Source organism: Bufo gargarizans, chromosome 2 (genome assembly GCF_014858855.1).
Source record: "Bufo gargarizans isolate SCDJY-AF-19 chromosome 2, ASM1485885v1, whole genome shotgun sequence".
Taxonomy (NCBI): Eukaryota; Metazoa; Chordata; class Amphibia; order Anura; family Bufonidae; genus Bufo; species Bufo gargarizans.
This window is the reverse complement of record NC_058081.1, coordinates 291,208,528-291,352,706: the sequence shown is the minus strand read 5'-3', so window position 1 is coordinate 291,352,706 and position 144,179 is coordinate 291,208,528.

Sequence of the window (144,179 nt, the reverse complement as noted above, 5' to 3'; positions counted from 1 at the left end):
AGAAGAACTTGTACCAGTTGGCTTTGATATTATCATTATTCTTAGACATCGCTTTGGAGAGCAGGGAAGAGAAAGAGGATGCGGGACCGGAGAACCGGATGGGGAGCAAAGGAGGATGGCAGAGGCAGTGTGGGCCTGGGTGATCCAGGATGACCGAGACAGGAACGAGCCTGGATGATCCAGGATGACAGAGACAGGAACGAGCCCGGGCGAACCAGGATGACAGGGGCGAAACGAGCCAGGGCGAACCAGGAAGACTACGGATGATGTGTGCGAGCGAGATAAGAAGCAAGGAAAACAGACCCAGGGATAGACAACAAGCAATAATCAGCACCTAGGTGTAACACGGCGGTGCCACACGCAAGCGCCCAGGAGGGCCGCACGGGACAGCCGTGCCAAACCTGAGCATGCAAGGACGGCACTACAATGGTGCCCGATGCATGCGCCCAGGAGGGCGGCAGACACGGCACTAGATACGCACAGGACTCGCACGCTGCCCTAGCTGTGATCACAGGAGAGGATACGTGGCATTGCAGGCTCCGCCAGCATTGTCTGTAAAGGACCGGCAATCGGCTGCTAGAAGTAACATCACATGTGATCGAACAGTGTTTCCAAATTACTATTTAAGTGAAAAATACTAAACACCCCTAAGAGTATGATCACACGCACGGTCACCCGGCGCCCGCGACTCCGCCACGCCGTGGCCGAGCAAACTGCCACACGGGCCGCAGCAGGCCCCAATAAAACCAATGAGACCACACTGTTCCGCACTATCAACAAGCCGCGCAGTATTGACGGTGCCACGCGGCCACTAACAATACAGGTCCGCTGGACAGTGAGGCCTCATTAGCCCGAGAACCCGCTATGTCCCGCACGACTGCATGATGCCCAAACACAGCGCAGCCGCATCGAAAGCACCACACGACCCCACCGTGCAGTCATACCCATGTGGCTATACAAGTAGAACAGCATAAAACACATGGGCTAAGTTGTCAAGGCAGAAAGATCCAAATCCACTATGAAGAGAATGCACACACCAAACAGAGGATATCCCCCAAAAAATAAGTCAATAGGAATATCTTGCATGTTTTTTTAAAAATGCATATCAGGCAAATCAAGCATTTTCTATTAATAAGGCAAATAATGTCTCCCTGTACCAGCAACAATATGTAAGAAAAGATGAAAACAGAGGACGGAGGTGAGGAAAGAGGGTAGGTTAGGCCCAGTTCACGCCGCGGGCCCGGGCCCGGCCGGATTCCGGCGTGCGCTCCAAGCTGGAACGCACGCTGATCACGTGACCGGAAGCCCAGGCCCGGCCGAGAAGCTCCGGCGCGCGCCCCCCGCCGGAGCGCACGCCGGCCTGGGACGGCGCCCAAGCCAGAGGATGGGAGAGACCCCGAGGAGGGGGTAGCCCGCAGGCCGGACCCTACCCATCCCGCCGACGCGTGGGGGAGACGAAGCGCTTGGGTCCAGAGCGCAAGGAGGACGTGACCGCCGCTCGGAGGAGCCCCGGAAGAGACGCGCTGCGACCGGAAGTGACGGGACGGATCGAGGAAGCTGCATGAAGCAGACGTCCTCCAGGTGAGGACGCGTGGGGAACATATAGTCAGCAGCCCCTCCCACAAATGCAGGCTGTAACCAGCCTTAATACTAGTGGAGCCGCATGTTAAAAATTATTTTATTTCATATACAAAAGAGTTTTGTGTAACTTTTTCTGTTTTTCTCTGGAATGTAGAACTTCTACAGTTGTTACATTTTTCACATCTATAGAAGCCATTTTAAGGGAACCTGTCACCTCCAAAAACCATCCCAAGCCGCCAGCAGCGCACTTCTCTAGTCATGCTTGAAGTCAAGGGGGCAGCGGCCTCCTTTCTTCAAGGTAAGATAACCTGACACCCTTCCCTGCCCCTTCGCTGTGAGAGTTTGGCAAAGCCAGCCAGTCAGTCACAGTGAAGGGGCAGGGAAGGGGGCGTGTCTATCTTGACTTGAAGCAAGGAGACTTTTTTGGGGTGTTTTAAATTCCTTTTTATTTATTTATCTGATCTAACAGTATGTCAGACAGAGAAGTGCCAGGCCGTGCACAGGGGACTGGCAGAGGCCTAAATGTTTCTGTCATGGCAGAGTAAGTGGGAGTGGCAGCAGGAGTCGCAGCGAGAGGCCTGAGCTCCTGGTGTCATCTAGTGGTCGTGTCTTGCCCAGCAACACAGCGGTTCTTGAACGGTTGACTCGGTTATCTCTGTTTTGGATCCACTCCTGTTTTTTTTTGGCATTAGCAATACTGATGAATTACTGACCAAATGCTGACCGAGTGATGGTGGATGCTCAACAGACAGGATGGGGGGGGGGGGGGGGGCTCTACTTGTATAAGCGTTTAATAGAACAGGTTCTGTAGACATCTATGTGGAATCAGCTGATGACAGTGTAAAAGGAGTGCGCTTCTACTTGACGCTAACATCAATCTGTAAGGCTGAGTTCATACTTGAGTTATTTGGTCAGTTTTGGCCCTGTGACTGCCCAGATAAGTGAAGTGTGCAGTGATTCTAGGAGCAACGCCTGTCATCTGCATGTCATACGGACTCAAAGTATTATTTCGCTACCAAATCAGACTCCCTATGCGTGTTACTGCAAGGCACAGTGTTCTACATCACTATAAAGGATCTCTGTAGCCAGGAAATAGATGTTTTTTTTTAACATAATTCGCCGTGAATATATTAGATCGAACTACATTTTTTCTGAAAAATTCGGCAAAGCAGTGAATCGAATTTTGGAAAAATTCAATCATCTCTAGTTGAGACCATCATAGTGCATACAAATTGGTACTGTAACAAAGTCATTTAGCTGCTTGCAGGGCACAAAGTCTATAATTTAGTCCACAGGTTTCACTCTTGATCTCTAACAATGAAAATAGCTATTTTTACATTTACCTACAGAGAAAATGTTATTAATGTACTAATCCTAACTGCAGAAACGGATTCCTTTGATATCTGAAGCACTTTAATGCACCCAGATTACACTAGACCAGTAGGCAGACAACGGGGAGCGAACTGCAGAGTGATCATGTAATTGGCAGAACAAACTGCACTGGGAAGAACTCTGAGCGTTAATATTATTGAAGCTTCTCTAACAAGTCATTTAGATTAAATGTGAAACCGGATATAGATGATTTTCCTTTTACAAGGCAACATCTTGCTGCCATATGAACACCTACAGGAGATGTTTATACATCTCTTTCATTAACCTGGATTTTATCAAAACCTTGTACAGTTAAATATGAAAAGGAAATGAAATGAGTGCTTCTCTGCAGTCGGGCAGATTAACCATACATCATTTACCATCTGTACTTAGATAATTATATATAAAAATATAGGCATGAGTGGGTAGATGGATGATGAATGGAGCTGGTTATGTGCACTTATGGACATGTTTGTTATTGTTTTCTTCATATTTTATTATTATTACTACTAGTTAAAATAATACCTATAAATTTGATTGATCCAGCATGAGCCACTTTGAAGGTTTAAGTATGAAAAACAATTACTACCAAATATTTAGATTATTCTGGATGTCTTGTCACAATAGTTTTTAGAGTAAATTGAAATAGAATTAGTGACTTTTAAAAATACCTTTAATACAGATAAAGCGGGTATAGGTATGTATATACCAACATTGTGTACTACAATTAAACAAAAATTTCTTTGGAAGGGGAGTAGCAACCCCCAAAAGAAAAAACATTCAGAGGTGACGGGATATACAAGCCTACAGGTTTGAGAAAAGGATCAGGGTCTAGTGGGGGGCAGAGCAGACGGAAGCTTACCCTAATTGCCCAATACCTGCTTAGCCCAGGGTGACCCCCTGATGGTGGAGGCTCCCTGTCCCCAAACCTATTGCTATCCAGTCCCTACACAAACCCTAATCAGGGAAAAGATATTAAAAAGATATTTACGGAAGATACATGGAGAGTGGATGATGGTCCAAATTAAATGGACACCACCAGCCCTCTCTAGACTAATACAAGAACCCTGACGTGTTTCACCTGAGACTCGTCAGGCTCATCAGGAGGTGGGTATATTATTAGGATGAATCCGAGCATATATAATCAAGAAACATGATACAAGAAAAAGGATACTTAGCTATAAAAGCCAGATGTAAGAAGACGCAGGTTTTTGGGTTACCAAAAAGAGGGGAGACAGAGCCCATCAATGATACAATTTTCGAGAATGGCGGATTTCCCACAAAGAACCTGGTGAGGTAAGTATGAAAAACAAATCAAAATAAGAACTATTATAATATCCCGGGATGGACATACCACATGTACAAGGACCCAACAACTATGGTGGACAATTGTAATCTTAAGAGCAGCTTTTGGACTTTCTATTAAGGTGTCATTACGTGGACCAACACAGCAAGTAATAACGAGGACAGAACCATTTGTTCTTGATAATTGTCTGCTCGTTACAGGAAGAAAAAGCTGCATTTACGTTCAACAATCACCTCCTCTGTATGGGGATGAGTGATTGCTATAGAGATTGCTTATCCCCATACACATTCATTGTTTCTGGCCAGCAGATCACTGTTTAGAAAGCACAATCTGCTGCCCAGAAACAATAGTTTAGGTGTCTACATGAGTGATGGCTTCATCTGAGTAATGAACGTTTGCTTGTTCATGGTGTAAGCAGCAGCAATTTTAAACAGGGCAAATATCGTGAAAATAAGTTCCTAGGAACTAGGAATGCTCCCTACTGATCATTGCCCTGATTGTTGGCCAGTGTAAAGGAGCCTTAAGATTACATGTACAGTAGAGATGGACTTGCGGTTCGCCCGGCATTCTTTTTGCTGCGAACTTTGCTAGTTCACGATTTGCTGAACAACTGAACATATGGCGAGTTCGCGTGCGCCATATTTTTTTGCATTACGTCAAACTTTGACCCAGGGCCGGCTCCAGGTTCATGTGGGCCCTTGGGCGATAAAGCCTCAGTGGGCCCCCCTGTGCTAAGGCCCCTTGCAGACAAGCGTTCCTCCCGCAGCGAGTCCGCATCGCAGCACCCGGCCTGACCTCCCAGCACTGATGGGATTCACATAGCATTATATTGATTTATGATGCTATGTAACCCTTATAGTCCTGGAATGTATTAGATGACACTAACAGCATTATGCCAGTTATCCAATACATTCCAGAACTTTAAGGGTTAGATCAATCAATATAATGCTATGTGACCTCCGGCAGCGCTGGGAGGTTGGGCCGGGTGCTGCGATGTGGACTTGCTGCGGGAGGAACGCTAGTCTGCAAGGGGCATAAGGGCTCTTTCATACGAGCGGATGCCGTGCGGGTAATCCGCTGCGTGAAAGAGTGCCAAGCCCCGTCCAGGACAGTAGAGACACGGAGCAGTAACATGATTGATAATGCTCTTTGCCTCTCTGTGATAATTTTACTACAAAATCACAGTGACAACTGTATCTCACTGTCATTTTGTAGTAAAAATGTCAGAGAGAGGCAAAGAGCATTATCAATCATGTTACTGCTCCGTGTCTCTGCTGTCCTGGACGAGGCTTGGCACTCTTTCACGCAGCGGATTACCCGCACGGCATCCGCTCGTATGAAAGAGCCCTTAGGCCTCATGCACACGGCCGTTGTGCATCCGTTGCGGTCCCCAATGCACGGGCAACGTCCATGCAGTGGCCGGGACGAATCCGGACCCATTCAACTTGAATGGGTCCGTTAACCGTCCGCCCCCCGCAAAAAAATTGAATAAGTTCTATTTTATTGGGGTGCGGAGGCACGGCCAGAAATACCACGGAAGCACTCCATAGTGCTTCCATGGGGTTCCAATCCATGCGTTCGTTCTGCATCTCTGTGATTGCGGACCCATTCAAGTGAATGGGTCCGCATCTGTGATGCGGAGTGCACATGGGCCGGTGCCCGTGTATTGCGTTGCGGACCTGCTGTATGCGGGCCGCAATACAGCCATGGGCACACAACGGCCGTGTGAATGAGGCTTAAAACAAACTCCTATAAGAAAATGATAATCAATAATACACTTTATTGTCAAAAATTCATAAGGGGAAAATTTCCTCTTATGAAGTTTTGCCAATAAACTGTATAATTGATTTCATGTGTTCTGGTATTTTCTTATAGGAGTTTATATTGTGTTTTAGGCCGAATGCACACGTCCGCGTTCCACGGCTGTGAGCGGTCCGTGGTATCCCGGCCTGGCATCCTGCTGAGAGCAGGAGCGCACGGCGTCATTGGTTTCTGCTATGACGCCGTGCGCTTCATGCCGCCGCTGCACTACAGTAATACACTCGTATGATCTATATGAGTGTATTACTGTAGTGCAGCGGCGGCATGAAGCGCACTGCGTCATAGCAGAAACCAATGACGCCGTGCGCTCCTGCTCTCAGCAGGATGCCAGACCGGGATACCACGGACCGCTCACAGCCGTGGAATGCGGACGTGTGCATTCGGCCTAAAACACAATATAAACTCCTATAAGAAAATACCAGAACACATGAAATCAATTATACAGTTTATTGGCAAAAATTCATGAACTGGTCTTGGTATGTGACTGTTACTAGTTCACCTTAATTCTAAATGTAAAACGAGTCCAGCAGCAGCATTCAGCTCCTCCAGGTTTCCTCTGGGCTGGGCGCCAGGTTTCCTCTGGGCTCGGCTATCAGGCCTGCTGGGGGCGGGCTTACAGTGAGTCAGACTCAAATGAGGATCATCGCTGGATTCGTTGATCTGTGCGGCGTGCGGTGCCTGGACTCGGAATCAGAAGAGAAGAGGATCACGTGAGAGAGGGGGCGGGCGCTGCGCTGCGCAACATGAATAATTATGGCTCGGACGGCGAGCAGGCGCTGCGCTGCGCTGCGCAAATATTTCTGACAAACATTTTAAAGGGGCCGCCGCGGAGACGAGTGGGCCCCCTAACTTACAGTGGGCCCCGGCACTTGCCCGGGTTTGCCGGGTTCTGACGCCGGCCCTGCTTTGACCCATGACACATCCATCAGGTGGCACAGGACAGTCAATTGAGATGTTTCAGCACATGGACACACCCCTACCCTATTACAGAACCCGATCTGGAAGCCATTTTACATTCTGTGTTTTGCCAGTGTAGGGAGAGGTTGCTTTGTGGAGCTGTAACAGACTGTTAGGGACATCAAACGCTAGCTAATAGGGCCACAAAAGTCCTTTTAAGGACTGGTATAGGTGTGCTATCGATAGGTGTGACATACTGAGGAGTGTGATATACTTATAATATACTTTCTAACGTAGAAAGTATATTATAGTGCATTTGTATTGTGCAGCAGTTGTGTGTTTTTCTGCTGCGATAGCACAGCTAGATAGAGGGACAAACGCTACTGGAATAACTAATTGCAACTGGTGTGATATACCTGTTGCCCCCCAAAAAACTGATTGAGGGGTGTGATATATCTATAATATACTTTCTAACATAGAAAGTATATTATAGTGCATTTATATTGTGCAGCAGTTGTGTGCGGTTCTGCTGCGATACCGCAGTTATATAGAGGGACAAGCATTATTGGAACAACTGTTTGCAACAGGTGTGATATACCTGTTTCCATTTTTTTTAAAAAGATTGAGGAGTGGGATATGCCTGCTTTTACAAAATACAGATTAAGGGGTTTGATATACCTGCTAAAATTAAATACTGATTGAGGGGTGCGATATACCTGCTTCCACAAATTACCGATTAAGGGGTTCTATATACCTGCTTGCACAAAATACTAATTGAGGGGTGCGATATACCTGCTTCCACCAAATATTGATTCAGGGATTCTATATACCTGCTTGCATAAAACATTGATTAAGGGATGCGATATACCTGCTTCCAACAAATATTGATTCAGGCGTTCTATATATTTGTCTCCACAAAATACTGATTGAGGGGTGCGATATACATGCTTCTACAAAATACTGATTATGGGGTTCTATATAACTTCTTCCACAATATATAGATTGAGGGGTGCAATATATCTGCTTCCACAAAATACTGATTGAGGGGTGTGATATACGTGCTTTCACCAAATATTGATTAAAGGGTTCTATATACCTGCTTTGACAAAATACTGATTGAGGGGTGTGATATATCTGCTTCCACAAAATACTGATTAAGATGATTGATACACCTGCTTCCACCAAAAATTGATTGAGGCCTGCGAAACACCTGCTTCCACAAATTGCTGATTAAAGGGTTTTATATAGCTACTTCTGCAAAATACAGATAGAGGGGAGCGATATACCTGCCTCCACTAAATATTGATTAAGGATTTCTATATACCTGCTTCCAAAAGATACTGATTAAGGGGATTTATATACCTGCTTCCACAAAATACTGATTAAGGGGTTTGATATGCCTGCTTCCACAAAATACGGATCAAGGGGTGCGATATACCTGCTTCCACAAAATACAGATTGAAGGGTGCAATATACCAGCTTCCACCAAATATTGATTAAAGGGTTCTATATACCTGCTTCCACAAAATACTGATTGAGGGGTGTGATATATCTGCTTCTACAAAATAATGCTTAAGGGGATTGATATGCCTGCTTCCACAAAATACTGATTAAGAGGATTGATACACATGCTTCCAGCAAAAATTGATTGAGGCCTGCGAAACAACTGCTTCCACAAATTACTGATTAAAGAGTTTTATATAGCTGCTTCAACAAAAAAAAAAAAGATTGAGGGGTGCGATATACCTGCTTCCATAAAATATTGATAAAGTGGTTCTATATACCTGTTTCCACAAAATATTGATTGAGGGTTGCAATATACCTGCTTCCAAAAATATTGATCAAGGGATTTGATATACCTGCTTCCACAAAATACAGATTGAGGGGTGTGATATATCTGCTTCCAACAAATAATGATTAAGGGGTTCTTTATGCCTGCTTCCATAAAAAAAACTGAATAAGGGGATTGATATACCTGCTTCCGCAAATTACTGATTATGGAGTTTGATATACCTGATTCCACAAAAAAATTATTGAGGGGTGTGATATACCTGCTTCCACCAAATATTGATTATGGGATTCTACAGGTGAAACTCAAAAAAATTGAATATCCTGCAAAAGTTCATTTATTTAAGTAATTCAAATTGAAAGTAATTGCATTAATGCATCTTAAAATTTGAATTTTGTCAAGAGTTCAATATTCTAGGCTAAAAGCGTCACATTCTAGTCAGCTAATTAGTCCATTCTCCCTGAGCAAAAGGTATCTCAAAATTGTGAGCTGTAAGCCATAATCATCCAAATTATAACAAATAAAGGCTTAAAATATCTTGCTTTGCATATAATCTCATATGTTAGTTTCACATTTTAAGTTGCATTATTGAAATAAATTAACTATGCACGATATTCTAATTTTTAACCTATACATATCTGCTTCCACAAAATACTGATTGAGGGGTGTGGTATACCTGCTTCCACTAAATATTTATTAAGGAGTTCTATATACCTGCTTCCACAAAATACTGATTGAGGGGTGTGATATACCTGCTTTCACCAAATATTGATAAAGGGGTTCTATATATTGGCTTCCACAAAATACTGACTGAGGGGTGTGACATACCTGCTTCCATAAAATATTGATTAAGTGGTTTTAAATACCTGTTTCCACAAAATACTGATTGAGGGTTGTGATATACCTGCTTCCATAAAATATTGATTGAGGGGTGTGATATATCTGCTTCCACCAAATATTGATTAAGGAGTTCTATATACCTGCTTCCACAAAATACTGATTGAGGGGTGCGATATACCTGCTTTCACCAAATATTGATAAAGGGGTTCTATATATTGGCTTCCACAAAATACTGACTGAGGGGTGTGACATACCTGCTTCCATAAAATATTGATTAAGTGGTTTTAAATACCTGTTTCCACAAAATACTGATTGAGGGTTGTGATATACCTGCTTTATAAAATATTGATTAAGTGGTTTTACATACCTGTTTCCACAAAATAATGATTGAGGCCTGCGATACAACTGCTTCCACAAAATATAAATTGAGGGGTGCGATATATCTGCTTCCACCAAATATTGATTAAGGGGTTCTATATACCTGTTTCCACAAAATACTGATTGAGGGTTGCAATATACCTGCTTCCACCAAATATTGATTAACGGTTTGATATACCTGCTACAACAAAATACTGATTGAGGTGTGTGATATACTTGCTTCCACAAAATATTGACTCAGGGGTTCTTTATGTCTGCTTCCATAAAATACTGATTAAGGGGTGCAATATACCTGCTTCCACAAAATACTGATTAAGGGGTGCAATATACCTGCTTCCACAAAAAAATGATTGAGGGGTGCGATATACCGGATTCTCCAAAATACTGAATAAGGGTTTCTATATACCTGCTTCCACAAAATACTGATTAAGGGGATTGATATACCTGCTTCCACCAAATATTGATTGAGGCCTGCGATACACCTGCTTCCACAAAATACTGATTAAGCAGATTTATATAACTGCTTCCACCAAATATTGATTGAGGCCTGCGATATACCTGCTTCCGCAAAATACTGAATAAGGGGTTTGATATACCTGCTTCCACAAAAAACTAATTGAGGAGTGTGATATACCTGCTTCCACCAAGTATTGATTAAGGGGTTCTATATACCTGCTTCCACAAAATACTGATTAAGGAGATTGATATACCTGCTTTGACAAAATATTGATTGAGGCCTATGATACACATGCTTCCACAAAATACTAATTGAGGGGTGCGATATACCTGCTTCCACAAAATACTGATTAAGGGATTTGATATACCTGCTTCCTCAAAATACAGATTGAGGGGTGCTATATACCTGCTTCCACTAAATATTGATTAAGGGGTTCTACAGGTGAAACTCAAAAAAAAAAAATATTATATCCTGCAAAAGTTCATTTATTTCAATAATGCAAATTATTAATGCAGCTTAAAATTAGAATTTTGTCAAGAGTTCAATATTCTAGGCTCAAAGTGTCACATTCTAGGCAGCTAATTAGTCCATTCCCCCTGAGCAAAGGGTATCTCAAAATTGTGACTTTGGGGTTTCATAAGCTGTAAGCCATAATCATCCAAATTATAACAAATAAAGGCTTAAAATATCTCATTTGCATGTAATGAGTCTATCTTATATGTTAGTTTTGCATTTTAAGTTGCATTACTGAAATACATTAACTTTGCGTGATATTCTTATTTTTAGAGTTTCAGCACAGTGACATTTAAGATTGGTTGGTTTGCCCATACATTATTCAATCAGAAAAATAAAATTATCAATTTCACGGTGGAAATCAAATTGTTTTGCTGCCACCAATCTTTGTATTGAATCAGGGCGAAGAGACCCCGGCTAGCTAATCCTGAAGGGAAGAAACGGTTATTTGCAACCTAGGTAACCAATTAACAATTTATAAAAAATAAGACAATGCGGTAGTATGTCTCTTCTGAGGACAGAGTTCTTAGCATAAACCAGATAAGTGCAAAACTGGAACGATGCAATCGCTAGTTTTATTCTAAAAACTATACACAAAAAATATATACATTAATATACCAGACAGTCGAGCAGATTGGTTGGATAGAAATAGGTAAGAGGTGGAAAGGAATAGAATGTCTGTAAGTTAAGAATTACCGTGGTATAGTCCAGTAAAAGATAAAGTCTTTGTGAGGAATAATCCAAGATGGCTGGGTGCCCGTGTCCAGCGGGCGGTCGTGATGTTAGTCGATGTCAGATGGTAGGTGTAGGACGCAGAACCTGAGTGTGTCACTGTTTTTACCCACTCTGAAGCGGGGAGTGGTTATGACACGTACAGGTCCAGCCTTGTGTAATTGGAACAGGGGCAGTCCTTTGCCCCATAGGGAGTAAATCTGGCAGAATCTTTGTTTTGCCCGTTTCTTCATACCCGTAAGTCCAATCAAGAAAGAGAGTTGATACTTATAATCAGTACAATTTTACACATCATCTGATACCAAATATGACTGGACGACAATACAGCGTGCCTGAGAACCTTTATATCTCAGAGCGGGAATCTCTGATTTGCCCGCGGGTTTCCTGGAAGGTGGGTTATAATAGTCTGAACAATTCCTGAAGAAATTATTCATTTAGTATTTTCCTATCCTATGAAATATGAGGGAAATATGTGTAGTGTACACAAGGTAAAGGTGGGCACTACACAAGGGTTAACAGGTCTATTGCATTAATGTGATGTTAAATGTTCATTTTCCTGTATTATCTGGGTGTCAGGCCTGTTAGGGTGTAGTTCAGCCTCCCAGACGTTAGAGGGAGCTAGAGAGCCCTAAGTATATATAGGTAGGCCCAGATAGGGAAGAGTTTGTTCAGTCCAGGTGGCTAGAAGTGTAACCTAGTAAGCCTGAAGCTCCTGAGTCTAAGTTTAGCTCAGTAGAGTCACCCCAGAAGAAGAATTTGCCTCCTGGGAGAAACCTGCAGCCACCTCCAAACCCAGCAGTGCCAGGACAGCAAGCTCAGATAAGTAAGCTGATGGGCAGAGGTACTATAAAATAAGAGCAAGGGTCAATACGGGAGGAAGATTAAGTACCAAGGATTAAAGCCAGCATTTAGGCATCCTTGGGATCCAGCCAGCCAGAATAGCATTAACTGTTTACCCTCCAAGTATCTTGCAAGATTATTACCTGCCAGTATTGAGATAAGCCTGCTTGTGGAGCATTGTTATAAAGGGACTGCATCATTATCAATTGTATTTACAAGGTTTGGATTGTTCCCAAGTAAAGCAACGTTTGGTTCACCATACCATCTGTGTCCCTCAATTACTACTGCTATAAATCGGTGTGCCACCGTTACAGGCACTGATCCTTAAAGGGACCTTGCCCCAGGCACTCAAAATACCTGCAACATCCAGGGTACCTCATACACTATCCAGCCTGGTCCCTACATCAAGAGTGTGCCCCAGAGGAACTTTGTGCCAGCCTCTCCTTCACTGCCGCATGCCTGCTCAGGGTTCTCCTTCAAACAGTGAGTAACCCTCGATTGCCCATAACCATGACCTCACTTCACAATACCCTGCAGGTCTGGTCCTTTTCTTTTGAAGCTCTCTGGTGAGGCTTAAGGTATGAGGATACCTGCTGGGGTTGGAGCCGCTCCGACTACAGAAAGGGAGTTTTTATGAGGTTCTGTCAGAAGAATATCAGATTCATGGGTACTTAACCTGGCATAGGGGCAGGAAGAGTCTTTGGCAAGGAGGTGCTCATTGTACCTCTGATCTGTAAGCTGTGCTAGCAAGGTGAATTACTTTGGGTTGAAAAAAGATTTTAACTCTTTGTGTGCAGGCGAAGGCTCTGGTGAATTTAAAACAGGACTCACTCGTGATTTCTTCGTGTTGCTGAGATCACGAATCATCACACACCTGCTTCCACAAAATACTGATTGAGGGGTGCGATATACCTGCTTCCACAAAATATTGATTAAGGGGTTCTATATACCTGTTTCCACAAAATACTGATTGAAGGGTGTGATATACCTGCTTCCACAAAATACTGATTAAGGGGATTGATATACCTGCTTCCTGCAAATATTGATTGAGGCCAGTGATACCCCTGCTTCCACAAAATACTGATTAGGGGTTTTATATACCTGCTTCCATCAAATGCGCATTAAGGGGTTCTATATACCTGCTTCCACAAATACTGCTCTTCTATAGGGACTTTGTCACAGGGTCATTTTGAAAATGACAGGCAGAGGAAAAGGCAGGACATTCCACAGGGGTGGTAGTGGTCGGGAAGCTGCACCAGGCCGGAGCCTAAGTGGGAAGTTGGAGAAGGTGCGCGCGATTACATCAAAGGACACACCAGAGTTGGTTGAGTGGCTCACTCAGTCTTCCACTTCTGCACCCTCCTTATCTTCTGTATCTGCAGCCTCCTCACTCAATGCGGTGTGCACCCCTAAAGACACCACCATCACCACCATAGCCCCTCCACTCGAGTCAGAGGAATTATTTTCCCATTTATTCCCAAACCTTACAGATGCGCAGCTATTCTTGGCATTGGGTGAGGAAGAGGAGGTAGCAACGGCCTCCACCCAGCGATCTGATGACAGTACCCAAATCAGCCCAAGGAGAGGTGAAGGTAACAATGATGACATGGTGATGGACATCACTTGGGTACCCACAAGAGAGGAAGTGGAGGGGAGTTCAGAGGGAGAGACTGAGTAGCAGATAGGGAGGAGAAGCAGGCAGAACTCGCAGTTCACAGGAGGAAAAAGCAGACTTCAAATGTATCTGGAGCGAGCCATCCACCATGCGTGGTCAGATCTTGCGTTCCCAGGACGCCGGAACATGGCTCCACAGTGTGGGCTTTTTTTAACGTGTCAGCTGCTGACAATAGTGTTTCCATCTGCAGCCTGTGCTGTCAACGCATAAGTCGCGGTAAGCCCAACACTCACCCAGGGACGACCGCCTTAAGAAGGCACCTGGCCTCCCATCACCGAGCCCAGTGAGAGCAACGCCGTCAGAACCCACAAAGCCACACTCCCGGCGCTCTACGTCCTGCCTATTTTCCTTCTCCTATCTCCTCCCTTTTGTCCTCCACTCCACCTTCCACCGTGCCGTTGTCACGTTCATATTGCAGAAGGCAGGCTTCCATGGCCAAAATGTTCGAGCATAAAAAAGGTGATGACGACGGTTAACCTTTTTGCCCAATGGCTGACCGCTGGCTTGTCGGAACTGCTAGCTCGCAAACTACTAGCACATAAACTGGTGGACTAGGAGGTCTTTAGAAAATTTGTGGCCATTGACACACTGCAGAGGTCTTTAGAAAATCTGTGGCCATTTCACACACTGCAATGGAAAGTCCCCGGAAGGAAATATTTCTCCCAGAAGGGCATCCCAGACCTATATGGCCATGTTCAGCAGCAAGTGAATATATCTCTGGCACACAGTGTTGGTGTCAAGATACATCCGAGCACAGACACATGGTCTAGCAAACACGGGCAGGGAAGGTACATAACTTTTACTGGCCACTGGGTGAACCTTCTGACGGCCGTCAAGCATGTAACTCATGGCACCCGTGTGGATTTGGGGTTACCGCCACGGATTGCATGCAGGCCTGCCTCTTCTTCTTCTCCTACTAAATCCTCCGTCTCCTCCTCGGCTGACTCCTGCTTTTCCATGGTTACCCCCAAGCTCCCCAGAACCTATGTAACGTGCCAGGTGAGACGTTGCCATGCTGTGCTGCGCCTGGAAGCCAAGAGCCACCCTGGTCCTGCACTGCTTTTAGCCCTGCGGTCACAGGCCCATCAGCGGCTAACCCCATTCCATTTGACAGTTGGTAAAGTGGTGTGCGACAACGGTGCCAATCTACTGAGCACACTGAAATAGGGCAAAATGACACACATGAAAAATTAGTAGTTCAGCGACTCATTGCCAAATACCCCGGGATCCAGGACCTCTTGCGGCAGGCCAGGAAAATATTTGGCTATTTTAGAAGATCTTACACAGCCATGGCACTCCTTGCTGATGTTCAGTGGCGACACCACCTGCCTGTCAGATGTCTGATTTTTGACAGCCAGACACGCTGGAACTCCACTTTGTATATGCTTGATAGGCTGCTCCAGCAGCAACGTGCCATTAACGACTACCTGTACAAACTCTACAGCAGGACAGGATCTGGGCAGTTTAGTTTCTTTTCACCATGACAGTGGCTGCTCATGCGCGACGCATGCAGACTTCTGCGGCCATTTGATGAGATCACCAATCTGGTCAGTTGCAGCCAGGACGCCATCGGTAACATCGTACCTTACTCCTTCTTTCTGGAGCGTGCATTGCATTGTGTCATTGATCAAGCCATCGAGGTGCAGGAAGATGCGTAAGTTGCAATGCTGAATGAATTCCCATGGGGGGCTACTCAGTCTGAAAAAAGTCAGCAGGAGTGTGAAGAGGAGTCAGAGGAGGAGGAGAAAAAAGAGCAGGCTTTGAGGGGGACTTTAAACTTTTCAGGGAGCCCTGGTGTTGTCCGTGTCTGGGGGGAGGAGACCGAGGACGACATTCTCCTGGGTGATGAGTAGGAGCCAGGGCAAATGGGGCCTTCATGCTTCATCCTTCAAAGCATAAAGGGCAAGGACCAGTACTGGGTGGCAATGTACTTAGACCCTTGGTACAAACACAAAATTGCAGACATGTTACCAGCATCACAGAAAGCTGGCAGAAATCAGTATTTCTAGGCCTTGCTGCGAGAGATGTGTATTCTGCTGTTGCGGGCACTAGCAGAGGAAATTCTAAAAATGAATGAGGCATAGATCTCGGAGGAATTCAACACCTGTGACGACCACGTGTAATTGAATTTCCTTATGCCAGCCCAGTCAGGTGAATGCATAATTTTTGGGGCCTGTACTGGCCTACAGTAAAAATTTTAGCCAGCGACCGCCTAATGTACCTCCAGCCACATAATCACTTGTTCTTTTCTGTCTGGTGAATGCCTAATATTTGGGGCATGTACTGGCCTACAGTAAAATTGTTATCCACTCACCGTCTAATATACCTCCAGCCACATAATCACTTGTTCTTTTTTGTCAGGTGAATGCCTAATTTTTGGGGCCTAAAATAGAATTTTCCTAAGCTCTAGAAGGGCACATTTTTGAGAATTTCCCTTTAAGACGCATAAAAATGGCCCCTGATTAAAATACATATTTTTTGTAGAATTTTTTTGCCATTTATTCCCCTCTGGTATGTCACTGTCCATGTAGTGGAACTATTTGTGCACTTCTAGTAAGAATTTATAAGATATAGTAAAGTAAGGGATCATAAGGGAAAAGGTGCACTGTGCAAATAGACACACCTAGTCTGAAAATTTTGGAATAAGATAAAATTTTGACAGGCACTCACTCACTTGGATTTATGTGGTACAAAAATGTATTCCTAAAATATAATGCAAACAGTAAAAGTAAAAACTAATAAAATACAGTGATATAAATTAATAAATTTAAGGGAGACTTCTTTATAAGTAAATCTATGAATTTAAACAAATGAGAGTCCACCTATAATCAAATCAGGATCAAACTTATCAGTATATAGGGAAATGTTCACATTAGATTCAGGAGAGTGTTCACATTGAAATTAAAAACACATAATTGTTCCTCTCAAAATCAATCAAGGTGTGCAACAAATACATTGGAATATACGGTAATGTTCACTTTGCCATATAATAGGCAATCCCGATAGTTGTACAGTCTCTCAAACGAGGTAATATATCTCAATTCAAGATTCCTCAGTAAATAGGTAAGTATTCACATTAGACTTGGAGTAATGTTTGCGTCAAGATTAAATATGGTTATAAAGTAAAGCATGCATGCATGATCCACTTAGGTGTATAGCTGGATATTCACATCACCTAGAGTACAGCTTGATCAGCCCTCTTTTCTTATAGCAATATCATCATTTCATTATCGATGGATAATTACAGAATGTTACTTACAATTCTGAAGTTTCAATGTGAGGAGCGGAGTATTGTGCCTCGGTGTGGCGTCCCACATGGTCTCCGGCACTGATGTAACTTACCTCCACTACTAGGCAGCATCCATAGAGTGATCAGCTATCTTACAGGAAGAAATATATAAGTCCTTAACCCTTTCATGACCAAAGGTCATTGATGCCCCAGTGTCCAGGTCAAAATTTACAAATCTGACATGTGTCACTTTATGTGGTAATAGCTTTGGAACACTTTTACTTATCCAAGCCATTCTGAGATTGTTTTCTCGTGACACATTGTACTTCATGACAGTCATAAATTTGAGTCAATATACAGTACAGACCAAAAGTTTGGACACACCTTCTCATTCAAAGAGTTTTCTTTATTTTCATGACTATGAAAATTGTAGATTCACACTGAAGGCATCAAAACTATGAATTAACACATGTGGAATTATATACATAACAAAAAAGTGTGAAACAACTGAAAATATGTCATATTCTAGGTTCTTCAAAGTAGCCACCTTGTGCTTTGATTACTGCTTTGCACACTCTTGGCATTCTCTTGATGAGCTTCAAGAGGTAGTCACCTGAAATGGTCTTCCAACAGTCTTGAAGGAATTCCCAGAGATGCTTAGCACTTGTTGGCCCTTTTGCCTTCACTCTGCGGTCTAGCTCACCCCAAACCATCTTGATTGGGTTCAGGTCCAATGACTGTGGAGTCCAGGTCATCTGGCGCAGCACCCCATCACTCTCCTTCATGGTCAAATAGCCCTTACACAGCCTGGAGGTGTGTTTGGGGTCATTGTCCTGTTGAAAAATAAATGATGGTTCAACTAAACGCAAACCGGATGGAATAGCATGCCGCTGCAAGATGCTGTGGTAGCCATGCTGGTTCAGTATGCCTTTAATTTTGAATAAATCCCCAACAGTGTCACCAGCAAAGCACCCCCACACAATCTCCTCCATGCTTCACGTGGGAACCAGGCATGTAGAGTCCATCCATTCACCTTTTCTGCGTCACACAAAGACAGGGTGGTTGGAAGCAAAGATCTCAAATTTGGACTCATCAGACCAAAGCACAGATTTCCACTGGTCTAATGTCCATTCCTTGCAATCTTTACCCCAAACAAGTCTCTTCTGCTTGTGGCCTGTCCTTAGCAGTGGTTTCCTAGTAGATATTCTACCATGAAGGCTTGATTCACACAGTCTCCTCTTAACAGTTGTTCTAGAGAGGTGTCTGCTGCTAGAACTCTGTGTGGCATTGACCTGGTCTCTAATCTGAGCTGCTGTTAACCTGCGATTTCTGAGGCTAATGACTCAGATGAACTTATCCTCCGCAGCAGAGGTGACTCTTGGTCTTCCTTTCCTGGGGCGGTCCGCATGTGAGCCAGTTTCTTTGTAGCGCTTGATGGTTTTTGTGACTGCACTTGGGGACACTTTCAAAGTTTTCCCTATTTTTCGGACTGACTGACCTTCATTTCTTAAAGTAATGATGGCCACTCGTTTTCTTTACTTAGCTGCTTTTTTCTTGCCATAATACAAATTCTGACAGTCTATTCAGTAGGACTATCAGCTGTGTATCCACCTGACTTCTCCACAACGCAACTGATGGTCCCAACCCCTTTTATAAGGCAAGAAATCCCACTTATTAAACCTGACAGGGCACACCTGTGAAGTGAAAACCATTTCAGGTGACTACCTCTTGAAGCTCATCAAGAGAATGCCAAGAGTGTGCAAAGCAGTAATCAAAGCAAATGGTGGCTACTTTGAAGAACCTAGAATATGACATATTTTCAGTTGTTTCACACTTTTTTGTTATGTATATAATTCCACATGTGTTAATTCATAGTATTGATGCCTTCAGTGTGAATCTACAATTTTCATAGTCATGAAAATAAAGAAAACTCTTTGAATGAGAAGGTGTGTCCAAACTTTTGGTCTGTACTGTATATCACCTTTATTTATGAAAAAATCCCAAATTTACCCCAAAATTTAAAAAAATTGCAAATTTGCAAAAAAAATTCTAAAACAGAAAGTGATACCTCTGAAAATATTTATTACTTAACATTTCCCATATGTACACTTTATGTTGGCATCATTTTGGAAATGTTATTTTATTTTTATAGGACATTACAAGGCTTAGAAGTTTAGAAGCAATTCTTAAAATTTTTAAGAAAATTTCCAAAACCCACTTTTTAAGGACCAGTTCAGGTCGGAAGTCACTTTGTGGGGCTTACATAGTAGATATCCCCATAAATGACCCCATTGTAGAAACTACACCCCTCAAGTTACTCAAAATTGATTTTACAAACTTTGTTAACCCTTTAGGTGTTTCACAAGAATTAACCACTTCAACCCCGCTAGCTAAAACCCCCTTCATGACCAGGCCACTTTTTACACTTCTGCACTACACTACTTTCACCGTTTATCGCTCGGTCATGCAACTTACCACCCAAATGAATTTTACCTCCTTTTCTTCTCACTAATAGAGCTTTCATTTGGTGGTATTTTATTGCTGCTGACATTTTTACTTTTTTTGTTATTAATCGAAATTTAACGATTTTTTTGCCAAAAAATGACATTTTTCACTTTCAGCTGTAAAATTTTGCAAAAAAAACGACATCCATATATACATTTTAAGCAACATTTATTGTTCTACATGTCTTTGATAAAAAAAAATGTTTGGGCAAAAAAAAAAAAAATGGTTTGGGTAAAAGTTATAGCGTTTACAAACTATGGTACAAAAATGTGAATTTCCGCTTTTTGAAGCAGCTCTGACTTTCTGAGCACCTGTCATGTTTCCTGAGGTTCTACAATGCCCAGACAGTAGAAAAACCCCACAAATGACCCAATTTCGGAAAGTAGACACCCTAAGGTATTCGCTGATGGGCATAGTGAGTTCATAGAACTTTTTATTTTTTGTCACAAGTTAGCGGAAAATGATGAATTTTATTTTAATATTTTTTTTCCTTACAAAGTCTCATATTCCACTAACTTGCGACAAAAAATAAAAGATTCTAGGAACTCGCCGTGCCCCTCACGGAATACCTTGGGGTTTCTTCTTTCCAAAATGGGGTCACTTGTGGGGTAGTTATACTGCCCTGGCAATTTAGGGGCCCAAATGTGTGAGAAGAACTTTGCAATCAAAATGTGTAAAAAATGGCCTGCGAAATCCGAAAGGTGCACTTTGGAATATGTGCCCCTTTGCCCACCTTGGCTGCAAAAAAGTGTCACATCTGGTATCGCTGTACTCAGGAGAAGTTGGGGAATGTGTTTTGGGGTGTCATTATACATATACCCATGCTGGGTGAGAGAAATTCTTGGCAAAAGACAACTTTTCCAATTTTTTTATACAAAGTTGGCATTTGACTAAGATATTTTTCTCACCCAGCATGGGTATATGTAAAATGACACCCCAAAACACATTCCCCAACTTCTCCTGAGTACAGCGATACCAGATGTGTGACAATTTTTTGCAGCCAAGGTGGGCAAAGGGGCACATATTCCAAAGTGCACCTTTCGGATTTCGCAGGCCATTTTTTACACATTTTGATTGCAAAGTTCTTCTCACACATTTGGGCCCCTAAATTGCCAGGGCAGTATAACTACCCCATGGGGTCACTTGTGGCGTAGTTATACTGCCCTGGCAATTTAGGGGCCCAAATGTGTGAGAAGTACCTTGCAATCAAAATGTGTAAAAAATGGCCTGCGAAATCCGAAAGGTGCACTTTGGAATGTGTGCCCCTTTGCCCACCTTGGCTGCAAAAAAGTGTCACACATCTGGTATCGCTGTATTCAGGAGAAGTTGGGGAATGTGTTTTGGGGTGTCATTTTACATATACCCATGCTGGGTGAGAGAAATATCTTGGCAAAAGACAACTTTTCCCATTTATTTATACAAAGTTGGCATTTGACCAAGATATTTTTCTCACCCAGCATGGGTATATGTAAAATGACACCCCAAAACACATTCCCCAACTTCTCCTGAGTACGGCGATACCAGATGTGTGATACTTTTTTGCAGCCTAGATGCGCAAAGGTGCCCAAATTCCTTTTAGAAGGGCATTTTTAGACATTTGGATCCCAGACTTCTTCTCACACTTTCGGGCCCCTAAAAAGCCAGGGCAGTAGAAATACCCCACATGTGACCCCACTTTGGAAAGAAGACACCCCAAGGTATTCAATGAGGGGCCTGGCGAGTTCATAGAATTTTTTTTTTTTGCATAAGTTAGCGGAAATTGATTTTTTTTTTGTTTTTTTCTCACAAAGTCTCACTTTCCGCTAACTTGGGACAAAAATTTCAATCTTTCATGGACTCAATATGCCCCTCACGGAATACCTTGGGGTGTCTTCTTTCCGAAATGGGGTCACATGTGGGGTATTTATACTGCCCTGGCTTTTTAGGGGCCCTAAAGTGTGAGAAGAAGTCTGGAATATAAATGTCTAAAAATGCATTTGGATTCCGTGAGGGGTATGGTGAGTTCATGTGAGATTTTATTTTTTGACACAAGTTAGTGGAATATGAGACTTTGTAAGAAAAAACGAACAAAAAAATATATATATTTCCGCTAACTTGGGCCAAAAAAATGTCTGAATGGAGACTTACAGGGGGGGTGATCAATGACAGGGGGGTGATCAATGACAGGGGGTGATCAGGGAGTGTATATGGGTGATCACCCCCCTGTCATTGATCACCCCCCTGGTATGATTTTTACGGATCCATGGATACATGGATCGGATCCGCAAAACACATGCGGACGTCTGAATGGAGCCTTACAGGGGGGTGATCAATGACAGGGGGTGATCAGGGGGTGTATATGGGTGATCACCCCCCTGTAAGGCTCCATTCAGACGTCCGTATGATTTTTACGGATCCATGGATACATGGATCCGATACACAAAACACATGCGGCTGTCTGAATGGAGCCTTACAGGGGGGTGATCAATGACAGGGGGTGATCAGGGAGTGTATATGTGTGATCACCCCCCTGTCATTGATCACCCCCCTGTAAGGCTCCATTCAGACGTCCGTATGATTTTTACGGATCCATGGATACATGGATCGGATCCGCAAAACACATGCGGACGTCTGAATGGAGCCTTACAGGGGGGTGATCAATGACAGGGGGGTGATCAATGACAGGGGGTGATCAGGGAGTGTATATGGGTGATCACCCCTCTGTCATTGATCACCCCCCTGTAAGGCTCCATTCAGACGTCCGCATGTGTTTTGCGGATCCGATCCATGTATCCGTGGATCCGTAAAAATCATACGGACGTCTGAACGGAGCCTGACAGGGGGGTGATCAATGACAGGGGGTGATCAATGACAGGAGGGTGATCAGGGAGTTTATATGGGGTGATCATGGGTGATCAGGGGTTCATAAGGGGTTAATAAGTGACGGGGGGGTGTAGTGTAGTGTGGTGTTTGGTGCGACTTTACTGAGCTGCCTGTGTCCTCTGGTGGTCAATCCTAACAAAAGGGACCACCAGAGGACCAGGTAGCAGGTATATTAGACGCTGTTATCAAAACAGCGTCTAATATACCTGTTAGGGGTTAAAAAAAATCACATCTCCAGCCTGCCAGCGAGTGATCGCCGCTGGCAGGCTGGAGATCCACTCGCTTACCTTCTTTTCCTGTGAGCGCGCGCGCCTGTGTGCGCGCGTTCACAGGAAATCTCGGCCCTCGCGAGATGAGGTGTATATGCGTCACTCTGCGCAGGGCTGCCGCCTCCGGACCGTACATCTGCGTTAGGCGGTCCGGAGGCGGTTAAAGGAAAATGGAGATGAAATTTCTAAATTTCACTTTTTTGGTAGATTTTCCATTTTATTAAATTTTTTTCTTTAACACATTGAGGGTTAACAGCCAAACAAAACTCAATATTTATTACCCTGATTCTGCGGTTTACAGAAACACCCCACATGTGGTCGTAAACTGATGTAAGGGCCCACAGCAGGACACAGAAGGAAAATAACTCCACATGGTTTTTGGAAGGCAGATTTTGCTGGACTGGTTTTTAGACACCATGTCTCATTTAAAGCCCCCTGATGCACCCCTACAGTAGAAACTCCCAAAAAGTGACCCTATTTTGGGGTACATATGATTTTTAATTGCTCTATATTAAGTTTTTTTGTGAGGCAAGGTAACAAAAAAACTGCTGTTTTGGCACTGTTTTGTCATCTTAAATTTTTTACAAGACAAATCCAACATGGTGAATCACGTATTATTTTAATAGAGCAGGTTGTTACGGACGCAGTGATATCAAATATGTCAACTTTTTTTGTTTGTTTGTTTCAGTTTTACATAATAAGGCATCTTTGAAAGAGAAATTATGTTTTTGTGTGTCTATTTTCTGAACGCCATATGTTTTTTTATTTTTCTACCGATCGTCTTGTGCAGGGGCTCGATTTTTTGAAGAAATAGTTGAGGTTTTTATTGCTACCATTTTTGGGTACATATGATTTTTTGATCATTCATTATTACACTTTATGGGGCAAGGCGACCAAAAAATTGGCTGTTTTGGAACAGTTTTTTTTTTTTTTTTACAGCGTTCATCTGAGGGGTTAGGTCATGTGACAGTTTTATTTGTTACAGAAGTGGAAATACCCAATATGTATATTTTTTCTTATTTATTTAAGTTTTACAAAATAATAGCATTTCTGAAACCAAAAAAATTATGTTTTAGGGTCTCCATAGTCTGAGAGCCATAGCTTTTTTATTTTTTGGGTGATTGTCTTAAATATGGGCTCATTTTTTGCGGGATGAGGTAACAGTTTGATTGGTACTATTTTGGGGTGTATATGCCTTTTTGATCGCTTGGTGTTGCACTTTTTGTGATGTAAGGTGACAAAAAACTGTTTTTATGTTTTATTTTTTATGGTGTTTATTGGACGGGGTTGATCATGTGATATATTTATAGAGATGGTCGTTACGGACGTGGTGATACCTAATATGTGTGGTTTTTGCTTTGTTTTTTAATTTTTTTCATAGGAAAAGGCAATTTATTTTTTGAATTTACATTTTTATTTATTTATTTATTTATTTATTGTTACTTTTATTTTGTTCACATTTTTTTTTATCAGTTCCCTCTTGGATCTTGAAGATCCAGTGGGGCTGATGGTTGTACTATACTTTGCAATGCTCTTGCATTCCAAAGTAAAATACTACCAGATGTCCTGTAGGTGGTAGCACCAGACGCCTTTGCAAAGCGTCCGGTTGCCATGGCAAACATTGGGCGCTGCAATCGCAGCGCAGCAGGCTCTGTGGTTGAGAGAGGGAGCCCCCTCCCTCTATTAACCCCATGGATGCCGCTGCCACGGCATCTATGGGGTTACAGCAGAGTGTCAGCATAGAGCTGACACTCGCTGCTAATGGTGGCAGCTCAGGAATGGAGCCGGCGCCAACACACACAGGAGGGGGACCCCATCGGGGGCAGGGGACATAGCTGGAAAGGGGGGGGGGGGATACGGCCAGCATTCAGCATTCAGAAATTAGTGATCAGGGCAGGATGAATGTATTGGGCGGGGAGGGGGCAGACCGCATCAGGGGCAGGATACATGGATGGGGGGGCGGGGACCGATGGCAGAGGCAGGGCTCACGGTGGTGGTGGGGGGTTGGAGGCACACAGGAAGGGGGCACAGATCGGGGGCTTCAGGACACTACCTGATTTCAAGCTCTGATCTGCAGAGCGCAGATCAGAGCCTGAAACTGGCATTTTAACACTGCCACGATCCGATTGGTTAGTCTGCACAGACTAACCAATCGGATCGATTGCCGGCAAGGGACCACTCTGATTGGTCACTTGCCGGCATTACTAGACTGTATGCTGTCCGTGACAGCAGCAGAACAGGGGCAGAAGGTTTAATCCAAGCACTTTGCAGCGCTTGGATTAAAGAACTGCAATGATGTCTATACACGTGGTAGCTGCACGGGGTATGTGCAGCTATCACGTATATAGACGGATTGCAGTCGTGATGGGGTTAAATAGCGCTCCAATATATTGGTTACTTCAATCCAATCAATGCATATATCATGATCTGGAGGTCCCCAGCTCTACCAAATGTGTTTCGGAACCTTGATTTGTTCCTTCTTCAGTGGTAAGGGCCTCTATTTAGTTTGTTCTCTTAAATAGTATACTTGGGATTTACCCAAAATCCAAACTGGATCTGAGATTGGAATTGGGATTGTATGGTTCTCATATACATGGTGTTTAATGGGTGTTTCGCATGCAGTTTTCTATTAGTTTAAATAAGATACTTATACCTGTTACATATTTAATATTGATTAAAAAATATCCCACATACAAAGTTAACAAAAAAAAATAAAAAATAAAAAAATTTAATAAACCTAAAAAATAACAATTATATAAAAAATATAAAATATGTGCACATGCGGTTTTAGTGCGTCTTTTATGCGTTTTTATTGAGCTATTAAATTCAGAATGTGTATTCTATACACAAACATATTACATCTTTGTGTATATAGAGTTTCTGTTATTTTATCTATCTATTCCGTTCTTTCACTTTTTTATTTTTATTTTCATTCCTATTTTTCATTCAGGTGATATGTTGGAGATCCGTGTATATGGGTAGAGGCCTTCCACCAAGGGGGGACCAGAGTGTCTACTTATATAAATCTCTCGGTCTCCCTTTGGTAAAAGGAGCCCACCCATTGTTTACAGGAAGCCAAAGATTTTGAATTCTGCGTTCAAGCCACCAGATAAAAGCGTATTAAATTTGAATATTCTTCTAGATTCCAATCTTGACATCCTACTGATATGATCACCTCCCCTCCATTGTCTCTCTACCTTCTCTAGTGCTGCATAACATCTTTAGAGATTTAGAAACCCTCCTTATTAGACAGTTAAAGCAATGGTGGGAAATTAGATCAATGAAACAACACATTGATTGTGGAAGGATACCAAATGGGCTTCTTTTAACTAAAACTCCAGCACAGGATTTATGGGACCCAGCTTTTAATAAAGAGTGGGATAATACATTATTTGAACAGCCTGTAGCGCTGATACATCTAGTCATAAAGAGAAGATCACAAATATTAGAACAAACAATAAAAATTAAGGAAATGAAAGAAACCATTGTTAAACTCCCAAAAAATGAAGAATATGATATGTGACAGCAGAGAGTATGCGAAAGTCTGGTGTCACAGTAAGTGGGGAAAGGAAGCACACAAAATAAACAAACTACGACAGTAACACAGACTAGGCCCCAAAGCTGAGGAGGAGGAAGGTAAGCTCCTTGTAATCCCTGAGCCTCTCCCTGACTGCTAACAGTATAAGCAAATCCTAATGGTGGATGAACTTATACACCGGAACCTAAGTCCTATTGAAACTGTCACAAACCCTAAATTAGGGATCAGGGATGACACTGCCGGGACCTTCCACCGTAAAGGGACCAGCGTCTCCCTGAGACCTAGACACAATATACAGACAAAGTAGAAACAGGAGGACTTAGCTTGAGATGAGTAAGAAGCAGGAGAACCTCTAACAACCAGCTTAGAATTCCAGAATGAATGTTATAAGACATGTTCAATGTTTATTTTAGGTGTGCATTCCTTTAGCTACCTTAGTGATAGCTTTATTCATTCAGGTTTGAATTTGCCTTAGCAAGGTGTTTTTCCAGTAATTGGTAATGTGGGTTATGATGACCCGGGTTAGGATACATCTCGGTCCCCACATGGTGTGCCATGGCTCGCAACGATGGCACCTTTTCGTTGGTGATTACCCACTACGCCTATCTTTTCATATACCCAGTTCATTTACCATTTTTGTTATCGGTTTCTTAAACCCCCTTTTAGTTGTACTCAGCTTAATGTCAGGTTACGTGCTCACTCCATACAATAGCTATACTCACAACTCCTCTAACCAGCATAGAACCAGTTTGCTGGCTTCACCGTGGGTTACACCCCTCTACATGTCTACTCAGACTTCTATACAGCAATCCTCACCTTACTTCCCATGACAGATCTACACATAACTACATTTAATGTCAGAGGCTGTAATACTCCTCAGAAAAGATCACAAGTTCTTACTCTCCTGAAGAAAAATGGGAGTGAGATTTGCTTTCTCCAGGAGACTCATTTCAAATCGAATAAAATCCCACAATTGCCTAAGATGAGATATTCGCAATGGTTTCACAGCACACATGGATCGGCTTCTAGGGGCGTTACTATAGCAATTAGAAAAATGTACCGTTTGCATTGACAATCGTTCAGCAGGACCCTGAAGGTAGATTCCTTTTCGTGAAAGGAAAAATTGGTCACTTGGTAATATCTCTTGCGTGTTTATATGCTCCTAACACCAGACATCACAGCTGGCTCAAGAAAACCCTTTCCAAATTTAGTGATTTTGCGGAAGGGATTAAAATAATTGGAGGCGATTTGAACATTTCTCTAAATCCCCAACTAGATTCATCACTAGGTAGCTCCACTAAATCCCAGAAAACACTGGGTGGAATACATAAGCTGTTAAAGGATATGCATCTAACAGACACTTGGAGGACGCTTAATGCCACAACAAAAGATTATTCCTATTATTCAGCTGTCCACCAGTCTTATCAAAGGCTGGACTACATTTTTCTCTCTAACCCCCACTTAGCTATGTTGAAAAAGTCATCCATAGGTCCTATCACAATCTCCGATCATGCCCCAGTCACATCCTCAATAAATTTCTCCAATCTCCCAGCAAGGGAATGGGTATGGAGACTAAACGAAACGCTACTAGATTCTGATGAACATATTGGAGATATTGCCCTTAAACTATCATACTACTTCCAAGAAAATAATCCACAAGACACGCCCCTACCCATTATTTGGGAAGCCCACAAAGCTTTCATCCGCGGAGAGTTCATTGCACTAGGTTCCAAAGTTAAAAAGGAGAGGCAGAAAAAGCTTGATTCTCTTATCCACCAAATCTCTGCGATTGAATCTATTCAGAAACAATCCAGGAGATCTGCTGCATCTGAGGAACTTGCCTCATTGAGGAGACAACTGAAAGAACTACTCAATATCAAGTGTGCAAAGGCCTATCAATATACAAAGTTTAAACAGTACATTCATGGTGACAAAGGGAATAAATATATGACACATCTGATTAAACAGAGAAAAGATGCCCAATTTGTCACCTCAATCAAAACCAAGGAGGGAAAGACAGTCTCGTCCACTGAAGCTATAGCAAAAGAATTTTGCTCCTTTTATGGTGCCTTATATAATCTAGATAATGGGAATGATAAATCCCCAAATACGTCATCTGATTCGGTGAGAGAGAATCAGATAGATAAATTTCTAGAGACTAAGCTACCTAAAATTAGCCAAGAAGATTGCTCCTTATTGTTACACCCGATAACAGAGATAGAAGTACAAAAAATTATAAAAAGCATGCCCCTAGGTAAAGCCCCAGGTCCAGATGGACTACCAATAGGTTATTATAAAAAGCTTTTACACATTTTATCCCCGCAAATAGTCAAATGGTGCCATGCCTTATCTACAGGCGAACCCCTCCAGAAACAATCGCTAGAAGCCATAATTACCATAATCCCGAAGGAAGGCAAGGACAATCGCGATTGCGGTAATTATAGACCCATATCCTTGCTCAACATAGATGTAAAAATCTGGGCAAAAATTCTAGCTTCTAGGCTTAGTTCCATAATTCCTTGAATTATTAATAAAGAGCAAGCAGGATTTGTGAAAGGGAGAGAAGGAAATTCTCAGTCCTGTCGACTTATCAATGCCATATATTGGGCCAAGAAAAACGCTAAACCCATGGTATTACTATGCACAGACGCAGAAAAAGCGTTCGACCGAGTAAGTTGGCTATATACTCAGCGAACTTTAAACAGATTTGGGATCCCCGAACTGTTCATAAAAGCTATAATGTCACTTTATCATAACCCTAGTGCCAAAGTTAGGGTTAATGGTACCCTATCCAAGCCTTTTCCCATTACCAACGGCACAAGACAGGGCTGCCCCTTGTCACCTTCCCTGTTTATAATGGTGATGGAAACAGTTCTTCAGGCATTTAGGGACAACCCAAACATACGTGGCCTAATGCTGAATAAAACTGAACATAAATGTGCAGCCTTCGCGGACGATATAATGCTGCTAATATCGAATCCTAAACAAGCACTCCCCCATATATTAGACCTCTTCTCCACTTTTGGCACCGTCTCTAATTTCAGAATAAATTACTCGAAATCGGTAGCAATGGGTGTAGCTGTGCCTTCCCAGACGGTCCATTATCGCAAAACTTCTTCTCCCTTTAATTGGAACGAAAACTCCCTCACTTACTTAGGAATTGAACTCACAAAAGACCCCTTGAACCTATTCAGACTAAACTATCTGCCCCTACTGAAAAAGATACAAACCCAACTCCAAACATTAACATTGCCTTGGGTTTCTTGGATCGGACGAAAGAATCTACTGCAGACGTATATTGTTCCAAAACTAACTTACCTCCTACAAATGGTTCCCATACATGTCCCTAACTCGTACTTTAAGAAAGTCAGACAAATATTTGCCTAATTTCTTTGGAAGGACAAAAAATCCAGGGTAGCACATGATAAACTAATCAGAACTCGTTTAAATGGAGGAATGGGATTGCCAGATATACATTACTATTATAAAGCGATCCAGTTGAAACGCTGGTTACAAGTTTGTATACCCAAATACCAAACAATTGGAGCAGATATAGAACTAGACCTTATGTCCAGTAAACAACAGGCAGGGCTTTGGGGAATTACTACCCCAATCAATACTCCCATGGGTTTGTCTAAGGGCATATACCTAACTATGCGTAATCTTCAGCCTGAAGCTCATCTACTTTCAGACCCCCCCTGTTAGCTTGCCAGTAAATCTTGTACCTTATCTCATCAAGCCAGAATTACCAGACATTCCACAATTCTGGGATACTCTAGAGGAGGTGGTTTTATTAGATTTGCTATCAGATTTGAAACAGAAAGAGAAAATCTCTATTCTTGATTACAATTATACTAAAGAAGGAGATTTCTTGGCAAAATTTGAATTTAATAATATATGTCAGGCTCTTCGTACCAAATTTACTACCACACCCACCCCATCTTGGTTTGAGCAGTTGTCCTCCCACAACTCCCTTCCAAGGCATAGTATGTCGCTCTTGTACAACTGGTTGATCCCCAAAAAAGGAAAAAGCACTCCAGCCTTTATAAGAGCTTGGGAAAGTGACTTAAATTGTTCGTTTTCTCCTCAGGAGATCGACCTTGCGTTCTTGAGATCTCATGGATTTTCCAGATGTATAAAAGTGCAGGAACACTCTTTTAAAACCCTAACTAGGTGGTACAATGATCCCCACAAGCTATTTAGAATGGGCTGTGCAGAAAACAACACATGTTGGAGATGTGGGTCCCAAACAGGTACACTAGGACATATCATGTGGAAATGTCCCCTGATTCGCACATTCTGGGAACAGGTTGAACAAAAAATTAATGAAATCTGTGGCACTACAATAGAACTGACACCTCCTTCAGTCCTTCTTTGGCTCCCTTCCAAGGGATGGAAGCCCTCGAAGTTTGACTTGCCCACCCTACTTGTTCAATCAGCAAGGTTATTAATACCAGTTAATTGGTGTCATGGAACCATGAACCAGACGTACAACAAGAGATAAGTGGAAATAAGAAGGCTTTATTGAAAATAAAGCTGTAAGGAAAAAGTCCAAACGGATGGCTAAACCGAAGCAGGGTCTTGCGAAGCCAGAGGTCAGGAACCAGAAGGGTAGTCAGACGAAGCCTGGATCAGGAACCAGCAGGGTAGTCAGACGAAGCCTGGATCAGGAACCAGCAGGGTAGTCAGACGAAGCCAGGATCAGGAACCAGCAGGGTAGTCAGACGAAGCCAGGATCAGGAACCAGAAGCAGCAGCAGTCTTAGAAGCATGTGAACACAGGAGGACCAAGCAAGGAACTGAAGCCACAGACCTCCTATATATATGAGCTAGGCATCCAGCTCCTCCCAGTGGGAAGGAGAAGCCGCAGGGTGGGAGGCTACAAGAAACCCAGAAACCAAGATGGCCGCCAGCACATGTCAAACGAAGGAGAACAGCAAGAAGGTAAGACCATGACAATTGGCTTAGTACCTCCCCTCCTTCACTAAAAAATTGACCAAGTTTTTCTGATGGAGGAACTTGCTAGCTGGGCAACCAGAACACACTCGAAGTTCCAAAGCCTGTGGAGTCCTTGGAAAGTGTTCCGCGACTCAATGACCTTGTAGGAGATTTCTACATTAGACTCATTATTTATTCCACTTCAGGTGGAGATATGATATTGAATTCATGCCCATCAAGTTTGATAGATTATGATGTCTAATATTTATTGCATGCTGAGGGTATACCTTGTAGCTCGTCATCTAGTTTGTAGCTGGTCATTTGTCACTGATAGATTGTACCCATGAGTGAGTGAGTAACATTCCTAGGACATTAAACACCCACCTACTTGGAGTGCACCAAAAGTTTTCCATAACCTTACTACATTATTATGTAATAATAATAAATATAAGCTGAGTTGTTTATCTTTGTACGTAAACTTTAATAACATATGTTATTGAAATTATATGTAATCTGTACATTGTTCCCCCTCCCCTATTTCTTATCCTTCCCTTCCTCTACCTTCCCACCCCTCCCCCTTGCATCTCCTCCTTCCATCACCCCTCCTTATCTGATCTCGTTAATGCATCTTGATATTTGCCTGATGTTAATGTGATGCCATGAGATTGTCACTCGCATCTTGAAAAAAAAAAAAAAAAAAAAAAGAATTCCAGAATGAAATAACAACTGCAAGGTCTACAGTGAGAGGCAGGCTAAAATATAGCCACTAAACAGCAAATGAGCAGAACCTGTGGAGAGGTAAGATCCTGCCCACAACAACCGGCAGCAAGGAAAAACAGAAAGACCTGTCAGATAGACTCACGTGCTGCAAGTCTATCTGATCTTCTCAGACCTCTCACAAGGCAGGCAGTGACAGTACCCCCCTTCTACAGGTGACCTCCGGGCACCCAGGACCGACCTTATCTGGGTGTGCTCTGTTAAAGATGTTCAGAAGGTGACTAGCACTGACATCAGTCACCGGAACCCACATTCTTTCTTCTGGACCATAACCCTTCCAATGTACAAGGTACTGGGTACTGAAGGGAACCACGAAGAATACGTGAGTCAATTATTCTGGAGATATGAAACTCCAGATTATCATCTATCATGACAAGAGGAGGTGGCAAGGGAGATGGTTCAGCAGGTTCCACATAGTTTTTCAGCAACGATTTGTGAAACACATTATGGATCTTCCAAGCCTGGAAGCTCAAAGCGAAACGCAACTGGATTAATAATGGCAGAGATCTTGTAAGGACCAATAAATCTTGGGCCCAACTTCCAAGTGGGTACCTTCAACTTAATGTTCTTAGTGGACAACCACACCAAGTCACCCGCACACAGGTCTGGACCAGTCATACGTCTCTTGTCAGCCATACGTTTATATCTTTCGCCGATTTATTTATTTTTATTGATTTGAATCTTTCGCCAGATAACATGACAACGAGGTGCCCTGTGAAAAAGCCAGAGAGCGATACGGTCGTCGGGTTTTCCCCCCCTATCCAGGTTGGTTATTTCATTGCCATGTATTTTTTTATGCCTTAGCTGTTTATGTGATCACCGGTGCCCCTGCTGTGCTGCATATCCTCTATGCTCCAGTGTCTCCTCAGCCTTCCAGTGTGGTATTCCATCTGGGATGTGACTATATTGTCACTGTGGTGACTCCTCTTTTGGAGTAGGTTTACATAATTATTTATGCTGACTGATAGAATTTCTGACACATCCAGCATGATTTTCTGATGTGATTTTTCATCATTTTCTGCAGCAGCTTTGCGGGGGTCCTTGTTGAGCAGAACCTGTGGAGAGGTAAGATCCTGCCTTAACAACAGGCAGAAAATTGCCCCTGTCAATGTGATAACATTGACAGGGGCAATTTGTTACAAGCATGTATGGATATACATACTGGTCATAGGGGGTATTGTTCATCCACACTTGTCTGCATTCCCTTCTGAGTTTTATTATGTACTGTACTTTTTGCATATATGTTTAATAAAATATTTTGTATAAACATCACAGCTGGCGTGTTGTGCATTTATAGGAGTTTGTAAATTTGAGGCCGTGCGGTGCACACCTTGGCTGGCAGCAGCCTTTTTTGTTTGGAATGACAACGAGGAAGCAAATCTCTCCTCTTCAGGTATACCAGAGGACTCAGTCCCAGAAAAAGCGACAGTTTTGCCATTTGGCAAACCTGTTAATGGTATAAAGTGCGTCATCTTACTGAAGCGGTCTACTACCCAAAATCACAGTCTTCCGAAAAGAGCTAAGTAAATCAGAGATGAAGTCCATGGACAAATGCGTCCAAGGACGGGATGGGATGAACAAAGTAAGAAGAGATCCTAAAGGCCGAGTTCGAGTCACCTTGGCATGTGCACAGGTCTCACAAGCTGCCGCATTGCCCTCCATACTTTTACGTAAACCTGGCCACCAGAATCTCTGAGAAATAATATCAACTGTGGATCTACTCCCAGGGTGTCCCGCAAGGACAGTATTATGATGCTTCTTGAACACCTTATATCGAAGCCCAGTAGGAACTAACAACCTCCCTAGAGGACAGGAATCAGGGGCCTCACCTTGAGCTCCCAACACCTCCGCCTCAAGTTCAGGATAAAGGGCAGATACCACCACCCCATCAGCCAGAATAGGAGCAGGATCCTCTGAATCCTACCCCCTCAGGAAAGCTACGCTAACAGTATGAGCAAATCCTAATGGTGGAAGAACTCATACACTGGAACCTAAGACCTGTTGAAACTGTCACAAACCCTAAATTAGGGAGCGGGGATGAGACTGCCAGGACCTTCCACCATGAAGGGACCAGCGTCTCCCTGAGACCTAGACACAACACACACAAAAAGTATAAACAGGCCTTGTTAAATAGATAAACATTTATGTTACGCCTTGGTTCCCAAATTGGGGTGAATAACCTGTCTAATTTTACGGTTCTTGGGGTGTCCACCTAGTTTATTCGAAATCCAGATCTATTGGGCCTTGATTCCCAAATTGGGGAGAATAAGCTCTCTAATACTATTATTATTGGGATGTCCACCATGTTTAAGACAAACAATTCTATTAGGCCTTGATTCTCAAATTGGGGTGAATAATCTGTCTAATGTAACTGTTATTGAAGTGTCCACCTTGTTTAATAGCTAAACAATTCTATTAGACCCAGATTCACAATTTCAGATGATACACCTCTCTCATTCTCTTGTTTGTGGTGTCTCCAGTCCATATTGATATTTAACCACTTCTGTTAGCTAAACATTTACTTTAATTTAGTGTTACAGAGCAGTCTTATTTAACACCCTGTGGGCAGTGCAAATAAATTGATTCTTCGCACAGCAGAATTGCCCACAAGTTTATTGTTTTTTGTCTGAAAAATTACCTTTTTTCTAAAAAGTTATTCTTTCAGTTAAAAAAATTAGCCTTTTAGTGAAAAAAATCCTTTCAACAAATAAATTTGTCTGCTCTAGTATTACAATATCCGATCCCTATGACGAACTACATTGAGCGGTTCCCCAGCAACTGTATGCAAAGGGTAGACACATGGCGATTCATTCAGTGCAGCATGTGTGCAGCTCCAGACATGTAAGGGCAGATCAGAACAGTTAGTGCTGAGCCCCACTTGGCACTCAAGGAAGTTGGACGTGGAATTCCTGGGGTCAAATAACTCCTTGTATTAGGGTTTAAACCACTTGGGCCGAACTTGCTGGATGTTTTAGACATGGCAGCTGGATTATTGCCATATGGGAGGCATGTTGTTTGTTATCAGAATGAACTGCACAAATCACTCCATCCACTGGACCCAAATTCATTGTAACTAATACGTTATTTTAGCAAAAAAAATTGTCTGCGTAGTTATTGCAATAATTTATAGTCTGAACTACGATGGTATTACCAGACAAATCGTTCCACCTTGAAAATTTTTAAGGAGATTTCCAAAGCCCACTTTTTAAGAACCAGTTCAGGTCTAAAGTCACTTTGTAGTGCTTACATAATAGAAACCAATGGCCCCATTTTAGAAACTACTGATTTTACAAACTTGGTTTACCCTTTAGGTGTTCCACAAGAATTTCAGAATTTCATTTTTTTGGGCAGATTTTTCATTTTAATCCATTTTATTCCACTAACAAAGCAAGGGTTAACAGTCAATATTTAAAGTAGCAAAAAGTGATGAGGGGCACTCCAAATTCAGGAAATGACAAACAGCACTGTATATAAATATATATATATCAAATATTTACTAAGGTGAGCAAGTTAATACACTGATAACAATAAAATCATACATGCAATAAAACAATGTCTCCTGTTTTCATTGTATGGATGTCGAGTCTACAGGGAGTGCAGAATTATTAGGCAAATGAGTATTTTGACCACATCATCCTCTTTATGCATGTTGTCTTACTCCAAGCTGTATAGGCTCGAAAGCCTACTACCAATTAAGCATATTAGGTGATGTGCATCTCTGTAATGAGAAGGGGTGTGGTCTAATGGCATCAACACCCTATATCAGGTGTGCATAATTATTTGGCAACTTCCTTTCCTTTGGCAAAATGGGTCAAAAGAAGGACTTGACAGGCTCAGAAAAGTCAAAAATAGTGAGATATCTTGCAGAGGGATGCAGCACTCTTAAAATTGCAAAGCTTCTGAAGCGTGATCATCGAACAATCAAGCGTTTCATTCAAAATAGTCAACAGGGTCGCAAGAAGCGTGTGGAAAAACCAAGGCGCAAAATAACTGCCCATGAACTGAGAAAAGTCAAGCGTGCAGCTGCCAAGATGCCACTTGCCACCAGTTTGGCCATATTTCAGAGCTGCAACATCACTGAAGTGCCCAAAAGCACAAGGTGTGCAATACTCAGAGACATGGCCAAGGTAAGAAAGGCTGAAAGACGACCACCACTGAACAAGACACACAAGCTGAAACGTCAAGACTGGGCCAAGAAATATCTCAAGACTGATTTTTCTAAGGTTTTATGGACTGATGAAATGAGAGTGAGTCTTGATGGGCCAGATGGATGGGCCCATGGCTGGATTGGTAAAGGGAAGAGAGCTCCAGTCCGACTCAGACACCAGCAAGGTGGAGGTGGAGTACTGGTTTGGGCTGGTATCATCAAAGATGAGCTTGTGGGGCCTTTTCGGGTTGAGGATGGAGTCAAGCTCACCTCCCAGTCCTACTGCCAGTTTCTGGAAGACACCTTCTTCAAGCAGTGGTACAGGAAGAAGTCTGCATCCTTCAAGAAAAACATGATTTTCATGCAGGACAATGCTCCATCACACGTGTCCAAGTACTCCACAGCGTGGCTGGCAAGAAAGGGTTTAAAAGAAGAAAATCTAATGACATGGCCTCCTTGTTCACCTGATCTGAACCCCATTGAGAACCTGTGGTCCATCATCAAATGTGAGATTTACAAAGAGGGAAAACAGTACACCTCTCTGAACAGTGTCTGGGAGGCTGTGGTTGCTGCTGCACGCAATGTTGATGGTGAACAGATCAAAACACTGACAGAATCCATGGATGGCAGGCTTTTGAGTGTCCTTGCAAAGAAAGGTGGCTATATTGGTCACTGATTTGTTTTTGCTTTGTTTTTGAATGTCAGAAATGTATATTTGTGAATGTTGAGATGTTATATTGGTTTCACTGGTAAAAATAAATAATTGAAATGGGTATATATTTGTTTTTTGTTAAGTTGCCTAATAATTATGCACAGTAATAGTCACCTGCACACACAGATATCCCCCTAAAATAGCTAAAACTAAAAACAAACTAAAAACTACTTCCAAAAATATTCAGCTTTGATATTAATGAGTTTTTTGGGTTCATTGAGAACATGGTTGTTGTTCAATAATAAAATTAATCCTCAAAAATACAACTTGCCTAATAATTCTGCACTCTCTGTAGAGTTGGCAAAAGTGATCCGCCATACCAGAACTAGACATACCAGAACTAGACACAGAATTCGACTCTGAATGTTAGGGGAGGAGAGCCGGGCAGGGAGGAAGGAACAGAGTGCTGATAAACAGCCAGACTCTGATCCTGCATCACCACCCGGCTCACCCCCCACACCTCAGAGGAATCCAAATAACTCTAGTTCGGCATTAAGGCCTTGGAATGAGGGACTAAAACTCAAAAATGCGACAAGACTCCTGTCTAGACATAGAGGCTATATGATTACCAACTCTCCAAGGTCTCTTGACCCTTTCCAATGCAATAAATATAAGGGAGGAAGGATCACAGTTGTGCACCTCTTTAAAATGTTTACAGAGAGAGTGTAGCATATAGCCCTTCCTTATATTTGCCATATGCTCCGCCACCCTCTTCTCCTTCCACCTGGCTCTATTGAAGTCCACCGCTGGGTTATAAATAAGGACTGACATCCATATGTTGCCATCATCCCTTGCAATTGTTTTGGATTATAGTTTTTATTGGGACTACATTTCATCAATGTCCAGATTTATAGGAGACATTGTTTTATTGCATGTATGATTTTATTGTTATCAGTGTATTAACTTGCTCACCTTAGTAAATATTTGATATATATATATATATATATATATATATATATATATACAGCGCTGCTTGTCATTTCCCAAATTTGGAGTGCCCCTCATCACTTTTTGCTACTTCAAATTTTTTCCCAGACGGTTTGGGTGGACCGGGAGGTGAGCACCCTGATTCATTTAGTCTGTAGGTGGAGTCGCTGTTGTCTATCTTCTGCTATTGTTGTCTAAAACTCAATATTTATTACCCTGATTCTGTAGTTTACAGAAACACCCCAAATGTGGTCGTAAAATGCTTTACGGGCACATGGCGGGGAACAGAAGGAAAGGAAAGCCATATGTTTTTTTAAGGGTAGATTTCACTGGGATAATTTTAAGTTGCCATGTCACATTTGAAGACCCCTAGAGTAGAAAATGCCCAAAAATGACCCTATTTTGGAAACTATGGGATAAGGTGGCAGTTTTGTTGGTACTATTTTAGCTTACATATGATTTTTGGTTGCTGTATATTACATTTTTTGTGAAGCAAGGTAACAAAAAATAGCTGTTTTGGCACCGTTTTTTATTTTTTGTTATTTACAATGTTCATCTGAAAGGTTATATCATGTGGTATTTTTATAGATCAGGTTGTTACAGATGCGGCAATACCAAATATGACTGCTTTTCTGGTAGAGATAAAGCATTTTTGAAAAAGAAAATATTTTTTTGTGTCTCCATATTCTGAGAGCCATAGTTTTATGATTTTTGGGGAGATTTTATCAGGTAGGGTCTCATTTTTTGCGGGATGAAATGATGGTGTGATTGGTATGATTTTGTGGTGCGTATGACTGTTTGATCACTTGGTATTTAACTTTTTGTAATGTAATGCTTTTAGTTTTTGTTTTAAGGTGTTGACCTGAGGGGTTAGTTAATGTGATATTTTTATACAGCAGGTTCTTCCAGACATGGCAATACCTAATATGTATACTTTTTTATTTATTTAAGTTTTACACAATAACAACATTTATGAAACAAAAAAAATAATGTTTTACTGTCTCCATATTCTGAGAGCAATAGTTTATTTTTATTTTTGCCCAATTGTTTTATGTAGGGGCTCATTTTTTGCAAGAAGAGGTGACACTTTGATTGGTACTATTTTGGGGGCATAGGCCTTTTTGATCGCTTGGTGTTGCAGTTTTTGTGATGTAAGGTGACATAAAATAATTGTTTTAGCACAGTTTTTATTTTATTTTCTCTATGGCGTTCAGGTGAAGGGTGGATCATGTGATATTTTTGTAAAGCCAGTCGTTACGGATGCGGCAATACCCAATAATTCTGGTTTTCTTATTTTTTTCATTTTATGTGTTTTATTTTGGGAATTTTTTTACTCAAAACTTTGTTAGTTTTTATTATGAAAACACTTTTTTTAAACATTTTATTTTGGTCCCTCTCTGGGACTTTAACTTCTGGGGTCTAATCCCCTCTGCAATGCATTACAATACAACCTGTATTGCAATACATTGGCTGTCAGCTTTTATGCTGACAGCCTGCCTGTGAGACCCAGCCTAAGGGCTGGATCTCACAGGCTTCCGTAGAAGGCAAGCTCCGATGCCTATTGGCGGCATCGGGCTTGTCTTCTCTGCTATCAGGTCCCTGCCACTGCAGCGCGGGGACGTGATGGGGAAGCGGAGGGCACCCGTACTCTCTGCTAACCCTCTGCATGCCGCAGTCAGATTTGACTGTGGCATACAAGGGGTTAACACGCCGGCATCTGTGTTTTTATCAGTGGCGTACCGCCCATAGAGGCAGACCACGCCACTGCTATGGGGCCCGCGGCACTGGGGGGCCCGTAGCGCAGATAAGGCCCCGTCCACTGATGACCTGCAGCCGGCTATGCGGCTGCTTTTCTCCCCAGGGCCCCCCCCCCCATGTTTAGCTGAATCGCCTCCCAGAGGCGCGGATAAGTCCTCAACACCCGCCCCCTCCTCAGCGCCGCGCTCTGCAAACACCCGATCCTCCTCTCGTCGGCATCCCAAATCCCGCGCAGGCGCAGTGCCGGCGATTGCCTGCGCCTGCGCTCTGATAATACGGCGGAGGGCAACAGCTTCAACATCGTCACTGGGCATGCGCCGAGCCCAGTGACGATGTTGAAGCTGTTGCCCTCAGCCGTATTATCAGAGCGCAGGCGCAGGCAATCGCCGGCACTGCGCCTGCGCGGGATTTGGGACGCCGACGAGAGGAGGATCGGGTGTTTGCAGAGCGCGGCGCTGAGGAGGGGGGCGGGTGTTGAGGACTTAGCCGCGCCTCTGGGAGGCGATTCAGCTAAACATGGAGGCGTTAGTAGTTTTCATATTTAGGCGGGCACGGCACTTCAGAGGGGCACCGTTCCTGGGCACCGTGGAGAAAGAAAAACGCCCCTCTGGGCTCCAGTCCTTACAGCGTCATTTGCATATCCTAAGAATCGATTTTTAGAAGAAAGGACAAGACTGACATGGAAAAGAAGAACACAGATGGAAAAAAGGTACTTTATTAAACATGGATCCATGAGTACCTTTTTTCCACCTGTCTTGTTCTTTGGATTGTGAGTCTTGTCATTTCTTCAAAAAATCGATTCTTATGATCTGTAAATGACGCTGTAAGGAGCCCAGAGGGGCGTTATTCTTTCTCCACGGTGCCCAGGAACGCCCCTCTGAAGTGCCTTGCCCGGCTAAATTTGAAAACTAATAACGCCTCCAAGTTCATCTAAATCGCCTCCCAAATCCGATCCTCCTCTCGCTGGCATCCCAAATCCCGCGCAGGCGCAGTGCCGGCGATTGCCTGCGCTATGATAAGATGACTGACGGCACTGCGCCTGCGCGGGATTTGGGATGCCGGCGAGAGGAGGATCGGGGTGTTTGCCGCAGAGCGCGGCACTGAGGAGGGGGGGTGTTGAGCACTTAGCCGTGCCTCTGGGAGGCGATTTAGATGAACTTGGAGGCGTTATTAGTTTTCAAACTTAGCCGGGCACGGCACTTCAGAGGGGCGTTCCTGGGCACCGTGGAGAAAGAATAACGCCCCTCTGGGCTCCTTACAGCTTCATTTACATATCATAAGAATCGATTTTTTGAAGAAATGACAAGACTCACAATCAAAAGAACAAGACAGATGGTACTCTGTGAAACATGGATTCATGAAAAAAAAATTGGGGGTAAATTGCTAGTGACAGATTCCCTTTAAGGCTACTTTCACACTTGCGTTCAGAGCGGATCCGTCTGGTGTCTGCACAGACGGATCCGCACCTATAATGCAAACGCTTAGATCCGTTCAGAACGGATCCGTTTGCATTAACATAAACAAAAAAAAAAAGAATTTTTTTTTTTTGTTCATGATAGTGCAAACGGATCCGTTTTGACTTTACATTGAAAGTCAATGGGGGACGGATGCGTTTGAAAATTGAGCCATACTGTGTCAACTTCAAACGGATCCGTCCCCATTGACTTACATTGTAAGTCTGGACGGATCCGTTTGCCTCCGCACGGCCAGGCGGACACCCGAACGCTGCAAGCAGCGTTCAAGTGTCCGCCTGCTGAGCGGAGGACAGACGGAGCCATACTGATGCATTCTGAGCGGATCCGCATCCACTCAGAATGCATTAGGGCTGGACGGATCCGTTCGGTGCCGCTTGTGAGAGCCTTCAAACGGAACTCACAAGCGGAGACCCGAACGCAAGTGTGAAAGTAGCCTAACATGGCACCCCAAATAAGGAGACCTGCAGGCTGCAGCAGATATCCCATGTGACAGGTCACCCCCAGGAAACCCCTAACAGTTTCTGTAGGTCATGTATAAATTTATTTAATGGGGGTGTGGCATGGGAGGAGCAAAGTCAGGAAGTGGGAGGGGCCATGGTGGGTAGTGGGCGGGGTTAAGGGGCCCAATTCAGATTTTTGCTATGGGGCCCAGTGATTCCTATGTACGCCTCTGGTTTTTATCTATGCCAACGTGTGCAGCAGGGGCCCAGCTGTCAGCTCCTGCACCTGCCCGATCAGCCCGCTGTACATGTACGCCGCTGGTCCTTAAGTCATGTCCACCAGTGCCGTACATGTATGGTGCGGTCCCTCTAAGGGGTTAATAATCAAATGCTGATGCAAAATACTGACAAAATGCTGACCATCTGACATCTGACGGATCAAAAGAATGGAAACAGAAACAATGATGTTAACACAGCTTTATTGCCACCCTCCCCACTCTATCCTGGGGCCACTACTGCTGCTGCTGCCACCGTTCCCACTCTGTCACATGGCCATTACTTGAATCTTGGGGCACTGCACAGTTAAGATCATGGCGATAAATTAGACCTGATGCTTTTATTGACCATATATGAGCAAATGTTCATTTATTGGGTGACTGAATCTTTCATTATCGTTTGTCAGCAGTACATTACTCCGTGGAAATAGACACGTGGTGCTGACAAACAATGAAACTGCATGGGTAAGAACGATCTCTACTGCCATACAGAGGGGATGATAGCTGAATGTAAATGCAGCTGGAAGAGCAGGCAATGATCATGGTCTCTTCCCAATCATTGCCCTGTCTACGTTTTCACAATCTACAGGCTTAGTAAATCTGCCCCAGTGTATATTATTTTTGGATTTTCCGTAACTAATATTCACATATATCAGCAGAAAAAAAATCTACAATGCATACAGATGCTATGAGTTTGATGACTGGACACATACACTGTGTTTCATTTATATTCAATATGTTATACTCATAGGTGACCTACTTTGCATGTTCAGTTTGTGGTTTAAAAAATAAAAAAAAATATGTTATACACTGTGCTGAAACGATTTTTCATATAGAGATACCAGTAATTGAAAACCACAAGCAAGTGAAAAGCCATTCATTTGCCTCGTATTATAACCTTTACAAAAACTTGTACTGGATTTTTACAGGTTTTATCAGTATTTGCCAAATAAAAAAAACAGAAAATATACAAAACTGGGTTATAATTCCTACTCCTGTCAATTTGGGAGTTGCTGGTACATTATTCATGTTTAGATTCCCATCACAACAAAACAACTAGGGCATATGTAATGCATCTAATATTATCCAAGAGAAGCAGAAGCCAGCAGATCATCTGGAAGATCTTAGCAGCTAATAAAATGAACAGTTTGTAATGTGGTTTCTATAGTCATCTAGAGTAAAGGTGAATGGTTATCAGATATTTACAATCCTGTAAAGATATTAATTTGGAATATAGTATTATTCAAATTATCTTACAAAATATAGTAAACAATAGCAATATATATATATACAGAGTCTTCATATCCTTTTTTCATTCTGGTAGATTACAATTTCGAATGTAATCTAAAAAATGTAATTTAACAATCTGTCTGCAATGTGACAAGATCAAATGTAGTCCATGGTAAATATAAAGTAATTCATAACATTCATATCTTCTTATGGTCAAAACTCTAGTTTCCTTGACAACAAGGTTTCCAAGTAACCAGAGTACTTTAGCTGCCCAATGGCAGACCATTGTCTGAAAGTTGACATCCATGTTTAAAATTTTTATTTGATAGTTGGACAAAGGATCTTTCTATGAAAAAATATTCCCAGAAAGTTTGTTCCTCCTTTCCCTGGTGTAATTGAACAATTGAACAACTGTGAGGACACTATGGAATAAATGTGCATCTGTGTATGTGAAACAACCATTCACCAGTTGATCATCTGTTCTACTGCTGTTCAACCCTCAACATAACTATACTTTTTATTATACTGATTTAATCAAAATAAGATTTTAATTCACATCCATTGACACACTGTGAAAGATCCTATCCGTGATCTAGCTGATCTTTACAAATAACATTAATAAGTGGAATACAATGAGATGTTATATGTACCACATACAATTGAAAATTGCGATATAGCAGGCTTAATTAAAACTGTAAAAAAAACAGATGTGCGCACCATAGGGTAATTCTGTGAGTACAGGAAGGTAAACGGTGATAAATTCCATGGCTCACCTTGCGTGGTTGTGCAGATGTAGGCACAACACTAATAAAAGCTTATCAGGAGGACCTGGACGTCTAGAGATGGCGGTCTGCAGCCACGGGATCACAAAGGATCTTCTTGCTGGGGATGCCTGGAGTCCCCAAGAAGATAATTGGCATAAAGAAAGCGGATACGTCCCACGGCGCAAAAAAAATGTCAGCCAGTCACCAGGATCAAGAATAGGATCTTTTATTGCAGCGATACAACGCGTTTCGGGGAATCACTCCCCTTCATCAGGTACAAAAAAGCTGCACAAGTTAAACAGCACAAGGCTTCACATATTTATACATACAAGCACCACCTATATGGGGGTCACAGGGTCAAAGGAGGTGTTCCCTGCAAAGGTTTATGACAATTAAAGTAAGTATACCCGCACGTTCCTCATGAAGAACTGATGATGTCCACACACTTATTTTACTTTCACATTAAGAAACCGAAAATAACAATGCTCTCTATTTGTTTAATGAAAACCTCATGGTCACATGACAGAATGATGCCCATAAGGGGGCCGGCACTTAGATGAAAAACAATTAGAAGCGCATCAAAAAAGCGCATCTGAAGCGTCCGACATGGCGCATGCTAATGATGTAATCCTACCACGTGTTCCAGACCCGCATCACATGAGCGGGGCCGGGTCACGTGGGAGCCGTTGCAAAGTAAGAGATGCTCCAATGATGCAGGGGCAGTCTGCCGTTAGAATCATATCACGTGTTCCTGACCAGCATCAGGTGATAGGGGTCGGGTCACATGGGAGCCGCTGCCAGGTAACAGGGACGCTCCAATGGTATAGGAGCAGTCCACTGTTTCGGAGACAAAGACAAGATGCACGATCATAGATGTGATTGGGCATCGGGGTGATCCCACTGATGTTCAAAAAGATGAGACTCCTGAATATGAAAACAGGCGGCAACTTTGAGTAGTTTAACTCTAAAATGATAAAAAATAATAATAAAAAATATATAAAAAAATAATATTAATATAATAATAAAAAATAAACAAAAATAATAACAAATGGTTATAAATAAAAGAATAAATAAATAGATGAACATATAAAATACATATATATCCCTCTAGGGTAATACATGAATGCAAAAATACCACATAAAAGTTTTTTTCTGGTGATATGATCGTATCCAGAAAAAATATATTGCTATATTAAATGATCAATATACATGATTAATAACAATCATCACTGCAACATCTGTATAATGAAGATGGGCTCATGGACATGGACATATATGTATATAAACGCACAGATGCACACATACATAGGCACACCCTCCCAGATGCTGATCAGTGTGACTGCTGCTAAAAACAATGGTAAAACCTGATAATGCAACCATTAATTCGTATGGGAAGGGGATTGGAAACCCAAAGATCTCTGGTATACAAATTATACATATCTGGACCTGGTGCTATTGCGAAACTCCTTTTTCCCCTTGCTTTTATAAATTGTATATGTTTCTTATTATAATTATTGATTGAAATGAATCTGTAGGTTATAAATTATCCAGAACATTTCACGTCTTTTGATTGTTTTCATAATGTTCCGGCTATCTGTATAGATCTGTTCTATGGGCAAAACAGAAATACTTGAAAAAAGACCCTGATCTTTGTCAATAATGTGTCTTGACACACTATGCTGCATAAATTTATTTTTGATATTTGAACGGTGCTTGTTCAACCTATTGCACAATGTTTTTGTGTGGTGCGTACCACATACTATAATCCACACTGACATTCAAGTATGTAGATCACATTTTTTGACCCGCAATCCAATTGTTGTTTGATATAAAAAATGTCTCCAGTGTTGTTATTTCGAAAAAGAGGTGGAATTGCATATGGAGAGGCAACACAAACATTTGGGTTGTCTGCATTTTCAACTACCCACTGATCTGGATGGCAGAAAAGAGTTGGTACTGCTGTTTTATTATGTTGTTCATGCAATTTGCTGGGTGGCAACAAATTTTTTGGCGTTTTTGCTCTTCTAGAGGTCAGGGGCGGGCGATCGGGTAAAGATTTGCCTATGAAAGGGTCTTTTTTGAGAATGTGCCAATGTTTGGAGAGGATGTTTCTCACATCTTTATGGTTGCTACTATAGGTGGTGATGAAATTGGCACTCCATTTGTTATTTTGCTGCCGTTCCTCGTCTGTCTGATGTTTTTTGCTGACTGATAAACAATTTTCCAGTGAAAGGGCCTTGGCTCTATTGTAGGCCGCCTGTCACAACCAGACATCTGAGAAGCTCTGACAGATGCCTTTCAGAACCTCCTCCTTGAGCTTTCTTTGTTTTGGTTTTCAGTTCCTCATCTCGTTAACCTCTCTCAGCTGTCTTGTAGAGAGTTAGCCTCTCTCAGCTGTTTTTTCATCCTCTGGGGAAGAGATCAGTAAAAAGAAAAAACTTAGAAGAGGATGTAGGGGAGGTAAAAGTAAAAAGAATTGCATCCCTTTAAATTCCTCCCCATAATGCATTAGTGTGCGGTTTATACAACTTCCTGGAGTGAGTGTGCATGCTGATCCTATTTCCCAGTCTTCTACAAGATAAGTGTTGTACATTCATTTGTGATTTTATGTTTGCTGGATCCCAGGTGACCCTGACTCCCTCCGTGTTTAGTGTAGGGAGCCAGTGGTTGTGTCCCCTCACTATAGTAGGGTGTTCAGGTGTTATATAGTCGAGGTACGAGGATATGCAGAGTCAGAGAGAGTGCCAGGTCTTATGCAGGGGTCTCCTTTTTGTTCCTTAGTTTTGGATCCAGTGAGTCATATATTCATTTTGCATTGTCTTGTTTCCTGTACACTTTCCGTGACACTGCCTCAATGATTCCATGAGGATAGCCTTTCTTCCGGAATCTCCTACGTATTATCTCACTTTGTAGGATAAAGTCCCTGGTCAGGGAACAATTACTTCTTAATCTTTTAAATTTTCCAAAAGGGATATTTGTCTTCCACTTTTTAAAATTTCATTTCCAGGTCCAAAAATTCAATTCTTGAACGATCATGTGTCCCAGACAGAGTTATACTCCACAATTAGAAGAATTGAGATATTTGATGAAATTCTCAATAGAATCAGAATTCCCATCCCATATGAAAAATAGGTCATCTATATAACGTCGATATAAGAAAATGTTATCTGACCACTGGGTGGACCTATGAATGTATCTATCTTCAAATGCTCCCATGAAAAGGTTCGCGATATTGGGCGCGAAATGCGTACCCATCGCGGTACCTTTGCATTGAAGATATAGTTGTTCACCAAAAGAAAATGTATTGTGTGTCAGGATAAATTTGATGGCTTCTAATATAAATTACTTCTGTTCACCTGGTACTGATGGATCTTTATCTAGAAAAAAATCAACACACTTGATACCCAATTTGTGATTGATGTTTGAATATGGGGCCGCAACATCAAAGGCTATCCACAAATATGTATCCCTCCATGTGATTCCCTTTAGTGAATTGATTAGGGAAGTGGAGTCTTTGAGATAAGAAGTAATTGGATAACATATTTCTGTAACAGAATGTCCACATAGTGAGACAAATTACAAGTCAGCGAGGATATCCCAGATATGATGGGGCGGCCAGGGGGATTTTGAATATCCTTATGGATTTTGGGTAGATGGTAAAAGAGTGCCATGACTGAATCTGATTTGAGAATGTATTCTTGTTCTTTTTTGCTAAGTATATGTTTAGCTGAAGTCCAGCTAGGCAATAACCCTTTGTAGAAAGTTTACACTTTTAATAATAAATGCCACAACAAAAGATCCACTGATGTCCCGAGGTGCAAGGATCCACCAGAGAAGGACATACTAATTACCTTGATAGGGGAACTATCCCTAATTGCATGCCCTGAGGCTAGACCCTCTGCCCAGGGGCGACCCCTAATGGTGGGGACCCCCTGCCCTCGATCCTAGTCTAGCGACTCCTGTAATGCCCTATAAAAGATAGGCTAATAATTATCAGACTGTCGGTGGACCAATGTACATCCAGACAAAATGGACCAAACACACAACAAAATATGCACACTGTATACAACCCTAATGGTGATCTCACCAAGAGGTACAGGGTACATAAGACTAACTTGCTAAAACGACACCCTATTCTAATATCACAAACAAAATAGATTGGCACAACCCCAACGCGTTTCCTTCACGGTGTGGGATCATCAGGGGGTAAATAATTTTATATGTATCACATCGTTAGATGAAAAATAGTAAAGACTGAGAGAAGTGGAACGGATGGAGGCCCCAGAAATTACTAGGGTATCCATATATTAGAGACCGTTCAACTATCAGTGGTGTCAATTCACAAACAAAAATAAATATAAAAATTGGATCAGTTGGTGCTCATAGGAGGAGAGAGAGGACGAATTAATATCGTATTCACTGGCACGTGGATCCAAGTCTCGCATAGGATGATTTAGAGGTAAGTATTGTGTTCAAGGATCGTGCAGTATATAGGATAGACACAGTTTGTCCTACAAGTCAGGACTTCCCGACTAAATGTCGCCATGCAGATAATGGTGTCCACCGCATCCATATATGATTAATGATGGGATAGACTTAGATGCACTATTGATAGAATAAACATCAGCCCCAGGTGGGTGGCCTGTCCATTGTAGGTCTCAATGAAAGCCAGTCCTGGTGTTCCCCTCAAAACTGCTCCTCCTAGGGTCCAATGTCCCTAGGGCTTCTCTAAAATGTGAAGGGCTTCTCTAACATAATCATCTCTGTTTTGGATGACTACACCTCCACCTTTATAAGCATTACGGATGACAATTGAGGTATGCTCATGTAGGCTTTTAACGGCCTGAAATTCTTTGGGGTTAAGATTGCGGTTTAAAATTGGTTTCTGATGGCTAGATCTAAAGTCATCCATCACTAAACTATAAAAAGTGTCTATAAAATTCCCCTTGTGATGGGTCGGGTAAAAGGTTGAAGGGGGTTTTAGGCTGGTAGAGACATAATGTGTTGTTGCCGAGGTAGAGGGAGCCTCAATGGTGTGTTCAGTATTTAATTTACTTGAATTGTCTAATAGACTAAAATGTCTTTTTAATGTCAATTTCCTGACAAAATTGTGCAGATATAAAAATAAATCAAAATACTTGGTGCTAGATGTTGGGCAAAAAGGAAGGCCCCTTGATAGGAGCAATGTTTCCTCCACATTTAATAATTAGGAGGATAAGTTGAAGATTTTGATTTCATAATCTTGCAATCTCCCTTCTGTTAAATTCTTCTTTTTACTTTTACCTCCCCTACATCCTCTTCTAAGTTTTTTCTTTTTACTGATCTCTTCCCCAGAGGATGAAAAAAATTGGTGATTGTTACCGTGTTGGGACTTTTCATTACTGGGTATATCGTGGTGGGTGTGAGAACCGCTGGAAGGGATAAAAAAGAACTCTGACCTACCAGAGACATGATATTGAGCGTCTCTGTATATCTCGGGCTGGCATTTGGATTTTGGTGATTAGGTGACATGTGAATAGAAGCCTGAGAAGGAGAAAAATCATGGAGCGTGATTATTGAATCCAACTCCAATTCAATGGGGATGGAAGGTGAGGATGGTGACTTGTGAACCGTGGGTTGGCTCCTTGTGTTAATAGGGGAAAAGGACGTGGGAGGAAGATTAAGAGGGGCACAGCTGGAGAGAGTTTCCAAATCAAACCCCTGGGTAGCGATTAAGCCGGGAGATCCCAAGCGGGTAGTCTTGGGTACGGACTCCAAGTTGGGATTCTTCCTGTCGCTAATCACTAGAAATGACCTGGTGTCATTGATTGTGATGTTTTACTCATATGTGCGGAGGTGTTAATCTCCACTAAAGGTGATGGCATGGGATGTGCATTAGTAGGACAACCTTTGATAGTGGTATCAAATTTGCGTGATTTGACTGGTACGGGTGCCCTCATGTGTTTATTGTTGGGTGATGACGCCGGACATCTATTTTTACTATTAATAAAAGTCACCGCCCTATGGGTTTTGGGCAGTGTAGAACGTGAATTGGGGTGAGGAGGACCACGGTTGGGTGGTACAGTGTTGATTGGCATGTTAACTACTTGCTCCAAAGATGACTCTGAAGTGGTAGGTGCAATTGGCATGTGTTTCTCTTTGAGCCAAATCTTGATATTATTTGTTGCAAAATCGATTCCATCTCTATTTAATTTGCCTACTTTCTTGTGTAGAGTTTCTTTTTCAGACAGCATGATCTGTGTGGTGACTATTCTGTCGAACTTACAGTAAGATAAGTGTTCTTTGTGATTCAAAAGGTTGGTTATACAGTTGGAAATTTTAACACCAAGGTCCAAAGCTAGATTCCGCCGTTTGGTCAGTAATCTAGACACGAGACCTCTAGCACAATCTAATAAATAACCATCCCATTCAGTGGAAAAGTCCAGATCATCTTCAAATGAGTGTCTGAATCTTAGACGCAAGCCTCTGGGGACAAGGCTTTCTGCTAAATACATTTCTAGCAACTTAGCATCTACACTCACCTAAAGAATTATTAGGAACACCATACTAATACGTGTTGGACCCCCTTTTGCCTTCAGAACTGCCTTACTTCTACATGGCATTGATTCAACAAGCTGCTGATAGCATTCTTTAGAAATGTTGGCCCATATTGATAGGATCGCATCTTGCAGTTGATGGAGATTTGAGGGATGCACATCCAGGGCACAAAGCTCCCGTTCCACCACATCCCAAAGATGCTCTATTGGGTTGAGATCTGGTGACTGTGAGGGCCATTTTAGTACAGTGAACACATTGTCATGTTCATTATTCAAGCTTTGTGACATGGTGCATTATCCTGCTCGAAGTAGCCATCAGAGGATGGGTACATGGTGGTCATGAAGGGATGGACATGGTCAGAAACAATGCTCAGGTAGCCCGTGGCATTTAAACGATAGCCAATTGGCACTAAGGGGCCTAAAGTGTGCCCAGAAAACATCCCCCACACCATTGCACCACCACCACCAGCCTGCACAGTGGTAACAAGGCATGATGGATACATGTTCTCATTCATGTTTACGCCAAATTCGGACTCTACCATTTGAATGTCTCAACAGAAATCGAGACTCATCAGACCAGGCAACATTTTTCCAGTCATCAACAGTCCAATTTTGGTGAACTCGTGCAAATTGTAGCCTCTTTTTCCTATTTGTAGTGGAGATGAGTGGTACCTGGTGGGATCTTCTGCTGTTGTAGCCCACCTTTCTTTCCCATTCTGACATTCAGTTTGGAGTTCAGGAGATTGTCTTGACCAGGACCGCAACCCTACATGCATTGAAGCAACTGCCGTGTGATTGGTTGACTAGATAATCGCATTAATGAGAAATAGAACAGGTGTTCCTAATAATTCTTTAGGTGAGTGTAGTTGGTATTGAACCATACTTTTCTCAAGATCATGAAAAAGTGAAAATAGGATCTTCTCATCAATATCTTCATATTGTTTGTCAGGTTCAGGTGTATCCATAATCTCAGGTGCATGTTGGATCTGAACACACTGCGCAATGAGGCGTTCACGTTGTTCCAATCGATTAATGGTGTATTCCATGGTGATTGCTAACATAGAAGAGGCCCCCTATTTGCAGCCACAATTTCCAGAAGACTGGATACTGAATGCGATATAGCAGGCTTGATTAAAATTGTAAAAAATCAAATGTGCGCACCATAGGGTAATTCTGTGAGTATAGGAAGGAAAACTGTGATAAATTCCAAGGCTCACCTTGCGTGGTTGTGCAGATGTAGGCCCAACACTAATAAAAGCTTATCAGGAGGACCTGGACGTCTGGAGATGGTGGTCTGCAGCCACGGGATCACAAAGGATCTTCTTGTTGGAGATGCCTGGAGTCCCCAAGAAAATAATTGGCACAAAGAAAGCGGATACGTCCCACGGCGCAAAAAAAACATCAGCCAGTCACCAGGATCAAGAATAAGATCTTTTATTGCAGCGATACAACGCGTTTCGGGGAATCACTCCCCTTCATCAGGTACAAAAAAGCTGCACAAGTTAAACAGCACAAGGCTTTACATATTTATACATACAAGCACCACCTATATGGGGGTCACAGGGTCAAAGGAGGTGTTCCCTGCACAGGTTTATGACAATTAAAGTAAGCATATCAGCACGGTCCTCATGAAGAACTGATGATGTCCACACACTAATTTTACTTTCACATTAAGAAACCTACAAAGTGAGATAACACGTAGGAGATTCCGGAAGAAAGGCTATCCTCATGGAATTATTGAGGCAGCCTACAATAGAGCCAAGGCCCTTTCACAGGAAAATTGTTTATCAGTCAGCTAAAAACATCAGACAGACGAGGAACGGCAGCAAAATAACAAATGGAGTGCCAATTTCATCACCACCTATAGTAGCAACCATAAAGATGTGAGAAACATCCTCTCCAAACATTGGCACATTCTCAAAAAAGACCCTTTCATAGGCAAATCTTTACCCGATCGCCCGCCCCTGACCTTTAGAAGAGCAAAAACGCAAAAAAATTTGTTGCCACCCAGCAAATTGCGTGAACAACATAATAAAACAGCAGTACCAACTGTTAGCTCTTTTCTGCCATCCAGATCAGTGGGTAGTTCAAAATGCAGACAACCCAAATGTTTGTGTTGCCTCTCCATACGTAATACAACCTCTTTTCGAAATAACAACACTGGAGAAATTTTTAATATCAAACAACAATTGGATTGCGGGTCCAAAAATTTGATCTACATACTTGAATGTCAGTGTGGATTATAGTATGTGGGACGCACCACACAAACATTGCGCAATAGGTTGAACAAGCACTCTTCAAATATCAAAAAGGAATTTTTGCAGCATAGTGTGTAAAGACACATTACTGACAAAGATCAGGGTCTTTTTTCAAGTATTTCTGTTTTGCCCATAGAACAGATCTATACAGATAGCTGGAACATTATGAAAACAATCAAAAGACGTGCAATCTTCTGTATCTATAAATTGAACAGCTTGAATCCCCAGGGTTTAAACGAGGCATTTGAAATTAATTTATAACCTACAGATTCATTTCAATCAATAATTAGAATAAGAAACATATACAATTTATAAAAGCAAGGGGAAAAAGGAGTTTCGCTATTACACCAGGTCCAGATATGTATCATTTGTATACCAGAGATCTTTGGGTTTCCAATCCCCTTACCTTATTGATTGGACCTGGGCAACCTGCAGGAGGTCACAGGTCTCGCGGGATCACATGCTGCAGGACGGGATTGCGCACCAAAGTGACCGAACTCATGCCCGCGCTGTGCGCAAGTAGCGGATCCGCAGAACAAGTGGAAGGGGGTGGGGGGATGATCTGTGGGGTTGCCCAGGATCAACTCCCATCAATATTAAAGGGCCCAAGCAAAAAAGTCTGCAGTGGTGAGGAAATGAAACATAACGGATATTGGAAAGTTACCGAATGTTCCATTATATAATGACTGCAGTCTGCAGTACTGCACTTAATTTGCGTAAACCAGAACAACCCCTTAAGAATGCCTTTAATGTGCAATTTCAACACAGTGGGCATGTGTCCGGGATGTTTTCAGACCCTAGCAATCTCCCTGGTGGGGACACCAGGATGGGGAGGTTGATGGAATAATTGACAAATCTAACGTGTCTGTGTTACAAACTCTGTAGAGACGAGATGCGGCTGAAAGAATTTGTCATGGCGGTCTGGGACAAATGGAGGAGAAGAGGAAAGATAAGGTCTCCATGACAGGATATGTCCCTGGATGTTAGAGGTATGTGGTCACTATGACATGTAGAAAGTGTTTTTAAAGGAGAGTTACACTTTAAAGGCTATATTTGTTTGTCTTCCCAACCTGCTTCTTGTTATTTTCAGTTAAAATGTTTACTGGGAATTTGATATAGATGGTGTATCCTCAGGATAAGTCATCAGTATCAGATTCCTGACACCTCTGCTGATCAGCTGTTTGAAGAGGCCACAAGAGCTCTGGTGAGCACTGCAGACTCTTTATAGTTTACCAAGCACAGCGCCGTACATTAGACATCAGCGATGCTTGGTATTGCAGCTCATCTCCTTATACTTGAATGGGACTGAACTGCAACTAGGCCATGTGACTGATATACAGTGACATCACTGGCCTCGCAACTGTTGATAAGCAGGTGTCCCGGGAGAAGGACCCCAGCCGATCTGATATTGATGACCTATCCTGAAGATAATATTATACACCTTGCTAGCACTGTATTACACTGTACTCCACAGTTTAGACAAAGCTAGCAATATATATATTGGGAAACATTAAGTCTCTTCTACACAAATATCTTTCCACTATTAAAATTTAACTTTTAATCAATCTTATTAAAACATATCGAAAAATCAGCCCCTCATATAGGTACTTATGATAATAAATGTCATAACCAGCTGCATCCAATGATATGCAATATACAGCAACGGCGGGGTGATAATGTTTCCTTTCTACTTACGGTTTGTAGAATTTCTTATATGGGAAACATTTGCTCACGCTCTGGCAGCTGGTTTTTGGTAACAAATACAAGCACTATTAAATGTCCACTGACTGTGAAAAGATATAAAACATCCTGCACGATATTATAATGAATGTTACCGATGTACATGGCTACATCTAAACAGTCACAGAAAATAATGCACTATAATAATAGATGCAAGCATAACATATGGACTAAGCCCTCGTTCTAATCATAGAATCTGAGACTCTTAGCCAATACATTTTGATCAAAATACATCTGTGCCCACCTACCCAGCACCAAGGTGGTCTCAGTTCAGGCAGGTCCTACGCTAAACCTACCTATGCCGTTATGCGTTTATTTTCAAGAGTGCATAGCCTGCACATATAGGGCCAGATTTATCATTACTCAGCTCACTCCACTTTCACATATAGCTAAAGTCAGTTTTAGCTAAGTAAGATTTATGGTCGGCCCTTTAAGACTGTAATAGAAACATAGAAAGAGAGAATCCAGCTTCTTGTGGAGTAAAAAATAGTTCCTTATTGGCTCATCGCATAAAATCTACCCAAATCGTAGGAAAAAGGTGTAGTAACATGTTTCGGGATACACAATCCAGCCCTTCATCAAGACGTAACATACATATTAAAACCAGTCCTTTTTATGTAGCACAAGGTCCATCCCCCTCTGATCAGCAAAGTGTCCGCACCTGGAGCCTGGAATGGGAACCATTCAGCGGTCCAGGGAAGGAGATCCAGCATCACAGGTGATGCATACATACACATAATGAACATATCCTAGTTGTATTGCAGAGTGAGGTCATGTTTTCTATTTAACCCCTTTGGCGTATAGGTATCAAGTGAAAAAATCCAAAAGGTTTCCCTGCTAAGGAGTTTTTGCAGCATACGGGTAGGCTACCCGACACTGCTAGATTTGAGTGTTTAGTTCCCTTTAAGCCAGTCAGGCCGGTTACCGGCAATCCTTATAACAGCCAGCAGAGGGAGCCCCCAGTTCAGTATAAATAGGCTAGGGCCTAGCTCAGAAGGTTAGAAGTTTCCAGACTCAGTACAGAGAGGGTTCCCCTCCTGAGTCCTTATGCATAGAAGTCAGAAGGGCATAGCTAAACAGCCTGAAGACAAAGAATACCACAGAGGCCGATCAGATAAAGCAAGAGGTACTCAAGACAACAGAGGAGGTACTATATAAAGACAGCTTCAAGGGTACGCCAGCTATAGGGCATTAGACCTTGGAGAGAAAGTCACATGTAGCAGGACCAGTCAGGAATATTGTGCAAACCGCCTGTACTGCATCTCCTGTAATCAACACTCTGTATAATGCCTTGCTAAGACCGGCCATTCTGTACTCCCAAGAACCAGCTGTATCCACTGATATTCAGTAAAAGTTCCAGTTTTTGTTGGCTATCCTATGCTTGCTTCATTCTTCTACGATACCATACACGGCGTGTCACCGTTTAATTGACACTGGCGTCACGAACTGTTAAATACCTGCCTGTTCCAGTATTTGCCCCAATTGAAGACGACAGTGGATCCCAGGTTAGTGGTCAATCTGCACTACAAAGCCCAGCATACACTACTGACCCCCTGGGACACTGCATTGCTCTTTTTGGCGTCACGAACAGGATCCGCATACTTCTACAGTGCAGAGAAGTGTGAACTGTGTGCTTTAACTATTCCACCACCGTATTACAAAGACTGTACCCTTTATTTCCAAGCCGGTGGATTGAAATTGTGTCTGGGAGGAATCAGAGACGCTGCACTGTGTTGCGCTACCCCCAGAGAGAAAATCGTACTTGTGGACTGTGATTTATTGGACTTTGCAACACCCTGCTTGCTGTCAGGGAATCGTGATCAAGATGGCCACCGGCCGCCTGGAGTAAAGTTTCCCGCGCTGCTGAGGACCTCCGTGGGCGGATCCCTTCAAAGACACAGAGAATCCCGCCCTCTTCATCATCGCACCGCCGCGGCCCTGCTTTTCCTGCGTCAGCAACGTCACCGCGTACACAGGACGTCCGGAGTCTCACGAGATTTGGCCTGCGCGAACCCGGCGATACCGGTAAGAACTTGTATCCGGAGGGAAGGGGATTGTTCCGGCCCCTTTAGTCACCAGCGGCCACCTCGTAATAAGTTAACATGTCAGATCCGGGAGTTGCCGAGCGGCCGGACCCGGGAGAGCTCGCGGCTCCTAATCATCCTGTAGCCCCCAGCATGATGCCCTTTACCATGCCTTACTATTTTGGGGCTCCATGGTTTCCCCGCTACAACGGAGAGGCCCATACCCTAAGAGACTTTAAAGAAAAGTTGCTGGCCTTATTCAAACTATACCCCATAAATGCCGATCAGCAAATGGAAATCTTGCTAGCGCAACTGGAGGGGGCTGCCCGCAGAGAGGTGTTATCCTGGCCTGCTGCGGAACGGAGTACTCTAGAGCAGATATTCACCCGCCTCAGGGCCACTTTTGAAACGAGGACTGCCTCAGAGATAAAGATGCACTTCTTTGGCAAGAAACAGAGGCCCGGTGAGTCCCTCCGTGACTATGCCCTATCACTTCAGGAGGCTTTGGGGGCTGTAATTCAGATAGATCCCAAGGAAGCTGATAACCAGGATCAGACCCTGAGGGAACAATTTATTACCGGAGTGGCTAGTGAGCAAATAAGGACCCAATTAAAGATGCTGTCCGCCCAACACCCTAACAGTACCTTTCTGGACTTTAAAGAACTGGCTATAAAAATTCTGGGGTCAGCGGTATCTACAGAGTTGAACACCCCACCTGAGTTATCAGCCTGCAGGTCAAAACCGTTTATCATTAACCGAGCTGAGGCCGGTCAAGCTGTTCAGGCTACAGCTACCGATACTATCGCCATGCTGACAGAGCAAGTAAATCACCTCACTAAAAGCCTAGAGAGAGTGTGCAGAAAAATGGAGGAATGGGAAAAACCTATGATGTCAGAAGAGGAGTTCCTGTCACCCTCTAAGCCGTTCCCACCTCCATACCAAGAGACTCACCCCAGGGATCCTGGGAGGCGCAATAGGGGTCGCAAGCGGCCCGTGTGTACATACTGCAAAAAGATGGGACACACAGAATCCACTTGCTGGCAGTTAAACGGGCAACCCCTGAGGCTGAGGACCACCCCTCGGGAGGTAGAACACTAGGTCCAAAAGATCCAAATTGGATGCCACGGTATGTAGGATCCCATCCTAAAATCAATGTGGAGATTAACGGGGTCCCCTTTGAAGCCCTATTAGATACTGGGTCTCAGGTCACTACTATTCAGCTGCCCGCCTTTGAAAGATTCTGGGACACCAACCAATTGACCCAGCCGCCTGAATCCTGGGTAGAGATTATCGCCAGCAATGGCAAACCGGTAAAGATCCATGGATACTGGGAACCCACCCTGCAGGTGGGAGAAGTAACCTTGCCTCAACAGGGGGTGATAGTAGTACAGGCTGGCGACAGAGGAGGACATCCTGTCATTCTAGGCACCAATGTCTTCAAAAACTGTTATGCAGAAATACTTGCCGTATTACACCAGACTCTGCCCACCGCTTCCTCTGCATCCAAGAGGGTGATTCAAAAGACTATCACGGTGTTAAGTGCCCAGCAGAGGTTTGCTAACAGGAAAGGAGAAATTTGTACTGCCAGGATTCGTGATAATAAGCCTGTGACTTTGCCTCCTAATTCCCAAACTCTCTTATGGTGTCGTGCTGTCCTGGGAGTCCAAGGCCAAGATTATCCAGCCCTGGTGGAACCAATCCAGATGGAGAACTACCCTTACGTGAGAGCTGCCAAGTGCCTGGTGAACGTCTCCCAAGGTAAAGTACCTGTCCGTCTGATTAACCTGAGTGATCATCCTGTTGCGCTTACTAAGCATGACCCTGTTGCCCAGCTTTCTCAGGTGTTCTTCCAAGACATCATCCGTCTTCCAGTGACAGAAAAGCCGCCAGCTGTAGTCAGCGGATGTTCGCCGGTGCCCCAGTCACAAGTGCCCTGGTGGGAAGAGCTCCATGTCGGGGACGAGGCTACCCCCCAACGTCAACAAGAGGGGATACTACAGCTTGTCAAAGAGCACCACCAAGCCTTCAGTAAACATGCTACTGATTATGGAGAGGTTAGTGCCATACAACACACCATACCTACTGGCTCTCATCCTCCTATCAAGGAGAGATACAGACCCTTACCGCCTACTTCCTATCAGACTGTAAAGGAAATGATCCAAGAGATGAAAGACTCTAATGTAATCCGGGACAGTCGTAGCCCGTGGGCGGCACCCCTGGTCCTTGTAAAGAAGAAGGATGGTGGTATCCGTTTCTGCGTGGACTATAGAAAAATTAATCAAATAACCCACAAAGACGCGTACCCACTGCCCCGCATTGAGGAGTCACTAACTGCTCTGGGCTCCGCTGCCTATTTCTCCACGTTGGACTTGACCAGTGGCTACTGGCAAGTACCCATGGCCCCGGCAGATAGGGAAAAGACGGCTTTCACCACTCCCATGGGCCTGTTCGAATTCAATTGTATGCCGTTCGGGTTATGTAATGCCCCAGGAACTTTCCAGAGACTAATGGAGCGGTGCTTGGGTCACAAAAACTTTGAAACAGTGCTGCTGTATCTAGATGACGTCATTGTGTACTCAAAAACATATGAAGACCATCTGAAACACTTAGCAGAGGTATTTGAAATCCTTATCAAATATGGCCTGAAGGTAAAGCCATCCAAGTGCCACTTGCTCAAACCTGCGGTAAAATACCTGGGGCATGTGGTAAGCGGAGAGGGCATACAACCTGACCCTGATAAGTTAGCGGCTGTCCGTAACTGGCCGGTCCCCACTACCGTCAAAGAGGTGAGGGGTTTCCTTGGTTTTGCCGGCTACTATAGACGTTTTATCCCCCATTTTGCTCAAATAGCCGATCCTATCCAGGAACTCTTGAGGGGGCAGCCCAAGAAAAGTCCTAGAACTCCAGTGCCCATTGAGTGGAATGAAGAAAGAGAGATAGCGTTCCAGTTGTTAAAAAAGAAACTGACTGAGCCTCCCGTGTTAGGTTATCCAGACTACAGCAAGCCCTTCCATCTGTATACTGATGCTAGCAAGCGAGGCCTGGGGGCTGTGTTAGCCCAGATCCAAGAGGGAAAAGAAAGAGTGATAGCTTATGCAAGCCGCTCCTTGAAAGGAGCTGAGAAAAATGACCAGAATTATAGTTCCTTCAAACTAGAGTTCCTGGCATTAGTGTGGGCAGTGACGGAGAAATTCAAAGATTATCTAGCCGCTACCCCCTTCATTGCATTCACTGATAATAACCCTCTGGCACATCTAAATACAGCTAAATTGGGGGCTTTGGAGCAAAGATGGGCCTCTCGCCTCGCCAACTATGATTTCTCTGTAAAATATCGTGCTGGACGTACTAATGACAATGCTGATGCTTTATCCAGGCTTCCCACAGAGACAGCTCCTGATGATGTGCGAGATGCTTGGGAAGAGGTAGAAATGCCGGCCTTCTACCATAAATTTGCTCAACAGGATCAGGCTCGGGCTACCAGTAACAGAGCTGCAGTTCCTTCACCCTCCAGTAGGCCTGAACTCAAAGAAGAAAGGTGGGTGAAACTACAGTCTGAAAGTAGAGTGCTGGGTGAATTGTTGGACTTCATCACCAGTGGCAGAACCCCTGAGAGGATTCGGCGTAAGAGTACAGATCCTGAGCTCATCAAACTGTGGAGACAGCGCCATCAGCTCTTCATACAAAAGGGCCTGTTGCTGCGGAGAAGCCTAGACCCAGTGTCCAACGAGAGGGTGCATCAGATTCTCATACCCCGACGAGATGCAGGTATGGTGTTGGAGATGTACCACAATCAATCCGGTCACTTTGGGGTCCAAAAGACTGAGGCAAATATCCGCCAGCGGTTTTACTGGGTGGGCATGCGAGAAGACATGGAGAAGTGGTGTCGAGAGTGTGTAGCCTGTACCTTGAAACGAGGTGAACACCATGATCAGAGGGCACCACTGAGACCCATTGTAAGTACTCGTCCTCTTGAACTTGTCGCCATCGACCATGTGAAGCTGGAACCTAGTCGCTCAGGGTATGTGTACGCTATGACTATTATTGACCATTTCACTAAGTTTGTTGTAGCGGTGCCTGTGAGAGACCAGACGGCCAAGACTACAGCCGAACTGTTCTGGAAACACTTCCTCCTGCCCTACGGTTGTCCAGAAAAGATCCTCACCGATCAAGGTCCTGCTTTTGAGTCCCATCTGTTCCATGAACTGTGCCGCCTGCACAACTGTAAGAAGATCCGGACGACGGCCTACCATCCACAAGGTAATGGATTGTGTGAAAAAATGAATCAGACCTTGATAGAGATGCTGAGGACCGTGCCTCCTGAAACCAGGGGAGATTGGCCTAATCTGTTGCCACAGCTCATGTTCACATACAATCATACCATACACTGTTCCACCGGGTATACCCCCTTCTATTTGATGTTTGGGCGCCAAGGGTTATTGCCTGCTGACCACTCCTTGGACGTACTCGTACCTGATTGCATCAACCCATTACCTAATACCGACTGGGTTGCTGAACACCAAAGGCGATTGAATACGGCCCAAGCTATTGTTCAGGAACGTATGGACTATGCTAGAGACCGGCAGCAGAGAGACTATGACCAAGCAGCCCATGCAGAACCCTTGACAATAGGGGCTGTGGTATGGTTAAAAAATAACCGCCGCACCAGTAAACTGGACAGTAAATGGGAACAAAGTCCCTATGTTGTCACTGCAATCCCAAATGTTGGAACTCACACTTATGAGATCACCCGGGAAGGCAGGGGATCCCAAATTGTACACCGAAACCGGTTAAAGCTCTGCCTGACACCAGAACCCAGTGCCGAGAGTTCTATCTCTGAACCCCCTGTGTCAGAGTCATCAATACGGCCCGAGGATCCTATGCAGGCTGTCCGTGATCTAAGGTATGACGCTGATCCCATGCATTGGCTTCTGACACCATGGTTGAACTTGTTGGTGCCCGCTCCGGCACCTGCTGTACCTTCACTTCCAGAAGAGCCGGTTCAAGATGCCCCGGGTCCAGCTCCCCCTCTAGTGGATCCTGTTGTTCCTGTTGTTCCAGTTGTTCCTGACCAAGGTCTCACGGATGGAGATCCTCCTGTTGCTCCTCTCTCTTCTACCTCGTTGCTAAGGGAAGAGGAGACCCCTGTGTTGAGAAGGTCCACCCGGATAACCAGGGGACGTCCGCCAGTCCATTTAGGAGACTTTGACTATGCTGGTGGTGTCTCCCCCCGAACAGTTGTTAATAGAAATAGCCTGCTTGACGTTTGTACGCAAGAATGGACTCCTCCACGTGAGCCCTTGCCTGTTCTATACCCACGGGGAAACCCTGTGTAGTTCCTTATTATACTTCAGTCAAGGAAAAAATAGACTCACCTGGTTCACCTTAAGTCCGCTGTGCCAGGTCAGCGGCCGTGTCTAAGAAGAAAGAAGACGCCCCTTTTTCTTGCGTCATTTATTGCAAATGTTATATTTTTGTGTGAAATAGTTGTTTATTATATTTATAATGCAATGTTTAAATTATGCAGCAGCTTATGTTGGTTCAGGCATGTGTGTGAGTACGAGGCCTTACTCACGTTAAAGTCTGGGGGTGTGCAGCATACGGGTAGGCTACCCGACACTGCTAGATTTGAGTGTGTAGTTCCCTTTAAGCCAGTCAGGCCGGTTACCGGCAATCCTTATAACAGCCAGCAGAGGGAGCCCCCAGTTCAGTATAAATAGGCTAGGGCCTAGCTCAGAAGGTTAGAAGTTTCCAGACTCAGTACAGAGAGGGTTCCCCTCCTGAGTCCTTATGCATAGAAGTCAGAAGGGCATAGCTAAACAGCCTGAAGACAAAGAATACCACAGAGGCCGATCAGAAAAAGCAAGAGGTACTCAAGACAACAGAGGAGGTACTATATAAAGACAGCTTCAAGGGTACGCCAGCTATAGGGCATTAGACCTTGGAGAGAAAGTCACATGTAGCAGGACCAGTCAGGAATATTGTGCAAACCGCCTGTACTGCATCTCCTGTAATCAACACTCTGTATAATGCCTTGCTAAGACCGGCCATTCTGTACTCCCAAGAACCAGCTGTATCCACTGATATTCAGTAAAAGTTCCAGTTTTTGTTGGCTATCCTATGCTTGCTTCATTCTTCTACGATACCATACACGGCGTGTCACCGTTTAATTGACACTGGCGTCACGAACTGTTAAATACCTGCCTGTTCCAGTATTTGCCCCAATTGAAGACGACAGTGGATCCCAGGTTAGTGGTCAATCTGCACTACAAAGCCCAGCATACACTACTGACCCCCTGGGACACTGCATTTTTGTCTGCGGTCCCCTCCTCTTATGGGCAATGAAACCACTTCAATCCCCTGTGCACAAAACGCAGATGCGTCACCTCTGTGAAAACAGTGGCGAAGTGGAAAGTCGCTGCCGATACATTCCGAGTCTGAAAATGAGGAATATCACTAAGATGTTTTCTGATACGTATTTTCAGCTCATTTACAGTGCATCCAACATATTGAACTTTACAAATTCTGCATGTAATAACATACACAACAAACTCCGTATTACAGGTGATATATTGTTTTAGAGTGTATCTGTTGTTATTCACTGTGGATGTAACCTCCTTAGTGACACACATGTATCGGCAGCATATGCATTTCTTATTTTTTTATTTTAACATATTTTATTTAATTATAATACAAAAATTCATATCCATGTTACATTTATAATATTATAAAATCCATGAGTCCGTCAATTCTGATTTGTAAACATGATTGACAAAAATTTCATACATGTATCTATAATTATGCGAATGTTAAAAATTAAGTGGAGATCTCACTTACTGGGGGAGGAGCAGGATACGCCCGGCATCCAAAACTTAATAAAGCGGATGTACAAAGCATCTCATTTAGCGTAATGTTATTTATAAAGGGCAGGGATCAGAGGCCCGCAGCCCAGACGGCCGCCAGGCAGCGAGCGCGCACCACGCGCGCTCTCCCCAAAACACGGGTGAGCACGATCGGCAGGATTAACACTCATGTGGCCAATCACCCAATGCTCACATAAACCGTGCAAAGCGGGCTTACAGCGATCTTTAATCGCAGACCTTTCATAGAACAAAAAACTAAGAGGGGGTCCAGCAGTCTTCTATCGCAGTGGTAGAAAACCCACTCGCATATTTTACCGCCTCATCCCCGTATGGTTAAGTTGAATTTTAATGCCCTGCTTATCCGTGCCTCACCTGTGCTCACATTGGGATCTCGTATGCCAAAGGACTCGAATCGGATATCGCTTGGCGATCACCGGCAATTGAAAAGGATGTGAACAATACACAACCCAGAACCGACTCTATCCCATTAAAAGAACCCATAGTAGCACCCCTGCCACACATGTGTCGTATCACTGCCCGCATTCAAACCTCGTGTCTAACAGGAGGAACCGTACCTCGGGTCACACCCAATGCCCGGACCCCCCGATATCCCAAGCCATTATTTAATGCCGGAAGGTACTGCCATCCTCCAGCCTTCATAGAGATACGCCAATGCTCCAGTATAACTTCACATTCTTCACAAATACAATACATATAGAAAAGACTGGACTAATAAGATCTTCCCCGGCCCTCCCCACCAACCCCCCCCCCCCTCCCCACCTTGCAGGAAAAAAATAAATAAAAAAATTAAAAAATATGCATTTCTTACTGCCACATTTATAATTGCTGGTAGTTTTTGGCCAGCAACATGCCCGAGGAATGGTATCAATAAACAGGCTGGGGATGTGTTTTTTCCCACCGTAGGTGCTTTTTTGGATATGCACTTGATACCCGCAGACACCACATCTCTCCACTCCTCAACGTAATTAAGGACAGGGAGATATTTATGGATAATTCTGCATATGTGTGGATATTCTCTACTGTAATTGGTAATAAAAATAGTAGGTTTATTTCTCTTTCTATTGGATATTCGATTAGGCCCAGTTCTGGCCTTTCTTCCGTGGATTAAAGTCAGAGGTGAGAGCTGCAGCCATTTCTATCATTGTTTTAGTAATAGAAACATAGAAACATAGAATGTGTCGGCATATAAGAACCATTTGGTCCATCTAGTCTTTCCAATATACTGAATACTATGAATAGCCCCTGGCCCTATCTTATATGAAGGATGGCCTTATGCCTATCCCATGCATGCTTAAACTCCTCCACTGTATTTGCAGCTACCACTTCTGCAGGAAGGCTATTCCATGCATCCACTACTCTCTCAGTAAAGTAATACTTCCTGATATTACTTTTAAACCTTTGCCCCTCTAATTTAAAACTATGTCCTCTTGTAGCAGTTTTTCTTCTTTTAAATATTCTCTCCTCTTTTACCTTGTTGATTCCCTTTATGTATTTAAAAGTTTCTATCATATCCCCTCTGTCTCGTCTTTCTTCCAAGCTATACATGTTAAGGTCCTTTAATCTTTCCTGGTAAGATTTATCCTGCAATCCATGTACTAGTTTAGTAGCTCTTCTCTGAACTCTCTCCAAAGTATCAATATCGTTCTGGAGATATGGTCTCCAGTACTGAGCACAATACTCCAAATGAGGTCTCACTGGTGCTCTGTAGAGCGGCATGAGCACCTCCCTCTTTCTACTGGTAATTCCTCTCCCTATACACCCAAGCATTCTTGGAAGGCTCCTGCATAGAGCCGAAACGTTGTATGACCTTTGTGGGTAAATAAAGTATTTTTTCTATTTTTATCTCTTGGAGTGCTGCCCATTTTTACATTTTTTTTTTTTTATCTGGATTGGCTTCTATCCATATTGGGCCAGTTGCACCCTTTTTCTTCTTACATCTGGGATGGTGCTGCCACTTTGTTTCTTATATATATATATATATATATATATATATATTTTTTTTTTTTATTATACACAATAAAAAAAATAGCAATAGCAAAATTACAATAGGTTTTTTGTGTAACAAACACAAGCTCAGTTAAACATCTCCTAGCTGCGAAAACAGTATACACTTGTATTCACACACTAAAATGCACTTAATTGAGCACCTATAAATGTTAGAAAAATTGCAACAGTTTTTGGTAAGAAATAGTGATGGATGAGCATCGGCCGGGACGGTTCGTGATCAAATGTTCGCAAACCGCAAGTTCGCGGAGGGCCCCATTCACTTTAATGGCAGACAAACCTGGAAAACCTTCAGGTCATATTTGCAGCAACCAAAAACTTATTAGAAGTGCACAAATAGTCCCACAACATGGACAGTGACATTCTAGAGGGAGCTCAATGACAAAAATTCCCACAAAATCAGGGGCCATTTTTATGCATCTTAAAGGGAAATGCTAAAAAAAATTGCCCTGCTGGAGCATAGAATTTTTATTTTAGGCCACAGGAGTATGGGCCCTAAAAATTAGGCATTCATCTGACATAAAAGAACAAGTGATTATGTGGTTTGAGGTACAAACCGGATTCCAAAAAAGTTGGGACACTAAACAAATTGTGAACAAAAACTGAATGCAATGATGTGGAGATGGCAAATGTCAATATTTTATTTGTAATAGAACGTAGATGACAGATCAAACGTTTAATCCGAGTAAATGTATCATTTTAAAGGAAAAATACGTTGATTCAAATTTTGACGGTGCAACAAAAAAAGTTGGGACAAGTAGCAATAAGAGGCTGGAAAAAGTAAATTTGAGCATAACGAAGAGCTGGAAGACCAATTAACACTAATTAGGTTAATTGGCAACATGATTAGGTATAAAAAGAGCTTCTCAGAGTGACAGTGTCTCTCAGAAGCCAAGATGGGTAGAGGATCATTAATTCTCACAATGTTGCGCAGAAAGATAGTGGAGCAATATCAGAAAGGTGTTACCCAGTGAAAAATTGCAAAGACTTTGCATCTATCATCATCAACTGTGCATAATATCATCCGAAGATTCAGAGAATCTGGAACAATCTCTGTGTGTAAGGGTCAAGGCCGTAAAACCATACTGGATGCCCGTGATCTCCGGGCCCTTAAACGACACTGCACCACAAACAGGAATGCTACTGTAAAGGAAATCACAGAATGGGCTCAGGAATACTTCCAGAAACCATTGTCAGTGAACACAATCCACCGTGCCACCCGCTGTTGCCAGCTGAAACTCTACAGTGCAAAGAAGAAGCCATTTCTAAGCAAGAGCCACAAGCTCAGGCGTTTTCACTGGGCCAGGGATCATTTAAAATGGAGTGTGGCAAAATGGAAGACTGTTCTGTGGTCAGACGAGTCACGATTCAAAGTTCTTTTTGGAAATCTGGGACGCCATGTCATCCGGACCAAAGAGGACAAGGACAACCCAAGTTGTTATCAACGCTCAGTTCAGAAGCCTGCATCTCTGATGGTATGGGGTTGCATGAGTGCGTGTGGCATGGGCAGCTTGCATGTCTGGAAAGGCACCATCAATACAGAAAAATATATTCAGGTTCTAGAACAACATATGCTCCCATCCAGATGTCATATCTTTCAGGGAAGACCCTGCATTTTTCAACAAGATAATGCCAGACCACATTCTGCATCAATCACAACATCATGGCTGCGTAGGAGAAGGATCCGGGTACTGAAATGGCCAGTCTGCAGTCCAGATCTTTCACCTATAGAGAACATTTGGTGCATCATAAAGAGGAAGGTGCAACAAAGAAGGCCCAAGACGATTGAACAGTTAGAGGCCTGTATTAGACAAGAATGGGAGAGCATTCCTATTTCTAAACTTGAGAAACTGGTCTCCTCGGTCCCCAGACGTCTGTTGAGTGTTGTAAGAAGAAGGGGAGATGCCACACAGTGGTGAAAATGGCCATGTCCCAACTTTTTTGGGATTTGTTGACACCATGAAATTATGATTCAACATATTTTTCCTTTAAAATGGTACATTTTCCCAGTTTAAACTTTTGTTCTGTGATTTATGTTCTATTCTGAATAAAATATTAGAAGTTGGCACCTCCACATCATTGCATTCAGTTTTTATTCACGATTTGTATAGTGTCCCAACTTTTTTGGAATCCGGTTTGTACATTATGCGGTCAATGGATAAAAATTTTACTGCAGGCCAGTGGAGTATAGGCCACAAACATTAGGCAGTCACTGGACAGAAAAGATCAAGTCATTATGTGGCTGGAGGTATATTAGACGGTCATTTGATATAAATTTTTCTGCAGGGCAGTGGAGTACAGGCCCCAAACATTAGGCATTCACTGGAAAAAGGCTCGTATTCGAGCTGAAACACGCATCGCTTTATGCGCTGTGTCTCCTCTATGCTTGAATAAAGCAACATTATTCTGAACAAGGAGTGAAGTGCCGGTCTTTTCTTTGGATATTGGAAGCGGGTTATTCTTACCCTAGAGGCGAGCACCACGATTCATGAGGAGGAGTGCCGACTGCTTGTATTTCCATTATATCACCGGATCAGTGATTGCAATTATCAATCATACAACCTCATTTAACCTATGCCGCATGATGTAGGAACTATCACCGGAGTTCATAAACCTCATGTGAATGGCGGAGGCATGTTACGTGCCTCTTCTTCAACTGTGCATGTGTTCCTACGTCACTTCTGCCTCATTGCGCGTGTTCGCCATGGAGCGAATACACCCACTCATCTCGCTCCTGGCGGTCATGCGAGACCTCCCATATTGCTTGAGAAGATTCACTGCCAATCACCTGATCTGTCACTTATTTCGGTCACATGATGCTGAACTTTACCAGATGTATTCATATCGCCAATACATTCAATAGATCACATGACTTTTCGTTGTCCGGATACATAATACATTTTGGCAGTACTCCTAACATAAAACCCAAGGCATACTCATTGGCAGCAACATTACCTATCGTATTCTACACTTCATTGCATTTTATTAAGCTGATTTTGTGTTGTTTTGTATTAGTACTTGCTACTTCTCATGGGGAGGGTAACAACTATTCCAGATGTCTCTTAGGGGTAGGGGCACGGACAAATCGCCAGTTAATCATCCGTTTTTTCACTATTCTTATTCTAACTTAAACTGTGTGTGGAGGGTCACCTCATTTAAAACTCCATTCCTTTAGGGCATAGTTATGATTAATTGCCAGGTGGTCCACACTCACAATTAACTGATTGGCTAAACAACATGCGTCGATAGTTTACACCTCGGCCCATGGTGTAATTAAGCCCTCATTCATTTCAGGAGGGTACATAGATGGAGGATAACCTCCAACCCCATTTATGGGGAAGAGGCATCCCCCCAGCCAACCCTCTTTAGGACCATAACCATTCTTGGGCTTACTCTCTCCATAGTCCCCATTTTTAAACAACTTTCACACATCATAACTCAATCTCCCCTCAGTGAAAAACCCAAAACACACCCTTACTTTAGACGACATCATAATAAACGATGTCCCTGTTCTCTTGTGCCTTCTTCTTAGACATCTGTTTGTGGATCGTATATCTGTGTTGTTTTATTCTATTCTTGCAGGGTTGTGTGGTCTCTCCCACATAGAGTAGACCACATGGGCACTGCAAGACATACAGACGTGGACAAAATTGTTGGTACCCTTTGGTCAATGAAAGAAAAAGTCACAATGGTCACAGAAATAACTTTAATCTGACAAAAGTAATAATAAATTAAAATTCTATAAATGTTAACCAATGAAAGTCAGACATTGTTTTTCAACCATGCTTCAACAGAATTATGTAAAAAAATAAACTCATGAAACAGGCATGGACAAAAATGATGGTACCCCTAACTTAATATTTTGTTGCGCAACCTTTTGAGGCAATCACTGCAATCAAACGCTTCCTGTAACTGTCAATGAGACATCTGCACCTCTCAGCAGGTATTTTGGCCCACTCCTCATGAGCAAACTGCTCCAGTTGTGTCCGGTTTGAAGGGTGCCTTTTCCAGACTGCATGTTTCAGCTCCTTCCAAAGATGCTCAATAGGATTGAGGTCAGGGCTCATAGAAGGCCACTTTAGAATAGTCCAATTTTTTCCTCTTAGCCATTCTTGGGTGTTTTTAGCGGTGTGTTTTGGGTCATTGTCCTGTTGCAAGACCCATGACCTGCGACTGAGACCAAGCTTTCTGACACTGGCTAGTACATTTCTCTCTAGAATTCCTTGATAGTCTTGAGATTTCATTGTACCCTGCACAGATTCAAGACACCCTGTGCCAGACGCAGCAAAGCAGCCCCAGAACATAACAGAGCCTCCTCCATGTTTCACAGTAGGGACAGTGTTCTTTTCTTGATATGCTTCATTTTTTCGTCTGTGAACATACAGCTGATGTGCCTTGGCAAAAACTTCGATTTTTGTCTCATCTGTCCACAGGACATTCTCCCAGAAGCTTTGTGGCTTGTCAACATGTAGTTTGGCATATTCCAGTCTTGCTTTTTTATGATTCGTTTTCAACAATGGTGTCCTCCTTGGTCGTCTCCCATGTAGTCCACTTTGGCTCAAACAACGACGGATGGTGCGATCTGACACTGATGTTCCTTGAGCATGAAGTTCACCTTGAATCTCTTTAGAAGTCTTTCTAGGCTCTTTTGTTACCATTCGGATTATCCGTCTCTTAGATTTGTCATCAATTTTCCTCCTGCGGCCACGTCCAGGGAGGTTGGCTACAGTCCCATGGATCTTAAACTTATGAATAATATGTGCAACTGTACTCACAGGAACATCTAGTTGCTTGGAGATGGTCTTATAGCCTTTACCTTTAACATGCTTGTCTATAATTTTCTTTCTGATCTCTTGAGACAGCTCTTTCCTTTGCTTCCTCTGGTCCATGTCGAGTGTGGTACACACCATATCACCAAACAACACAGTGATTACCTGGAGCCATATATATAGGCCCAATGGCTGATTACAAGGTTGTAGACACCTGTGATGCTAATTAGTGGACACACCTTGAATTAACATGTCCCTTTGGTCACATTATGTTCTGTGTTTTCTAGGGGTACCATCATTTTTGTCCATGCCTGTTTCATGAGTTTATTTTTTTACATAATTCTGTTGAAGCATGGTTGAAAAACAATGTCTGACTTTCATTGGTTAACATTTATAGAATTTTAATTTATTATTACTTTTGTCAGATTAAAGTTATTTCTGTGACCATTGTGACTTTTTCTTTCATTGACCAAAGGGTACCAACAATTTTGTCCACGTCTGTAGATTACAAATTCTGTAGTACAGGTATAGAAGTCCTTAATTTTGTATTTTCTTTCCTGTTCTAGGGTGACAAAGGGTATCATCCTTTATCAGATTTCCGCAACTGTAGCAATGCAAGCAAGGGTAACAACCCTTTCTATTGTCCTGTTTGCTCTTCACAACAATATCTGCGCTTGTCAGATTATCACTCAAATTTCAAGACCTTTTGTAGGACATCATTGGAGGAGATTTAAAGAATGTGCAAATCATGTCTCAATATTTCATTCATGCTTCCACGGGCATCCGGGGATATTTTGCAAATCCTTGTGGATTTTAGAGAGGATATAAAACAGTGGGATCACCAGATTCTATGGTATAAGATAAGTATGTAGTTTTTCACATATACCAGAGTGTCCAAAAACTTTAAAGGGAGTCTGTCACCTCCATATGGCCATATACAGTGCTTACATGGCTCTGTAGCACACCTATACAGGATTGTAATGGTACCCTTGTCTTTAGACTTGCACCTGCAGGAAAAACAAAGTTTAATTCATATGCAAATGAGCACTTGCAAGTGCCCAGGGGCGGCATTCAGTGTGTAGGTGCCCAGGGGCGGCGTTCAGTGTGTAGGTGCCCAGGCTGCTCTGCCTTCTTTTCACTTTACTCCTCCCCAGTCTCTGCCTTTGCCCGCCCTCCAAGTCCGGACCTATCGATGAGGCAAGAGACTTGGAGGGCGGGCAAAGGCAGAGACTGGGGAGAAGTAAAGTGAAATGAAGGCAGAGCAGCCTGGGCACCTACACACTGAACTCCGCCCCTGGGCACTTGCGAGTGCTCATTTGCATATGAATTAAACTTCGTTTTTCCTGCTGGTGCAAGTCTAAAGAAAATAACAAAGGTACCATTACAATCCTGTATAGGTGTGCTACAGAGCCACGTAAGCACTGTATATGGCCATATGGATGTGACAGACTCCCTTTAAAGTTTTTGGACGCTCTGGTATATGTGAAAAATGGGAGATTGGAGACTGATCTGTTTGTAAAGCCTGATAGAACCTGATAGATGATAGGTTACAGACAATGAGTCATAAATTTAGGGATATAAGGTATCCAAGAAATTTGGTGAACTGTCATTTATTAAAGGCGAAACAAAGTGAGAGACAGCAATTACTGTTACCAAGTGATAAAGTGGAACGACAGAAGGCAAAAAGGATACCATTTGTATCCACTTATACAAAGATGAGTGGAAGGATAAATGAAATATTGAGACATAATTGGCACATTCTGTCTCAATTTTTCCCTGATGTAGAGGAATTTCAATCTCCTCAACTGATGGTCTGGAAATTTAAGTGATAATCTGACATGCGCAGATGTTGTTGTGAAGAGCAAACAGGACGGTAGAAAGGGTTGTTACCCTTGCTTGGGTTGCTGCAATTGAGGCAATCTGATAAAGGATGATACCCTTTGTCACCCTAGAACAGGAAAAAAAAATACAAAATTAAGGACTTCTATACCTGTACTTCAGAATTTGTGATCTATGTCTTGCAGTGCCCATGTGGTCTGCTCTATGTGGGAGAGGCCACACAACCCTGCAAGAATAGAATAAAACAACACAGATATACGATCCGCAAACAGATGTCTAAGAAGAAGGCACTAGAGAACAGGGATGAGGTAGAATTACCAGTGCTGTAATATTTTTGGAAATGTCGACACATCTCACAATTGAGATTAAGGTTTATAGATGGTATCTCACCATTGAGGAGAGGAGGAGACAGAGAGAAATTACAGAAAAGAAAATAATTACGAAGGATATTAGAACTTGATACCATGGAACCAAGGAGCTTAAATAGGGAATTCAAGGTGGGCTATCTCTTTTAACCAAAGGCTATGTATTTTAGAGATATATATGATTAATTATTGGTGCTCGGCTATTAGCCATGTTGGTTTTTAGCTGTTATTAACAGCTGCCTCTTCCTTTTTTTTCTGTATACCCTCTATAGGTTGATCTGTGAACATGCTCTTAGGAATGAAAACTACCTGAAAAAAATCTGATGCCTCTGTACCTTCAAGATAGTAAGAGGTTGACTTATGTAGTAATATTTGAGGATAGGGTCTATAATAATTTCTTAGAATGATAATGTCTCCATCGGGGATGGTGTGTGGGCATTTTTTAATGAGGGATACGGACATAGTTTATTATGATGTAGTCTAAAATAAGGGTGTGTGTTGGGTTTTTCACTGAGGGGAGATTGAGTTATAATGTGTGAAAGTTGTTTAAAAATGGGGACTATGGAGAGAGTAAGCCCAGGAATGGTTATGGTCCTAAAGAGGGTTGGCTGGGGGGATGCCTCTTCCCCATAAATGGGGTTGGAGGTTATCCTCCAACTATGTACCCCCTGAAATGAATAAGGGCTTAATTACACCATGGGTCAAGGTGTAAACTATCGACGCATGTTGTTTAACCAATCAGTTAATTGTGAGTGTGGACCACCTGGCAATTAATCATAACTATGCCCTAAAGGAATGGAGTTTTAAATGACATTCTCCCTGAGGTGACCCTCCACACACCCAGTTTAAGTTAGAATAAGAATAGCGAAAAAACATATGATTAACTGGCGATTTGTCCATACCCCTACCCCTAAGAGACCTCTGGAATAGTTGTTACCCTCCCCATGAGGAGTAGAAAGTACTAATACAAGACAACAGTGGTTAAATAAATACAAGACAGTGGTTAAATAAAAATGCAATAAAGAGCAATTCGTCATTTGGACAAAAGTAATATGTGGGTCTTTCTTTTTCAGACAAGATGGTGGAAAAGGTTTAGACAAATAAAAGCAACATTTCTCTATTTTACAGCATTAAAAGCTTAAAGAATGTTGTCAGTTTTTTCCAGGAAGTATTACATTTTTTAGAAAACTGGCAATTTTGTACTAACATTTGAAATCAAAAGCAACTTTTTTTGCACAGTCTCATGCCTCTTCTATGATTCTTTGACTGTTTTGTAAATGGTGATTGTCACCATGGTACCAGTAAACTGATTGCAAGTTAATGAGTAGATGACTTAAGTGACCCACCATTTGCAGAATGCTATAGAATATTTTGGCTGTGAAATGGACGAGGCTATGGTAGACCATTGCAAATGTCTTCTGAAGTGACCAGTTTTCATTGTCTGTAATACATCTTTTGAATGAATCATTGAAAGTACAAGGTCTAATATATGGGTGCAAAACTTTTTTGGTCTTGGGGCTGCATTGTCACATTACTCTATTTCAAGGGGCCGCAAAAAAAAATATGTTGATCAGTGCTCGTCATTCCTCCCTCATTCAGTTCTATTACTTATCGGTAGCACATTCCTGATTATACATGGAGATGTGCTGACGATTATCGTACATGTTTCATCCTGATAAAATATGCAAATCAGCCAACAAACGAGTGATTCCTTGTTTATCGAATGATCAGCGGCACAGTTATAAAGAATAGATATCAGGAATGTTCCTATAAAGAGTTGTTCCCAGTAATTGTCCTGAATATCGTGCAGTGTAATAGGAATGTAGAGATTTCCCTATAAAAGATGATTTTTAACACGTTCCTGCAGCATGGTCCTGAAACAGAAGGTTCATACTCTCCTGCTCCCTGCTGCTCCTGCTATCTCCATCTTCTGGTCCTGGCGCTATTTACATCTGGCTGGCTATGGGCATATTCACTTGCACCGCTCCAGCCAATGACTTGCTTCAGTTGTGATGTGGCCACAAGCAGCATTTCACCTCTGAAACTGGAGAGGTGATTCGGGACCAGCAGATGGAGACAGCGAAGTCAGCATAGAGCAGGGAAGTATGAATCTTCGGTTTCAAGGACCATGCTGCAGGAACTTGTTAAAAAATCATTTTTACTCTGAAACCCCTTTAAGTGGCGACATTACCTTCCTGCCTCCTATTCACAAATGAGTCCTTTCCTTCACTGCAGAGGACTGCCCCCAGTTATAGGGGCCCTTATAGGGGCCCTGCAATAGCCAGTAAGCACTTTCCCTCACTGCAGATGACGGCACTCACTGGTTTTTACTGCCTCCTGCCCCCAATTATAGGGGCCCTGCAATAACCAGTAAGCACTTTCTTTCACCGCAGAGGACGGCGCTTAATTGTTATTATCGCCTAATGCCCCCACTTATAGGTGGCCTGCAATAACCAGTAAGCACTTTCCTTCACTGCAGAAGAAGGCTCTCACTGGTTCTTACCGCCTCTTGCACCCCCAAATATACTGCAGGTGCCCTGCAGTAACCAGTAAGCACTTTCCCTGACTTTTTTTTTGTACTTTTTTTTTTCCTTCTATTTGTATTTTTTTTATTGTTTTAAAAAAAAAAATTATAACTTTTTATATGTATATTTGTCACATAATTTGTCCCTAAAAGGTCCATAAAAGACCTAGGGGGACACGGATATATTTTTTTTTGCACTGAGCATCCGAAGGAGCCCCAGTTACAGGGGAAACCAGGCTACTGGTGAGCTGATCAGACTATGCACTCCTCTGCCCCTGACACCCAGCGATCACATGATCGCCGGGTCTAAACTGCTCATCCCGCCACTCACCTATCTGTGGAGAATGCAGAAGCCCTGATAAACGTCTTCTGCCTTCTCCTCGGCTGCCCCACTTTCACTGACAGCCGAGGAACTGACCTGCTGCAGTGCAGGAGCAGGAGCTGCAATCCTATATTAATCAGCAGACACTCACCATCTGTATTTCGCATATATAGCACATTTATTAAAATTATTAATTTAATAAAATTTGATAACAGTCTAAAATGTAAATAACCTAAAACTTTAAAATCACTTTACATACAACATATAGCATTATACACTATTGGCATAAACTTTGACTATAAATAACCAACTTGAAAAGGAGTAGAATCTTCAATATTGACAAAAGTCGAGTAATAAAAGAATCGAATAAAACATTGAATAAATTGATCGAATAAATTATCGCATAGAATTATTCAGATAAAATTTTACAGGTAAGATTCGAAGGAGATTTCAAGCATACATTTATCATCCAGAGTATATGTTATCTATATATCCTTGTTGAGATTGCTGGTAAGTCTATACAAAGTTCCATACAAAAAAGTGCGTAGTTGCAATGATTATAATAATCCAAAAACCATATAGTCATTTAACGCTGATAGCTTTGATTTGTACACTGAAATATCTATTATTTTCAATTGGAACAATCTGGCTGTATAGTTGTGATCAGTGTGTCTTTCGAAATAACAGTGCGATTTTTCTTATATATGACTGAATGATCGATTGGTTGCACTTATATAAGATTTGATGGTGCTTACTGCAGAGGCGTCCCTCCCGCAGTACAGCTACTTACCCAAACCAGGTTTATGCCAATAGTGTATAATGCTATATGTTGTATGTAAAGTAATTTTAAAGTTTTAGGTTATTTACATTTTAGACTGTTATAAAATTTTATCAAATTAATGCATTTCTGCCCAGCAGGACGGGCCGCAAACCATGGCTCTGGGGGCCGCATGCGGCTTGCGGGCTGTGGGTTGTGCACCCCTTGTCTAAAATATACTTACTGAGTAAAAAAATTTGTATGTTTAAAAAAACAACAACATTTATTTACATTTAAGTGTTTTAAAGAAATGATACATAGGAAAAATATGCATATAGACAGATTTCAAAATACCTCTTATATAAATAAAAAGTCTTCATGATTAAATATTTAACTTTTAAGTTTCTGATATGCGAAAGTAGCTATCAATACCCATTCTAATTGGACATAGCAGATATGTAGTTAACAACTTCTGTACATTTCACTCTTTGATGTAATTTTTGTTACTACAGAAACCCTGTTAAAGTTTCTTAATTATGTGCTGGAAGTAAGCTTATTTCCACCATTCATTAAAGAAAAGATAAGCCATCATTATTAGAGCGTGTAATGGACAGACTAACACATGAGAATTATTCTGTGCACTGTTAGAAGGCTAATCAGGTATATATAGCCTGAGCATATGGGCTCATTAAAACCATGCTGTTTCATCAAGACAATACTCTGCTAAATGAACACAACAGGGAAACACTTGATCTTTCAATAAATTATAAATTAAAGAACTTAAGAAAAGTGAATACAATACATTGCATCCAAGATATTTAATTTGCTTAACACAACAATCCTGATGAGCCCCAACAAATTATCAATTAGATTTTTGCTTACTATAAATTGTACCAACTTTTGCCTCATTTACAGTGTAAAAGTATTACCCCCTTGACTTTTTTTGTGTTTTGGTGCCTCACAACCTGGAATTAACATGGATTGTTTGAGGATTTGCATCATTTAATTTACACAACTTTGAATATGTTTTATTTTTTTATTTTATTGTGAAACAAATAATAAACAGGACAAAATAACAGAAAAAGTCAATGTGCATAACTATTCACCCCCTAAAGACAATACTTTGTAGTCTCTGTGAGCTTGCCACAACTTACCATTGTGATTTTTGCCCATTTCTCCTTGCAAAACTGCTCCAGCTTCTTCAATTTGGAAGGTTTGCGTTTGTGAACAGCAATCTTTAAATCTGACCACAGATTTTCTATTGGATTGAGATCTGGGCTTTGACTAGGCCATTCCAACACATTAACATGTTTCCCCTTAAACCACTCAAGTGTAGCTTTAGCAGTGTGTTTGGGGTCATTGTCCTGCTGGAAGGTGAACCTCCGTCCCAGCCTCAAATCACGCACAGAGTGGGACAGGTTTTGCTCAAGAATATCCCTGTATTTAGCATCATCCATCTTTCCCTCAACTCTAAACCAGTTTCCCAGTCCCGTTTGCTGAAAAACATCCCCACAGCATGATGCTGCCACCACCATGTTTCACTGTGGGGATGGTGTTTTTTGGGTGATGTGATGGGTTTACGCCAGACATAGCATTTTCATTAATGGCCGAAAAGTTAAATTTTAGCACCTTCCTCCATACATTTTGGGAGTCTCCCACTTGCCTTTTTGCAAACTCACAATGTGCCTTTTTGTTTTTAGCTCAAAGTATTGGCTTTCTTCTGGCCACTCTGCCATAAAGCTTAACTCTATGGAGCGTATGACTTATTGTCATCCTATGTACAGATACTCCAGTCTCTGCTGTGGAACTCTGCAGCTCCTCCAGGGTTAACTTACATCTCTGTGCTGCCTCTCTGATTAATGCCCTCCTTGCAACAGAGCTTTTATCGGCTTCCTAACAAAGGGGGTGAATACATACGCACATGCCAATTTTCTTCCTCCTATTTCTAAACAATAATTTTATTTATATATTTTTCTCATTTCACTTTACCAACATAGACTATTGTGTTCTGATCCATCACATAAAATTCAGATTAACAAAACATTGAACTTAAGGCTGTAATGCAACAAAACACAAAAAAGTCAAGGGGGTGAATACTTTTGAAAACACTGTATGTTGATTTTCTTAAGGCTGCCATACACATTCAACAGCTGTTGGCCGAACACTTGTTCCTATACCAACTCACATTATGCACATACTGTACATGTTCAGTTCAGCTAAATGTGTAATGGTCAAAAATACTGGGCACTCTTCCTCTATGTGAAACCATATGATTTATTAGTATAAGAATGATGACATATAATACACTTAAGACACCAACCTTGGAGATATTTAAAATGCCAAAAATAGCTAAAAATCGCTAAAACTTCAAACTAAATACACAATTAATATCACAATGTATCACAATATGTCTGGGCCAATGAAATCGGGCTTCGTAGGTGTTAATATGCCATCCGTTTAAACGGTACTTTAGGACTAAATAGTGTCCTCTGTAAGTCCTATGTGTTTCAGAGTTCACGTCCCCATTGAGCGTTTAAGGGCTACTCAATGGGGAGAAGAAGGAAAGCCATTCCTACACGGATCTGGTGGCAGATTATCTCCTGGGATAACAAAAGGATTGGGTAAAAATATTTGCAGTGACTAGGTTTGGGGTGGCCCCAACACTACGCTGGGTCCCCCTGGACACCGTTTAGCTGTCACCATATGTTGCTGCTCTCCAGAATGGATGGTAAGGTGTGGTAAACCCAAATGGGAAATAAGTCCAGAGAGTCAAGGTCTATAGTAAACCAGTGTGCTTCTTTATGGGAGGAACTAAGGTGCAAAACAATATAGGCAAGGCATAGGGCTGACTTCTCCAGTTTCCTCTCTGTCAGAAGAAGGGTTTGATGCAGAGGAACGGCCTGAGCTAGCTGTCCCTCTCTGTCTCTGACGGATGGTACCCTGGACTGCAAAACACAGGGATCTCTGACTGCTCTTCGTATATACAGTTTCTGGCTAACTAGAACCTTCTGGTGGGAAGGTTGGGGTGGAGAAACAGCATAAACAGTTACAATGTTATAAGTCTGGTCTCTCATAGACTTGCATTTGACCTTCAGTAATGCAGCAGTTTTTCCAGTCAAAAACAAGTCTTCAGACATTATAAGATAGCAAAACCTGGCATGCAAAATGTCACTCTGCCTGTCTTTTGGTGGCAAACAATTTTGGCTTTTTCCCTCTAAATTATGCTCTTTTTTAAACCTTATGATAGCTGTGGAAAATTACCAGCTTCTCACCATTAGCTAGAAAGTCTTAAAAGTCTCTGAGTATTCATTAACCCTTTCCACAGAGCTTTGCAAATACAGTGCAAATGAACAGGATATATATCACAACAAACATAAAATATAGTTACACAGTATTAAACAGCATAAACAGGGGCAAATGTCCACACATGTCTAGACTTCACAGTACCCCTGCTCCAGGGCACTACATATTCACTTTGCTCGATCCTTCTCTCCTCTGATATCATGTGTCAGGGGAGAGTCTGGAGCTCCCCCCACATACCAGACTGTATGCCAAACCCACCAGTGTCTGCTCTTTCAGTCGACAATACACTAATGTGTATGGGGGCCTTTAAATCCAAGCTATAAAACAACCGAATTACCAAACAAACAAAAAAATACCCTAAATATTTGAATAATATATAGTAAATTACAGTTGTATTGTCCAGGGCACCAGAAGACCGTTTTTTTTCCCTTCTTTTTACTCTTTCTTTTCGATGGTCATTGAGGATATAGAGGTAGTGGAAATGAGCCTGGTGTGAGGACCAGTGTCAGTAGCACCTGGCCTCATTGTGGTGGTGTGACGTCACCACTACCATGCAAAATACTAATGCAGTATGCTGTGAAATACATGTAATATCCCTGGCCATAATTGCTGCTCCATGTGTCGATAGTGTCTTGAACCTTGCTGTACAGTGACAATTCCAAGGAAAGGCACATGTTCTCTGCCACATGAGAGTACAAGATAGACTATAATGAAGAAAGTCTGCAGCGCTCTTCCAATTCTTTGCAGTTTATTCAATCATGTGCATCAAATATGGCAATGTTTTGACTATATCCTACTCTTTATCAAGCTTTATCGTGGTTTAAAGGGGTTGTCTCATCATGGACAATGGGGGCATATTGCTAGGATATTCCCCCATTGTTTTATAGGTATGGGTCTCACCGCTGGGACCTGCACCTATAACGAGAACGGAGCCACGCAAGGTGGTGGTTTGAAGACTTCAGTCCGGCCACCACCAAGCCGGCTCCCCGTAGCGGCTATTTTCGCTGACCCCATAGAAAAAGAATAGAAGGCGGCTGCGCATATGCATAGCACCCTCCTTCACTTGGGAGGCTACATTATCGATATAGGAGCGGGTCCCAGCAGTGGGAACCTCACCTATAAGACAATGAGGGCATGTAAATAGGGAGGTAAACAAGTGGTTCAAGAACAGGTGTCGGAAAGAGGGCTTTGGGTTTATGGAGAACTGGGCCAACTTCTCTGTCGGCTACAGTCTCTATCGTAGGGTTGGGCTGCACCTCAATGGGAAAGGGGCATCTGTATTGGGGAAAAAGATGGCTAGAAGGTTAGAGGAGTGTTTAAACTAGGGACAGGAGGGAAGGGTAATTAAGTTATAGGATGGGAAGATGATATAGTGGGAATAACTGAGACATGGCTGGATGATAGCTATGACTGAGCATTTAATGTACAGGATTACTGTCTGTTTAGAAAGAATCGCCAAAACAGGAGAGGGGTAGCGGTTTGCCTTTATGTAAAGTCCTGTCTAAAGCCCACAGTCCAAAAAGATATAAGTGAGGGACATGAACATGTGGAGTCACTATGGGTAGAAATACATGGAGGCAAAAACAATAATAAAATACTAATAGGAGTTTGTTATAAACCACCTAGTATACCAGAGTCCACAGAAAATCTACTACTAAATGAGATAGACGAGGCGGCAAATCATAATGAGGTTGTTATTATGGGGGACTTCAGTTACCCAGATATAGACTGGGTTCAGGCCTGACTAGAGGAACAGCCATACTGGACTTAGTATTAACCAATAGACCTGACAGAACAACAGATGTGCAGGTTGGGGGACACCTGGGAAATAGTGACCATAAAGTAATAACTAGTGTTGAGCGAGCACCAAAGTGATAGTGTGCTCGGGTGCTCTGGCCAAACACATTGGTATGCTCGTGTTTTCTACCGAGCACCCAAGCACAATGGAAGTCAATGGGAGAACCCCAGGCACCCCCTGCTTGGAAGAAAAGAGGATGTCTGGTTCATAAAAAAAAGTTAGAAATTGATGGAAACCCCATCAAAATGGTTTGGAAACAGCATTAAGAGGATAGCTGGATGTGTCTTAGACTCCTATTATGTACAACATACAATAGACAACCACACAAAGGCTATATGCCAAAAGCCAGGTATATGAAAGCCATCAATCTAGCCATGAGACACATAACAGCCAGCATACCTTACAATAGCAGCCTTGTACACTATGAGACATTCCAAACCAGCTCTCATCTGACTGAGAACCAGTAAACCTCAAAGTTATTTTGCATCTTTTGGATGGCTTGGGTGGACCTGCACACCTAGATCAAAATCATTAGGGTGACAAAAAGTTTGTCCTAACATAATATTAAATAACCTTTCTATACAGTTTTGTCATGTAAAAACTCATTTGCATAAACATGGTCATATGAGAAAGATATGCAAATGAGCAGAATCTGCTTTGTTTTTCAGCTGTCATAAGACTATGAAAACCAATAGATGGCGCTATTGAGTTATGAACAGCACCATCTATTGGTTTCATAGTCTTCTGACAAAACGATTGGTCTTGTCATAAGACTGTGAAACCAATAGATGGCGCTGTTCATAACTCAATAGCGCCATCTATTGGTTTTCATAGTCTTATGACAGCTGAAAAACAAGGCAGATTCTTCTCATTTGCATGTCTTTCCCATATGCCCATGTTTATGCAAATTAGTTTTTTCATGAAAAAACTGTATAGAAAGGTTATTAAATATTATGTTAGTACAATCAGAAAACTTTTTGTCTCCCTAATGTTATTGATCTAGGTGTGCAGGTTCACCCAAGCCATTCAAAAGATGCAAAATAACTTTGAGGTTTAGTGGTTCTCTGTCTCAAAGATAGATTGATGGCTTGCACATACCTGGCTTTTGGCATATAGCCTTTGTGTGGTTGTCTATTGTATGTCATAGATAATAGGAGTCTAAGATGCATCCAGCTTTCCTCTTAATGCTGTTTCCAAACCATTTTAATATGGTTTCCATCAATTTATAACCTTTTTTTATGAACCAGACACCCTCTCTTCTTTAGAGCAGGGGGTGCCTAGTATGATGCTCGGGTCTCCCATTGACTTTCATTGTACTCGAGCCCCCAAAGTATTTGGCTGAGCACTCAGATCTGCCGAGCATAGCAATGCTTGAGCCGAACAGCAGTTCGGCTGAGCATGCTCGCTCAATGCAGGATGCCAGACCAAACAGGGGAATTGTGTGTGAGGTCACGGTGTGAGCAATATGTGGGCCCAGGTGAATACAGTTCTGGTTACTCACGGTTACGTTGTCCCTGGGCAGGCTCGCATAAGTGAAGAGGAAAACGGCACAAGGATTTTCTGAGACGCACTCTGGTGTAAAAGACACAGGCCAGATGGTGATTCGAGGTGCCCCTGGTGGTCTGTATTAATGTGCCTATACAAGGTCCCTTGTAGTTGTGACGCCAGTACCTTTTGTGGTGGTACAACCATTTATTGTAGTGTTAAGGGGATTCTGTCACCTCGTTTTAGCTTATAGAGCTGCGGGCATGCACGGCTAGATCGCCGCTAGCATGTCTGCAATAAACCTGTCCCATAAAGTGGTGTCCTTTTGTTATGTTTAAAATAAGATTTTAGAGATATGTAAATGAGCCTTGTAAGGTGCCCAAGGGGCTATACTAACCTTCTTGATGCCCAGCCACGCCTCTGTGAAGGAGCCCAGAACCGCCTGCGTCCTCCGAATCGCCTCCTTTCTTCACAGTTATATTGCCATAATCTCGCGATGCGCGAGCTTGCGCATGCGCAGTTCCTTACCTGGGGCTCATGCCAGCACAGGGAAGGAACACTATACCGGCACTGCGCATGCGTGAGCTCGCTCATCGCGAGATTACGGCAATCTAACTGTGAAGAAAGGAGGATTCAAAGGACGCAGGTGGTGCTGTGCTCCTTCACAGGGGGGCGTGGCTGGGCACCAAGAAGGTTAGTACAGCCTCTTAAGCACCTTACAAGGCTAATTTACATATCTCTAAAATCATTTTTTAAACATAATAAAAGGACACCGCTTTATGGGACAGGTATATTGCGGACATGCTAGCGGCGATTTAGCCGTGCATGTCCGCATCTCTATAAGCTAAAACAAGGTGAGGAACTGAAGACTGAGACAGGAAGGATGAAATCCAGGGTGGAACTTTACTGAAAGTAAATCCTGGTAACAATACATCCAAGTAATAACAGTCTCTTGGCACAGCTGTCTTGCTGGTCCTTTGTCTTGAATAAACTGTAGTAATCCCTTAGATACTTGGCTGAATGCAGCTTGGACACTGGTCACCCCGGAGGAGTAGTCTATTGGAGTGGATTGCTTACCTCTAGGTAGAATAGTTGCAGGCTTTAAAACCCTGGACTGTGGAGCCGACAGGGACAGAGCAGAGAGGCTGTGAATAAGCCTCTCTCCAGCTATGCAGCTTCATTGCTGCTGCTTTCTGACTAAACTCATGAGTGAACTGGACTGCTCTCAGCTCTACTCTGCACTGAACTGAACTGCCTAACTAGGTCTGAGCTAAACTATTCATATATATATATTTTTATATATATATATATATATATATATATACTGACACTGCCCCATCTTGTGGAGAAACTATTGTAGTGCATCCTAACTAGGCCTGTTTAAAGGATCTTGCATGTGGAATCACACAGTAAAATGGGAGAATATGACATGAGATGAAGTTTAAAATGCAGGCATATTACATGACATTAAAACATAATAAAAACAAGTTTGTGGTGCCCACGGTCACATAGTGGGACACTGCATCAACACTAGTAATAACCTTCCAATTGTCATTCAAAAGAGTGTTTCTTCAGGGAGAACAAAAAATCTACTTAAAAAAAACTAATTTTAGCCAACTAACTGGGACAAAGTCCTCAAAAATAAAAATACAGCCACAAAATGGGATATTTTTAAAAGCATCCTAAAATCTAATTGTTAGCGGTTCATACCTTATGGGAATAAAAGTTTAAGGAACAACAAAAAAAAATATGTGGATAAATAGAACTGTAAAGATAGAAATAAATGACAAAAATAAATAATTTAAATCACTAAAACAGGAGGGTAGCGAGGAAGCACAGAAAAACTATAAGAAAAAAATTGAATATGTTTAAAACAAAAAAAGATGCTAAACTAGAGACCGAGAGATTAATTGCCAAAGAGAGTAATACTAACCCTAAAATGTTCTTCAATTATATAAATTGTAAAAAGTATAATTCTGATGGTGTCGACTCTTTACAAAATAATGAGGGGGGGAGTTGCAGAGAGCGATGAGGAGAAAGCAAAGCTATTTAAAAAAAAAATTCTCTACTATATTCACTGAAGAAAATAAACTGTCAGATGAAATGCAGAATGTAAAAGTAAATTTCCCATTAAAAGAGCCCTGTCTGACCCAGGAAAAAGGACAGCGGCATCTTAAAAAGCTTAAAATAGACAAATTGCCAGGACCAGATGGCATACACCCCCGTATCCTAAGAGAATTAAGTAATGTCATAGCCAGACCCTTATTTTTCATAATTACGGACTCTATACTGACAGGGAGTGTTCCACAGGATTGGCGCATAGCAAATGTGGTGCCAATATTCAAAAAGGGTCCAAAAACAGAGCCTGGAAACTATAGGCCAGTAAGTTTAACATGTATCATGGGAAAACAGTTTGAAGGTTTTTTTAAGAGACGTTATCTTGGAGTACCTCAATGGAAATAAGCAACTAACTCTATATCAGCATGGCTTCGTGAGGGATCGCTCATGTCAAACTAATTTAATCAGTTTCTAGGAGGAGGTAAGTTCTAGACTTGACAGCGGTGAATCAATGGATGTCGTATGTCTGGACTTCTCCAAAGCATTTGACACTGTACCGCATAAAAGGTTAGTATATAAAATAAAAATGCTTGGACTGGGAGAAAATGTCTGTATGTGGGTAAGTAACTGGCTTAGTAATAGAAAACAGAGGGTGGTTATTAACGGTACACACTCAGATTGGGTCAATGTCACTAGTGGGATACCTCAGGGGTCAGTATTGGGCCCTATTCTCTTCAATATATTTATTAATAGAGATGACCTTGTGGTTCGCAGGCGGTAGTTTCGCGGCAAACTTTGCTTGGTAACTGTTCGCCGAACAGGCGAACATATGGCAATGTCCAGTGCCATAATCTTTTGCATTGTGCAGAATTTTGACCCATGACACATCCATCAGGTGGGACAGGACAGCCAATTGAGACATTTCAGCACATGGACAAACCCCCTACCCTATAAATAAACCCGATCTGGCAGCTATTTTACATTCAGTTTTTTTGCCAGTATACAGAGAGGTTGCTGTGTGGAGCAGGGACAGACCTTTTGAGGACTGGTATATGTGTCTGCTCTCGATAGGTGTGACATACAGAGGGGTGTGATATCCTTATAATATACTTTCTAACATCTTGCACAGTAAAATATAATTTTTTTGCAGATGACACTAAACTGTGTAAAGTAATTGACACAGAAGAGGACAGTAGACTGCTACAGAGGGATCTAGATAGATCGGAGACTTGGGCAGAGAAGTGGCAGGTGAGGTTTAACACTGACAAATGTAAGGTTATGCAAATGGAAAGGAATAATGCAAGTCACCAGTACATACTAAATGTTAAAACACTGGGTAACACTGACATGGAAAATGACCTAGGAATTAGCCAACTAAGCTGCAGAAACCAGTGTCAGGTAGCTGCTGCCAAGGCCAATAAGATAATGATTTGCATCAAAAGGGGCATAAATGCCCGTGATGAGAACATAGTCCTACCACTTTACAAATCATTAGCCAGACCACACATGGAGTACCTTGTACAGTTCTGGGCTCCTGTGAACAAGGCAGACATAGCATAGCTGGAGAAGGTTCAGAGGAGAGCAACTAAAGTAATAACTGGAATGGGTGGACTACAGTACCTTTAAAGATTATTACATTTAGGGTTATTCACTTTAGAATAAAGAGGACTGAGGGGAGATCTAATAACTATGTATAAATATATCAGGGTTCAGTACAGGGATCTCTCCCATCATCTATTTATCCCCAGGTCTGTGACTGTGACAAGGGGACATCCTCTGCGTCTGGAGGAAAGAAGGGTTGTACACAAACATAGAAGAGGATTCTTACGGTAAGAGCAGTGAGACTATGGAACTCTCTGCCTGAGGAGGTGGTGATGGTGAGTTCACTAAAAGAGTTCAAGAGGGGCCTGGATGTATTTCATTTTACAGGCTATAGCTACTAGAGAGGGGTTGTTGATCCAGGGAGTTATTCTGATTGCCTGATTGGAGTCAGGAATTTTTTTTCCCCCCCTTAAGTGGGGAAAATTGGCTTCTAACTCACATTTTTTTTTTGCCTTCCTCTGGATCAACTTGCAGGATAACAGGCTGAACTAGATAGACAGATGTCTTTTTTAGGCCTTATAAACTACAGATGTAGTAGAGTTAACACACACGCTTTATGAGATGTGTTATCTAAAAGCAAACACCTTCAATTGCTCTTCAATGGCTTTTGTTTCAAAATAACGCGATTAGTTAAGAAATTTGAGTTAAGAGTTTGTGTGTTAACTCTTCTACATCTGTATGTTACTATGTGTGAGGATTCGCTCTTGTAGGCAGGGTTAGCAGACACAGAACAGAGGCAAAAGAAACAGTTTGTAAAACAAAACTTCAGTGTTTATTCACACAGGAGGAAAAAAACAAAGCAACATTTTTCAGTCTTAGTGTTTGTTCAAACAAAGGAAAGTCCAAAAAACAAAACAGTCACCTTGTTAGCAGGTTTTTTCAGCGGTCCACAAACAGGCTTTAGGGGGCCTGTTTCAGCGTATGCGGCTCTCAGCCCTCAAGCACAGTACCATGCCTCAGATCCCAAAACAGAGACCTCGATTCTGAGACAGCCAGGTACTGCCAAAACCCAGACCGGCACTTAAACTACGGTCCAGTATTTGATCTCAACTGGCTGGTAATCAGCCCAGCCGCCCATGTTGGGAGGAAAATACCTGCCTTCCCAAACAAAACCTCTTGCTATGTCACGTATGTTACATAACTTAAAAAAATATATATAATGGCAGTATGGCAACTTGGCATTCTCCATCAAGGCTGGGGGCACGCCAAAAGCAGTGGAAACCACAAGGTGGTATGCCATTAACTGTACCACAAGCAATTTGACAAGTTGGGAGAACAGTTGCCACACAAGCAGATTACTGGGTATGTATTGTTGTTTCCTGCCCACACATTGAATGGTCGATGATGGAGTGGTATCAAGAGAAGCAGTAGCTGATATTCACAGTGATGACAACAATGGCCATGTACTACATGTGCTCTCACTACTAGAATGATGACAATAAGAAGAAGGTTGGTCTTGCTCATCGCTAGTTTGATGTTTCCACGTGAGTTTATGATGTCAATTAATATGCTGAAGGAGAGTCATAGGGGGTCATTTACTAACCAGAAAACAACTGTAGATTTATTAAAAACGTTTCACTTGTTCTTCCAACAAACTTTCTCAATTCTGAGAATTGAGAAAGCTTGTTGGAAGAACGAGTGAAACTTTTTCAAGAAATCTACAGTACGTCCAGTTGCCTTGATTTATTCTTTACAGATATACCATGACATGGATAAATGAGAACCTTCACAGACACACCTATATTAGGCTTATTTCTGGTGCAGATTTCAGAGCAAAACTCCTTTGTGTCGCAATCTGTAACTTTTCCCTGCTCACGCCAGGTCTAAAAAAAGTGGGCGTGGTATGGACAGGGAAGGAAACTGGCCAGCAGGCCCGTCTCAATTACCATTTTCTACACCTGTTTTAGGCATACAATATGGTCTAAATGTAAAACAGCTAGGAAGCTGTCTTACATTTAGAAGCGGGCGGTGCCTCTGCATAACTCCGGCAGATCCACCTTCAGGTATAGGGGATATTAAGATCGGCATCTAAAACAACACTCTTAATAAATGATCCCCATAGTTCTTATATTTATTTATAAATAGCCATTTCTTATTCTCTATCTGCAGAAATTACACACTGTGATGGCTTTTTTTAGCAGATAATGTAGAGGAAAATTGGTCTGACAGCTTTTGAACCTACATCAACAGCATCAGTGGCATCTCTTGCTCCTGAGCTGCCCCCCAATATCTTCCCCTTGACAGGCTATACAAATGTTTGGGCTGTACATCAGCTTTGTTCTTTTTCATCTCAACCCCCCTCCTCCTCTGATGTCATTGTCACCTCCACAATTATCATAATCGTCATTATCATCATCTCTGCCACTGATAAGTCACTAGCTCCTTGCCCTCCACCATGATTCCCACCTCCATACATGCCACTAACACTTCAGCTACCAGTGCCCCAGCCACCACCACTATCATGATTAGAAATGTCATTACTACGACCACTAACACAGCTAGGCTTTTCAGTCATGTCTTCCACCTCTGCTTGATCCTCCTCCTTATCATTATCCAAACACTTACAGTTCTAATACAAACTCATGAAAAGGAACACTGAGTTAAATATCTTCCTTAGCACCCAGTATGTTGTCTTTTGGGAAAAAAGAAGACGTCCTAATTAAATGGCAGTAAAACATAGGTAGAAGCAGCACCACAAGGTCCATGGTCGATGTATCACACGATGCAACAGCCTCACCAGTGACCCACGATCCAGCAGGCCATGAAGATAGGCGAAAAACAAATTGGCACCGGCAGCATCTCACATCATCCAAATTTTTATTGCGACCTCAAGACATAGTACAAAAATGCAGCAACGTTTCGGCTGATACTCAACATCACAATTACACATATATATACCCCGCATATAAAAACACACCCCCTCACAATCACCAATAGTAATCGCTGGTCACATCATTTGCCAATCCCTGTTTCCTGTGCATTAGCCTAATGAGTTATTACCTTTCACCTGACCAAAGACATAATGCGGCGGTATCCACAATGTCGGCGTTGCTGCAAGCGATGTGCGCATATGCGCACAGCTGAACTTACTTAATAGGGTGTATACCAGTATCCATGTATACTGATGACGCTAGTTCCTCCAGCCAATCGGCTGCTACAATCATGTTATGACGCGCGCGGTCATGTGACGCGCCCGCTGACGTCATCAAGATGCGCAACTGCGCATTTGATGACCACAGCGCGTAATAGACGCTCATGCACAGCGTCACTAGGATACAGCATCCACAGCGTCATGGTAACAGGACGCATCCTAGATATAATCATTCACCAAGAATCTTTCACTCAGCTATATCAGGATAGATCCATTTGGATCATCAAACCTGTTGATCGCATAGGGCAACTCCGATTATCGCAGATATAAGAACCGCCTAGTCAACATCATAGTATAGTGATCATATAGCATTTAATACACGCAACAACATGTTTCAATCAACCGCATTGTAAGGGCCATCCATATATTGTTTGCATCCCCTGTTCGCGGAGTGCAACACACCAGATCAATTAGGTGGGCCTATGATCAACTCAAGGAGCAGGGGGTGAAACCACCAAAAGTTTACATATAGTATTATAAAAACAAGATGTCCCAATACCAAAGGGACATACTGCAGACGCAGGTGACGTTAAATTCTATATTAAGGCCAAATGGTTGCAGAGACCTAAGGGTGTGAATCCATTTTAGTTCCTTTCTTCTCAAGATCTTATTTCTGTCCCCACCCCATCTCAAATATCCTACACTATCAATTGCACAAAATCTTAATTGATTTATGGAATGATTAATCAATATTGGTGATTGTGAGGGGGTGTGTTTTTATATGTGGGGTATATATATGTGTAATTGTGATGATGTCATTAGGCTTGACAAATGCTGAGTAGCAGCCGAAACGTTGCTGCATTTTTGTACTATGTCTTGAGGTCGCAATAAAAATTCGGATGATGTGAGATGCTGCCGGTCCTAATTATATGGGTCAGTGAAGACAGAGATGAGAGAAACAAAATTTTTCTATTAGACCACTAATCACCTTTTATAGAGGAGAAGCAGGAGGATTGTACTGAACACTGGCTCAAAGGCATGGTGTCAGACTTAGAGGTAAGATCAATATTGTCCTGCCATGACTGAGATGATGAGTCAGCCATTGATTCCAAACTGTTTTCTTCTTTCTACACAATAATACACCATTGATTACTGGAGTTGAAGAGAAAGTAGGGCCTGATACTACTGGCTAGATGGCTTGTTCTGTGATTTAAGATCTCTATTCTATCTCTCCTAAGTCTAACCTCACTAAATACATGCATTACACGTACACTAAGTCATCTCTACTTTAAACCTTTAGTTCTTCATGATTGGCTGGGGCTGAATGTAAGGAATTATAGCTAAACTTGATGGCCCTGGGTGCCACCTGATGACATGTGATCCTCCATCTTCATCTTCTGTCTTCTGATCTGTAAAAATGGTGATCACCATTTTGAGTGATTCGTGTGGGATGAATCTCATAAGTTTTGGATTTGCTGAAAACAGAACCTTTTAGCAAATTCATACTACATTTGATCAGTGTAAAATCAATTCTCTCATCATCCCAGTTGAAAATTGCACATTAAAACTTCTCTCTATATCAATACCTAATAAAATTGCTAGATTTGAGTTATAGTTTAGCATACCATCAGCTATCTAGATATTCCACTGCTGCTTTAAATCCAATTTTCCAACAAACATGTTTAGAGTGTTAACCTTTCAATATGTAAAGTAGACATTCATTAAAGTGTGATGAGTAGTAGCCATTGGTAACTTTCTAGATTGGAGGGACAAGAACTGCATTGGTCTCAGAGGAAGACTTAGAGCTTAAAGTGGCCCTGGGAAAAATCTAAAAGAGGCCTCATGTTGTAGGCTGGTCCAAATTGGCAAAAGGTGGGCCAACACAAGTAGGCAGGGGTAACACAAATAGGCAGGGATAACAGAAGTAGGCCGAGCAAGCAATACCAAAATACAAAGTGCCACCCAACAGAACCAAATACAATACAATGCAGCAAAAAATACTACAGCCCCTGCTGCAGTATTCAACTGTATCACCATCCTGAGAACCTCAATCCAGTTGAATTCAGGAGGGCTCCTGTGGTCAAATGCCAGGCGCATATGTATCTGATGCTCCTAGCATTAATTACTACTAATAGAATCAAATAGTTAGGAATCCAGCTGGCGGCCATAAGCAGGTTGATTTTAATTAGTGTTAGTATATAGCCTGGCCCGCTCCCCCTCACTCACTGAAGCCATATGGCACCAGGAGAGAGATAGTGTGTGGACTCTCATTGCAGTCCTTGGTGACCATGTGGCGCCGGGGGTGGTGTGGAGTGGGCCCGGCGTGCATGCTGGTAACTGCTTTCCCTGGATATAATGGAGGCCATTTTGGCACCGAAAATGACAGAAATTCAGGCGGATCCAGCATGTAAGTGGAACCTGCACTTTCTGAATTATATGATAGCCACTATGGCACATAACAGGTATATTTAGTGTTAGGAACCCGTCTAACTAGAGATTGCCTTGACGTTCGGCAGACGGGCTCAAATAATTTTGTACAAAACGATTTGCCAAGTATCTCTAACTTATTAGTTCAGCATTTGATATTATGATGCAATTTTGTACTTTATTTGGTTTGCAGTGAGCTGTTGCATTGCTTGTTTTAACAATAAGCAGGGCTCTGGCTGCCCCAAGGCATCGGCTGACTGGGAATTTTTCCCTTTGGTCAACCACTCTGGTTGGTCTACATTCTTGACCTAGGGATGAGCTTGGCTAAAATAGCAGGAAGACAAGTGGCTCATCTACTTCCTCTAGCATGTTGGCTATTAGAAATTCTTCTCTGCATTTGGCTGATGGTTGTAGTCAAAAAAATAATGAAATTGCCATTATAATGGTTATGAATTATTAACAATGATTTGTTTACGGGTCACAAATGGATATAGAAAAAGAGAATGTACTTGTGATGTTAGAGGTTTATTTATATAAAACTACCGGTATATATTTCTCAAACATGGTTGCCAATTGCATATGCTGCACATTCTAAGGTTTATTTGGAAAGAAAACAATATCCTAATATGGTTATGTAGGTAATCAAGGGTTGATATAATATTAATATTTAGTATCACAAAATTTCAACAACAATGGTTTTAATTCATAATTTGAACAATAAAATGAAAAATATGTAAAAGCATGTATAAAAATGGTGGTTATTGATAGCAGAAAAATTTACAATATTTAGAGCAGCGGTTGTTTATTGCAGCAATATTTAGAGCAGCGGTTATTATATAGCATCAATATTGTATAGGTAACAGCAAATGTCATTAATATTTATAAATGCAATATTGATGTAATATTGAAGCAGCGGTTGTTGGTTGCAGCAGTTAATATCAAGGCAACAGTCATCAATAGCAGTCTATAAATAGTTAATTATTTTCCAGTTTTAGGATGCAGCTATCCCTGCCACCCTCACTTTAAAAACATGGATGTTGGTAATCACAATGATTTTGCAACAGCGTTTCTTTCAGCATATATCAATAGTATGTTGTTCACAGTTGTTTTTGTTCAACTCCCGATATTTGCTAGGGATTTAATTTAATGATGCATCCGTGTGTAATACATTGGTGAGAAATATAGTATGTTTGTTACTCACTGTTTTGTTCTGCAAAGCTGTGGTAATGTACTGATTAGAGTGGCGTCCCACTCTATGTACAGTGCACTCACCCTCCTTGATCACAGTGCCTTTAGCTGTAACCTCCATTGTTGTTCACCTGTGTGCTTGCGCTTGTTTCTGCTGTACCTCGGCGTCCCACGTGGTAATTGTAAGTCCCGTTTTATAATCTCGCTTGAATGTTCGTTAATGGCGAAAATTCGATTTGTATTCGCTTTTGAAAGGAAGTATTCGAAAACTTGTGATCGCTTGCCAGTAGTGTCTGGAGGATTTTTGATCGCTTGTCCGCGATAAATTAAGTGGGTCTTTTCGGAATGTCCACTAAATGCGTTTCGAGGTTCAAACCTCTTTCTCAGTAGCCATATCATATTAATATTAATGACATTTGCTTTTACCTATACAATATTGCTGCTATATAATAACCGCTGCTCTAATATTGCTGCTACAAATAATCACTGCTCTAAATATTGCTGCTATAAACAACTGCTGCTCTAAATATTGTCAATTTTGCTGCTATCAATAACCACCATTTTTATACATGCTTTTACATTTTTGAATTTTATTGTTCAAATTGTTAATTTAAACCATTGTTGTTGAAATTTTGTGATAATAAATATTATTTTTATATCAACCCTTGATTACCTACATAACCAGATGAGAAGTGCCTGCTATATTTGAAAAACGTATTACATGAATCTGTTATTGGCTGAAATCACTATTAAGCAAGAGCACCCGTCCTTTGATATCAGGAAAGTGAGCCACTATATAATTTTTAATCAATATACTAATATATCTGACATTGTTGATGTTTAGAACTTTATGATTCATTGTTGTTCTTCGAGCGATTAAAGCATGTAAAGACTTTCCCAAGCCTTTTGCCCTATTGGTGGAAACATGGACAGTGAAATTTCAAGCTAACCCCAACTGGTGTTACCTTGTTAGAGAGTGTTACCTTGCTTTTCATGACCTATTTTGCAAAATCCAAGCGCCTTCACAGTAGATGCTTAACTCATGTAAATATTTACAGAAATGTGAGGGGCATGAGATACACTCACTCTTTCTCTTTCTCTCTGTATATATATATATATATATATATATACAGTACAGACCAAAAGTTTGGACACACCTTCTCATTCATAGAGTTTTCTTTATTTTCATGACTATGAAAATTGTACATTCACACTGAAGGCATCAAAACTATGAATTAACACATGTGGAATTATATACATAACAAAAAAGTGTAAAAACAACTGAAAATATGTCATATTCTAGGTTCTTCAAAGTAGCCACCTTTTGCTTTGATTACTGCTTTGCACACTCTTGGCATTCTCTTGATGAGCTTCAAGAGGTAGTCACCTGAAATGGTCTTCCAACAGTCTTGAAGGAGTTCACAGAGATGCTTAGCACTTGTTGGCCCTTTTGCCTTCACTCTGCGGTCCAGCTCTACCCAAACCATCTCGATTGGGTTCAGGTCCGGTGATTGGTGAGGCCAGGTCATCTGGCACAGCACCCCATCACTCTCCTTCATGGTCAAATAGCCCTTTCACAGCCTGGAGGTGTGTTTGGGGTCATTGTCCTGTTGAAAAATAAATGATGGTCCAACTAAACGCAAACCGGATGGAATAGCATGTCACTGCAAGATACTGTGGTAGCCATGCTGGTTCAGTATGCCTTCAATTTTGAATAAATCCCCAACAGTGTCACCAGCATTGTACCCCCACACCATCACATCTCCTCCTCCATGCTTCACGGTGGGAACCAGGCATGTAGAGTCCATCCGTTCACCTTTTCTGCCTCGCACAAAGACACGGTGGTTGAAACCAAAGATCTCAAATTTGGACTCATCAGACCAAGCAACAGATTTCAACTGGTCTAATGTCCATTCCTTGTGTTCTTTAGCCCAAACAAGTCTCTTCTGCTTGTTGCCTGTCCTTAGCAGTGGTTTCCTAGCAGATATTCTACCATGAAGGCCTGATTCACACAGTCTCCTCTTAACAGTTGTTCTAGAGATGTGTCTGCTGCTAGAACTCTGTGTGGCATTGACCTGGTCTCTAATCTGAGCTGCTGTTAACCTGCGATTTCTGAGGCTGGTGACTCGGATGAACTTATCCTCTGCAGCAGAGGTGACTCTTGGTCTACCCTTCCTGGGGCGGTCCGCATGTGAGCCAGTTTCTTTGTAGCGCTTGATGGTTTTTGTGACTGCACTTGGGGACACTTTCAATGTTTTCCCAATTTTTCCGACTGACTGACCTTCATTTTTTAAAGTAATGATGGCCACTCGTTTTTCTTTACTTAGCTTCTTTTTTCTTGCCATAATACAAATTCTAACAGTCTATTCAGTAAGACTATCAGCTGTGTATCCACCTGACTTCTCCACAACGCAACTGATGGTCCCAACCCCATTTATAAGGCAAGAAATCCCACTTATTAAACCTGACAGGGCACACCTGTGAAGTAAAACCCATTTCAGGTGACCACCTCTTGAAGCTCATCAAGAGAATGCCAAGAATGTGCAAAGCAGTAATCAAAGCAAAAGGTGGCTACTTTGAAGAACCTAGAATATGACATATTTTCAGTTGTTTCACACTTTTTTGTTATGTATATAATTCCACATGTGTTAATTCATAGTTTTGATGCCTTCAGTGTGAATCTACAATTTTCATAGTCATGAAAATAAAGAAAACTCTTTGAATAAGAAGGTGTGTACAAACTTTTGGTCTGTACTGTATAAATATATATATATATATATATAGTATTCCAGTAATCCCTCCCTTACTCTTCTCCTTTCCTTTTTTTATACTGTGTGTCATATTAAGATAAATACTGGGTAATATGAAAATAAATCTTCTACATGTGTCCTAGGAGGTCAGCTACTTCCTCATTCTTCCTCCTTACAATCATTGGATTGGCTGCGGAAGACAACCATTTACATAAGGAATCTCCCCCATTTCCCTGTCAACAGTAAGCCCCCAGTGGCAAATATTGAAGAGATCAGCAGGAATGTAACCCCTGTCTTCTCTGCAGGCTTTCTACAACACTGTGTTAGATTCATGCAGAACACCTTGCAAACTGACAAATACTTTCAGCAAGTGTTTCTCATTTATCGGTTTAATGTCTCTTTAAGGGCAATGTCCATGGGGCTGACAGTGTCATACAGTGTAGGGACATACCACAATGACAGCAGGAATGGTAATCCATTTGTTAATTCATCCATACCTTTCCAGGGAAAATAGAAAGGGACAGTTCATTGCAGAGTAATACTGCTCCAGAATTGTTAGTAAAAAGTTCTAAAAATCTTTAAAACATATTTTGTGTATTAATTCCTCACAGTTATTAAGCAGTTATGGACAAACATTGGCCGACGTTCGCATTCAAATGTTCGCAAACCATGTATTTGCAGCAGGCCCCATAGACTTGAATTACAGGCGAACCTGAAAAACCTTCAGGTCATATTTGCAGCCACCAAATACTACTAGAAGTGCACAAATAGTCCCACAACATGGACAGTGACATATGTATGAGATGTATTATGCGAATTTGCGATCTCCATTCATAATTTTTTTTCATTACGAAATATCGGCAATGTAATTTCCATGTATGGGCATGCGCAAAATTGGCGTGGCCTACTACAGCAACTGGTTTCCACCGACCTGAAGTTGAATGCGATCAGAAAAGATGGTTGGCAGCAATGTTTGCGACGTTGAGGAAGAACTCCTGATCACTGTAAGTAATTGGACATTAAAGCAGTGTATTTGATTACATTTCACATGCATGTCAGAACAATCGCTTTAAATGCAGATATATGCAAAATTTGCCATTGTGAAAATGCTTAATGATGCGATTTTTTTTCCGCAGTACACACAGCTTCACATTTTATAAGGTCTCAGTAGATAATAGTGATTGGTGCACTAATTATTGTTGTAACATCACAGCACTATGTCTGTAGCATGTACACTACGTGCAGAATTATTAGGCAAATGAGTATTTTGACCACATCATTCTCTTTATGCATGTTGTCTTACTCCAAGCTGTATAGGCTCGAAAGCCTACTACCAATTAAGCATATTAGGTGATGTGCATCTCTGTAATGAGAAGGGGTGTGGTCTAATGACATCAACACCCTATATCAGGTGTGCATAATTATTAGGCAACTTCCTTTCCTTTGGCAAAATGGGTCAAAAGAAGGACTTGACAGGCTCAGAAAAGTCAAAAATAGTGAGATATCTTGCAGAGGGATGCAGCACTCTTAAAATTGCAAAGCTTCTGAAGCGTGATCATCGAACAATCAAGCGTTTCATTCAAAATAGTCAACAGGGTCGCAAGAAGCGTGTGGAAAAACCAAGGCGCAAAATAACTGCCCATGAACTGAGAAAAGTCAAGCGTGCAGCTGCCAAGATGCCACTTGCCACCAGTTTGGCCATATTTCAGAGCTGCAACATCACTGGAGTGCCCAAAAGCACAAGGTGTGCAATACTCAGAGACATGGCCAAGGTAAGAAAGGCTGAAAGACGACCACCACTGAACAAGACACACAAGCTGAAACATCAAGACTGGGCCAAGAAATATCTCAAGACTGATTTTTCTAAGGTTTTATGGACTGATGAAATGAGAGTGAGTCTTGATGGGCCAGATGGCTGGATTGGTAAAGGGCAGAGAGCTCCAGTCCGACTGAGACGCCAGCAAGGTGGAGGTGGAGTACTGGTTTGGGCTGGTATCATCAAAGATGAGCTTGTGGGGCCTTTTTGGGTTGAGGATGGAGTCAAGCTCAACTCCCAGTCCTACTGCCAGTTTCTGGAAGAAACCTTCTTCAAGCAGTGGTACAGGAAGAAGTGTGCAAGGTAAGAAAAACATGATTTTCATGCAGGACAATGCCCCATCACACGCGTCCAAGTACTCCACAACGTGGCTGGCAAGAAAGGGTATAAAAGAAGAAAATCTAATGACATGGCCTCCTTGTTCACCTGATCTGAACCCCATTGAGAACCTGAGGTCCATCATCAAATGTGAGATTTACAAGGAGGGAAAACAGTACACCTCTCTGAACAGTGTCTGGGAGGCTGTGGTTGCTGCTGCACGCAATGTTGATGGTGAACAGATCAAAACACTGACAGAATCCATGGATGGCAGGCTTTTGAGTGTCCTTGCAAAGAAAGGTGGCTATATTGGTCACTGATTTGTTTTTGTTTTGTTTTTGAATGTCAGAAATGTATATTTGTGAATGTTGAGATGTTATATTGGTTTCACTGGTAAAAATAATTAATTGAAATGGGTATATATTTGTTTTTTGTTAATTTGCCTAATAATTATGTACAGTAATAGTCACCTGCACACACAGATATCCCCCTAAAATAGCTTAAACTAAAAACAAACTAAAAACTACTTCCAAAAATATTCAGCTTTGATATTAATGAGTTTTTTGGGTTCATTGAGAACATGGTTGTTGTTCAATAATAAAATTAATCCTCAAAAATACAACTTGCCTAATAATTCTGCACTCCCTGTATGTATGGACAGCAGAGAAATATCTCTCATATGCACACTGCACATCCATTTTCCTGCTGCACACTATATACCACACACACATACAAACACAGTCTATAGATTATAGTTTGTGTCCTGTTGGTCAGGACTCAGGAGAAGCTTTATTTTTCAGACCCCCAGTATTTGCTGGTTTATTTAGAGTTACCCAGGGTGCACCACGGGGAGGCGAACCAGCTTTACACCCCATACCGTACCGTCCCTTCACTAGACAGGTACATCTCTGCTCAGCTGGACAATATCCGATTGCTCATTCAGACCCCATGTAGCTGGCCAGCTAAGACCTGTCCTAGGTTTCTAGTATAGCTTATATGTGTATACAGATAGACCTGCTAATAGCCTTAATACAGCTCCTATATTTATGTGTTAAAAACAAAAGCAGAGTTATTTACTGTGACATCATGTTTTGGATGTCATATAACTGTTATATTTTGTGTTCACAGAAGCAGAAAAAGATAATATGCCTTTAAGATTCATTTTGTAATGTAAGGTAAGCTGAGTGACACAGCAGAAACAACAGAAAGCATAGTGTTAATCTGTTGTTGCTAGGCAGAAGTCTAGATCAATCACAGCCAGCTTCTCACAGCCTGTCTGGGAATTCCCCTAGCAGGAGCTGCTAGAATCATTATTCACCAGAGACCAGCACGATTTCAGTTTTATCCAGAAGCACTACATCCACAGCTGCCCCTCTGTCCAGGCCACTACTCACCTCCTTATAAAAACAAATCAGGTTAGTCTGACAACTTCTGTCCTTGGTAAACCCATGCTGGTTATTTATTATTTATAATATTATTTATAGTCACATACTCCTGTATATAGTCCCTTAAGAGTCCTTCAAACATTTTTCCCACAACAGAAGTTAAACAAAATGGTCTATAATTGCCTGTGGAGGACCTTGATCGTTTTTTGAATATGGGCACCATGTTTGCCTTGCGCCAATCACTTGGCACTGTACCAGTCCCTAGAGAATCCTTAAAAATTATAAACAGGGGCACAGCAATGACTGAACTGAGCTCTTTAAGCACTCTTGGGTGTACTCCATCTGGACCCGGAGTTTTGTTTACATTTACCCTATTTAACTTCTCTTGGACCATATCTACAGTTAGCCAATTGAGTATATCCCTGGATGTACTAACAGCCCCGAGCCACAGATATAGATATTCCTCTTCTTTTGTATATACAGAGCTGAAAAACCTATTTAGGAACTCTGCCTTTTCCTTATCTTCAGTGACTACCCCCCCCCTTTACCATTATTTAGTAATTTCCCCCACACTGCCCCATATAGTAATTTCCCCCACACTGCCCCATATAGTAATTTCCCCCACACTGCCCCATATAGTGATTTCCCCCACACTGCCCCATATAGTGATTTCCCCCACACTTCCTCATATAGTAATTCCCCCCCCCACTGCTCCATACAGTAATTCCCCCACCACTGCTCCATACAGTAATTTATTCCACACTGCATCCCATGTTGTAATAACCCCCCATACTGCCCCCATTAAGTAACTTGCCCTGACACTACCTTCCATTAAGTCATTATCCCCAAAACTGCCATCCATTAAGTAATTTGCCCCGACACTGCCATCCATTAAGTAATTTGCCCCACACTGCCACCCATTAAGTAATTTGCCCCACACTGCCACCATTAAGCAATTTGTCCCACACTGCCTCCATTAAGTAATTTGTCCCCACACTGCCCTTCATTAAGAAATTTGCCCCCACACTGCCCTTCATTAAGTAATTTGCCCCCACACTGCCTTTCATTAAGTAATTTGCCCCCACACTGCCCTTCATTAAGTTATTTTCCCCCACACTGCCCCAATTAATTTTCCACCACACTGCCCCAATTAATTTTCCACCACACTGCCCCTAATTAAGTAATTTTCCCCCATGGAGACATTTTCCCCCACTGTCCCTGTAGTAATATGTCCCCCAAAAATGGCACACACTGGCAAACAAGCAAAAAAAATAAAAGCTAATACTTACCTGTGTCCGGAATGGTGAGGCGCAATGATGTCATCACGCACGCTGAGCGATGACGTCACCACGCATGCTATGCCGGGCTTTTACCACCACATAGGCCTCAGAACTTCTAGGCTTGAAGCCTATGGTGGTGATAGGCGGCAGTGCAGGGAACTATGTGCACCTGTGCCCTGCCGCAATATATGGGCATTCGGGTCGGCGTTGGGCCCCCCGCGATGCCGGGCCAGGGGCTGACGACCTGAACGTCCCTATTATAATCCACCACTGTTTGCCACACATCTATTGAACACCTTTTCCAAGGCAGATTAAGGAAACCAGATCTCTTCAGTCATACGAATTCAATCAACATTTACATCCATGAGGTCCTTGATCTTGTGTTGCTTGTGATAAACAGATAATGCTGACAGAAGCATGAGTCACCAGAAATTATGCTGTAGATTCCTTGAACAAGTCCAGTTGCTTTGATTTATTACTACTGATAAATGTCCAGTTGCTTTGATTTATTACTACTGATAAATATATGATCATTTGCACATTTAAGTGGCATAAAATCATGAATTACAACACACATGCACTTATTTAGCACATAGATATAATTTACCATATTATTACATCTGCAGTTCTGCCCTTAATGTATTTGTACAAAGTTACATTTTACCAGAGGCTTGCGAAACCATAGTTAATGTTATATTTAGCAAAGAAATGATATGTTGGTAAAGTCATTTCAGATACCCATTTGTTGTTCTTTCTAGATTTTTGCCAATAAAACTGAGTTAAAAACACTAAAATAACATATTAGACCCAATGGGACTGCAATATAGAAAAAAAAAAAAAAAAACATGTAATTAATGGAGCAATGCAATCAATTTATAGTGGTTTTCAGATTGCTCCTGTTGTGTGACAGTGGCTGTCCAATTTATCTAATACAATAGAGAACTGAAATGTATAAATGTTCAAGCCGTAACTGCTGTTTTGTTCTCCCAGCAACTGACAGCCATATGTTGTAAGTGTTAATTGGGAGGTATAGACATTGAGAAGGTGGATGCTTTGTTTCTAGTACTTAGATTTTATTTTTTAAAAGATCAGTTTTTTTGTTTCAGGTTTTTCCATAGATGAATCATTGTACCACAGAGAATGCAATTTATTATGTTTGAATTGTAGTTTTAAATATCTCATTCATTCGGGAAAAAGGATAAAAATCACCAGCTGTGAAGGAAGTGGATATGTACAATAGCTATACAACAGTGTGAGTCTATCATGTTCTAGGTGTTATGTCTTGTCTTGGTTGCATTTCCGGAAGCTAAACAAAAACCCAAATGCAAGTTGCAATTTTGTCAAAAGTACATAATGACTCCATAAGCTTTCCTGCTGTGTTGAAAATATGCTGCTGCTGCTTGTGCTTGTTGGACGAGCAAATGTTCTTCTCAACTGGTGGACTGTGTGAGCTGTCTGGAGCCTGTTTCCCATGTATGCATGCCTTCCTGTAAACACTGCTCCCAACACCTCCTAACAATTAGTTCAGAACGGCCTAGATGTCAATCAATTTGTCAAAATGATCATCCTGCTTCTCTCAGTCCAATGATGCCCCCCTCTCAAAGTCTGTCAACTTGGCAAAATACATCATAGAGGCATGCCTAGCAGTCAACAATCGCCTACCAAGAGTTACATTATCCAATGGTAGTCTCTCAGAGCTCCCTCTGAGAGGGAAGTGGTGGAAGCACTCTTGCGGCAAGACCCAGTGTCTAACCAGACCACAGCTGTAATCATTTACATATCTGACTGTGACATAACTGCATGCTGAGTTTTGCATTGTTTTTTATTTTGCCAATGAGTGTATATAAAATTGGAGTTTCACCAATATTTGTGGTAAGATTTTCAAATTTCACGGATCCGATCCTCCTATAACTATCTTGTACAATAAGTTAGATCTCAACTGGCCATTGATTTTAATTTGACAGTTTGTTGATTTATTATACAACTTATTTTTATTATGCCTTTACTTTTCCATTGACTAGCCCATCCTCTTCATCTTCCCTTTTCCTTAGTACCTTTTGCCAAAATTGCAGTCTCCCCTAATTCTATCACATTTGTTAGTTTTTGCATGTAGATACATTGTCAGGGAAGCTAGATATGTACATTAATCCTCTAAATTGATATTTACAAATTTGTCCTATTTGTGCATCCATTCCATCATAAATCTGACCAAACATACCATATTATATGTTCATTCTGTATATCTGGGAATTATAGTCTCCCTTTATTGCTTTCTACAAACCACCAATAGCTAGCCTTGGAGTTTTTCCTTTCCATATGAATCTCTTAAATATACTCTCTTGCAGTCTACAGTCTAGTAGAGGTCCGTGCGGTGCCGCTGCGACACCAGCAGCCAAGTAGGTAAGCAGGAGTAAGAGAGCGCTAGGGGTACTGACTGTTATTTAGTATAGTCTCACATCTTTTTTTTTTATCAAGCATGGCAACATTTGCACACAATATGGTAACTTAGAGACAAGAATCATTTTTATGATACTACATCTACCAAGTAGTGATAAGGAAAGATCTCTCTATGACTTTCTATGACTCTATGACTTTCTAGAGAGTCTCTCTATGACTCTCTATGACTTTCCATGTTGATAAGTAAACACTAACCAGCATGGGGGATCTGTATAGCCTGAGCGTCTTCCATTTCGAAATGTGCATGTCAGCAAAAAGCATCCAATCACACCAAACTGATATCAGCAGGTCTATGTCATGTGACCCAATGTGTGAGGAACAAGTGCGTATGTCCGTTCTCCCTGACCAGAAGGCTGACATTGCTGTCTGAAGAATTGGGGCTTCGGGCGCTGCTGCTGCAACACCGATACCCTCTATATATCTTTTTATGCTTGCCCTTTTACTTCCCTCATCTTTCTTCTTTCTTTTTTATATATTAGTACAACATTTGCTAATGGATTAAATAACAGGCACCCATTATATTTGGTTAAATCTTATTATTTCTTTATTTTTTTCTTTATTCATGTCAATATATAGAAAAATAGAAAAATACATATACAGGTGAAACTCAAAAAATTTGAATATCGTGCAAAAGTCCATTTATTTCAGTAATGCAAATTAAAAAGAATTGCATTAATGCAGCTTAAAATTAGAATTTTGTATAAAGGTTCAATATCCTAGGCTCAAAGTGTCACACTCTAGTCAGCTAATTCATCCATACCCCCTGAGCAAAGGGTACCCCAAAATTGTGACTTTGGGGTTTCATAAGCTGTAAGCCATAATCATCCAAATTATAACAAATAAAGGCTTGAAATATCTCGCTTTGTATGTAATGAGTCTATCACATATGTTAGTTTCACGTTTTAAGTTGCATTACTGAAATAAATTAACTTTGCACGATATTTAAATTTTTCGAGTTTCACCTGTATACTTATCTGCTATAATGCAGTTTTGTTAACTGGACTAGACTTTTTGGTACGGGCTTACTTTAGAAAAATATTATCTGGTGATGCAGCACCGACATACTAAGAACCTTCTGGATGCGCATGCGCACTTGTTCCTCACACATTGGGTCACATGACATAGACCTGCTGATGTCCGTTTGTCATGTGATTGGACACTTTTTGCTGACATGCGCATTTCGAAATGGAAGACGCTCAGGCTGTACAGTACAAATCCCCCATGCTGGTTAGTGTTTACAGTTTGCCCTCATCGCTCACTGATGTTTTTAACCTAGGTCACTTGGGTATTAATATGTGTTTTTTTATTATGTAATCATTACACTTAATGATGGATCTTATCTTTTATGTTATGTAACTATATTTGATTATTGCGATTCTTCCACATACTATTCCATCATGTTAAAAAAGCACTATTATTCACGTTTTTTACTTCTATTTATATAATCATGGCGTTTGTATTTACACTTTTGTATTAATTATTTTTAATAATCAATTATCATGTGGGTGTGTATACAGTATATACTTGTATTTGAGCACCATTGTGTTATCATCACTGCTTGAGAAAGATCCAATTGAGTGGATTGAAACGTTGCTGTTTTCTTGGTGAATAAATTTACACTATTTTTGGAAGTGCCATGGAATTTGTATGTTTATGTAAGTAAGGTGGGTGGATCGCCCCCACAGCCTCTAGCACCCAGATATGCATTTTTCTTTTTGTCTTTTTCTGCTGTGCCGCCCTTGTTTTTACATTTATCTATATGAATAATGCAGTTATATCTTTTGTAATTCTGAAATGAATTCGAAATAAAAGAGTACATAATCTCCAGTAACCCGGAGTCTCACACACACACACAAGAGTGAAAACATATAATTAACTTCTGTCCTAGTCACGGCCTTTAACCACTTCAACCCCGCTAGCTGAAACCCCCTTAATGACCAGGCCACTTTTTACTCTTCTGCACTACACTACTTTCACCGTTTATTGCTCGGTCATGCAACTTACCACCCAAATGAATTTTACCTCCTTTTCTTCTCACTAATAGAGCTCTCATTTGGTGGTATTTCATTGCTGCTGACATTTTTACTTTTTTTGTTATTAATCAAAATGTAACGATTTTTTTGCAAAAAAATTACATTTTTCACTTTCAGTTGTAAAATTTTGCAAAAAAAAACGACATCCATATATAAATTTTTCGCTAAATTTATTGTTCTACATGTCTTTGAAAAAAAAAAATGGTTTGGGTAAAAGTTATAGCATTTACAAACTATGGTACAAAAATGTGAATTTCCGCTTTTTGAAGCAGCTCTGACTTTCAGAGCACCTGTCATGTTTCCTGAGGTTCTACAATGCCCAGACAGTAGAAAAACCCCACAAATGACCCCATTTCGGAAAGTAGACACCCTAAGGTATTCACTGATGGGCATAGTGAGTTCATAGAACTTTTTTTTTTTGTCACAAGTTAGCGGAAAATTATGATTTTTTTTTTTTTTCTTACAAAGTCTCATATTCCACTAACTTGTGACAAAAAATAAAAACTTCCATGAACTCACTATGCCCATCACAAAATACCTTGGGGTGTCTTCTTTCCAAAATGGGGTCACTTGTGGGGTAGTTATACTGCCCTGGCATTCTAGGGGCCCTAATGTGTGAGAAAAAGTTTGCAATCAAAATCTGTAAAAAATGACCGGTGAAATCCGAAAGGTGCACTTTGGAATATGTGCCCCTTTGCCCACCTAGGCTGCAAAAAAGTGTCACACATCTGGTATCGCCGTACTCGGGAGAAGTTGGGGAATGTGTTTTGGGGTGTCATTTTACATATACCCATGCTGGGTGAGAGAAATATCTCGGCAAAAGACAACTTTTCCCATTTTTTTATACAAAGTTGGCATTTGACCAAGATATTTATCTCACCCAGCATGGGTATATGTAAAATGACACCCCAAAACACATTCCCCAACTTCTCCTGAGTACGGCGATACCACATGTGTGACACTTTTTTGCAGACTAGATGCGCAAAGCGGCCCAAATTCCTTTTAGGAGGGCATTTTTAGACATTTGGATCCCAGACTTCTTCTCATGCTTTAGGGCCCCTAAAAAGCCAGGGCAGTATAAATACCCCACATGTGACCCCACTTTGGAAAGAAGACACCCCAAGGTATTCAATGAGGGGCATGGCGAGTTCATAGAATTATTTTTTTTTGCATAAGTTAGCGGAAATTGATTTTTTTTTTTTTTTTCTCACAAAGTCTCACTTTCCGCTAACTTGGGACAAAAATTTCAATCTTTCATGGACTCAATATGCCCCTCACGGAATACCTTGGGGTGTCTTCTTTCCGAAATGGGGTCACATGTGGGGTATTTATACTGCCCTGGCTTTTTAGGGGCCCTAAAGCGTGAGAAAAAGTCTGGAATATAAATGTCTAAAAAATGTTACGCATTTGGATTCCGTGAGGGGTATGGTGAGTTCATGTGAGATTTTTTTTTTGGACACAAGTTAGTGGAATATGAGACTTTGTAAGAAAAAACAAACAAAAAAAAATATTTCCGCTAACTTGGGCCAAAAAAATGTCTGAATGGAGCCTTACAGGGGGTGATCAATGACAGGGGGTTGATCACCCATATAGACTCCCTGATCACCCCCCTGTCATTGATCACCCCCCTGTAAGGCTCCATTCAGACGTCCGTATGATTTTTACGGATACACGGATACATGGATCGGATCCGCAAAACGCATACGGACGTCTGAATGGAGCCTTACAGGGAGGTGATCAATGACAGGGGGGTGATCAATGACAGGGGGGTGATCAGGGAGTGTATATGAGGTGATCACCCCCCTGTCATTGATCACCCCCCTGTAAGGCTCCATTCAGACGTCCGTATGTGTTTTGAGGATCCGATCCATGTATCCATGGATCCGTAAAAATCATACGGACGTCTGAATGGAGCCTTACAGGGGGGTGATCAATGACAGGGGGGTGATCAGGAAGTCTATATGGGTGATCACCCCCTTGTTATTGATCACCCCCCTGTAAAGCTCCATTCAGACGTCCGTATGTGTTTTGCGGATCCGATCCATGTATCCGTGGATCCGTAAAAATCATACAGACGTCTGAATGGAGCCTTACAGGGGGGTGATCAATGACAGGGGGGTGATCAATGACAGGGAAGTGATCAGGAAGTCTATATGGGTGATCACCCCCTTGTCATTGATCACCCCCCTGTAAGGCTCCATTCAGACGTCCGTATGTGTTTTGCGGATCCGATCCATGTATCAGTGGATCCGTAAAAATCATACGGACGTCTGAACGGAGCCTGACAGGGGGGTGATCAATGACAGGGGGGGTGATCAATGACAGGGGGGTGATCAGGGAGTCTGTATGGGGTGATCAGGGGTGATCAGTGGTTCATAAAGGGTTAATAAGTGACGGGGGGGGTGTAGTGTAGTTTAGTGTTTTGTGGTACTTTACTGAGCTGCCTGTGTCCTCTGGTGGTCGATCCAAACAAAAGGGACCACCAGAGGACCAGGTAGCAGGTATATTAGACGCTGTTATCAAAACAGCGTCTAATATACCTGTTAGGGGTTAAAAAAAAAATCACATCTCCAGCCTGCCAGCGAACGATCGCCGCTGGCAGGCTGGAGATCCACTCGCTTACCTTCCGTTCCTGTGAGCGCGCGCGCGTTCACAGGAAATCTCGGCTATCGCGGGAGGACGCGTATATGCGTCCACCCAGAAGAGCAGGGCCGCCGGCAGGACGCAATCCTGCGTACGGCGGTCCTGTAGCGGTTAATATTGGTAAACATTGTGCAGATGGATAACATAATGACAAAGAACTGAGACAGAAGCAACTCAGTTTCTAAGCCTGTGGATCATTTTTTTTTATGATCTTCCGATTTCTAATAGATAGTGAATCCATCATTTTCTATACTGCTCATGACTTCAAAAAAAGACAGTAATTAATTATTTTTTGCTCCTTTTCCGAAAAGTAAGAGTAAGCAATTAGAATAGTCTACCGAGAAATGAATGTACAGTACATGTTTTAATTTTCAGTCTTGTTCATAATGATTATACATCAATGTGATGAATAGCATGATGTTTCCATTGTATTAGTGAAAACATAGCAAATATTCAGCAAGCACTACTTCCGGCCATATCCAATGGCCCTGATTTACTGATGAGTCTGTCCCAAAAATCTGTCTAAAAAGTGGTGCAATTTTGGCATAATTTGTGGCAACTGGGGTTCTTGAAAATTCTGTTTATTTTTTTATTTACAATATATATTTCAAATTAATGAAACATTAAAGAAATTATTCATAAGATACAGATGGAGTTACTTCACTCCAACAATGAAATACAAAATTCAACATTCATATTGGAACATGAATCAAGACAGTAACAAGAATATTTCTACATTTTTCTGACTTGCTTGAAAAGTATATGGGGCTTAGTAGGAATGAGTGGAGCTTCATAGGAAAGGGCAAGACCTAAGATGTAATATTTTGTGCCAAAGTTGAGCCACAATTCTGGTGTAAAACTCTTAAAATAAGCCAACCAATTGTTGGTACAGATTCAGAGAAAAGTGTCTATCCCTTCACCACATTCATCATCCAGACTGAGCCACTATGATAAATCTGGTAGACAGCCTGTCTACATGTATGCCATTTGTACCAAGCTCTTGCTTTCTAGAAACTCGGCTGTCCATTTTCAGAGTATACTACTGAAGGGACCCATCAAAATTTGCTCTCTTGATATATATATATATACACGAGCCTTCTACTATACATCTGTACCTCCAATTTCATATCGAAGCATATAGGGATTTTTATGTCAGATTCTGTATGCATACAATAGAAGAAAAGATGGGGCACTGTACAGGCTTTGTGAATTGTCATGCCTGCTCCATTTCTGGACCCTGAGACGTAGGGTAAATTAATTTGGTATAATAGTGGTTTCGATTTACCTCTGGCAAAATAACAATGTCACATTCCTCCTGCAACCTTCATCATATATCCACATTTTTCTAGGCGCCACGTCTCCAGTCCCCTGACCAGCCAGATTTATCAGCTTCTGTTCCAGGACATGAAGCGGTGGAATGAATCGTTCATCCCATAGTCCCGGCGACTGACAAATAACGTTGCCTCCTCAAAGGGCCCAAGCAAACGGTAGGTGTCACGCATGAGCTGCCCCTGGCTGACATCAAAGTTACACAGGGGACTACTCCTGTCCACTTGGATCATCAAGAAATCTTTTATGGTCTTTTTCTGTAGAGATGGCCTTGTGGTTCGCCCAGTGGTTGTTTCTCGGCGAACTTTGCTCGTTCGCGATTCGCCAAACAGGCGAACATATGAGGGACAAACGCTATTGGAACAGCTAAATGATTGGTGCAGGGGTGTGATATACCTGTAATATAATTTCTTTATAGTGCATTTATATTGTGCAGCAGTAGTGTGCGGTTCTGCTGAGATAACGCAGCTATACAGAGGGACAAATACTATTGGAAAAACTAATTGCAACTGGTGTGATATACCAGTTGCCCCCCCCCCCCAAAAAAAAAAAAAAGATTGAGGCAGGGGTGTGATATACCTATAATATACTTTCTATATAGTGCATTTGTATTGTGCAGCAGTTGTGTGCGGTTCTGCTGCAATACCGCAGCTATACAGAGGGACAAACGCTATTGGAACAACTAATTACAACTAGTGTGATATGCAAGTTGCCCCCCAAAAAACTGACTGAAGCAGGGGTGTGATATACCTATAATATAATTTCCATATAGTTCATTTGTATTGTGCAGCAGTTGTATACGGTTCTGCTGAGATACCGCAGCTATACAGAGGGCCAAACGATATTGGAACAACTAATTGCAACTGGCGTGATATAGCAGATGCCCCCCCCAAAAAACTGATTGAGGTAGGGGTGTGATATACCTAGAATATAATTTATATATAGTGCATTTGTATTGTGCAGCAGTAGTGTGTGGTTCTGCTGAGATACCGCAGCTATATATAGAGACAAACGCTATTGGAACAAATAATTGCAATTGGTGTTATATACTGTACTAGTTGCCCCCCGAAAAAACTGATTTCAGCAGGGGTGCGATATACCTATAATATACTTTCTTTATAGTGCATTCGTATTGTGCAGCAGTTGTGTGCGGTACTGCTGAGATACAGCAGCTATACAAATGGACAAACACAATTAAAACAACTAATTGCAACTAGTGTGATATACCAGTTGCCCCCCAAAAACACTGATTGAGGCAGGGGTGTGATATACCTATAATAGAATTTCAATATGGTGAATTTGTATTGTGCAGCAGTTGTGTGCGGCTCTGCTGAGATACCACAGCTATACAGAGGGACAAAATCTATTGGAACAACGAATTGCCACTGGTGTGATATACCAGTTGCCCCCCCCTCACCCCCAAAAAAATAAAAAATGATTGAGGCAGTGGTGTGAAATAACTATAATATAATTTTTATATAGTGTATTTGTATTGTGCAGCAGATGTTCGCGGTTCTATTGCGATACCACAGCTATACAGAGGGACAAACGCTATTGGAACAACTAATTGCATCTGGTGAGATATACCCGTTGTACAAAAAAAAATGATTAAGGGGTTTGAGATACCTGCTTCCAGCAAATAATTATTAAAGGGTTCTGTATACCTGCTTCCACAAATACTGCTCTTCTATAGAGATTTTGTCACAGGGTCATTTTGAAAATGACAGGCAGAAGAAGAGGCAGGCCATTCCGCAGGGGTGGGGGGGTCATGCAGGTTCACCAGGCTGCAGCCTATGTGGGAAGTTGTAGAAGGTGCGTGCAATTACGTCAAAGGACGCACCAGAGTTGGTTGAGTGGCTCACTCAGCCTTCCGCTTCTACACCATCTTCATCCTCTGTATCAGCACCCTCCTCACGCTCTGCTGTGTGCACCCACAAAGACACCACCACAACCATAGCCCCTCCACTTGAGTCAGAGGAATTATTTTCCCATCCATTCCCAGACTTTACTGATGCGCAGCCATTCTTGGCATCGGATCAGAAACAGGAGGTAGCAACGGCCTCCACCCAGCGTTCTGACGACAGTACTCAGATCAGCCCAAGGAGGATGGTCCCCGCTGTCGCTGCCTACTCCGAGAGTTCTAATGTCAGTGGTGGTGAAGGTGACAATGATGACATGTCGATGGACGTCACGTGGGTGCCCACAAGAGAGGAAGAGGAGGGGAGTTCAGAGGGAGAGACGGAGCAGCAGATAGGGAGGAGAAGGAGGAGAAGCAGGCAGAACTCACAGTGCACAGGAGGCAAAAATCAGATGGCAAATGTATCTGAAGAAAGACATCCAGATACATGTTCATCCATCACTTTTTGTCTGTTCGTACAGCCGGTCCAACATATGGAGGGTGGAATTCCAATGGTTGGAAACGTTGCATATCAGCCTATGTTGAGGGATGCCGTTCTGCCGCTGTAGGACACGGAGCAGTTCATCCACTGTGCGACTTCGTTCGCCTATGCAAACCAGGTGCAGAACAGAACAGTGCACATGGCTTGCATACACTACATGCCTCCAACATAATTCTTGGATCTCTACATGAAAATAATGTATTTGGTGCAAACAGAGAGGGCCATTGCTGGAGACATTGATTTCACAAGAGATACAGAGCAGCGGAGTTTACTTTGACGTAAGTCAATCCATACCGCCAAAGGAGGTGTACATTCACCCATAATTTTTCCGAAAAAAATCCAGTGTCGCAGAGAATTTCACCACTAAGTACGTTGGTCCATACAGCAAAAGAAGGTGTACATTCACCTATACATTTTCATAAAAAGAGCCAGCATAACATAAAGAATTTCACTACTAAGTACTTTAGTCCATAATGCAAAAGGAGGTGTACATTCACCCATACATTTTCAGTTAAAAACACCCTTTTTGGGCAAAATACACTGTTTTACATCCCATGCTGCATCTGCACGTGTGAAATTCAAGCGTTATATACAGCTTTCATATTCTGTTAGTAAAAAAACACCCTTTTTTTTTGCAAAATACTTAATATTGCAGCCCTTGCTGCATCTGTTACTGTTTAAAAAAAGTTTGAAATACTTCAATAATTTTCTGGCTTTGAACAAACACCCATTTTTGGCAATAACCTTCATTTTGGGCCTCTGCCGCATTAGTCAGTGTGCAATTTAAGCTAGAAATACAGTTATATTTTTTTTGGTTTTTAAAAACACACTTTTTGGGCAAAATACACAATTTTACAGCCCTTTCTGCATCTGCAAGTGTGAAATTCAAGGGTTATATACTGCTGTCATATTCTGTTATTAAACAAACACACATTTTGGGCAAAAAAAGTTAATTGCGGCCTAGTCTGTATCTGTACGTGTGAGATACACACTTTAGATACTGTGGTTATATTCTGCTTTTAATAAAACACCCTTTTTGGGCAAAATACACAATTTTACAGCCTATGCTGCATCTGCACGTGTGAAATTCAAGGGTTATATACTGCTGTCATATTCTGTTGTTAAACAAACAACCATTTTGGGCAAAAAACGTAAATTGCGGCCTAGTCTGGATCTGTAGGTGTGCGATACACACTTTAGATACTGTGGTTTTATTCTGTTATTTGAAAAACAACCATTTTGGGCAAAAAACTTAAATTGCAGCCTAGTCTACATCTGTATGTGTGAGATACACCCTTTACATACTGTGGTTCTATTCTGTTATTAACAAAACACCCATTTTGGGCAAAAAACTTTAATTGCGGCCTAGTCTATATCTGTACATGTGAGATTCCCCCCTTTACATACTGTGGTTCTATTCTGTTATTTGAAAAACAATCATTTTGGGCAAAAAACTTAAATTGCGGCCTAGTCTGGATCTGTACGTGTGAGATACACACTTTAGATATTGTGGTTCTATTCGGTTATTTGAAAAACATTTTGGGCAAAAAACGTAAATTGCGGCCCAATTTTGGGCAAAATCCTAAATTTGAGAAATATGAGGAGAGCGTTAAATAAGGGACGTGGCCCAGGACGTGGTGCTGCTGGTGGAGCTCCTGTTGCAGGGAGAGGATGTGGTCGATCTGTGCCAGCTACACGCATAAGTGAAACCCCTTACTCAGGTGCGAGTAGGCGAAAGAACCTGCAGCGGTATTTGGTCGTGCCAAATGCTGCTCTATGAATGGTGAGGCCAGAACAAGTACAGGCTATAGTAGATTAGATTGCTGACAGTGCCGCCAGTTCCTTCACATTGTCTCCCACCCAGTCTCCTGCTGAAAGATCAGAGTTGGCACCTGCAGCCCATGTCAATCTGTCTTTCACCTCACCCCCTTGCAAATCAGCCAAGCAGTCTGAGCCTCAAGTCATGCAGCAGTCTCCTCTGATTTTTGATGACTCTGTTAGTAGGTTTTCCCAGGGCCATCCACCTAGCCCTGCCCCAGAAGTGGAAGAGATTGAGTGCAGCGATGCCCAACCACTTATGTTTCAAGATGAGTACATGGGAGGACCATCGCAGCACGTCTCGGATGATGACGAAACACCGGTGCCAACTGCTGTGGCTTTCGAAAGTGTGCAGACCAACAAGGAGGGCAGGGGTGAAGACTTGGTTGAAGATCATCTGGAGGACGATGAGGTCCTCGACCCCACATGGAATCAAGGTCATGTGAGTGACCTGTGTAGTTCGGAGGAAGAGGCGGTGGTCGCACAGAGTCACCAGCACAGCAGAAGTGGGAGCAGGGTGCAAAAGCGGAGTGGCCGTCCCCTAGAAAGCATGCCCACAGCAGCAAGTGACCGAGCACACCAAAGCCAGCGCCAAGGAGTTCCCTGGCGTGGCAGTTCTTCAGACAATGTGCTGACGACACGAGTGGTTTGCACGCTGTGCAATCAGTGCCTGAAGCGAGGCATAAACGTTCTCAACCTGAGCACAACCTGCATAACCAGGCATTTAGGTGCAAAGCACGAGCTGCAGTTGAGTAGATACTTCAAAAAACAAGAAAGGTCTCTGGCTCCTCCTGCTTCTTCTGCTGCAGTCTCGGCCTCTTCATCCACCATTGGAGTGACAGTGCCACCTGCCACCCCGCAAACAAAGGATCTTTCAGCAACACCACCACCTGGGTCACCAAGCATCTCCACAACGTCCCACAGAAGCGTTCAGCTCTCCATCTCCAAAACACTGGAGCGGAAGAAGAAGTACCCCCCTACCCACCCACCATCCCTGGCCCTGAATGCCAGCATTTGTAAATTACTGGCCTTTGTAATGCTGTCACTCTGTCTGGTGAAAATGGAGAGTTTTAAAAGCCTTATGGCGGTGGCTGTCCCACAGTACGTCAGTTCCAGCCGGCACTACTTTTCCACGCGAGCCATCCCTTCCCTGCACAACCAAGTGGGGGACAAAATCAGGTGTGCACTGTGCAATGCTATCTGTGGCAAGGTGCGCCTCACTACGGATATGTGGACCAATAAGCACGGTCAGGGACATTATATCTCCATAACAGCACACTGGGTAAATGCAGTGGCGGCTGGGCCTAAGGCGGATAGCAGTTTGTTGCATGTTCTTCCACCACCAAAGATTGCAGGGCGCTTCAGTTTGCCTTCTGTTGCTTCCTCCTTCTACTCTGCTTCCTCATCCTCTACCGGCTACTCATCCGGTCAGCTTAACACCTTCACCACCAACTTCAGCACAGCCAGGGGTAAACGACAGCAAGCTGTTTTAAAATGTATCTGTTTGGGGGACAAACCCCACACCGCGCAGGAGGTGTGGACGGGCCTTGAACAACAGACCGATGAGTGGTTTGTGCCAGTCAGCCTAAAGTGTGGCCTGGTGGTGTGCAATAATGGGCGAAATCTCGTAGCAGCTCTGGGACTAGCCGGTTTGACGCACATCCCTTGCCTGGCACATGTGCTGAATTTGGTGGTGCAGAGATTCCTTAAAAATTACCCCGATATGTCAGAGCTGCTGCAAAGTGTGGGCCGTCTGTGCGCGCTTTCTGCGTTCTCACCCTACTGCTGCTCGCCTGTCAGCGCTGCAGCGTAACTTCGGCCTTCCCGCTCACCGCCTCATATGCGACGTGCCCACAAGATGGAACTCCACCTTGCACATGCTGGCCAGACTGTGCGATCAGCAGGCAATAGTGGAGTTTCAGCTGCAGCACACACAGGTGAGTCGCTCTGCAGAACAGCACCACTTCACCACCAATGACTGGGCCTCCATACGAGACCTGTGCTCTTTGTTGAACTGTTTTGAGTACTCCACCAACATGGCAAGTGGCGATAACGCCGTTCTCAGAGTTACTATCCCACTTCTATGCCTCCTTGATAAAACGCTCCTGTCGATGATGGAAGAGGATGTGGCAGAGGAGGAGGAGGAAGAGGGATCATTTCATAGGGTTTCCGGCCTGTCATTCACAAGTGGCTCCGAGGGTGGGTTCCTGCTGCAGTGTCTTCGCAACGACCACCGAGTTGCCCACATTCTAACTTGTGATGATTACTGGGTGGCCACACTGCTGGATCCCCGTTACGAGAACAACGTACCGTCCTTAATTCCTTCACTGGAGCGTGATCATAAGATGCAGGAGTAAAAGCGCACGCTGGTAGACGCGCTGTTGGTGGCACAGTGGAAGCACAAGACCAAGGCAGAGAAGGAGGAAGAGGTCACCAATGCAGCTGGGGCACCGCCAGCACCTGAGAAAGCAGGGTTAGCATGGCCGAAATGTGGAAAAGCTTTGTCAGCACCCCACAACAACCAGCACCACCAGCTGATATGGAACATCTTAGCAGGAGGCAGCATTTCACCAACATGGTGGAGCAGTATGTGTGCACACGCCTACACGTACTGAATAATTGGTCTGCCCCCTTCAACTTCTGGGTCTCCAAATTGGGCACATGGCCTTAGCTTGCCCTTTACGCCTTGGAGGATCTGGCCTGCCCTGCAGCCAGTGTATTATCTGAACGTGTGTTTAGCACGGCAGGGGGCGTTATCACAGATAGGCGCAGCCGCCTGTCTACAGCCAATGTGGGCAAGCTCACGATCATTAAAATGAACCAGGCATGGATCCCTCAGGACTTGTCCGTACCTTGTGCAGAATAGACATGTATACCGGCCTTAACCAGCCATTGTTATACTACAGTGCCATTGCTCATTCTTGTATTTTGGATATTTCACACTCTTTTGGAGTGTAAAAAAACTGTGTTGGCTACCTCGTCCTCCTCCACCGCTGCTCCCACCTACACCTCTACGTCCACCGCCTCCTCAAACTCCTACTCCATATGGACCTCCACCTCATATATCAAGCAGTTTTTTTTTTTTTATTTGTACAGTACAGACCAAAAGTTTGGACACACCTTCTCATTCAAAGAGTTTTCTTTATTTTCATGACTATGAATAATATAGATTCACACTGAAGGCATCAAAATTATGAATTAACACATGTGGAATTATATACATAACAAAAAAGTGTGAAACAACTGAAAATATGCCATATTCTAGGTTCTTCAAAGTAGCCACCTTTTGCTTTGATTACTGCTTTGCACACTCTTGGCATTCTCTTGTTGAGCTTCAAGAGGTAGTCACCTGAAATGGTTTTCACTTCACAGGTGTGCCCTGTCAGGTTTAATAAGTGGGATTTCTTGCCTTATAAATGGGGTTGGGACCATCAGTTGCGTTGTGGAGAAGTCAGGTAGATACACAGCTGATAGTCCTACTGAATAGACTGTTAGAATTTGTTTTATGGCTAGAAAAAAGCAGCTAAGTAAAGAAAAACGAGTGGCCATCATTACTTTAAGAAATGAAGGTCAGTCAGTCTGAAAAAAATGGAAAACTTTGAAAGTGTCCCCAAGTGCAGTCACAAAGACTATCAAGCGCTACAAAGAAACTGGCTCACATGCGGACCGCCCCAGGAAAGGAAGACCAACAGTCACCTCTGCTGCGGAGGATAAGTTCATCCGAGTCACCAGCCTCAGAAATCGCAGGTTAACAACAGCTCAGATTAGAGACCAGGTCAATGCCACACAGAGTTCTAGCAGCAGACACATCTCTAGAACAACTGTTAAGAGGAGACTGTGGGAATCAGGCCTTCATGGTAGAATATCTGCTAGGAAACCTGTCAGAAACCATCATGATATAGTTTACTTTGCCCTCAAGTTTGCCCTCAGTCAAGATGGTGGATTATGTGTTTCCTGGTTGCCATCTCACTTCCTGTTCCTGTCAGAAACCACCCTGATATAGTTTACTTTGCCCTGAAGTTTGCCCTCAGTCAAGATGGTGGATTATGTGTTTCCTGGTTGCCATCTCACCTTCCTGTCTTTGCTAGAGTATTGTGTTTGGCTTTTAGTCTGCAATCCTCTTGCTGGAACTCACTCCTCCGTGTGTTCTGTGCCCTAGCGGTTCTCCCTGCTACCTCCTGTTGCTGACCCGGACTGTTCTTGGACCTTCGTACCTGCTTGCTGCCTGCCCTGACCTTCTGCTCGTCTACCTTCCTGCCAGCTTGCCGCCTGCCCTGACTTCTGCTATCCTGACCTCGGTTCTCGTCTACAGACTCTGTCTCACCTGTGCGGAGCACAACAACGTGGGTTCTGCTACATCCGTGTTATATATACTCTGCTCCTAAGTCCTGGCCATCGGATTCCAGTTCTGTTGCACCAGTATCGTGACAGAATACTCTAGCCACCATGGATTCCGCCGGGACTGCGGCAGAGACCCGTATTAAGCAGTTGCAGACTGCGGTATCTAGTATGCACGCGGAGTTGCAAACCTTAAAGAAGAAATACGATGCCTTTGAGGGCCAGACCGGCCCCAGCATGCAGTTTTATGGACAAACGATCCACGAACTCCGTGATACAGTGCAAGCACTGGCTGCTCGCATAACACAGGTGGAGAATGCAGCTCCTGCACCATCTACTACATCAACTCCTAAATTACCTCCATTCCGATTTGGCGGAGACCGCGACAAATTCCGGGGGTTTATCAATCAGTGTCGCCTCTACTTTGACGCAAACTCCTCCCAGTTTTCTACTGATCGATCTAAAGTGCTATGCATCATTATGCTACTAACACACAAGGCTATCGCCTGGGCGAGTCCGTTGATCGAAACTGGGGATGCCCGACTAAACAATCTGGAGGATTTCCTTGGGGCCATGAGCCAGATGTTCGGTGACCCTAACCGAGGTACTACAGCAGAGGCAGCCTTACTAGCCTTGCGCCAGGGCAGACGTCCCGTCACGGAATATGCTATGGACTTTAAAAGATGGTCCGTTGACACTAACTGGAATGATGCAGCAAAATTATCTTTTTTCAAGAAAGGACTGTGTAGTTCCCTAAAGGACGAGCTGGCCCGTGCAGAAGCCCCCTTAGAGCTTGATGCCTTTATCAACCACTGCATCCGAGTTGATACACGACTAGCTGAATGAGGGCAAGAAAGATGGGCCATACTGAACTATACTACGAAGCAGGCACTTTCTTCATCTGCCCAGACTTCAAAAGAAGTTCCAAAAAGAATCTACAAGGAACCAGAAAGTGAACCAATGCAAATAGACTCCATCTTAAAACGTGAAAATATTAATCGCAAGGAACATAGACTCCGAGAGAACTTATGTCTGTATTGTGGAAGAGCCGACCACTTCCTGATTAATTGTCCCAGACGTCCTCGAAAACTGGTGGCAGCCATTACAGACCCCGATCTCTCAGATGAAGACTCTGTGACATCTGAAGCGGAATCATTGGAAGAAACAACCATCCGCTCCATCTCTTCAGTGGCCCCTCGTATTAAGAAGGATAACAGAAACTCTCATTGTTTCCTCCCCATCAAATTTTCAATTAATTCCCAGTGGATATCCACCTCTGCGATGGTGGATTCCGGGGCTGGTGGCAATTTTATGGACTATTCCTTTGCAAGGAGACATGGGGTAAAGATTCATAAAAAACTCTCACCTATGATTATGGAAACGGTAGATGGTACCCCTTTAAATTCGGGCCCTGTAGATCAAGAAACATAACCCCTCGACATCTGTATAACACCACAACATCACGAAGTTCTATCGTTTCTTTTGATCTCCTCTCCTCATTTTCCTGTTATCCTAGGCTTGCCCTGGTTACAGGCACAGAACCCTAACATCAACTGGGAGACCAAAGAGATAACGTTTCCAGAGAAAGATGCTATGCCTACAAAACAGTCAGAACAAGGGGGGGAAGCCACATCCCAGGACGATAAGGTGGTGGAACTACCCCTCATATATCAAGATTTTATGGACGTTGGTGATAAACAAAAGGCAGACAAACTTCCCCCACATCGACCCTATGACTGTCCCATAGAATTGCTCCCTGGTGCTTCCATCCCCTTTGGGAATATCTACCCCTTGGCAGGTCCGGAACTGAAGGCCCTCAAAGAATATATAGAAGAGAATCTGGCTAAAGGGTTTATCCGTCCCTCCTCCTCACCAGCAGGGGCTCCCATATTCTTTGTCAAAAAGAAGGATGGGTCTCTAAGACCATGCATTGACTACCGCGAACTTAATAAAATCACAATTAAGAATCGCTACCCCCTACCACTAATCCCAGAGTTATTTGAGAGAGTACGTCATGCCAAAATTTTCTCAAAGTTGGACCTACGAGGCGCCTATAACTTGGTCCGTATCAGATCGGGAGATGAATGGAAGACAGCATTTAGATCACGGTACGGACACTTCGAATACCTTGTCATGCCTTTTGGTCTTTGCAACGCTCCAGCCACCTTTCAACACCTGGCCAACGACATTTTCAGGGATCTCCTGGACCAATTTGTAGTCATCTATCTGGATGACATTCTGATCTTCTCTAACTCAACAGAAGAACATCAGCAACATGTAAGACTCGTTTTGGAACGTCTTCGGAAAAATAAATTATATATCAAACTTGAAAAGTGTGAGTTTCATCGAACTGAAATCCAATTTCTCGGCTACATAATTTCACCCCAAGGCTTACACATGGACCCCAACAAAATTAGAGCAATAGTGGACTGGCCTGTCCCCAGTAACTTAAAAGAGGTCCAACGCTTCATAGGCTTTGCCAATTTTTACAGACGCTTTATCAAAAAATTTTCAACAATAGTCACCCCAATTACACAACTAACCAGGAAAACGAAAAAGGAATTTGTTTGGTCACCTGAAGCACAAGAATCCTTTTGTTTATTAAAGACCAGGTTCACCACAGCCCCTGTATTGGTTCACCCCAACCCGGAATTGGCGTTCATCGTGGAAGTAGATGCTTCAGATTCTGCTATAGGAGCCATTTTATCACAGAGAACAGGAGACAAAGGATTGTTACAGCCTTGCGCTTTCTTCTCCCAACGTCTATCTCCGGCTGAGAAGAATTACGACGTGGGAAACAAAGAACTACTGGCTATTATAGCAGCCTTTAAAGAATGGAGACATCACCTTCAAGGAGCCTCCCAGCCAATAATAGTTCTCACTGACCATCGCAACTTGGAGTTTGTTAGATCAGCAAAATGTCTATCTCCTCGCCAGGCCCGCTGGACTCTTTTTTTAAACCAATTCAACTTTGTGATTTCATACAGGCCAGGTTCTCGGAATGGCAAGGCAGATGCCTTATCCAGAATCTTTTCCAACGATGCTGTATCTACAACTCCACCTAAGACCATCATTCCAGAGTCTAGATTCATGGGGGTAATCCTTAATAAGGACCTACTTGAAGAAATCAAAGAAGCCTATGTCACTGACTCCCTCCTGGCGGAACCTCCCGATGATCTGCAATTAATATACAAAAACAAGGTATGGACTCATGGACAACAGATATATATACCCGAGGTTATAAGACTTAAGGTTCTAAGACTAGTCCATGACTCTAAGGTCGCAGGTCACAGGGGTGTGCAGAAGACTCAGGAATTCTTATCTCGTTTCTTTTGGTGGCCTAATTCTCGACAGGATGTGAAAAAATATGTCCTGTCATGTGATATCTGTGCTAGATGCAAGACTCCACGCTCCCTCCCAGTAGGTTTACTACAGCCTTTGCCGGTCCCCTCCCGTCCTTGGGGCTCCATTTCCATGGACTTTATTGTGGATCTACCTACATCCAAGGGACAGAATACAATCTTAGTAGTGGTAGACCGTCTCACTAAGGCTGCACACTTCATTGCATGTAATGGCCTACCATCTGCTAAAGAAACTGCAGACCTTATAATACAAAATGTGTTTCATCTACATGGGGTGCCAGATGAAGTTGTCTCGGATCGTGGAGTACAGTTTACTTCAAAGTTTTGGCGCAGTTTTTGCACATCTTTAGAAATCAATATCAATCTATCAACCGCCTTTCACCCTCAGTCTAATGGACAGACCGAACGCACAAACCAGACTTTGGAACAATACCTTCGATGTTATATCTGTCACTTACAGGATGACTGGGTTGACCTTCTTCCAGTGGCTGAATTTTCTTACAATAATTCCCAAAATGCATCAACCAGACAGACCCCCTTCTTTGCAAATCTCGGGTACCATCCGAACATTCTCCCCAAATTTCCTGTTACTTCGCCTATACCAGCAGTGGCGGAAAGAATTTCCAAGCTTCAACAAAATTTGCTACTACTAAGAGAGACCTTAGAGAGTGCTCAGGAGAATTATAAGAGGGCCGCTGATACATTCCGTAGACCAGCACCAATGTTTAGAGTGGGCGACAAGGTATGGCTTTCTACGAGGAATTTAAAACTTAAGGTCCCCTCACCGAAGCTGGGACAGAAGTTTATTGGACCCTATAAAATCATGGGCATAATCAGCCCAGTGGCCGTTCGACTTAAACTCCCACGATCCATGAGGATACATCCTGTCTTCCATGTGTCATTACTCAAGGCTGCAGTGCCCAATCCATTTCCTGAACGTACCCTTCCTCCTCCTGAAGCATTGGAGATAGATGGACAGGAGCAGTTTGTGGTAGAAGAGATTCTGGACTCTAGGATTTTCAGGAATCAGCTACAGTACCTTATCAAATGGCAGGGGTACGGATCTGAAGAAAATTCCTGGGAACCAATAAACAACATCAATGCTCCTCGAATGATTAGACAACTCCATCAAACACATCCTGGAAGACCAAGTCAGGTCCCGTCCAGAGGCCGCTGTTGAGGTGGGAGTAATGTCAGAAACCATCATGATATAGTTTACTTTGCCCTCAAGTTTGCCCTCAGTCAAGATGGTGGATTCTGTGTTTCCTGGTTGCCATCTCACTTCCTGTTCCTGTCAGAAACCACCCTGATATAGTTTACTTTGCCCTGAAGTTTGCCCTCAGTCAAGATGGTGGATTATGTGTTTCCTGGTTGCCATCTCACTTCCTGTTCCTGTTCCTTTTTAAACTGGCCAGACCTTCCTGTCTTTGCTAGAGTATTGTGTTTGGCTTTTAGTCTGCAATCCTCTTGCTGGAACTCACTCCTCCGTGTGTTCTGTGCCCTAGCGGTTCTCCCTGCTACCTCCTGTTGCTGACCCGGACTGTTCTTGGACCTTCGTACCTGCTTGCTGCCTGCCCTGACCTTCTGCTCGTCTACCTTCCTGCCAGCTTGCCGCCTGCCCTGACTTCTGCTATCCTGACCTCGGTTCTCGTCTACAGACTCTGTCTCACCTGTGCGGAGCACAACAACGTGGGTTCTGCTACATCCGTGTTATATATACTCTGCTCCTAAGTCCTGGCCGTCGGATTCCAGTTCTGTTGCACCAGTATCGTGACAAAACCACTGCTAAGGACAGGCAACAAGCAGAAGAGACTTGTTTGGGCTAAAGAACACAAGGAATGGACATTAGACCAGTGGAAAACTGTGCTTTGGTCTGATGAGTCCAAATTTGAGATCTTTGGTTCCAACCACTGTGTCTTTGTGCGACGCAAAAAAGGTGAACGGATGGACTCTACATGGCTGGTTCCCACCGTGAAGCATGAAGGAGGAGGTGTGATGGTGTGGGGGTGCTTTGCTGGTGACACTGTTGGGGATTTATTCAAAATCGAAGGCATACTGAACCAGCATGGCTACCACAGCATCTTGCAGCGGCATGCTATTCCATCCGGTTTGCGTTTAGTTGGACCATCATTTATTTTTCAACAGGACAATGACCCCAAACACACCTCCAGGCTGTGTAATGGCTACTTGACCATGAAGGAGAGTGATGGGGTACAGTTACCAGACCTGAACCCAAATCGAGATGGTTTGGGGTGAGCTGGACCGTAGAGTGAAGGCAAAAGGGCCAACAAGGGTTAAGCATCTCTGGGAACTCCTTCAAGACTGTTGGAAGACCATTTCAGGTGACTACCTCTTGAAGCTCAACAAGAGAATGCCAAGAGTGTGCAAAGCAGTAATCAAAGCAAAAGGTAGCTACTTTGAAGAACCTAGAATATGACATATTTTCAGTTGTTTCACACTTTTTTGTTATGTATATAATTCCACATGTGTTAATTCATAGTTTTGATGCCTTCAGTGTGAATCTACAATTTTCATAGTCATGAAAATAAAGAAAATTATTTGAATGAGAAGGTGTGTCCAAACTTTTGGTCTGTACTGTACGTATTTTATTTTGTCATTTCACAAATTCGTCTGTTACATTTCCGGGTGAAATCCATCAATTTTTGGGTGTGATATACCACTGCTATACCTAGTAGACAGGTAAAAAAGTTCACTAATTTGTCTGTTACATTCTTGGGTGAAATTAACCAATTTTTGAGTGTGATACACCACTGCTCTACCTAGTAGACAGGTTAAAAAAAAAATCACAAATTTATCTGTTACATTTTCGGGCATAATTTACCAATTTTTGTTTGTGATATATCACTGCTATACCTAGTAGACAGGTAAAAAAAAATCACTAATTTGTCTGTTACATTTTCAGGTGCAATTCACCAATTTTTGTGTGTATTGTACCACTGCTATACCTAGTAGACAGGTAAAAACATATCACTAATTTGTCTGTTACATTTATGGGTGAAATTAACAAATTTTTGGCTGTAAAATACCACTGCTATACCCAGTAGACAGGTAATAAAATTCACTAATTTGTCTGTTACCTTTTCAGATGAAATTCACCAAGTTTTGGTTGTAATATACCCCTCCTCTACCTAGTTGACAGCTTAATAAATTTCACAAATTTTTATTTAACTTTTTCGGGTGACATTAATATTTCACAAATATTTCTGTTATATTCTTGGGTCACATTTTACAATTTTTCTGTGAATAAGCCCCTGCTCTGCATAGGTGACAGGGACAGAAATTTTCAAAAATAATCTGTTGCATTGGTGGGTGACCTTAACCCATTTCTGGCGATGAAAAACCTTTACTCTGCATAGGTGACAGAAACAGAAATTTCTAAAATACATTGTCAGGTGACATTTTACAAATTTTGCCAGATAGAAACCCCTCCTCTGCTTAGGTGATAGGGAATAAAATTTCTGAAATTCTTCTTTAATTGATGCGCGCCACCTCCTTTCATTCAATGCTTAAACTTTAAGGCCCCTTTCACACAGGCGAGTTTTCTGCGCGGGTGCAATGCGTGAGTTGAACGCATTGCACCCGCACTGAATCCGGAAACATTCATTTCTATGGGGCTGTGCACATGAGCCTGGGTCACCAAGCATCTCCACAACGTCCCACAGAAGCGTTCAGCTCTCCATCTCCCAAACACTGGAGCGGAAGAAGAAGTACCCAGTAAATCACTGGCCTTTGTAATGCTGTCATTCTGTCTGGTGGAAATGGAGAGTTTTAAAAGCCTTATGGCGGCGGCTGTCCCACAGTACGTCAGTTCCAGCCGGCACTACTTTTCCAGATGAGCCATCCCTTCCCTACACAACCAAGTGGGGGACAAAATCAGGTGTGCACTGCGCAATGCTATCTGTGGCAAGGTGCGCCTCCCTACGGATATGTGGACCAATAAGCACGGTCAGGGACATTACAGACGTGGACAAAATTGTTGGTACCCTTTGGTCAATGAAAGAAAAAGTCACAATGGTCACAGAAATAACTTTAATCTGACAAAAGTAATAATAAATTAAAATTCTATAAATGTTAACCAATGAAAGTCAGACATTGTTTTTCAACCATGCTTCAACAGAATTATGTAAAAAAATAAACTCATGAAACAGGCATGGACAAAAATGATGGTACCCCTAGAAAACACAGAACATAATGTGACCAAAGGGACATGTTAATTCAAGGTGTGTCCACTAATTAGCATCACAGGTGTCTACAACCTTGTAATCAGCCATTGGGCCTATATATATGGCTCCAGGTAATCACTGTGTTGTTTGGTGATATGGTGTGTACCACACTCGACATGGACCAGAGGAAGCAAAGGAAAGAGCTGTCTCAAGAGATCAGAAAGAAAATTATAGACAAGCATGTTAAAGGTAAAGGCTATAAGACCATCTCCAAGCAACTAGATGTTCCTGTGAGTACAGTTGCACATATTATTCATAAGTTTAAGATCCATGGGACTGTAGCCAACCTCCCTGGACGTGGCCGCAGGAGGAAAATTGATGACAAATCTAAGAGACGGATAATCCGAATGGTAACAAAAGAGCCTAGAAAGACTTCTAAAGAGATTCAAGGTGAACTTCATGCTCAAGGAACATCAGTGTCAGATCGCACCATCCGTCGTTGTTTGAGCCAAAGTGGACTACATGGGAGACGACCAAGGAGGACACCATTGTTGAAAACGAATCATAAAAAAGCAAGACTGGAATATGCCAAACTACATGTTGACAAGCCACAAAGCTTCTGGGAGAATGTCCTGTGGACAGATGAGACAAAAATCGAAGTTTTTGCCAAGGCACATCAGCTGTATGTTCACAGACGAAAAAATGAAGCATATCAAGAAAAGAACACTGTCCCTACTGTGAAACATGGAGGAGGCTCTGTTATGTTCTGGGGCTGCTTTGCTGCGTCTGGCACAGGGTGTCTTGAATCTGTGCAGGGTACAATGAAATCTCAAGACTATCAAGGAATTCTAGAGAGAAATGTACTAGCCAGTGTCAGAAAGCTTGGTCTCAGTCGCAGGTCATGGGTCTTGCAACAGGACAATGACCCAAAACACACCGCTAAAAACACCCAAGAATGGCTAAGAGGAAAAAATTGGACTATTCTAAAGTGGCCTTCTATGAGCCCTGACCTCAATCCTATTGAGCATCTTTGGAAGGAGCTGAAACATGCAGTCTGGAAAAGGCACCCTTCAAACCGGACACAACTGGAGCAGTTTGCTCATGAGGAGTGGGCCAAAATACCTGCTGAGAGGTGCAGATGTCTCATTGACAGTTACAGGAAGCGTTTGATTGCAGTGATTGCCTCAAAAGGTTGCGCAACAAAATATTAAGTTAGGGGTACCATCATTTTTGTCCATGCCTGTTTCATGAGTTTATTTTTTTACATAATTCTGTTGAAGCATGGTTGAAAAACAATGTCTGACTTTCATTGGTTAACATTTATAGAATTTTAATTTATTATTACTTTTGTCAGATTAAAGTTATTTCTGTGACCATTGTGACTTTTTCTTTCATTGACCAAAGGGTACCAACAATTTTGTCCACGTCTGTATATCTCCAAACCAGCACACTGGGTAAATGCAGTGGCGGCTGGGCCTAAGGCGGATAGCAGTTTGTTGCATGTTCTTCCACCACCAAAGATTGCAGGGCGCTTCAGTTTGCCTTCTGTTGCTTCCTCCTTCTACTCTGCTTCCTCATCCTCTACCAGCTACTCATCCGGTCAGCTTAACACCTTCACCACCAACTTCAGCACAGCCAGGGGTAAACGACAGCAGACTCTGCATAGGTGACAGAAACAGAAATTTCTAAAATACATTGTCAGGTGACATTTTACAAATTTTGCCAGATAGAAACCCCTCCTCTGCTTAGGTGACAGGGAATAAAATTTTATAAAATTCTTCTTTAATTGATGCGCGCCACCTCCTTTCATTCAATGCTTAAACTTTAAGGCCCCTTTCACACGGGCGAGTTTTCCGCGCGGGTGCAATGTGTGAGTGAACGCATTGCACGCTGTAATGACCGACATCACGCACAGGGAGGAACACAGGGAAAGCCCTGCCCAAGGGAGAGGGAAAGGTGGTGACCCCTAACTCACCTTGCGGCTGGCACCTGACTGCCCTGACGTCCCTAGACGGGTTCCTCACCCGTGCGGCGATCACGTGCCTAAACCCTGGCTTTCCCTGAAATGAGCCCTAGATAGTGAACGGGACGGTGGGATCGCTAGTCCGCACCACTGCACTAAGAGGGAAACACCAGGGAGAGGACAGACAAATACAGACAAACACATACACCCAGGTGGGCGACTACAGCAGTCCACAAAGGTCCAACAGGGATCCGGAGGGTAGCGTTCTGAATCAACAATCCGAGAACGCAGCAACACAGCTCCAGTAGGTCAGAATAGATGTCCAGGCAGGAAGCTCTATCTCTGGCAACCAGAGAAGCGTGAGAGAGGAATATAAGGAGGTTTGGGAGTGCTGGACAAGGAACAGCTGAGGAGAAGGAGCTACGGATCCCTGAGTGAGCCAAAAGGGTTTGCAAAGCAAACCCAGAAAGCTACCATAAGAAAAACAGCCCTATCTTAAATAGAACGTGCAGCCAACCGCTGCGACTTCCTGACCCCGGGTATAACGGAGTCAGGCGTGGTTCTTGATACCCTCGTGACAGTACCCCCCTCTCTACGAGGGGCCTCCGGACACTCAGGACCAGGTCTCTCAGGATGAGAGGCATGAAAAAACCAAACTAACCTTTCGGCGTTTACCTCAGACGCAGGAACCCACATTCTTTCCTCGGGACCGTAACCTCTCCAATGCACCAGATATTGAAGAGAGCGGCGGACCCGACGAGAATTAACAATTTTGGATATCTGAAATTCTAGATTACCATCCACGACAACAGGAGGGGGTGGCAGCGGTGATGGTTCTAGAGGTGGAACATATTTTTTGAGTAACGACTTATGAAAAACATTATGAATTTTAAAAGTCTGAGGTAACTCTAGGCGAAAAGCCACGGGGTTGATGATGGCTACAATTTTGTAAGGGCCAATAAACCTAGGACCCAGTTTCCAAGAGGGAACCTTCAATTTAATATTCCTAGTAGACAACCACACATAGTCATTCACTCCTAGGTCCAGACCTGGCGACTGTCTCTTATCAGCCATGCATTTGTATTTACCTCCCATATTTTTCAAGTTAGCTTGCACCTTCTGCCATACCGATGAAAGAGATGACGAAAACCATTCCTCTTCGGGAACCCCAGAAGACCCCCCCTCTTTGAAAGTACAGAATTGAGGATGAAAACCATATGCACCAAGAAGTGGTGACTTGCCAGTGGATTCCTGACGACGATTATTTATGGCAAACTCAGCTAACGGTAAATATGATGACCACAACTCTTGGTTTTCAGACACAAAACATCTTAGATATGTCTCAAGGTTTTGGTTGGTATGCTCAGTCTGTCCATTTGACTGAGGATGGAAAGCTGAGGAAAAGGACAAGTGTACCCCCAAACGGGAACAAAAAGATTTCCAAAATTTAGAAATAAACTGGGTACCCCGATCCGAAACAACATCGGAGGGGACCCCGTGAAGCTTCACGATTTCACTGACGAATACCTGAGCAAAAGTCTTAGCATTAGGTAGTGCGGGTAACGCAATGAAGTGTACCATTTTGCTAAACCTGTCCACTACTACCAAAATAACTGTTATACCCGCAGACAAAGGTAAGTCAGTGATAAAATCCATTGACAGATGTGTCCACGGTCTATTGGGAATGACGAGTGGTAATAGAGACCCTGCAGGACGTGTATGTGAAGTTTTTGCGCGCGCACAGGTAGAACAAGAAGACACAAAATCCAATACATCCTGACGCAACCTTGGCTACCAAAAACGACGAGACAGTAGCTCCAAGGTTGCTTTACTACCCGGGTGCCCAGCAAGTGCAGAATTATGATGTTCCTTTAATAATTCGAAACGTAGGTTCAACGGTACAAACAATTTCTCTGAGGGGCAAGAGACCGGGGCGTCCCCCTGGGCCTCTAACACCTTCCCCTCCAAAACAGAGTGTACCGCAGAGACAACCACTCCTCTTTGTAGAATGGGCACCGGATCACTCACATTACCCCCTCCAAGGAAACAACGAGATAGTGCATCAGCCTTAGTGTTCTTTGCCCCAGGACGATAGGTAATCACAAAGTTAAACCTGGTAAAAAATAGCGACCACCTAGCCTGTCTAGGGGTGAGACGCTTAGCTGATTCGAGGTACAGGAGATTTTTGTGGTCCGTAATCACAGTGACGGGGTGGACTGCCCCCTCTAAGAAGTGACGCCACTCCTCAAACGCAAGTTTAATAGCTAATAGTTCCCTATTGCCAATATCGTAGTTCTTTTCTGCTGCAGATAGTTTTTTAGAAAAGAAAGCACAAGGAGGCCATTTGCCAGGAGACGGACCCTGAGACAGCACCGCCCCCACTCCCACCTCTGACGCATCGACTTCAACAATAAAAGGCTGAGAGACATCAGGTTGGACTAGTACAGGTGCTGAGGTAAACCTCTCTTTTAGAGAGGAAAAAGCAACTTTAGCGGCGTCAGACCATTTAGAAAAATCAGTCCCCTTCCTAGTCATGTCAGTAAGAGGTTTTACAATAAGTGAATAATTTTTAATGAATTTCCTATAGAAATTTGCGAAGCCCAAGAACCGTTGTAGTGCTTTGAGGTTCTCAGGAAGATCCCAATCTAAAATTGCCTGGACCTTCCTAGGATCCATACGGAAACCTGAAGCAGATAAAAAATAACCCAGGAATTGTATCTCCTGAACGGCGAAGACACATTTTTCAATCTTAGCATATAATTCATTAGTCCGTAGGACCTGCAGTACTTGTCTGACATGCTCCTCATGTGTTCTCAGATCAGACGAATAAATTAAAATATCATCTAGGTATATTACCACAAACCTGCCGATTAGATGACTAAAAATGTCATTAACGAAATGTTGAAAGACGGCAGGAGCATTGGTCAGACCGAAAGGCATAACTAGATTTTCATAATGCCCCTCAGGGGTGTTAAACGCTGTCTTCCACTCATCCCCCTCCTTAATACGAATCAGATTGTAGGCCCCCCTAAGATCAAGTTTGGAGAACCACCTAGCACCCGCAATCTGATTAAACAGGTCAGGAATGAGAGGAAGAGGGTATGGGTCTCGGATGGTTATCCGATTTAATTCGCGAAAATCTAAGCAAGGACGCAGGCCCCCATCTTTCTTTTTAACGAAGAAAAACCCTGCAGCCACGGGTGAAGAAGAGGGTCTGATGTGTCCCTTAGCCAAGCTCTCGGAGATATAATCTTTCATGGCTTGTCTCTCTGGACCCGAAAGATTATATAACCTGGTCTTGGGTAATTTTGCGCCGGGAATAAGGTTAACCGGGCAATCATAAGGACGATGAGGTGGTAACTTCTGACAACCCTTTTCAGAAAAAACATCCTCAAAATCCGAAATAAATGTAGGTAGGGTAGTTATGGAGGCGACTAAGCAATTGCTATTTAAGCAATTTTCTCTGCACTGCTCACTCCACTCCAATATCTCCCTGGCCTGCCAATCCACCACTGGATTGTGCGCTACCAACCAGGGAAGGCCCAGTACTACCGGAGTGGGAAGCCCCTCCAGAACATAACCTGAAAGCATCTCGTTATGGTGGTCCCCTACCCGAAGGTGTAAATTATGAACAATGTGGGTGAGGTTTCTCTGAGACAGGGGAGCAGAATCAATAGCGAATATGGGAATGGGTCTCTGTAACGGACAGAGAGACAAACCCAAAGTGCGGGCAAAATGGGCATCTATCAAATTTACCCCTGCTCCACTGTCTAGAAAGAAAGAAATAGTCTCCGTCTTATCACCAAAAATAATAACCGCTGGCAACACAAATTGCGATGTACGTATGGAGGAAACGTATACCCCCCGGCTGACATCCTCCACACAGCCTGGGGTTAGTAGTTTTTCCGACGGTCTTTTGTTTCTGAGGAAAGAAGGACAGACATTAATGAAATGACCCCTCTCCCCACAAAAAAAACAAACCCCACGCCTACGGCGAACCTCAGGAGGACGGACCTGACGAGTGGTTCCTCCTAGCTGCATAGGCTCGTCTAAGTCCATACAGACTAACTGCTGCTTGGGAGGGGTTACCAATTTCTCTGGTTCTTTCAACCTGTCCCTAAGGCGTCTCTCTATACGGATAGAAAGGGACATAACCGCATCAAGGGAAAAAGAGGGTCTCATATAATGCAGGCGCATCCTTAACCCTTTCGGATAACCCGGAGCAGAACTGACTCCTGAGAGCCGGGTCGTTCCATTGGGTATCAGTAGCCCACCTATGGAATTCAGAGCAATACTCCTCTACCGGCCGCTCTCCTTGTAAGAGTCTCCATAATCTTGATTCAGCCAGTGCGACTCGGTCAGGGTCGTCATATATGAGACCCAAGGCCCCGAAAAACTCATCCACTGACCGAAGAGCCTGGGAATCAGTAGGTAAAGAGAACGCCCAGGACTGCGGGTCCCCCTGCAGCAGGGAAATAACAACCCCCACCCGCTGATCTTCATTACCAGAGGAGTAAGGGTGCAGTTTAAAATATAACTTACAGGCCTCACGGAATGTCAAAAACTTGTCCCTTCCCCCAGAAAATCTGTCAGGGAGAGGGACCTTGGGTTCCGCAACGACCTGGTTACCAGTAGCAACCGCTGGGCTTGCGGTCAGTTGTAATTGCTGCTGTTGCTGGAGGACCGACGCCTTCAATCCTACCACCTCCAAAGACAGGCCATGAAATTGTTTGGACAGAGCAGCAATTTGATCCATACTGGATTCTAAGTAGGTAAAAAAAAAAAAAATTTTTTTTTTTTTTTTTTTTTTTTTTACCTACACAAAATAAGGGCCAGAGATAATGTAATGACTGACATCACGCACAGGGAGGAACACAGGGAAAGCCCTGCCCAAGGGAGAGGGAAAGGTGGTGACCCCTAACTCACCTTGCGGCTGGCACCTGACTGCCCTGACGTCCCTAGAGGGGTTCCTCACCCGTGAGGCGATCACAGCAGTCCACAAAGTTCCAACAGGGATCCAGATGGTAGCGTTCTGAATCAACAATCCGAGAACGCAGCAACACAGCTCCAGTAGGTCAGAATAGATGTCCAGGCAGGAAGCTCCATCTCTGGCAACCAGAGAAGTGTCAGAGAGGAATATAAGGAAGTTTGGGAGTGCTGGACAAGGAACAGCTGAGGAGAAGGAGCTACGGATCCCTGAGTGAGCCAAAAGGGTTTGCAAAGCAAACCCAGAAAGCTACCATAAGAAAAACAGCCCTATCTTAAATAGAGCGTGCAGCCAACCGCTGCGACTTCCTGACCCCGGGTATAACGGAGTCAGGCGTGGTTCTTGATACCCTCGTGACACACGCGCACTGAATCTGGAAACATTCATTTCTATGGGGCTGTGGACATGAGCGGTGATTTTCACGCATCACTTGTGCGTTGCGTGAAATTCGCAGCAAGCTCTATTTTGTGCGTTTTTCACGCAACGCAGGCCCTATAGAAGTGAATGGGGCTGCGTTAAAATAGCAAGCATCCGCAAGCAAGTGCGGATGCAGTGCGATTTTCACGCACGGTTGCTAAGAGACGATCGGGGTGGGGACCCAATCATTATTATTTTCCCTTATAACATGGTTATTAGGGAAAATAATAGCATTCTGAATACAGGGCTGGAGGGGTTAACATTTTTTTTTTTTTTTACCTACACAAAATAAGGGCCAGAGATAATGTAATAACTGACATCACGCACAGGGAGGAACACAGGGAAAGCCCTGCCCAAGGGAGAGGGAAAGGTGGTGACCCCTAACTCACCTTGCGGCTGGCACCTGACTGCCCTGACGTCCCTAGAGGGGTTCCTCACCCGTGAGGCGATCACAGCAGTCCACAAAGGTCCAACAGGGATCCGGAAAAGGCAGCAACATGTAGGTAAATCCCCTGCAAACAAATGTGGATAGGGAAATGAATTAAAATAAAAATAAAATAAATAAAAATTAACCAATATCAATTGGAGAGAGGTCCCATAGCAGAGAATCAGGCTTCACGTCAGCCACCACTGTAACAGTCCATTGTCATATATTTAGGCCCACACACCCAGGCAGAGGAGAGAGGTCCCGTAACAGAGAATCTGGCTTCATGTCAGCAGAGAATCAGTCTGCATGTCATAGCAGAGAATCAGGCTTCACGTCAGCCACCACTGTAACAGTCCATTGTCATATATTTAGGCCCAGGCACCCAGGCAGAGGAGAGAGGTCCCGTAACAGAGAATCTGGCTTCATGTCAGCAGAGAATCAGTCTGCATGTCATAGCAGAGAATCAGCCTTCACGTCACCCACCACTGTAACAGTCCATTGTCATATATTTAGGCCCAGCACCCAGGCAGGGGAGAGAGGTCCTGTAACAGAGAATCTGGCTTCATGTCAGCAGAGAATCAGTTTTCATGTCATAGCAGAGAATCATGCTTCACGTCACCCACCACTGTAACAGTCCATTGTCATAAATTTAGGCCCCGGCACCCAGGCAGAGGAGAGAGGTCCCATAACAGAGAATCTTGCTTCATGTCAGCAGAGAATCAGTCTGCATGTCATAGCAGAGAATCAGGCTTCACGTAACCCACCACTGTAACAGTCCATTGTCATATATCTAGGCCCAGGCACCCAGGCAGAAGAGAGAGGTCCCGTAACAAAGAATCTGGCTTCATGTCAGCAGAGAATCAGTCTGCATGTCATAGCAGAGAATCAGGCTTCACGTCACCCACCACTGTAACAGTCCATTGTCATATATTTAGGCCCAGGCACCCAGGCAGAGGAGAGAGGTCCCGTAACAGAGAATCTGGCTTCATGTCAGCAGAGAATCAGTCTGCATGTCATAGCAGATAATCATGCTTTACGTCACCCAACACTGGAACAGTCCATTGTTAGATATTTAGGCCCAGGCACCCAGGCAGAGGAGAGGTTCATTCAACTTTGGGTTGCCCCGCAATATAATGGTAAAATGAAAATAAAAATAGGATTGAATGAGGAAGTGCCCTGGAGTACAATAATATATGGTTAAGGGGAGGTAGTTAATGTCTAATCTGCACAAGGGATGGACAGGTCCTGTGGGATCCATGCCTGGTTAATTTTTATGAACGTCAGCTTGTCCACATTGGCTGTAGACAGGCGGCTGCGTTTGTCTGTAATGACGCCCCCTGCCGTGCTGAATACACGTTCAGACAAAACGCTGGCCGCTGGGCAGGCCAGCACCTCCAAGGCATAAAAGGCTAGCTCTGGCCACGTGGACAATTTAGAGACCCAGAAGTTGAATGGGGCTGAATCATCAGTCAGTACGTGGAGGGGTGTGCACACGTACTGTTCCACCATGTTAGTAAAATGTTGCCTCCTGCTAACACGTTGCGTATCAGGTGGTGGTGCAGTTAGCTGTGGCGTGTTGACAAAACTTTTCCACATCTCTGCCATGCTAACCCTGCCCTCAGAGGAGCTGGCCGTGACACAGCTGCCTTGGCGACCTCTTGCTCCTCCTCTGCCTTGGCCTTGGGCTTCCACTTGTTCCCCTGTGACATTTGGGAATGCTCTCAGTAGCGCGTCTACCAACGTGCGCTTGTACTCGCGCATCTTCCTATCACGCTCCAGTGCAGGAAGTAAGGTGGGCACATTGTCTTTGTACCGTGGATCCAGCAGGGTGGCAACCCAGTAGTCCGCACATGTTAAAATGTGGGCAACTCTGCTGTCGTTGCGCAGGCACTGCAGCATGTAGTTGATCATGTGTGCCAGGCTGCCCAGAGGTAAGGACAAGCTGTCCCCTGTGGGAGGCGTATCGTCATCGTCCTGCGTTTCCCCCCAGCTGCGCACCAGTGATGGGCCCGAGCTGCGTTGGGTGCCACCCCGCTGTGACCATGCTTCATCCTCATCCTCCTCCACCTCCTCCTCATCCTCGTCCTCCTCCTCCTCCAGTAGTGGGCCCTGGCTGGCCACATTTGTACCTGGACTCTGCTGTTGCAAAAAACCTCCCTCTGAGTCACTTCGAAGAGACTGGCCTGAAAGTGCTAAAAATGACCCCTCTTCCTCCTCCTCCTCCTCCTGGGCCACCTCCTCTTCCATCATCGCCCTAAGTGTTTTCTCAAGGAGACATAGAAGTGGTATTGTAATGCTGATAACGGTGTCATCGCCACTGGCCATGTTGATGTAGTACTCGAAACAGCGCAACAGGGCACACAGGTCTCGCATGGAGGCCCAGTCATTGGTGGTGAAGTGGTGCTGTTCCGCAGTGCTACTGACCCGTGCGTGCTGCAGCTGAAACTCCACTATGGCCTGCTGCTGCTCGCACAGTCTGTCCAGCATGTACAAGGTGGAGTTCCACCTGGTGGGCACGTCGCATATGAGGTGGTGAGCGGGAAGGCCGAAGTTACGCTGTAGCGCAGACAGGCGAGCAGCGGCAGGATGTGAACGCCGGAAGCGCGAACAGACGGCCCGCACTTTATGCAGCAGCTCTGACATGTCGGGGTAGTTGTGAATGAACTTCTGCACCACCAAATTAAGCACATGCGCCAGGCAAGGGATGTGCGTCAAACCCGCCAGTCCCAGAGCTGCAACGAGATTTCGCCCATTATCGCATACCACCAGGCCAGGCTTGAGGCTCATCGGCAGCAACCACTCGTCGGTCTGTTGTTCTATACCCCGCCACAACTCCTGTGCGGTGTGGGGCCTGTCCCCCAAACATATGAGTTTCAGAATTGCCTGCTGACGTTTACCCCGGGCTGTGCTGAAGTTGGTGGTGAAGGTGTGTGGCTGACTGGATGAGCAGGTGGAAGAAGAGAAGGAGGAAGCCGAGTAGGAGGAGGAGGCAACAGGAGGCAAAGAATGTTGCCCTGCGATCCTTGGCGGCAGAAGGTCGTGCGCTAAACAGCTCTCCGCCTGGGGCCCAGCCGCCACTACATTTACCCAGTGTGCAGTTAGGGAGATATAGCGTCCCTGGCCGTGCTTACTGGTCCACGTATCTGTGGTTAGGTGGACCTTGCCACGGATGGCGTTGCGCAGTGCACACTTGATTTTATCGGATACTTGGTTGTGCAGGGAAGGCACGGCTCTCTTGGAGAAGTAGTGCCGGCTGGGAACAACATACTGTGGGACAGCAAGCGACATGAGCTGTTTGAAGCTGTCTGTGTCCACCAGCCTAAATGATAGCATTTCATAGGCCAGTAGTCTAGAAATGCTGGCATTCAGGGCCAGGGATCGAGGGTGGCTAGGTGGGAATTTACGCTTTCTCTCAAATGTTTGTGAGATGGAGAGCTGAACGCTGCCGTGTGACATGGTTGAGATGCTTGGTGACGGAGGTGGTTGTGTTGGTGGTACATCCCCTGTTTGCTGGGCGGCAGGTGCAAACGTTCCTCCAGAGGCGGAGGAAGAGGCCGAGGCGGCAGCAGCAGCAGAAGAGGCCGAGGCGGCAGCAGCAGCAGAAGAGGCCGAGGCGGCAGCAGCAGAAGAGGCCGAGGCGGCAGCAGCAGAAGAGGTAGCAGGGGGAGCCTGAGTGACTTCCTTGTTTTTAAGGTGTTTACTCCACTGCAGTTCATGCTTTGCATGCAGGTGCCTGGTCATGCAGGTTGTGCTAAGGTTCAGAACGTTAATGCCTCGCTTCAGGCTCTGATGGCACAGCGTGCAAACCACTCGGGTCTTGTCGTCAGCACATTGTTTGAAGAAGTGCCATGCCAGGGAACTCCTTGAAGCTGCCTTTGGGGTGCTCGGTCCCAGATGGCGGCGGTCAGTAGCAGGCGGAGTCTCTTGGCGGCGGGTGTTCTGCTTTTGCCCACTGCTCCCTCTTTTGCTACGCTGTTGGCTCGGTCTCACCACTGCCTCTTCCTCTGAACTGTGAAAGTCAGTGGCACGACCTTCATTCCATATGGGGTCTAGGACAGTTTCCCTGATATGCATGGGGGTGATGTGACAGACTGATGGGCTTGGTTTTCAGGCGCCATCGGTGCGCTTTCTGCAGAAGACTGGGTGGGAGATAATGTGAACGTGCTGGATCCACCCAATTGACTAATGCCTGTACCTGTTCAGGCCTTACCATCCTTAGAACGGCATTGGGCCCCACCAAATATCGCTGTAAATTATGGCGGCTACTGGGACCTGAGGTAGTTGGTACACTAGGAAGTGTGGCTGTGGCAGAACGACCACGTCCTCTCCCAGCACCAGAGGGTCCACTAACACCACCACGACCATGTCCGCGTCCTTTACTAGATGTTTTCCTCATTGTTATCGTTCACCACAACAACAAAAATATTATTTGGCCCAATGTATTGAATTCAAATTCAGGCCTTTTTTTAAAGACACCTAACACTATCTGACTATCTATTTAGGTACCGTATTACACTAATACAGGCACAGCAGTAACCACAGATTTAGCTGACTATAAATTTGAGGCCTAGTATTTAGGCGCTAGGTGACAGGTATAGGTTTACTGACAGAATTAGACTTGGAAATGCACAGTAGCGTGTGTGTGAAGTTATTGAGAATGACCCTATCTGCACCTTGAATCTAATATACCCTTTTAGGGATAAATTTAAAGTAGGCCTGATACAGCAGAAACCACTAATTTAGAGAATTGCTAAATTGGGAATTGTATTTCAACCCAGAACAAAACCTGTGCCTTGACGGACACTAAATAACTTGACCAGCCACAGCAGTAACGACAGATTTAGCTGAATATAAATTTGAGGCCTATTATTTAGGCGCTAGGTGACAGGTATAGGTTTACTGACAGAATTAGACTTGGAAATGCACAGTAGCGTGTGTGTGAAGTTATTGAGAATGACCCTATCTGCACCTTGAATCTAATATACCCATTTAGGGATAAATTTAAAGTAGGCCTGATACAGCAGAAACCACTAATTTAGAGAATTGCTAAATTGGGAATTGTATTTCAACCCAGAACAAAACCTGTGCCTTGACGGACACTAAATAACTTGCCCAGCCACAGCAATAACCACAGATTTAGCTGACTATAAATTTGAGGCCTATTATTTAGGCGCTGGGTGACAGGTATACGTTTACTGACAGAATTAGACTAGGATATGGCCAAAAAATAACCACACTATTGATGGTTAAATGCACTTGGTGTGAGAGCTTGACCAACCACACTATTGAGGGTTAAATGCACTTGGTGACAGCTTGCCCCTGATGTCATATATGGCCAAAAAATAACCAGACTATTGATGGGTAAATGCACTTGGTGTGACAGCTTGCCCCTGATGTAGTATATGGCCAAAAAATAACCACACTATTGCTAGTAAAATGCACTTGGTGTGACAGCTTGACCCTGATGTAGGATTTAGCCAAAAAACAACCACACCATTGAGGGTTAAATGCACTTGGTGACAGCTTGCCCCTGATGTAGTATATGGCCAAAAAATAACCACACTATTGCTGGTTAAATGCACTTGGTGTGACAGCTTGACCCTGATGTAGGATTTATCCAAAAAACAACCACACCATTGAGGGTTAAATGCACTTGGTGACAGCTTGCCCCTGATGTAGTATATGGCCAAAAAATAACCACACTATTGCTGGTTAAATGCACTTGGTGTGACAGCTTGACCCTGATGTAGGATTTAGCCAAAAAACAACCACACCATTGAGGGTTAAATGCACTTGGTGACAGCTTGCCCCTGATGTAGTATATGGCCAAAAAATAACCAGACTATTGATGGTTAAATGGACTTGGTGTGACAGCTTGACCCTGATGTAGGATTTAGCCAAAAAACAACCACACCATTGAGGGTTAAATGCACTTGGTGACAGCTTGCCCCTGATGTAGTATATGGCCAACAAATAACCAGACTATTGATGGTTAAATGCACTTGGTGTGACAGCTTGACCCTGATGTAGGATTTAGCCAAAAAACAACCACACAATTGAGGGTTAAATGCACTTGGTGGCAGCTTGTGCTGGCGCACCACAAGACACAGAATGGCCGTCGATCACCCCAGAAAAAAGTGACTGAAAAGCGCTCTGGGCAGCCTAAAAACAGTGAGCAATTCAATAGCAGCAGTTCAATCATCCACAGCTGCAGATCGATCTCTGAATGAAGTCTTTTGCAGGAGTTAATCATTGCCTAATCTCGCCCTAACGTCGCAGCTGCAACCTCTCCCTATACTGATCAGAGCAGAGTGACGGGCGGCACTATGGGACTCCAGCTTAAATAGAGGCTGGGTCACATGCTGCACTGGCCAATCACAGCCATGCCAATAGTAGGCATGGCTGTGATGGCCTCTTGGGGCGCGTAGTATGACGCTTGTTGATTGGCTGCTTTGCAGCCTTTCAAAAAGCGCCAAGAAAGCGACGAACACCGAACCCGAACCCAGACTTTTACGAAAATGTCCGGGTTCGGGTCCGTGTCACGGACACCCCAAAATTCGGTACAAACCCGAACTATACAGTTCGGGTTCTCTCATCCCTAATCACAACTGATTCATGATCAGGGGAACCCATGAACATGTCCAGTGTGTGCAGAACAAACAATACCAAAGAAAGTGAAAACAAATGTTTATTAATGCCTTGTCAACATATGATTTACTTCCCGCAAATTGGCGTACTAGTATGTCTTGATGATTGGGCGGGCACCAGAGCTGTGTGCGCCCGATCAATGCAGGGGTGCAGCTGTAACTGACAGCCGGGCTCCTGCTGTATCTATTGCTGTAAACACCGGCGGATTAACCCCTTACATGCCGCAATCAATGCAAACCGTGTCATATAAGAGGATCGCAGAGGGAGGGGGCTCACTCTGCCTCTCCATCGGCGCCCTGCGCTGCAGTGACAGGGGACCGATGGCTGCCATGGCAACCCCAGGCCTCACAAAAGGCCTCGGGCTCTGTCATATACAGAAGCCTGTGAGACCCAGCCCCAGGACAGTTTCAATGTGGTACAATCCAGCATGTATTGTACTACATTGGATAATCACCCCAAAAAAATCTTATGTACACAAAAATAGTACCAATAAAAACTTCAACTCTTCCCACAAAAAAATTTCTCCTACACAAGACGATCGGCAGAAAAAAAAATTATCGCTTTGAAAAAACTGAGACGCAAAATGCCTTGGTGTTATGTCGATAACAACCTGCTTTTTAAAAGTGACAGATGATGTATCCTGTCAGGTGAACGCCATAAAAAACAGAGCCTAGGGTGGCAGATGGTGTCTACACAAAACATCACAAGGCATTTGCATGACATTGGGCTATGAGACATCTAACAACAGGTGTTCTATTGAATTCACACCATTGCTCTCAAAGGCTATCATGTCAAGGCTTTGCTCACCTTGCCTCACAAAAAGCGTAATATCGATTGATCAAAAATCATAGGTACCTCTAAATAGTACCAATAAAATTGTCAACTTATCCAGTAGTTTCCAAAATGGGGTCACTTTTTGGGAGTTTCTATTGTAGGGGTGCATTAGGCGGTCTTCAAATGCGACATGGCAACTTAAAATTATCTCAGTGAAATCTGCCCTCCAAAATCCACATGTTGCTCCTTCACTTCTGCACACTGCGTGTGCCCAGTTTATGACCATTGGGGTGTTTTTGAGTTTTATTTTGCTATTAATCCTTGCTACCTTACAGTAAAAATAGATTAATATGGAAAATCTGTAAAAAGAAGTGACATTTTAACATTTCTCCTCTATTTTCCTTTAATTCTTGTGGAACACTTGAATGGCAAAAAAGTGTTTGTAAAATCATATTTGAATAACTTTAGGGGTGTAGTTTCTAAAATGGGATCAGTTATGGGTGGTTTCTATTTCGTAAGCCCCACATATTGACTTCATAACTGAATTGGTCCTTTAAAAAGCGGGTTTTAGAAATTTAGAAAATTGATAATATATCAACATTTTTGGTAAATTTTGGATTTTTTAAATAAATAAAGGAGAAATATATTTTACCACTGTCATCAAGTACAATGTTCCAAAAGAAAACAATCTCAGAAATGCTTGGATAAGTAAAAGCGTTATTACTACTAGTATTGAGCGACTCAAACTCCACAAAGTGGAATTCGATCAGAATTTCAGGGAAAATTCGATTTGCGGCAAAGCCAAATTTCCTTGTGCTTTGTGGTAACAGATACATTTTTCCTAATTGGCAGTAAAAAAATTTTTTAAATTATGCTTACCTTATCCGTTTGAGCGTCAAAAGATGGCAATTTTGATTGAAGATCCCACCCAAAATCCCTTGCGTGGTGACATATGACGTCACCATGCCGGCCGAAGAGATGACATCATCACGGGCCACACAAGATTTCGTGCTAGATCTTCAATCAAGATGGCGGCGGCTGGCAGTTCGTGATCAAATGTATGAGGCAAGAATGCTTTAATATTTTTTTTATGTTACACTGTTACATCAATGTCAGATGCCGCAATCAGCTATGAACGCAGCATCTGAGAGGTACAATGAAGGGGGGGCGCAATCAGCACTCCCTTTCATTACACCCACTACAAAGAAATGCACCACAAAGCAATTTTTTTTGCCAAATTCGGCGAAGCAGCCGAATCAAATAAAATATAAATTTTTGCAGATGACACTAAACTGTGTAAAGTAATTAACACGGAAGAGAACGGTATACTACTACAGAGGGATCTGGATAGATTGGAGGCTTGGGCAGAGAAGTGGCAGATAAGGTTTAACACTGACAAATGTAAAGTTATGCACATGGGAAGGAATAATGCAAGTCACCTATACATACTAAATGGTAAACCACTCTGTAACACTGACATGGAAAAGGACTTAGGAATTTTAGTGGATAGCAAACTAAGCTGCAGAAACCAGTGTCAGGCAGCTGTTGCCAAGGCCAATAAGATAGAGGGTTGCATCAAAAGGGGTATATATGCCCATGATGAGAACATAGTCCTGCCAATTTATAAATCACTGGTCAGACCACACATGAAGTACTGTGTACAAGACCACAATACAGGAACACAGATGGAGCCACATAACCAGGAACCCATGCAAACCATGATACACAGAACATGGCAAACATAGACAGAAAATAACTTAATCAGATGACAGTGATACATTGCCTGGAACCCATGCGGAACTGATGCATCGCACACGCAGACAGATCAGGACATACAAAGACAAAGTAACATAAAACATACTGAGACATAGTAACATAGGACATACTGAGACATAGCAACATAGAAGCTTAATAAATAGCCTGGAACCCATGTGGAATGGGGAGCATGGTGTTCCCAGACAGACTAGGACATGAAGACATTGATGAATAACCAGGCTGACCACACAAGTCAGAGTATAGTCACAAACACACTGGCCAGGAGCATGCACCCTGCACACCGCATTCCTGGAGTCAGACTGAAACTCCAGGCATACAGCACACAGGTCTAAATATCAAGAGTGATGAGAGCTCCTGACCACCCGGTAATCTGACTCAAGAACACGAAAACATTAACCCTATATAGACAAAGGGAACACACAATTCATAGGGTACTGTTCACACTAAAAAAGACCGCAGCCTGCACGCACCACAGTATGCAAGTGCACAGGCAGCCAGCCTACACGCCACTGTTACAGTAACTGCACTGCTATACATACACAAGAAGCACAATATTCACAGGACACAGTTCACAAACTAAGAAAGCAGCATCCAGCACACACAACTCAAGCAACCAGCATACACGGGAACATAAACCACAGCCAGTACGCAAAACACAAGCAACCAGCATACACGAGAATGTAAACCGCAGCCAGTACGCAAGAGTGTATGCAGCCAGCGAAAGCGGCAACAGTGTCAGAGTGAACACATGCCCTCCTTTTTGCTGCAGTTTCAGCTGAATAATCCAAGAAGATGAGAATTTTATGACTATCTATATTTAGGAGCTGGACCTATATATCTATCTATAGGCACTCATAAACTCACTTTGTCATTAAAGAGGTTGTCTGGTACCAAAATCAAAATTCTTTTTATGTGCTTCTAACACCCCTCACCATGTATACATATGCCCCCTATACATGTTTTTCATGGGCCGATCACAGTAGTTTGCATGATCCTTATCACTCATACTGAGCTGCCATAACGGTGTTATCCACAGTGCCCCCATAACAGTTGCATCGACAGTGTCCCCATAACAGTGACATCCACAGGCCACCATAACAGTGACATCTAGAGCACCCCATAACAATGAGATCCAGTGCTCCCATAACAGTGACATCCAAAGATCCCACATAACAGTGTCACCATAACAGTGACATCCACAGGCCCCCATAACAGTGACTTCCACAGGCCCTTGTGTGCAGCTTGTGTGCGCACTACATTATGGAAGCTGACCCATAGAAGCCCCAGAGGCATAATATCTTATAACTCTATATTGTTCAGGTCCTTTATTATTCCTACTAGAGTTTTATGAATAAATGTACAATTGGGTGTTACTGATTGGCGGTCTGTCCTTGCCGATTCTTACACTGGCAGCACTGATTGGGCAGTGTCAGGCTGTGCAGGGTGCAGAGGCCGTCCGCGCCCCCCCCCCCCTCCCAAATAGTAAGACCCAGTAAAACATTATTCATACGCATCAGGAATAGCAGAGGAAGGGAACATAAAGGTATAAGGAATGATCCTCCAAAATTTAAATTTTATTTGTAATACAATTATTTACCAAAACAGAAAGTAAAGGTGACAGGCCCTCTTTAACCCTTAAAGGACTGGGCCAATTTTTATTTTTCCCTCCCTGCTTTCCAAGAGCCACAACTTTTTACATTTTTCATTAACATAGCCATATGAGAGCTTATTTGTTTTTTGTGGAGCAAGTTGTATTGTAATTAGGAAAAAATTTCTTTGTCTGGTAAAATTGAAAAAAATAAATGACATTTCCAAAATGGGTTTATCCTGCGGGTTGGTATGGTTATGGAGATGCCAAATTTATAGAGTTTCTATTATGTTTTACTACTTTTAAAAAATAATAAAATGGTTTGAAAAAATTAAACTTTTCTTTGCATCACCATATTCTGACAACCATAACTTTTTAATATTTATGTCTTCAGAGCTGTGTGAGAGTATTTTTGTGCAGGGAGAGCTGTGTTATTTTTTTGTACCAGTTTAGGATATTGGCCAATAAGTG